The sequence below is a fragment of the Lissotriton helveticus genome, chromosome 3_1, assembly GCF_964261635.1.
Source record: "Lissotriton helveticus chromosome 3_1, aLisHel1.1, whole genome shotgun sequence".
Lineage (NCBI taxonomy): Eukaryota > Metazoa > Chordata > Amphibia > Caudata > Salamandridae > Lissotriton > Lissotriton helveticus.
The window spans coordinates 450,288,776-450,403,758 of record NC_136061.1 but is presented as its reverse complement, the minus strand read 5'-3'; the positions used below and the strand labels follow the sequence as shown (position 1 = coordinate 450,403,758).

At 45.1% G+C, this 114,983-nt stretch overlaps 1 long non-coding RNA gene across 1 annotated transcript; it reads left to right on the top strand.

Annotated features, from left to right (window-relative positions):
- The first annotated feature begins 6,047 nt into the window (after positions 1-6,047).
- On the top strand, positions 6,048-106,906 carry LOC144824587 (uncharacterized). Its single transcript, XR_013609022.1, has 3 exons — positions 6,048-6,266; positions 51,866-52,014; positions 102,980-106,906. It is a non-coding gene; the product is annotated as an uncharacterized LOC144824587 (long non-coding RNA).
- Positions 106,907-114,983: the final 8,077 nt, after the last annotated feature.

The window sequence follows — 114,983 nt, the reverse complement described above, 5'->3', positions numbered from 1 at the left end:
AACCCCATCAGAGCGCCCTGTCCCCTGCAGCGTCGAAAAGAAGAGCCCGCTGCCGTGTGATGCTGCCAGTTGAAAGAGGAGATCAGCAGCAGGTGACCCTGCCCCTCCCGTGATTGTGGGAGCCCAGAGGGAGCTGCTACCACGAGCGCTGAAACGCTCAAAAAGAAGAAGCCTTTCGCGCCGAAAGCGTGAGTCCCGCCCGATGCGTGAGCTTTGGCACGCTATCGGCGCCGAAGAGCGGGAACCTAGAAAGTGAGTTGGGAGCCTACCCCAACCTCACCTGATGACTGCTGTGGCCGAAGAAGAGTAAATCCTGAAGTGGACTGCCCCACGAATGTCCGTTGCCAAGCGCTGCTGAGCGCTGTGAAATTGGAGCCCGAGTGAGCTCCGACGTCGGAAAACCTCACGCCAGATGCGTGAGGTTTGGCACGCCGCTGCCGAAAGACCCTGCAAAGTAAGGCGGGAGCCCCCACCTCACCTGACTGTAGCAGTGACCAGAGGGAGCCAAATTTGGAGGGTGCTGCTCCTGAAAACGACTGCCGGTGAGTCCTGTGTGAAGAAAAGAAGTCGAATGAAGAGAGAGAAAGTAGTGCCTGCAGATAACCACGGCGGCCATCTTTGAGTCAGGCAACTTTTGGGACACCTTCCCTGTGCAAACTGTAGGCGGCCATTTTAAGGTCAGGCGAACCAAGTTCAGCAACAAGCATTGGCGAACATAATAAAACAAGCATTGGTAACCATAAGGAAACAAGCATTGGTAACCAGAAAGAAACAAGCACTGTCAAAAACAAATGTACAAGCATTGGTGATAAGAGACAAACAAGCATTAACGAGAGCAAATAACAAGCATTGGCGAGAAGAGGTACAAACAAGCATTGACAAGTCTCCAACACTACCTTTTGTGGTCCCACAATGTCGCTATCACCGCGGCGAGGTGACGTCAAGCTCCTCTTTGCAGGACGATCACATTTGAGGGCCAGTCACCATAACAACAGGTGGAAGCATGGGCCCCAAGTGGCAGGAATGGCTCGAAGACTTCGAGGACTACCTCGAAGGATCCAAAGTGACGGTTGACAAGGACAAGCTGATAGCTCTCCGGAATCTAGCTGGGCGTGAAATCAGTAAACTGATCAAGGATCTCCCTGCCGCAGACACTGGAACGTATGACAAAGTGCGCGACGCACTAAACAAAAGATTCCTCCATAAAAAGAACGTGGACTACGAGCGCCATGCCTTCCATCAGGCACGTCAAGGAAAAGACGAGGCAATGAGCACATTCATCACTCAACTGCGGCGATTATCGAGGCACTGCGACTTCGACAATTTTTCAACTGACGCCGCCATCAAATCTCAGATCATAGAGGGGTGCCACTCAGAATCCCTCAGGAGACGACTACTGAGAAAGCCGCAAGAACTGGACGACATTGAGGAACTGACTCGTGTCTACGATCAGGCTGAAGAGCATGCTGCCACCATTGAATCGGGACGCAAAGTGAGCAGTGAGCAGGCACATCGAGTTCAAGACCGGGGTGGCGGGCGAAGACGCTCGAGAGACAGTCAGTGGACATCGCGACCGTCGTCTCGCTCAAGGCGCTCAGATCACAGGAGGCGGGAAACCGGCCGAAGAGAGAAGAAACCTGAAAGGACAAGGATGTGCTTCAGGTGCGGATATGACTACCCTCATGTGGATGTTTGCCCTGCCATGGGCCAGCGGTGCAGAAAGTGTGGTCGTACAAACCATTTCGAAGCAATGTGTGGCGAATACAACAAAGAAAGGCGAAGTGGGACCGGGAGGTCGTCCCGATCAGACACCAGAAAGCACCATGTTAGAGCCGTCAATGACACAGACGCAGATTCCTCCAGCTCGCCTCATTCCAGCAGGGAGTCGCACAGATCGCGATGGGACCGCAGATCCCCGTCCCGGAGCTCCAGATCTTCATCTCGAGGCTCCGAATACACGAAGCACTATGCAAACATGATCGCAGACCCAGATCAATTGAAGAAGTACCCTCGGTTGCACATCAAAGTGGGGAATCACGACACCAAATTCGTGATGGACAGCGGGGCTTCGCTGAACTACATCCCTGTCACCGAGTACGAGAGGATGCGCCCCAAGCCATCGCTTGCTCATGCACCTGTACGCGTCTACACCTGGATGTCAAAGAAACCCCTGCAATGTCTCGGCAAATTCCCGACTACACTTGCACATGACAACGTCACTATTGATGCAGTCATCCATGTCATCAAAGGACCCGAGGCTGACTGTTTGCTCAGCCTGCCGACTGCGGAGCATCTCCGTCTCGTGGAGATCCTCTTCAAAGTCTGTGATGACCAGATCATTGTCAATCGTTTTCCTCGCCTTTTCATTGGGCTAGGGAAGCTAAAGAACCGTCAGATACACCTACATGTCAACAAGCAAATCAGGCCTGTTGCTCAGCACCCCCGGCGCGTTCCTTTCCACCTTCAAAAGGCTGTCGAAGAGATCAATGACCTCCTGTCTGCCGACATCATTGAACGCACGGACGGTCCGACCCCGTGGGTTTCGCCGGTAGTCGTTGTACCAAAAAAGGGCAACACCAGCAAAGTGAGACTGTGTGTCGACATGCGCATCCCCAACACTGCGATAGAACGTGAACGCCATCCAGGGCCACTTCTATGCGACATGATCTCGGCATTGAACGGCGCCAAAGTATTCTCTAAATCGGACCTAAACAAGGGCTATCACCAGCTGGAACTGGACGCCCAGTCACGCCCCATCACAACTTTTGCTACGCACCTGGGACTCTTTCGATATAAGAGACTAAGCTTTGGGGTGTCTTCAGCTGCTGAAATTTTCCAAGAAGCTATCAGACAGATCATCCAAAACATCCCCAATACGCTCAATTACAGCGATGACATCCTTGTCTATGGCTCCAAAACCCGTGAACACGACATTGCACTCAACCGCGTCTGTCATGCCCTGCTTGATGCGAACTTAACCCTGAACAAGGACAAGTGCGAATTTCACCAATCTACACTGAAATTCTTCGGTCACATCTTCTCAGGAGCGGGAATGAAACCTGACCCAGAAAAAGTGGCATCCTTGAACAACGCCAAGTGTCCTCAGGACGTCAGCGATCTAAGGTCCTTCCTGGGAATGGCTAGCTATTGCGCCGGGTATATCCGGGACTACGCGACCATCAGCCACCCGCTCCGCACCTTGACCAAGCAAGGGCAACCCTTTGAATGGACTCCTCAGTGTGAGCAAGCATTCACAGAGATCAAGAGGGCCGTGGAGTCGGCCGATAACCTTTCCTACTTCAACCCCAGACGCATGACTGAAGTCACCGTAGATGCCAGCCCCGTAGGGTTGGGGGCCATCTTAGCACAATATGACCATGACTCTGACCAGAGACGTATTGTTGCTTATGCTAGCCGCAGCCTGTCCGACCCTGAGAAGGCGTACTCACAGCCTGAGAAGGAGAGCCTTGCAGTGGTCTGGGCATGTGAACATTTTCATGTCTTCCTATACGGCAAACACTTTACCCTGATCACGGATCACCAGGCGCTAGTCACCATCTACGGCAACCCCCGTGCAAAAATGCCCCCCAGAATTGAGAGGTGGGGCCTGAGGCTTCAGGAGTATACCTTCACGATCGTACACAAGCCGGGAAAGTCTAAAAACCCAGCAGACTACATGTCTCGACATCCGCCTGCGTCAACCACCTCTCACCCTTCGATTGCTGAGGAATACATCCATTTCGTAGCTGACCAGGCGCTACCTCCTGCCATTCCAATGGATGTGATCCGAGACGCCACCACGCAGGACACCATCCTGCAAAAGGTTCTCAGCAAGATTCGAGCCAACAAGTGGAGACATGACCCTCAGGATGAAGACAGTGAGCTGGACACCAAACACGAGCTGCAAGCATTCCGGCATGTCCATGAAGAACTGTCGGTGACCTTGCTCATGAAGGTCACCGGGGAGTTGTATCCACGAAGCGAGCGCTCAGGGAGCGTGTGTGGTTTCCTCTACTAGACCAAATGGTGGAATCCACCCTGAAAGACTGTCACCCGTGCCAACTGACAAGCAAAGGTGATCCCCCGGCCCCACTGCAAATGACCCCCTTACCGGCGGGAGTATGGCAAGAAATTGCTGTGGACTTCTACGGACCATTGTCCTCTGGCAAGTACGTGATAGTCATAGTTGATGAGTACTCTCGCTTCCCATTCGCACAGTTAGCACTCTCCACCGGTGCCTCCAGTACTCTTAAGGTGCTGGATGAATTATTTGCCACCTGGGGTGTCCCTAGAGAGGTGAAGACAGACAATGGTCCTCCCTTCAATGGACATGACTTTGAAGCATATGCCCGACACTTGGACTTCCATCATAGGAAAGTCACACCCCTTTGGCCACAAGCAAACGGCACCGTTGAACGCTTCATGGCCACAATCAAGAAAACATTTCAGCAGGCCTGTGCCGAAAAGAAGGACCTGCAGATCGCTCTCAATGAGGTCCTCAGGGCCTACAGGACAACTCCCCACTCAACTACTGGCAAGTGTCCTGCCACGCTGATGTTAGGTCGCCCCATGAGAAACCCAATCCCAACCTGGGATGGAGCACTGCGAGCTATATCACCCACCCACAACCATCTAGAGATGGCAGAGATGGACAAGAGAAATAAGGACAAGATGAAGTCGTATGCCGACGCAAAGCGAAGAGCAAGATCACCTTCTGTGGACAAAGGAGACTATGTACTAGTGAAACAAGACCAACAGAAGAAAACAGACTGTCGTTTTCGCGATGAACCACTACTGGTCACTCGACAGAAAGGCACCATGCTGACGGCGGAGTCTGACCACCGTCGAGTTACGAGAAATGTGTCTCACTTTAAGAAGTGCTCCCAGGACTCGACCGGATCATTGCTTGACCCCACTGTGTCACCAGATCCTGGAACCCCTGATCAACATGATCTAGAGGCTCTGAATAAATTGGAGATACCCCAGACTGAACAGGACACTGTCGAAATGAATGTAAGGCCGCGCCGCAATGCTCAGCGACCAAAGAGACTCATTGAAGAGATATGATTGAATATGTTATCAGTTTTGTTAAGAAAGGGGGAGATGTTGTGTGTTAGCAGTCTAGTAGCTGGGTGGGAGGAGCTAGGTGGTCAGGGACAGGAAGAGGCGGAGTAGGGACAGGATGAGGGCAGTTAGAGTAGGGACAGGGAAGACGCTGAAAGTAGATAATAAAGCTCCAGTTGAAATACAACAAGTGTCTGTATTTACTTGTAGCAAGATGCTACAGGAGAGGTCAGACACAACTCAGGGAGAGGTCAAAAGTTGTGCATTGTAGGAGGGGGACTACAGTCCAAGCCACACACCTTGTATACTTTGAGGTAAAACATTGTGCAATGTAACAATAAACAATTAAAAAATAGAAAATAAATATAAATAAAAAATAGAGCACAGAGTACAAAATCCAGCAACACAATAATACATGTAAAAACGTGATCGAAAGTGACACAAAATGTAATGAACAAAACAACGCTGGTGAGTGATCTCTCACCCGGACTATGCTGGATATAGATTATGTGAAAGCAGGAAACCCATGAACTGATGGATCATCTCTAAACTAAAAGATAAATTCCAACTTGGCACACTAGGTGGCAATGTAACCTTGTACATAGCATAAAATAAAGAAACACAGTTCATGTTGAAATGTCACCATCGCTCGAAAAGTCTTTAAAACGTGTACTGCCAAAAGGAGAAATCTTCCTGTTAATGGTTCATTATGTCCACATGGAAAACGGCCACAAGACACAACGATTGTGTCACCGGATGATAATCCATTAGTTAAAAGGGACTTCCATTCACCTCCGGTGTACAAAACAACATCCTCTGTGCTTCTCCGGCGACATTAACGTTGGCATGGAAACAGCATACCAAAATTGTACAAGCTGCATGCTGACGTAGTCGCGGAAAGCAGAGAAGAAATGCGAAGAGGCATCACGTTCATCTGAAGCCTAGACGGAGAAGGCAGTAAAAACGTGGTTGGCAAAGTAAATATGAACCAGGAAACTCATTGTAAATGATGCAGCAAAATGGCAAAACCTAAGTTGGAGGCACGCTGTATGACGCTGCGCCGGGTGGCTCCCAGCATCAGCGTGCACCAAAACAACAATGAGATTCACAGGAGCTGAGAAGAATGCTTGTGTTGCAAAAGCTGTGTAGAGCTATTCACAGCAAGAAGAGCACGAGACAAAGAACATCCAATATCCTCAAAGGTAAGTGCGTGTAGTCTCGAGCTACTCATTTTTAAAATTTCGAAAATGAAGGTTAGGTAAAGCTGGAGACAAGGGGTCTCAGCGTAGCCCAACAAACTAAGACAAATTGCGTCTTACCTCACATGGCCCCCCTTGCGTTGCCGACAAAAACTGCAACTGAGACTTTGAAGAACAGTGGACATTCCCTCCTCCTAGGCATGCCATTACTGCTTGCCTACAAGTTCTTATCCCTTTGCTTATGAAGTGTGGCGTCAGTAATTGGCGCTGTTATGTTTGTAACTCTCTGCAGATGCACAAAAGGTGTAATATGGTTTTGTCAGCTTCCTTGCATAAACGGCATGTTGTCTGGCCTGGCAATCTTTTCCAAGGGGGAAGGTGCTGCACTGATGGTAAAATGCCCATTCGGAGATGGAGATATTTTTCTTTCTTCCTCTGGTTGAAGCCTACACCTAGGTAGGATTGTGACGTAGCTTTGCACAACGAACCATCCATGGGTTCTTTTTGTGAGGACCGCTGTCTTCTAGTAATGATAGTTGTTGGTTGGTTAAGGCTTGCGCCAAAGCCAGGCAGAAACCACCACTCTAGTCAGGGCAAGGTAGTTACATGCCAAAGATAACTCCTGCTCACCCCCTTGGTAGATTGGCACAAGCAGTCAGGCTTATCCCAGAGGCAATGTGTAAAGCGTTTGCTCAACACACACACACAGCAGCAACACACTAGGCACACCACAAAAAGGAACTCCACACAAAGTTATATATATAAAATAGCCTTTGTTTTACCATAAACACATTAGATCATAATCACACAGGTACACTGCGCCAACTGCACTGGGCAATATTTACAGGGGCTTATTTACACCAGAGAGGGCCACGTGGGCCACTGTCAGAATCAGCACTTAGTAGAAATAGCACTTAGTAGAAATAGCACTTCTAGAACATAGTATAATTGTAACACAAAAGAACACAACCAGTAATCACTGGTAAAAGGTAGGTATACACTACGCAATACTAGTCACCATAGGCATAGATCACGCAGGTAAACATAAACTCGCTAGCATAAACCATACTAGGCAAAACAACCTCCTAAGCATAAAAACACAGTTAGAGGTATCACAGGCATAAAGGCATTGCACATTACGCATAAATCACATTAGGCCTAACCAGGGTACACCAAGCGAGGGCACCACACATGAGGACTGTCCCCCAGGCCAACCGGCCTTCCACAGGTGCTCAAATGCCTGATGTCCAGAATGTCTGGGCTGGCTGCGCACTCAGCGAAAGCAACAAAGGAAAAGAACAGGCCTAAACGTGGCAGCTGCCCAAGAGGGGCACGGGCATTCACTGTGGCCCCTGTAGGAGACTGCGCAAACGTTGCAGCTGCCTCTGCCCGGCGGGGCAGCTGTAGAATTGCCCAAACAAACAAGTTCTGGCACTACAGTGCCTCTGGGCCTCGCGGTGGCTTTTAGGTGTCTCCGCTGGGACTTTTAACTGGGCATGAAATGAAATGAAATGAAAACAAATTTATATAGCGCTACTAAGCCCAATGGGCGTCAAGGCGCCTAACCAAAAAAGAAACTAGCTATGGCAAATCTGCTCTCATTGTGGATAGGCCTTGATAAAGCACCAAGTTTTGAGCGCTTTTTTAAAAAGGGACAAAGATGGTTGGGCCTTAATTTCCAGAGGGAGAGAGTTCCAAAGCCTAGGAGCAACGATGGAGAATGCTCTACTGCCCCAACGGACCTTCCTCGCACGGGGAACCACAAGCAGATTCATCTCCGATGATCTGAGGGTTCTACTAGGTATGTAGCGAGTTAACAGGGCACCTAGAGGGTCCAAAGGACCGTCTGCAAGGGCTCTATAGGCCAAGCACAAGATCTTAAAAGAGATCCTCAGTTGTATGGGGAGCCAGTGCAGGCTCTTTCTGGCCATTGTAGCAGAGGATGCATTAGGAAGAGCCAGAACAAATCGAGCCGCCGCGTTCTGTACAACCTGTAGGCGTTGGATGAGTCCCTTGTTGGAGTCTGCATAAAGTGCATTACAATAATCCAACCTGGAACCCACCAATGCAACCACCGTCTGCTTACGTGCTAGAGGAGAAAGATAGTGCAAGATTCTTTTGAGGATTTTAATGACCCCCCCAGCAAGTGGCCACTGTTCGATTGACCTGTAGAGTCATGGACAGTGAGGTGTCAAATATTACGCCGAGGTTTCTGGCTGATTGGGAAGGAGGGGGACAAGTTCCCAAAGATGAAGGCCACCACTCACTAGACCAGACATCCTGGTCCTTGCCAAAGACCAGAATCTCTGTCTTATCGCCGTTCAGCTTTAGGGAATTCTGAATCATCCAGTCAGAGACTGTCTGCATACAAGTCCTAAAGTTGACGGCGGAGGTGGTAACAGAGTGGGCCAGAGACACCATGATTTGAGTGTCATCGGGGTATGACACAACCTCCATCCCCTGTGATTTTACTAGCCTAGCGAGGGGAGCCACATAGATGTTGAATAGGGTCGGACTCAAGGCCGACCCTTGTGGCACCCCATACTGCAAGGATTTAGCAGGGGAGAGGAGCTCTCCAAGCATGACTCTCTCCTCTCTTAGATGTAAAAAAGAGTGCAGAAGGTTCAAGGCCGGACCCGCAATCCCTGCCTCCCTCAAGCGCGATGTTAACGTAGAGGGAGACAGGGTATCAAACGCAGCTGTGAGGTCAAGTAGGACCAACACAGTGGTTTGACCCGCATCTACCTTCAGGCGGATATTATTCACCACCATAGTAAGTGCTGACTCGGTACTATGGGCCTCTCTGAATCCATGCTGGGAACTATCTAAGAACCCAGAGGAATCCAGAAAGGTAGAAAGATGTAAATTCAGGTGAGATTCGAGCATTTTTGCGGGAGTCGGTAACAGGGAGATAGGTCTAAAGTTCTTAAGCTGTTCTGGCTCCAGGGTGGGCTTCTTCAGAAGGGGCCTCACTATCGCCCACTTCCAAGCTGTGGGGAAGGTGCCTTGAATTATGGCACCATTCATCACTTCGCGAAGGGGCGGAAGAAGTGTAAGCCTACAGTCCTTCAGAGTCTTCAGAGGACATGGGTCCAAAGGCGAGGATGATTTGGTCCGGTCCAACAGGAGCTCAAGCCCATTAAGGGAAAGTGGCGGGAAATGAGTGAGACTCTTGGAGGGGTCTCTTGGCCAAAGTTCAAGATTGGATAGGGTTTGGCACGGCTCCCAAGTTCTCCTTGGGACTTCTAGAAACAATGGGCCCCCAAAGAAATATGCTCCCAAACATTGCCGCTGCCCACTGTCCAGCGGGGCAGCGGGACGGAGAAATGGGCACCAGGTCACGGGGGCGGGCACCGAAGGTGTGCCCCGACACCCCCCAACCACCTCACACAGAGCCCCACTCACCACGTTTCACGAGACTCCTCTTGCTGCTCTCTGGCCGGGCCGTCTCCACTGGAACCTGCAGGGCTCTCACCACACACGGGAGCCCTTCTCAGGAAGCCGTCTCCTTTTCTCGCCAGTCTGGGTACTTCTCTGCCGGCAGGCAGGGCTCTCTTCTCCACACGGGAGCCCCGCCAGCCCCTGCAACACTCTCCCTCGCCTTGAGTCTTTGAGGCAGGCTGGGCGGTGTTAGCGGCACACAGGGCTCTCACCGTGGTCACGGGAGCCCCGCTTCGAGACAGGCTGCGTCCTTCCTCCGGTTAGCACGTCCCAGTGCGGGGTGGGCTCCCGCCTGGGTCCTTCAATGCGGCGCTTCCCAGGACACACACAGGAGTGTGGAGTAGGCTCCCGCTGCTTCCTGTTCAAGCACTTTGTCACGGCGAGGGTTGCCTGACTTCCGGGGTTTCCATGGGCTGCAGCGGTGATGCAGCACGGTACGGGGTAGGCACCCGTTAAAAAGCAAAGTGTCTGGCGGGGTGGGCACCCGCTAAGGGTATATATAATATAACAATGGCACAAGGTCCTTGGTGTGGTGGGCACTCGGTAGGGATCTAAAACACAGCAAATATGCGGGGTGGGCACCCGCGCCAAAACGTCCAGAATGCAGGGATCCCACGCGGTGCAGCTTTGCGCTGCTGGCCCGCAGCAGTCCTCACAGCGCTCCTCAGGACAATGAAGCGCTTTGCACCCAAGAATGAAGCACTTTCAAGACGCTAGGATTGCATGTCCCCCAAAGTCCAGGGAAAAGGTATTTTAGGAAGGCAGGGGGGCAAAGGCTGGGCCCAGGACCCAGCTCACAGGGCCCTCCAGCAGGGAGGCTGTCCCCAGTGTAGGTTCCTCCTGGCGCCCAGCAGCAGCAGGCCCCCCTCAAGTCAGGAACAAGAGTGAATATTTTTCATGGGGTCACAGTCCCTTCTTATACACCATTTTCCTTTGTCTAAGGCTGTAGGGCAGGGGGAGAACCATATGCAACTGATTCTGGAGCACTTTGTTGTGCTCACCCCCTCTCCCCATTCACAGGACAGGCTAAGGACATCAGATGCACCACAGGGGTCAGAGCCAGCATTGTGGAGGGAAGGCACAGCCCTATTCAGGTCCCAAGTGCAACTCCTCCCTCCCATCAACATGCAGATCTCCCTATTCACCACCGGGCAGACCAATCTTGACTCCTGGAGCCAGGCTCACCAGCCAGCTCCTGTCACTCACAAGCCAGACAGTCAATTCAAATTCACTGCACACAGACATGCCAACTTCTAGAAGTGGCACTTCTACACTAGACACATAAATCTGCGCACACCATCGCACAGTGATTTAATCTCATGAGTTCACACATACCAAACTCACCCCTGCACTCCTCTCACATCAGGAACTTCCATGGACACTCATCTCCCGTGCAGGCCAATCTTACCACATGCACTCAGAATGCGCACACACTTTACACTGGGACACAGTGTTAAAGTGCGCAGAAGCCAAAAACAACTAACACCAGGTCACATTTCAAAACAAAAAGGTTAGGGGTTAACCTGCCAAAAGGGCCAAGTCCAACAACAGTTTTCTCACTGTCCTATTTACACTTTGTTTGAAACAATGGTAGGACCCTGATGCTGCCCAAAGTTCCTCCAGGCCCAAAGTTTTTTTGATGAGGTCAGGTAGCTCATGGATGCACAGTCCCTCTTTTGTTGTATTTCGGTCCATAGGTAAAAATTCAATGTTCCTGCTTCCGCTCTTTTGATTCTGTACCAACTCTTGGCGTAGGCTTCTTTCCGAGCTAATTCTTGGCTTTGCAGGCCGAATTTCAACCTTATTTGTGCCTGTGAAACATACTTTGGTAGACTGAAAATCATTCGGGCCACTCTTGAGACAGTACTGTCTAATGTGGCTGCATCTCTTCCCCTCATGCACTCGCTCTCGTAAGTGATTGCCGGAATGAGCTTTGCTCGCCAGACTTGTAACAGTGGACGAAGATTCGTACCGGTGATTGTATGCTTAATGGATTTCATTGCTGCATCAATAGAGTTGCCTCTTCTTTTGATGACGTCTTTTTGTGCATAAAATGTGCCTTTGTTGTCTAAAATCACTCCTAAGTATTTGTATTGGTCTACCTCTGCGATTGTTGAGTTGGCCAGGTGCCAGCGGAACATGGAGGTATCCTTTCTTGGATGGATCCTCATTACCTTCGATTTATCGTAGTTAATTGATAGACTTTTGTTTGCTGAATTGCAGGTTGTATCTAGTAGATGTTTAAGGCCAATGGGAGTTCGACTCAGCAGCACTAGGTCGTTTGCATACAGGAGATTGGAACATGGTAGCCTTCCTATTTTTGGCGCATACAAGTTACATGTGTCTAGTTCCGACGATAAATCGGACATGTACAAGTTAAAAAGTATCGGCGCCAGTACGTACCCCTGTTTGAGCGCCATGGTCGTTGGAATTTTCCGGGACACAAACCTGCCATCTCCTAATTTGACTTGAACTCACGTTTTTGTGTGGAGGAGTATTAGCTGGTTTAGGAGAGCAGATGGTATTTTTTTTCGATTAGCTTATGCCAGAGTATGCTCCTGTCAATTTTGTCAAATGCTGATGAGTAATCAAGGAAGCATATGAATAGAGGTTGTTTTGCTAATTTCATCCTATATATAAATAGGGACAGGGTTAGTATTTCTGTGGTTGTACCTATGCCCTTGCAAAAGCCTGTTTGATTGATGGGGATGATTGATTTATCCTCTGTCCAGGCAGTGAGATCTTCCAAAATGAGTCCTGCGTAATATTTTGCTCCAGTATCAATTAAAGCCACCAGCCTGTAACTGTTTGCTAAGTTCTTGTCCCCTTTCTTATATATTGGAGATATGATTGATCCCCTCCACGAGTCCAGGATGATGGTTCCTCCTGCAATTTGTGCAAACAGTGGTGACAGTTTGGAAACCCAATATTCTGGATCTTTTTTAAATAAGCTTGGAGGAATTCCATTGGGACCCGGAGCGCCCTACCGTTTGCCTTTGGTTATCCTGGCCTTTACCTGGTCAATTGTAAACGAAGAACGATTGTTTCCTGGTATAAGTTTGAGATTGATAGGTGTTCCCTCTGGAGCTCGGCGTGTGTTCTGATACTGATTAGAATTAAAGTGTTGAAGCAAATGGGAGGCCCAAGCCTCTTCTGTTAGGTTTGAGTGATTCTCAGGGCGTTCGGGTTAGCTAGACTGTTTGTTGTGCGCCAAAATTTCGCTCTGTTATTTGATTTTGTATCATGTAACAGTCTAGCCCATAGATTTTCATCCAAATCCCTTTTTGCCTGTCAGATAATTTTATTCTTTTCCGCTTTGAGTTTCGCTAACTCCCTTTGTCATCTCAAGTCGTGCCCTGTACACTTGATGTCCCGCATTACTTTGTTTATTGCTTTTTTGAGTAATTGGAGGTGTGGCATTTCAGTGGTGAGAGGGTGTTTGTCTTGATAGTCTGAGGTCCTGTTTGTCATTGAGGCTGAGGGAGCGCGAGCTTTGCTCCAAGTGTTTTGGTAAATTCTTCCCAATGCGTTATCTCATTTCTGACTGCCTCCTCCCTTTGTTCTCATAGTAACTTCGCTGAGGCCAGTAGATCGTCCAATTGGTTAGTTTTAAATTTGATTCTTCTAAAATTGTCCATATAAATAAACTTGGGGTCCTCAGCAGGTTGGTCTGGTGGTGATCCAGTTATTCTTGTGGAATTTTCTTGTGGGAGATGGTCACTTTGATCATGGATCCCTACCCGGAAAGCCTGCGATCCAACTAAAGAGAGATAAGATTACAAAAGTGTAATCTATTAGCATGTTTGACGTTGAGCTGTGGAATGTTACCTCCGGGGGCTGATCTCCTGGAAAACACCCATTTAGGGTCACAAAGCCTAGATGTTCCAGGTCTTTTACGAAGTTCCTGGTGAGGGCTGATTGTTGCCCCTTAGTACTCAGCTCCTGGCAGGGGATTTTCCAGGCTGAGTGTTGTTCCTCGAGTAGGTCATCCTTTGACTGTGGCCCCATTAGGTGCATGTTGAAGTCTCCTGTCATCAGTAGTTTTGATGTTGATTCTTTGGCACTTTTAGTTTTGTTACATGGATGTATATAGGTGTTTATGGGTAGTATTTGTTGTGCGGTGTTCCCATCCCTTATGCTCACTCTAAGTGCTTTAATTGCATTGGTGGAAGATGTGAAAGTATCAACGTCTTCAGTCGCAATTACTGTTTTTATTGATGAGTAGATTGTTAGACCTCCCTTTAGATGTCCAAAGTTTGAGCCTCCCACTGCTGGAGTTTGGTGGGTTCTGAAGCCAAGTAGATGGAAGGGTTCCTCTAACCAAGTTTCTTGTAGTAGAATAAGATCAAAGCCTTGAAAATAATCTAGGAGGTCTTTGTCTGATGTTTTGTTGCCCAAGCCGTTTATGTTCCATGAGCAAATTCATAGGTGGTGATTGGTTGGTGGTGGGTTTTTTTGTCTTGCGTCAAGTGCTCGCCTCCTGGCGGTTTGTTGTACTTGCTAGCCAGGACCAGTCTTCCAGCCTGATTGTTCGAAGTTGATCGTTCCTTCCTGGTGTCCGTGCATCCATGATTTGTGCTCCTTTAAGTACTGAATGTGGTTGCAGACCTGCTGATGCGGTGGCTGCATTTTCTTCATCACTTTTGTTTTGAGTCAGTGGTCCCGGGTAGCCGGGCCTTTGATAGAGTTGTATTTTTTTCCCCCATACTTTCAGTTGGGGTTCCTCACCCAGAATTATTTTTGCTATTTCTTCTGAGGACCAGGTTGTCTTTGTTATTTCTGTGTCGGAGATTTCTTTCATGTTTTTAAATGCGATTCTTTTCAGATCGTGTGTTCTTATGTAATCCAAGCTTATGATTGCTTGAATTAGATGTAGAACATTCCTTCTGTTGAGGATGTCCCAGCAACCCCTGGATTTATATTCAGGAATTAATAAAATTTAGCTGTTTTTAAGTTGAGGTTGACTGGCAGTTGAAAATGTTGCCGGTTTCAACAGTTCCTCTTTAAGTGAAGGGTTCAAGAGATCCATTTGAATCCAGCAATTTCCCTGGTGCTAGTGGTTACTTTCCTTGAGATAGTTGACTCGCCAGGATTTTGCTTGATGGAATCTTGTGGAGCTCTCATACTTTCCTGTTTTCTAGTCTGGTCCAATCTGGTTATGGATGGCTCTGTTGAATCGTCCTCAGTCGAGACCAGTTTAATATCTGGATCCTCTAGTGATGAAGTAATCAAAGGGCTTGGTTTTTTGTCTCCTTCTATATATAAACAAGGAGAAGAATGAAACAGAATAGAAGGTCACTTCTCTTCTCTTTTTGGTTCTCTTGTTCGTTCATCTAGCTTGTGCATTTTGTTTCTGCTCTTTTTGGTTCTCTCTTTTGTTCATCTAGCTTCTGCATCTTGTTTCTGCTTTTCACATATTCTCTTAAACTGTTACAGTCTTATCTTCTGTTTTTATTTGGAAGAAAGGAGGATATGTAGTATCCTGGTTCTAATGTGGTTCCTGCTAGGGCAGTGGGATTCTCCCTGAATGATGTAATATGGAATGTTGTGAGCGAGAGGCTACAGTTGAGAAGGGCTGAGCAGCATGCTGGCTGCTCCTGGTGGGACTGAACTACTGGATTTGTAACTACTACAATAAATACTCCTGAAACACTACAATCTGTCTGGACCAAGTTACAACACAGTTCTCTCCTCACTGGTGCAGTATGACAACAGGGGGTGGGGACAGCAATGTGCAAGGGGGACAGGCCCTATTCAGGTGCAAGGAAAACTTCTTCCACTACTCTAAATGCAGCCAAGCCCTATTCAGCTCATTTCTGAGTCATCCAGGAAGGGCCAGGCACACCTCAACCCCGCAGTGGCTGCCTATAGTGAATGCACATTCCCAGCCCCTATCACTTCAAAACCAGACAGTCAATCCACAACCAGGCAGAGGCACACAGAATGGTTAAACAAAAAGTGCCTACTTTCTAAAAGTAAGTACCTAGAACAATTGTTCCAGACACAGTGTGCACCAGAGATTCCCAACTACAGGGTAAGCAATAATTCAACAATAAATCAAGGTACTTGAGATATTGCTATCTTGACCGTACATTCAAAATTATTTTCCTTGTGCATGAAATCATATATGATGTAAAACACGTAGACAATGTCTTCCTTTAGATCATTTTTGTGTCCAGGATTTACTCTTTATCACATGATTTCTAAATAATCAACTAGTCTTATCATTCTTCACAGACTATTTGAAAAGAGACTCCCAATGCAGTTCAGGCTGTCAAGGTGCCCTTCGTCAGGGGTATCTATAAACAGAAACACATGTACAGTACTTAATATTATGCACAATATAACTCAGAGTGTAAACAAGGTGACTAGACAACCTGATTTCAAAAGAGACATACATCAATATAAGACAATACCAACAACCATTGAAGAAAAGAAAGATGAGAAATAGGAGATACATGATAGAAAGATATGTAATGCATAGTCTAAATTTGAAAAAAGTGAATAGAGGTCGTAGCCCAGCTGAAAATTCAAGAGTATAATGGACGAAACATGCAAGCGCCAAACGAATAGTTACATTGTGTAATAGTGGGGAGTGTGGAAAAAATAACTGTAGGCCTGTGATACCCGTGAGATAGCAGAGAACACTTCAACACTGCAGCTACTGAGTTATGCTAATGACAATGATGGCCGTAATTACAATCCAAATCTGCGCCTATACATAAAAAGTACAAATCCTAAATTAGGAAAACCTGTACCGACCAGTGCTGTGCCACCCCAAGAGCCTATGTAGTGAACATTTCCAAAAAACTTCACAAATGCAATGCGCCCTACAAATATTTTAGAACCAGGGCTTTGAGTTCACCTTTGGCAACTCATTGGGCAGAGTCCAAGCACAGCGTTGCACAAATGTGTTTTACTATTTTAGAAGTAGTGAAACACACACCTGTTAGAGACTTGACTAAGTTCCTACTGCAACGTGAGATTCACTGGATACCGTTTCTGTACACTCTCAGCCCTGAGGGCTTGAATGACAAGTTGGAACTGTCATATTTTCTTTAACTTTGGAACATTCTTCTGCATACACACTGCTGACACATCAGTAGTGAAATGAAATGAAATGAATAGAACATTTGTAAAGCGCGGTAGCTACCCCGAGTCGTCCTAGCGCTGTGGACAAACGCATGTGGAAGAGGGCAGCCTAGTCTGAGTTGTTAAACAACTGGGTTTTAAGCTTTTTTCGAAGAACAGAAGATTGTGTTCTGAGCGCAGATGGAGAGGAAGAGAGTTCCAGAGTTTGGCCGTGTTTTGAGACAAAGAGCGTCCCCCACTTCTGACTCTCTTGATTCTGGGAACTGTGAGAAGGTGTGAGGAGGTTGATCTAAGCTGTCTGTTGGGTTGGTCGGGGGTGACCTGAGAATGATTGATGGTGGCGCCCGATTTCCAGAATGCTCGGTGGGCGATGCACAAGCTCTTGAATGTGATTCTCTCCCTAACAGGGAGCCAGTGGAGCTTCCTGAGTTCTGTTTTAACTGGGGTGCGACGGGGGATCTGGAGCAGGGTACGTGCCGCACAGTTCTGGATGACCTGTAACTAGTTAAAGGTGGCCTGTGGGGCCCCTAGGTAGAGGACAACATTAGACCCTGGATCATGATCTGTCTAGCTTGAAAGGGTAGTAAGGAGATGATTTTTCGGATGAGCCTAAGTAGGCCAAAGCAGGTGGCTGAGAGTTTGGCTGCTTGGTGGTTGAAGTTGAGAGACTTGTCCAGCCAGATGCCCAGGCTCTTGATTGTGTCCTTGGGCACGGGGGGGAGTCCAAGGCAGGTAGGCCAAAGGGAGTTGATGTTGGGGATGGGGAGATGGCCTAGTAGCATCAGCTCGGTCTTGTCTCCTTTTAGTTTGAGACATGAAGATGTCATCCATGAGGTCACTGCTTCCAAGCAGTGCCTGAGTTTATTGGGCTCGGTATGAGAGTGACTCAGAGCCACCACTAGCTGAGTATCATCAGCATAGGTGACTATTTTTATCCTGAAGGGGCGGACGATCTCAGCAAGGGGGCTCATGTAAACATTAAAAAGCGTAGGGCTCAAGGAGGAGCCCTGCGGTAAACCACAATCAAGAGGTTTGCTGGTGGATGTGGTATCGCCCTCAAAAACTTGAAAGGAGCACTCACTTACGAAGGATTCGAGCCATATAATTGCTTTCGATGACACTCTTATGTTGGTAAGTCGTTGCAGTAATATGCTATGGTTTACAGTGTCAAAGGCGGCACTTAGGTCTAGCAGGATGATAGCTGCCGTGCCTCCCTGGTCCATGATCTTCCTTGCCTCTTCTGTCATATAAATGAGGGCAGTCTCAGTTCCGTGCATGGGTCAAAATCCTGTTTGAGTGGGGTCAAGCAGCTAGTGGGCCTCTAGGAAATACATCAGAGTCTTATTGACATGTTTCTCTAAAATCTTGCTGAGCCAGGGTAGTAAAGAGATTAGCCGGTAGTTCCCTGGGATGTTAGGATCTCGGTTGGGTTTTTTGAGGAGGGCTCTGACCATGGCCCGTTTCCAAGGGGTCGGGACAATTCCTGTGGCTAGGGAAGCATTAAGCAGTTCCAATATGGTAGGTAGGATGTGCGTGGAGACTGCCAGCAGAGAGCGGGGTGGTGCAGGGTCATTTGGGAAGCCAGATTTTACTTGAAGCATGATGGATTGTAGTATGGGGGGATCAAGAAAAGGAAAATTGGCGAGTGTCGCTGGGGTGTGAGATAGTGGTTCAGAAGGTTTGGTTGATGATGTCGGGGTCTGAGTGTGGGGGAAGGAGGTGTGCATGCTAAAAAAAAAAGTAGTCATAGTGCTTAAGTTTGATTGTTATGTATACATATGGATTGGATTCTTTTTGACAATATGTATATCACATCGTGAACTTCACAGTTGATTCTGTTTGTTTCATTACTTTTCATTACGAGATGGATGACCAGATCAAATTACACATTTTAGCATGCAACTTCCATCAACAATTGGTTCTTCGTTCTGTTTATATATTTATTTGACATTTGTTTCCAACAACCATCTTTTATTTGTTCCCTTTTTTTATTTTCCATTTTTTCCCTTTAACTTTTCCCATCTTTTAATTTTTCCTATCTTCTGGTCCAGCATCACGCTTTAATATTGTCTTCACGTTATTTTTCGTTGAACTCCTCTTTTCAGACGTTCACTTTACCTGGGGGTCCTTTTTTTCTCTTTCTCTCCGAGTAGTCCGTTTTCACTTCCTTCTTTGCCGTACGTCTCTTCTCACTTTTGCCTTTCTACAACCTTATTTCCTTATTTCCGTATCCTCGCGATTCGCGTTGCACACCGTTTTGCAGCTTCTTTGAAACACCAGGACAACTTACAAGTAAGAAGCGTTTGCCTACAATTATTTACTGGTTTAGAGTTTTACACTTGGGCTTTAGATTATGTGGTTTTCTTTTTTCTCTTTTTGCAATTAGTGGATTAGATGACAGTTGAATCTTTGATTTAAATAATAGTAGTGCACATTGCACTCATGAAGGTTCATTACTTTGGCTCTTGGGGTGGCACAGCACTGGTCGGTACAGGTTTTCCGAATTTAGGATTCGTACTTTTTATGTATAGGCACAGATTTGGATCGTAATTACTGCCATTGTCGGTCATTAACATTACTCGGTAGCTGCGATCAACTATCATTCAGGTAGTGTTGAAGTGCTCTTTGCTGTCTCACAGGCATCACAGTCCAACAGTTTTTTGTTGTTTTTGTTGTTTTTTATTTATATATTTATTTTTGGTCCTTATTAGCCACCATGGTTTCAAGTGCTGACAACAAAGTGGAAAAGTACAAAAAAGTGATGTCAAGCTGCCTCAGTTTCAAGACTGCTGGGATGAGAAGTTACGAGTGATTCCGACTCCCAACAGCAATGACATATTCTACAGAAGTCAAACACCCAGCAGTCTAGGCGGCAGATAAAACCACAGTACCAATTACAAGCATTGCTTGCCGAAATTCCAACGGAAGAGAAAAGGCATAGCAGGGAGATTGAGCCATAGTTGCATAATGATCGGACCAGGAAAAAAAAAAAAACAGTACTGTCAATGGACCCAGTCGAGTAGATGCCAAAAAGCTCTCTTATCTTGATTTCCAGCCCTAGCAAGAACAGTTTTTTGTTGTTGTTGTTTTTTGTACTTCCCACTATTATACAGTGTCACTATTTGTTTGGCGCTTGCATGTTTTGTTCCTTTTACCTTTTGAAATTTCACCTGGGCTATGACCTCTATTCACATTTTTCACATTTAGACTATGCATAACATACATTTCTTTCATGTATCCCCTAACACTCATCTTTATTTTCTTCGATAGTTGTTGGTATTGTCTTATATTGATGACTGACCCTCTTGATATCAGGTTGACTAGTCACCTTGTTTACATTCTGAGTTATGTTGTGCATATTAAGTACTGTACAGGTGTTTTTGTTTAGAGATACCCCTGACGAAGGGCACCTTGACAGCTAGAAATGAATTGGGAGTTTCTTTTCAACTAGAATATGAAGAATGACAAGATTAGTTGATTATTTTAAAATCATATGAAAAAGCCTGGACATCAAAATGATCTAACGGAAGACGTGTTATATCATGATTTCATGCACATGGACTATCATTTTGAATGTTTGGTCAAGATACCAATATTTGATTTAGATACCTTTTATACATTGTTCAATTATTGTTCACCCTGTATTTGGGAATTTGTAGTGCACACTGTATCTGGAGCAATTGCTCTAGGTACTTACTCTATTTTCAAATGGGGACGTGGATGAAGCCCCCTCACAGAGTGCACACAAAATTTATTTAAGTGGCTTAGTTTTGCTGACATTTGGTTACTATTTGTTTAGTGGTGAATGCAACACTAGACTTCCTTTGTTCTTTTTCTTTCTAAAAGTGGCATTTTCAAAGACACAATTAATTTAAAAAACATTTTTACTAAAAGATGTATTATTATATTCTGAGTTCAGAGAGCCTAAACTTTATTTCTCTATCTTGTCCTAGTGGGAAGTTATACTTGTAAGATGTTACAAAGTATTTCCCGTTATCCTACGGGCAGATAGCCTTTCAATAGTGAAAAACGAAATTGGCAGAATATCACTATCTCAACATGTCACACACACCAGTACACCTGTAAATGTCCTACCTTTCACATACACTCACCCTGCCCATGGGGTACCTTGCCAACATCAATATCATAAAGCTTCTTTACAGCCTGTTTGATCTGGTGCTTGTTAGCCTTGACAGAGAGGTGTTTTACATGTAAGAAAAGGGAAGTCTAGGGTCTAAGAAGTGGGTTCATTTGCCAGGTCAACATGGAAGTTTAAATCTGCGCGCACACACTACAGTGGCAGGTCTGAGATACCTTTTCAGATCTTCTCATGTGGGCGGCACTAGTAGAATTTGATTTAGAGGCCCTGGTAACCTCGGTGCACCTTACTAGAGACTTACAAGTAAATCAAATATGCCAAACAGGTAAACCCCAATCCATAATACAATTTATACAGAGAACACATGCACTTTAGCACTGCTCAGCAGTGGAATAGTGATCAGAGTCCTGTAGCCCACAAACACAGGTCAGGAAAAAAATAGCAGGAAGAAGCTAAATGTTTTGGTATGACTTAGAAAAAAGGGCCAAATCCATCATAACCCTCTTCCAGCCTAAAGCGAGAGCAGACCAATCCAAACCTCAATGGGCTTCCCTGCTGGGGCGATAGAACATGGAACCTGGCCCACAACAGCAGGGGTCTAATTCCGTTTTACTCCTTCCTAAACCTTGTTGGATCCCTCTATCCATATTCTCAGGGCCCACTAAGCTGACCCATGTGGAACACTTCTCCTCACCTCTGGATCCCATCTGTGCAGTGCCTAAACTCGCTTTGCTCACAGATGTGTACCCACATGGCCAACACAGTAGCGTGGTCCAGCCCACTCCCGGGGTGTGACTCCTGTCCCCCTCCCAGGGGTACATCTGTCCACCAGGAAAGACTGTCGCAGTGGCAACTGACAACTGTCAGTGATGAGAACCAAGCCTCAAGCCTCTAAGGGCTCTCTAACCTCTGTGATGTCAGAGAGTGGGGGGTGGGAGCCTCTGGTGCCTGGCACTCTTGTTCACTCTTCCTCCTGCCGAGTCAGGTAGGGAATCCTGACAATCACCCACCAGCCCTGTGGCTGGGCAAGGGACTGGTGTGGGCTCTACCACACCCTGTCTTTCTCCCTTGGGATCTGCACCATCCCACCTGGAGTGGTACCCCCAGACTCCAGAATTGTCAGAGCACCCACACAATTCTCCCTCCAGCTCAGGGTTGTTATGCTGCAACTGGTACACCAAGCAAAACCAAAGGTGGTGATGGACGGATGGTGATGGACGGAGCGTTGACAATACAAGCACTCACCCCCAGTCAACTGATCTGGGTTTAATCCATCACCGTTCTTTAGCCCACTCTGCTCCCTAGTTCAGACATGGCCATATGCAAATTAGTCTGACCCTGTGCCTCATGGGAACAGTCCAGCCCGAACTGCCAAGCCATGCCTAGGGTATGTACTCTTAGGCTGGATAGGGTCAGGTGTGAGGCTACCCTCTCCCTGCCCCCTTCCTTAGGTAATTTACCAAAACGGTATTTAAGAATTCGGTAAATTACCGAATTCTTAAATACCGATTTGGTAAATTACTGAATCTGAAATGTAGGAAGCACTCAAGTGAGTGCTTTTCACCTGTAAGGATTCGTTATTTACCACCAACTATAAGCTGGTGGTAAATAACGAATACCTTTGAAAATGCAAATCTGTGCATTTTCAACTGTGCCATGTGGCAGACATACATGTCCTTCCACGATTCAGGGGTGTAACAGGGTGTCAAAGTGACACCCTGGCACCCTTGAATGTTTCCCCCATTTTACCGAATCAGTATTTACTGATTCGGTAATTGCCATTCGTTTCTATGGGCCTCCAGGATTCGGTAATTTTTACCAAAAATGTATCTTCATCCCATTTACCTATTCTTAAATACCGAATCGGTAAAATTCGGTATTTAAGAATAGGTAAATTGGGATTACCTACATCTGGCCCAATATGTGGTTGCGTTGTGGTCTGCACTAAACTGGTGATGTACACCAATCACTGTGGGTCAAGTACAAATAAAAGTTCAAATCCTCACCGCTGACCACCAATGTTAGAAATGGAGGTCTCTAGTTGGTAGTTAGGTACCTTTGTCCAAATAGGGACCAGTGCTTCTAGTCAGGGTAACGGGAATACACACTTTAGATAAACCCTGCTCACCCATGGGTAGCTTGGCACAGATTAGACAGTTCTGCTGCATGCAGGAGAAGTGATGCGTCAAATCCAGACTGTAGGGGGAGTTGATGTGTTGACTCCACGACAGGTCTGGACCGCGGGTGATGCGTCAGGAAAACTAGCTGCACAGGTGGAACTCCGGGATGCATCAGCAATCGATTCGGCGGTGATAAGCAGTGTTGTGTCGGTTTCTTCAGCAACGTCCACACAATGCTTCAGTTCTTACAGCAGCGACAGGTGCTGCGTCATCTCGGCAGCAGAGCGGCGATGCATGGAGATTCTTCTCACACAGCGGAGCTGCCTCAGGAAAAACAGCCACCAGAAGGGCGGTGTGACGATTTTCTCAGTTCTTCAGGTTTCTTCCAGCTCCCAACAGAATGAACAACCTTCAGAGGCCCAGAACTGGAACAGGCACTTCCTGGCAGGTCAGAACTCTTAACAGCAGAGTTTAGAGGATCTGGGGATGAAGTATTTGTGTCCCTGAGACTTCAAAAGAGGAATCCAGCTATTCCAGGCCCTATGAGATTTTTCAAATAGGTTCCGAGCAAAATTCTAGTCTTTGTGGCATGGCCAGGCTGCCGCCCAAGATGGCTGTTCAGCACTGAAGCTCCGCCAGATGATCCCAACAACTGCATCCTATCCTGATAAATGCCACTCTAAACTTTCGGAAGGACATTTGCCCGCATAGCTGATGATGCTGTAATGCTGGACAGCCCTCTATAGTGGCCGAACCTGAAGAAATCGGCCCGATCTGAGGCCGTGAAAGTGCATGGGTGGAGCAAGTTGCTGCAGCGTGGGAAGACCTGGAAGAAGGCTGCGCCAAATGTCCAATTCAGTCTGGGGATTCCGGCGGCATAGCTCCTAAGGAGCAGTGAAGTTCTGTTCCTGCTGCTGGTGAGGTGAGCGTGCCTGATATTTGCCCCCCCTCCCCTCCACCAGCTGTGGCCAGCTCTCACTACCTAGTGTGAGCACGACTGACCAGATTTGCTCCCGGAGGCCCCATGGTGATAGGGGTGCCGCAGCGCTAGGTGTTGTGTGCTGTTGTTGTTCGTGGGAAGTCCTTTCCTAGACTTTGGGACCTTATCTCCTTGCACAGTGGAGCCCTGTAACACCGAAGAAGAGCATGGGGACAGGCAGGAGCGAGAGGCGCGCAACACACCCTCTGGACTCAATATCCCAGGATCCTCCCTGACGCCCACACCTGCAGTGGGGCTTGAGCACCGCCCCCCTGCTGGCGCGTTAAAACTCCTAGGTGTTGTGTGCTGTTGTTGTTCGTGGGACGTGCTTTCCTAGACTTTTGGACCTTTTCTCCTTGCAAAGTGGAGCCCTGTAACACCGAGGAAGAGCGTGGGGACAGGTGCGAGTGAGAGGCGCGCAACACACCCTCTGGACTCAATATCCCAGGATCCTCCCTGACGCCCACACCTGCATCGGGGCTTAAGCACCGCCCCCACTGCTGACATTATTTATTGAGTGCCTCCCACCGCTGCGCGGGAGTGTCCCGGGAAAAGCCCGGGAGAAGGGCGGGACCGTCTGTGGCCATCAGGGGCCAAAGCGGGCCACCCCCCCAAATCCTTCACTAAAGATCTTATATATTGCTGGGATATTGGTACTTGTTTTTATGTTACTTTATATTTTCCAGTCAGAGCGAGACTTTTTAATTGTTGTTACTTTGGGCCATTTTATTGATTAATATTTGGTTTTAGTGTATGCTAAGCGCCCTATTTTATCTTTTTTTTCTTGGGTCATAGTGGCGCATAGTACTAATATGGGTAAAGCTGATAAGACGCCTGCCCCGTGCCCCATGACCAGGCAATTAGCTGCCTCGGCCCAACCACTACCTAGTCTTACCGCAATCAAGATGCTCCAGAAAACAACAGGGGTGGTAGCCAACGCAATAGAAAACACTGAAAGGCGCTTCTCCATTACCCCAGTCGTGCCCTCCTCCACTCTTCTGTAGGATTGCTCCGTAGCCACAGCTTTCCCAGTTGATTTTATGTCTTCCCTCATGCCCTCTTTTGTAGACTTACCCTGTGCCCAAATTGAGTCCGACTTAAATATCGAGATGGAGACTGCCCAACCCCCACCTTCCCCTTCCCCTATTCCCCCTAAGGAGTAAATAAGAGCCAAGAGAGCTAAGAAGGCTGCTAATCCAATTAAGAGACCAGTGCCTAATTCTGTGGCCGGGGATTGTGATCAAGGCTCTCGCACTTCTATCCCTGGTCCTCCCCTCTGGGCTAGACACCTTTTGACCAATCTCCAGGAGCATATGGAACAGGTCATTAATTCCAGTTTTAAGTCTTTAAGTTCCAAGATCGATAGACGTCTCATTGATAAATAGTAAAGGCCTGGGGAAAGCTCAGACAGCCACTACAGTGGGGAACACTAGTTTGGTAGTTGCTTTGGGATCTACCCAGGCAGCCATACAAGGCCAATCCAAGGGTGCTAGCCTCTGTCCTAATGCCCTACCCCTGCTCCAACCCGTGCTCCAGCCCCCCCAATAAGCCGACTCCCTTGCCAGCCACAAATGTCCCAGGTCCTAACGTTTGCCTTATTATATCGCCAGCTGCGTTTGGACCAAAAACCCGGGGACCATTGCGGCACACAAAGGTATTCGGGTCTTCACAGGGTCCACCACGGAATAACATCGTGCAGGGTTTTTCTTCTAAATCTCTTCCTTACCCCCAGCTTCCTCCGGAAGCCCAGCCATACATGGTGGTGCTTACAGGTGTCCCCCCTCTTTCCAGCGAAACAGGGGAATCCTTTCCGGAACTGAAGAATAAAGTTACTTCTTGGTTAAGTAGACACAGACCCTTAATGAGTGCTGGCCAGGGGGAAATTCTGTTTGCTCGGAGAGTAAGCTGGCTAGAAACACGACAAAAGGACATTAGCGGGGATTGTGTAATAGTAAACTTTCGGGACCCAAGGGTTGTGGGACACATCTTACGCAATGGAGGCTCTACTTATAGGAACTCGATTAACACTGTTCACCTGGGGTATTTCTATTCTCAACCCCCTGCTATGGGTGGGCCTGTATCTTTCTACCCTTTTTCTGTAGACCTTGACTTAGAAGCAAATGTCCCAGTGGGTAATAGATTCTCCGCATTAAGCTATCCAGATTGACCATCATCAACCCCATGTCCAACAGGAGTAGCTAAAAATATGCCTCCAAGCAAGGGTGTGGGGATCTCTAGTATAGAGGAAAGTCCTCCTGGGCAGATAGCTGGTCAACTCGGGGCAAACTCAAATACATCTTCACCTTCCCCTATTTGTGGCCTGCCCTGTCCCCTAGAGGAAGTGGACAGTTCCTTATATTTAGATCCCCTGAGCGTTAGCGGGGTCCAAACGCTGGTACATTCGGCAGTGTCTACTTTAACGCCATCCTTCAGGGCTTGGAGATCCCGAATACTTGGTTGGGAGCTGAAATAATTCCCATCCACAAGAAAGCTTCCCCCCTCGATCCGGCCAACTACCGCCCCATAAGTTTAATCGACGTCCTCCAGAAATTTTTTGCCTGCCTTTTGTTATCTAGGTTGCAGAGTTGGATGGATGAACAACACATCCTAACCTCCCTCCAGGCGGGCTTTCGAACAAAGGTCTCCACTATAGACCAACTGTTTAGATTACAGTTGGTCTGCTGGAAGACGGTCACCATTGGGGCGGGTAGTTTGTTCCTGAACTTTGTGGAACTTAGGTCAGCTTTTGACCTGGTACACAGGGACAAACTCTGGGCATTATTGTTGGAGATGGGTGCTCCACCCTATTTGTGTCATCTATTCAAACGTCTGCACCAGGGCACATACGCTAGGGTGAGGTATGGGATGAGTGAGGAGTTATCGGCTCCCTTCCCAGTAGAAAGGGGAGTAAGGCAGGGGTGCGTTCTGGTGCCTACCCTCTTCTCCCTTTTAATTAATGGGCTAATAGATCACCTCTCGGGGGCAACAGACCTGGACTCTCCTAGCTTAGCAGGGCGAAAGATACCTGCCCTTATGTTCGCTGACGATACCCTTCTGGTGTCAACATCGTCAGGGGGTATACAGCGTACATTGGAGGCATTTTGTTCTTTCTGCCGTCTAAGAGATTTGGAGATAAATATCTCCAAAAGAAAGTTCATTGTCTATAATATTTAATCAGCTAATTGCCCCCGCCCACATATGGAAGGAATGGTGCTGGAACAAGTAACCACTTTTGAGTACCTGGGGGTCATACTGAACCATAAAATGGATTGGGGGACACATGAGGCCCGGGCCAATTTAAAGCTGGCCCAATCATCGGGCGGAATCCTAAAGATCTTCAATGATACTTCACTGAAATTGCTCAGCCCACCCCACGAGATCTACAAGGCTCAGGCAAGAGGGGGCGCGCTTTATGGCGTAGAGTTATGGGGCCATACTAGTGTTCCCCCCCTTACGCTTACGGAAAACAGCTTTATCAGGCACCTGCTTTGCCTGCCTATGAGCTCCCCCCTGATCCTGCTGCGGATGGATCTGGGTCTGGTACCCTTACAGTATATTGTAGCCAACCGTTCTCTCCTGTACTGGAGACGCCTGTGGGCGACCCCGGAGTTGTCGTCCTATAGGGAGGACCTGAGAGATATTTTACAAAGGGGTACCTCGGGGAAAATACCCTGGCTGAATTACATCAAACTTCTCTGCCATTCCATAGGCATAGGCGATCTGTGGTCGTCCCCGCAAGACACTTGCCCATCGTTTTCAAAGAAATTATTGAATGCGGCGCTAAGGAGCCACCGATTGGAGTCCTTAACATGTAATTCCACCTTGGGTAGGTTGACTGAAACTTTTATGAATATTGAGGCCCACCCTCACTTTGAAGCCTTTCTGGACGATATCCAGCCTTCCTTGGCCAAGAAACTGTACATCCAGTTCAGACATGGCGCATTGCCACTGAGGGCTGTAACACATAAATGGCGGAACGCCCTCCCAATGGTAAGCTCCTGCCCGGGGTGTTTGAACTGTAGAGAGACAGATCTGCACGTTCTGCTCTTCTGCCCTTCCTACGCCAGGGCTAGGGAGAAATGGATTCTCCAGCTGTGTAGGGCTAGGGGCTTTAGGGACTACCTGGAGGTTTTTAGGATTCTTAAATATGACTCCTCCCCCCTGATAGTGTTTGCCACAGTTAGATTCCTCCAGTCTATGTGGTACACGAGATGTGCAATACTAAAGTTGGGAGCTTGCACCCCGCGCTAAGGGCCATCTTTAGGGGAGTGATGTAACCTACTGCAAGCTATTATATCATAGGAAATGCTTATATATCGCTGTTCTTGTGTTTTAATTGATGTCCTAACATTGGAATGTACGGACTAAATGAAATTTCCTTCGATTATTCTTAAAATCTGTATTATCAGTTTTAATGTCATTTTATGTGTGTATCTGTGTTTGGCTTTTTTATGGTATGTTTACCGAAATAAAGCTCTCTGACTAACTGACTGATAGGGGCAGCGGTTGAGCCTGGGAGACAGCCATCCGGCTGATCGGGCTGGCCGTGGGGGATACCAATGCTTGTGGCCCCCGCCTTCACAATATGTGAAAGTGCCAGCCCGGGCACAACAGCCTGAAGAGTGGCATAACTATGAATGTAGCAGCCACGATGCGCCAGCACTCCTGGGCATTACACAACATTGGACATTTATATAAACTGAAGAAAGGTTTGCATGAGTGGCGCAGATGTTTCATTGTAGCCTAATCCCAGGTGGAGACCTCCTCTCCGCCCACAGAGTGTGTGGAGATTTGCCTTCTCCGCATTATGCAGAGAAGGCAAATCTCCACACAATCAACAGCGGAGCGGAGTTGGCCAGCCCCCGCCTCCACCCCCACTATTGCAAGTAAGTAAACATTAATTTAAAATACATTTAAAACTGCTTACTTCTGTACTGCGGCGTCCCCGGGCTGCAGTGCTCCTATTCCTTGCCGTTTTTGTAATCCTGCTGAAAACTGGGCATGCTGCGAGGAAGAGGAGGACTGCAGCCCAGGGATGCCACAATACAGAGGTAAGTGGTTTTAAATTAATTTTTAATTAATGTTTACTTACTTGTTAATAGAGGGGGTGGAGGCGGGTGGTGTAGCGGAGTTCCACAAACTTCCACGGAGTTTGTTTGTGACTCCATGGACCTCCGCGTAACTCAGCTATTCCCAGGGTTATTATAACCCATGCAGCGTGGTCCCATCGGCGGCCGTTTATGCATCATATAACACATTCCTGTGAGCTTGGTGGACTTTTATTGCCTGACGATTCATAATACCTGGCGCACGAGGCCCCCTTTTTTCTTTTTTATTGATCAGGCCTGCGCACCACACAGTGGCCTCCTGCCCCCTCTGCAGATATTTGCCTGCAATAGATGTTGCCATCCAGTGGGTTTATGCAGGAAGATATGGGTCGTAAAGACCCTAAGCAAAGGCTACTGCAGTTTGGTAAAACCACAGAGAAAACGCTAGAGACGGCAATAGCATGGCTGAGGGCGGCTTGGATGTGGCCCCCACAGACGACCCTCCCACATGCTCAAACTCACAACTGCAGAAATTGAGGGCTGGCTTCATGCTCTGGATGGTCGGTTCGACCAACCAGGCCTAGACACTCTGGGCACCAAACTAGAAGTGCATGACTAGAGCCTTGACACAGTGGAAGGTATTGTGTCCGACTTAGAAGACGGGGCAGCCCAGTCCATCAAGCGCCTAGACTGCAAGGAAAATATCCTTAAGGATGTAGCCATGAAAAATGATGATTTGGAAGCACGCAGCAGGCCCCAGGCAGGGGTGCCCACTTTCCCCATTGCTCTTTATCATAGCTATGGACCCACTGGTCAGACACTTTCAAGAACAACATCTGCATGGAGGACTCCAGTTTAAAACGGGCCCTCTCCTTGTTTCCGTCTATGCGGATGATATCATTCTTTACGTATGTGCCTCACAGGAGAATCTAAAACCTCTTATCAGAGAGATTATACGATTTGGTGGTTATTATGGCCTGGGCATAAATTGGGGTAAATCAGAGATATTCCCCCTTACTCAGGATATCACGAAATGGAACTATGAATTCCCTCTTGAGTGGTGTGGGGAGTCTGCTAAAAATCTGGGAATTCATATCCACAATGAAACAGAACAAATTATCTAATTGAACTATAGCCCTGCTATGCATACATTAGAGCTACAAGTGGAAAGATGGTTGAGACTCCCCCTCTCACTTGCGGGTCACTGCCACTTTGGAATCAACGCATTGCTGCACTGCGTGGAGATGATCGACACACTGCCCCTCCAGCATGAGTTAACACAGGGCATCGCCTTCAGAACAGTTGAATTCGGGATTGGTGCTTCGCTCAATGGATCAGACACGTCGCCATCACTGCATGAACAAAATTGACACATCACCTGGACTCGACATCACCACATTGTTTATCTGCATCCCGCATCGCGCTGTTGCGACCAAGATCAAGGTTCTCCGTTCACCGGTGCTGCGTGGTTCCTGTCCCTGGCCTGCCCTCCATCACGGCGGGTTGAACTGTTGACTTTGCCCTGGTCCAGCATGACCAGAAAACCGCACCATAGACGCCTATTGCTTCTAAGCACTAGAACTCTTTTTAGTCTTTAAAAACTCATAACTCAACTTCTACTTATTTGACGTTTGTCATTTTGGTCTCGCTTTATTTATAAAAGTATTGTCTATTTGTGTTAACCAGCATGGCATATTTGTGGTATTTTCATTGTGTTAATGTATGTGTGTTGCACAAATACTTTACACATTGCCTATTTAGATAAGCCTGCCAACCTACCAGAGGGTGAGCTTTGGTTTTATTCTAGTGTGTATCTGACTTAACCTGACTGAGAATAGTGGTTCCTACTTGGACAAGGTGCATACCTCTGCCAACTAGAAACCCCATTTCTAATATTAAGTCCCTAGTAGAGAGCATTACCAGTGCTCATGGCCTGTTAATAAAATCTTACGAGTGGGCCTGCAGCACTGATTGTGCCACCCAGACAAATAGCCCTTTAAACATGTCTCAGGCCTGCCACTGCAGAGCCTGTGTGTTCAGTTTTACTGCCATGCAGTCTTGGCATTTAGGCCCCCTTCCCAAGCCATATACTCCTATGTTATTTCACATAAGTCACCCCTAATGAAGGCCCTAGATAGCCCATAGGGCAGTGTGTTGTGTAAATAAAAGGTGGGATATATACTCTTAAGTTGTGCAAGTCATTGTAGAGAAAAACATCTAAATTCGTTTTTCACCATTTCTCTCTTAGGTTAACATTGGGAATTCCATATTACACTTATGTCACAAGATGACCTCACATCCATGTAATTATCCTATGTTGACAGCTTCTGTTTACTGTGATTATCTATGAATGAAGTAATTATGATAAAAAGAAACAGTACAAAGCATTTAGATTTCTGTTTTCATTTCTTCAAAGAGAATTGTTTTATCCTACTGGCACTATAGAAAGGTTGCTACTGTATTTTACATGTGCATTAATGGCACCATTAAGTAACATACCTTCTACCCGACATAACCACTTGTTGTTTAACTGATACATACCCAGGTTCTGAGGGACACAGAGTTACCCCGTCATTGTCTAATCAGAAGTGGAAAACACTGACATTATGTCATTGTCACCAACCTGATGAATCGTCACATTGTCCGTGGCCACATCCCTTAAAAAGAGTACTCTGGGGATAGTAAATGCCCTGATCATTAGCCAGGCACAGTCTGAGATGTCTATTGCACAATGAATATCCACTGTCTATTTTGACATCATTTATCCCCACGAACATGCATGCCTATTGAGGAGCAATCTAGAACACCTGAACAACACACAGAGAATAGGGTAGACCTTGCAATGCTTAGGCAACAATCCTTTGTATAACAGATGTACAATATCAACTGATCAAATGCCCCAGAATGCAATACAGTTACTTTTATTTTTGGGCACATACATCTTGATGGCCAGTGAACTGCCACTGGAAATGTTACTTGCAATATGGTGTGGTAGATTACAGTGTTATAAATTAATTTAGAATGCTATTTTCTTAGTGGTGATTTTTCAGTGAATGACACACACAGTATCAAGGAGGACCTTCCTCTCTGGCAACATCAACATATAACTTTTTCAGCTTTTTAATAAGCATTAAGGTGCCAGGCACCATTTCGGCATTGGAACTGACCGAGCGTAGGTCGGTGGTTCCAACCACCTAATTACAATGCGACCGCATATGGTGTGGTCGCAAACTCCAATTTCTCTATGAGAGCTTTTTTTGCGGGCGGTTTCTGCCCACAGCCCAAGCTCCTATAGAGAAATGGGAGTTTGTGTAAATCCCCACACCGTGTGGCAGGCATCTCATGGTGCCTGCCACACAGTGCCGGGATTTACAGGGAGGCAACATAGGTGCCCCCCAGGCCATCAACCGTAGGCTGTGAAGGCATGCAACAGGCTTTTTATGTCGGAAAGCCCGACATGAAAAGCCTAACTGAAACCTCCCTAAAGGGATTATGTTGCGGTTCCTACTGTCCGATGGGGTCCTTGAGTCAGCAGTTGGCCTTTTGGTGACAAATAATTTATAAAAATGTACTATATTTTTCTAAATTGGTGTGTGATTGTTATTGTGTTTTGTTCTCATTTTATTGATGTTTCGGTGCTGCATAAATTCTTTTCTCATTGCCTCTAAGTTAAACCTGACAGCTTTTGTGCCAAGCTACCAGAGGGTTAAGCACAGATTAATTTAGTGACTTTTTGTTGTTCCCATTTATGGTGATAGTGGCTGTTGCTTGTACAGAAGTAACCGCCCCCCAACCTAATTTCTCACAAACCATGTCACTTATTAAACATAATAGGTTCTCCCAATGTTATTCTGTTGAATAGGCTGGTCTTGCTGTAGTGAAAACCGAATTTAAGAGTTCTTTTTACTGACAGGGAACGTAAATGTTAAAAGTACATGTCCAACATTTTAATTACACTGCATCCTACCTTATGGGCTGTTTAGGCCTAGCTTAGGGGTGACATATGTATTAGAAAGGAAGGTTTAGGCCTAGCAAAATGTTTATTTTGCCATGCCAAAAAAGCAGTTTAAAACTGGACTCTGCGTTAGAGGCTGCAATGGCAGAACAGATACATGTTTAAAGGTTACTTAAGTATGTGGCACAATCAGCGTTCCAGGCCCTGTAGTAGCATTTAATTTACATGCCCTGAGTACATTTAGTGCCACTTTACTAGGGAATCACAAGTAAATTAACGGTGCTATTTGGTTGTAAGCCAGTTTCACCATGTTTAAAGAAGAGAGCACACACACTTTAGCCTGGGTTAGCAGTGGTAAAGTGCACGAAGTCCCAAGGCCAACAAAAAATTAGATCAGAAAAAATGGAAGAGTAAGGCAAAATGTTTGAGTGAAGACCACCATAAGACTGACAGGTCTAAAAATAAGTTAAAACAAACGTGCATTTTGATTTCAAAACATTGTTCAATAATATTTTGTCATGGGTAAGGAAAGAGAGAGGATCAAGCGTAAGACCTAACATGGTTCAGGATTCAGGTTCAAGACAGATAAAGCCAAACTCATGCTCTAAGATTGAGACCAATTATACATTGGCAGAGACTATTTGAGCTGCACGTGTAAGAAAGGTGGGCCCAGCGTGCCTCGCTCTGAGCAGGGTAATTAGGATGTTCTAAAGTGATGATGTCAGGTAAATGACTTTGGCGGCCATGTGGTCACTCATCAGGGCTTAAGGGCAGGAGCACAGAACTGATTTACTAATCACTTCAGTGCAATAAAGAGAGCGTCAGCAACAAATGCTATTCCTTTTGAAGAGGCAGTTCAGTCGGACTAAGTGGTTCTAAGAGCCTCAGGCAATGGGCAATGGTTGACAGAGGATACTTCCTGTTGCCAAGGTAGGACAGGAGATTTAAGAGGGTGGCATCAGTGCCAGTGACTGCAGTTGTTATGTCATGTGTGTACTCCTCAAAGCCCTCCCAGGAGGGAAAGAGTGGAGGACCTCCAGATTCAACAGCAGACCCCCAGGAGGGCTTCATGAGAATGATATGGAGCCACTGATCCCAGCTACAGAGAGGCCATGGTCTTCATTGGGTGATGCACATCAGGAAATGAGGGGAAAGAGTGGGCCTTCGGGACAAGGAGGTAAGAAGTGGAGGATCGAATGAAGGGCAGTGATGAACTGTCTGTGAGAGGATCAGGAGGCCCTCAAGAAGAGGGCTGAGGCAGAGGTGCATGAAATTGATATGGTGGGGAGGCTAAAGGTACACTGATGTTTGAAGGACCACAGGACTGCCATATGACAGCATGGTCATAGAGGAATGTCAGGCACATCATCAGAGGGTGAAAGCAGTACAGAGGCAGATGGAGGATTGCCGATCTTGAGGGTGGTACACAAGAAGATGGCATCATTAGCAGTCTTGTAAGTGATGAGAGACCGAAGGGCATCTAGGCTTGATGGTGCCTATTAGAAACAGGGACAAGAGAAATATTCTGAGGTAAAGCCAAGGTGGTTTAAATGAGGAAAGACAGCAGTAACAGGCAGACACTCAGGAGGAGAATAGAAGGTGAAAAGAGGGTGCGATGGGACAATTAGTAAAGCTACTGTCAGAAATCCACGTTCGTGAATGGTCGCCCGAGATTTTTCACCTTTTTGCTGAATGCTTTTTTCCTGCCTGTAGAACATTGTACACTTTACCTATGCTAACCAGTAGTAAAGTGCCTGTGGTTCCCTTTAAACATGGCTTAAATGGGAACTGTTATATGTAACATACCAAACGTCTCTAGTATAATGGTATATGCAGGGACTATGCACTAAATGCCACTACAGAATGCAGAACAATGTCATACATTCACCCCAGTACAGAGATCTGGGCCTAAATCCATCTTTTTTTTGCTCACCATGCCATTCCAGTTTGAACCCAGCCATATGCAAATCAGTCTTGACCCTGTGCCCCATGGGAACAGTCCAGCCCTAACTGCCAAGCCAGGTCCTCCCTGGACTGGAAACAAGCATCTAAGGACCGGTTTCGGGCTTTCAGCCCTCATCAGCCTTGATAGCTTGATTCCAGTGGCATGGAGAGCACGGGACTCAAGTCCCCCTTTTGTACCGCTTTGTTCGCCATAAGTTGGCAGGGTAGGTCAGACGTGAGACCCTTGCTCACTTTGCCACTGGATTCAAGCAAGCCTGCCTGAAGACGGCTGAAATGCCGGGAACCAGTCCTAGGAAGCTTGTTTCCGGTCCAGGGAAGGCATGGCTTGGCAGTTCGGGCTGGACGGTTCCCTTGAGGCACAGGGTCAGACTGATTTGCATATGGCCATTTCTGAGCTGGGGTAGCAGAGTGGGCTAAAGAACGGTGATGGATGATTAAACCCAGATTTTTTGACTGGGTGTGAGTGTTTGATTGGTTCAGATGCTCCGTCCATCACCATCCCTTTTTGTAGTACTGGACTGCATCACCAATTGTGCTGTCCTCTTGAGTGGCAGTATAAACATGGATTAGGTCTACGATGATAGCCTGACTGGAGTAGTTTTAAAAGTGGAATTCGACCTGTCATAATAAAGCCTTTAGTCAGGTTTAAACCTTACCTTTAAATATTAATAAGTCGCCCCCAGGTAGAACTTATAGTCCATAAGGCAAGGTGCATTGTATTTAAAAGTAAAGTAGCACAATGATGAAATCGAATGTTAAGCATATCCTAACAGCCAAATAGCGGAATGAGCGGCCACCCATCCGAGAGAGTTTTATACGAGGTACCACTACCAGGTGCTGGCCTTCCGAGCGTAAGGATCGCTGGGGAACATATTGGGTCAGCAAAGGGCAGAGCATCGATGGAGTAGCAAGCTTCAGAATTTTGAATGAAAGACAAAGAGCCTTGAACTGAATCCGTTTGGCCACAGGCAGCTAATGCAGTTTCGTCAAGGTGTCCAAGACCGGTTGGAAGCGGGGAAAGCCTATCAAGATTCTTGCAGCCGCATTTTGCACCCTTTGCAGTCTCTGAACCTCTGCCTGGTTTACCCCTAACATCAGAGAGCTCGCATAATCCAGACGCGAAAGGATAGTTGATTGCACCACGGGCTGACGAGTGGAGGGGTCAAAGAATTTTAAGATAGGCTTGAGATTCTGTAAAATCGCAAAACAGGTGGCAGCAACTTTCTTGGTATGAGTAATAAAGTTAAGAGAGGTATCTACCCAGACTCCACAGTTTTTTACTTCCAGTTTTAGGTCGGGAAGGTTACCTGCCTTCTCTGGCCACCAGTTCTCTCCCCAAGCAGATGCATTTTTTCCCACCAGCAAGACCTCTGTCTTGCTGGCATTGAGCTGCAGGTAGTTGAATTTGAATTTAAATTTGAAATTAAATTTGTAGAGCGCAACTAAACCCATAGGCATCAAGGCGCTTAAGGTGGTACAACTGCTTGATCAGCGGAGGACTGGGAGCGGATTACATGTAGGATTCTTGAAAGAGCCAGGTCTTGAGTGCGTTGCGAAAAAGGGCATGGGAAGCAAGGCCCTTAAGGTCCTCAGGGAGAGTGTTCCAAAGTCTGGGGCTGAGAACTTGGAAAGCCCTTCCACCCCATCTGACCTTTGATACTCGGGGGACAATGAGCAGATTTTTGTTGGAGGAGCGAAGAGCCCTACCGGGAACATAATGGGACACAAGTGACCGGATGTCTTCGGGCCCAGTACCGTTCAGGGCACGGTGCGTAAGGCAGAGGGCCTTAAAATTTATCCTAGCCTGCATGGGGAGCCAGTGCAAGTTCTTCCTGATGGCCGAACCTGAAGAGTACTTCGCGGCATGCATGACAAACCGGGCCGCTGCATTTTGTACATTCTGAAGGCGTTGGACCAAGCCATTGTTAATGCCTAGATATAGTGCATTGCAGTAGTCCAGCCTAGAGCCTATAAGAGCCACCGCGACCTGTTTGCGTGCTTCTAGGGAGAGGTAGTGGGTGATTTTTCTTAAAATCCTAAGGGCACCACAGAAGGTGGAAACTGTCCTGCTGACCTGTTTCTCAAGGGAAAGAGTGGTGTCCAGGATAACGCCCAGGTTACGGGCAGAGGAGGATGGCGTGGGGCAAACGCCAAGGGCAGAGGGCCACCAGTCCATCGACCAAGTCTCATGTTTGGCTCCAAAAATGAGGACCTCTGTTTTCTCCCCATTCAACTTGAGGAAGTTCTTGACCATCCAACCAGCAACCGCCTCCATACAGTTTTTAAAGTTAAGAGCTGTAATATATTTACAGATTGTGTTATGGAGACCATGATCTGTGTGTCGTCGGCATAGGAAAGAACTTCTAGGCCAAAGGACCTTACAAGCCTGGCGAGTGGGGCCACGTAAATGTTAAAAAGTGTAGGGCTCAGGGAGGAGACCTGGGGACCCCACACTTCACAGGCTTGATTGGCGAGATGAAGTCGCCCAGCTTCACTCTTTGCTTCCGTTGGACAAGGAAGGATGTAAGAAGGCTGAGTGCGGGACCGTCAACTCCCAGCTGACTGAGGCGGCTAGCTAGAATAGATAGTTTGAAGTCTTCCAGTTCGTCACTGCCATTAGGCCACTCTTAAACTTAGACGAACTCAGGACGGATTTGTCACGCAGCGCCACCACTAACTGAGTGTCGTCAGCATATGAGACCATTGAAAGCTCCCATTGCTTGGCGACCTCAGCCAGTGGCTGGACGTAAAGATTGAATAATGTGGGGCTGAGTGCCGAGCCCTGCGGGACTCCTTGCTCAATTGGCCGCTCCTTAGATAGGAACGGAGGGGTTGAGACCCGGAAGGATCTTCCAGTTAAAAAATTCCTGAACCACTCCAATGCCATACCGCCGACACCCGCCGTCTCTAGTCGATGTAGCATGACCGCATGAGAGACCGTATCAAAGGCGGCACTCAGATCAAGCAGGATCAGTGCCGCCATCTGTACTGCATCCAAGATGGTCCGGAGATGTTCCGTCATACTCAACAGCGCCGTTTCGGTACTGTGGTCAGCTCGGAACCCATGTTGCGAGGCATCCAGCGTGTCATTGGAGTGAAGGAAACTTGTCAGTATGTTATTGACGTGCGATTCTGCCACTTTGGCTGGCCAAGGGAGCAAAGAAATGGGCCTAAAATTCTAGGGCTTAGTGGGGTCTAGTGAGGATTTTTTAATAATGGGGGATACCCAGGGCTGTTTCCACCTGGCCGGGATCACGGCTGATTTAAACGAGGAGTTTATTATCTGATGGAGAGGATCAAGTACGAGTGTTGATGCTTCTCTGAATTGGGCGGGTTTTAAAGGATCTGCCGGGGAACCAGATTTTATTTTCCCACATATCCTGAGAAATTCGTTCTGGGACATCTCAGGAAGTATAGTGAGTTTGTCAGTCGTCTCTGAGCTAGAAGGAGAAAGGCAAGGAGTAGATGAAAAGGATTCATAAATCACCCGTACCTTATCTACAAAAAAGGAAGCCAATGTTTCACAGTGCGTTTCGGAGACCGTCACTGATGTCGATGCTTTCTTGGCACTAAGCTCCTTCAAGATTTTAAAAATAGATTTTGATGGATTCCGACTAAGCTTGATCTCATTGGCATAGTAAGCAGCTCAAGTCTTGCAGATGGTTCTGCGATAGTTTTTTTGAGCGGAGGTGTATTTACCTTTTATTACAGGGTCATATAAAACCCTCCATTTATGTTCAAGTTTTTTACAGATTTTCCTTAGAGAGGCTAAAGACTCATTATACCATGGGTTGGATTCATGTGAACGGGCCTTAATCCAACTGGCCTGGATAAGAGAGTCTAGGGCCTGGTATGGCCAGGTGCAGAACTTCTCATTTCCCTGCTCTGTATTTTCGCAAATTTCAGGAGGGTCAGCTCTCAACAGAGCATAGAAATCTTCAAGGCGCAATTTCCGCCAACGACGTTTAAACACTGATTGGGTGTTACTCTTGTTTGGCCGGTCTTTTAAGGGCAGGGACATAATTTTTTTGCTCACTATGCCATTCCAGTTTGGATCCAGCCATATGCAAATCAGTCTTGACCCTGCACCCAGTGGCAACAGTCCAGCCCGAACTCCCAGGCCAGGTCCTACCTGGACTGGAAAAAAGCATCCTAGGACCGGTTTCTGGCTTTCAGCTCTCATCAGCCAGGATAGCTTGACTCCAGTGGCATGGAGAGCACAATTGGATTGGTTGACAAGAAAATACTGGTAATACTGGCGGGTTCGGCTCCGCCGGACCCCCTCTCGGTTTTTTTAATGTGTTTTAATTTACCCAGCACATGATAATGACCTCTAACTAGGCTACCTCGATTGCAGACATGATTGAGCCTGACGGCCATCAACAAGGATCGGACAATTCCAACCGACCTTTTATGTAGGTATATTGGTAGCCAGTATAACTCTTTCAGTAGACCTTTTTCCTCTTAGACCAAGACCGATTCATATTTATGGTTTTAGGTGCTCTACCTACTTGTCCTGAGGAAGACCACAGAATGAGGATCCACTCACCCTTATAACCGGGGGTCGAAACGTCGACAACCTTTGACACGTTGACATACACCATGGGATTCAAAATTAAATTAATGTTGTCCTTTGTGTAATGTTTTTGAAGGGACTTGCAGACCGAAATAAGGCTGTAAAGGTTTCTATTGAACAGGATTGAATTGTGTTCATATCACTTTATCTTTACCCTATCCCTCACAGACCCAATCACTCCTACTCCTCTTCACCGTTCTGTGCACCTAGAGCACTCTATTATATTGTATATATTGACACTTTACAAAAAATGTTTGGACATATACATATACTCTTTGAATAATTAGAATCATGGACTGAAGACCTGATAATCAAATTGAATGAATTAAATTCTTTATGTTTAACACAAATTCATCTTTCTGTTTGGTCTACTATTTTAAGTATTGTTAAATGTTTTGCTATATCGACCATTTCTCCTATGTATCAATATTTGATTCATGTGTCAGTCCCTAGTAAAGTGCACTGCGTGTACCAGGGCCCATAAGTCAAATGCTGTATTTAAAAGTAAAGTAGCACAATGATGAAATCGAATGTTAAGCATATCCTAACAGCCAAATAGCGGAATGAGCGGCCACCCATCCAAGAGAGTTTTATACGAGGTACCACTACCAGGTGCTGGCCTTCCGAGCGTAAGGATCGCTGGGGAACATATTGGGTCAGCAAAGGGCAGAGCATCGATGGAGTAGCAAGCTTCAGAATTTTGAATGAAAGACAAAGAGCCTTGAACTGAATCCGTTTGGCCACAGGCAGCTAATGCAGTTTCGTCAAGGTGTCCAAGACCGGTTGGAAGCGGGGAAAGCCTATCAAGATTCTTGCAGCCGCATTTTGCACCCTTTGCAGTCTCTGAACCTCTGCCTGGTTTACCCCTAACATCAGAGAGCTCGCATAATCCAGACGCGAAAGGATAGTTGATTGCACCACGGGCTGACGAGTGGAGGGGTCAAAGAATTTTAAGATAGGCTTGAGATTCTGTAAAATCGCAAAACAGGTGGCAGCAACTTTCTTGGTATGAGTTATAAAGTTAAGAGAGGTATCTACCCAGACTCCACAGTTTTTTACTTCCAGTTTTAGGTCGGGAAGGTTACCTGCCTTCTCTGGCCACCAGTTCTCTCCCCAAGCAGATGCATTTTTTCCCACCAGCAAGACCTCTGTCTTGCTGGCATTGAGCTGCAGGTAGTTGAATTTGAATTTAAATTTGAAATTAAATTTGTAGAGCGCAACTAAACCCATAGGCATCAAGGCGCTTAAGGTGGTACAACTGCTTGATCAGCGGAGGACTGGGAGCGGATTACATGTAGGATTCTTGAAAGAGCCAGGTCTTGAGTGCGTTGCGAAAAAGGGCATGGGAAGCAAGGCCCTTAAGGTCCTCAGGGAGAGTGTTCCAAAGTCTGGGGCTGAGAACTTGGAAAGCCCTTCCACCCCATCTGACCTTTGATACTCGGGGGACAATGAGCAGATTTTTGTTGGAGGAGCGAAGAGCCCTACCGGGAACATAATGGGACACAAGTGACCGGATGTCTTCGGGCCCAGTACCGTTCAGGGCACGGTGCGTAAGGCAGAGGGCCTTAAAATTTATCCTAGCCTGCATGGGGAGCCAGTGCAAGTTCTTCCTGATGGCCGAACCTGAAGAGTACTTCGCGGCATGCATGACAAACCGGGCCGCTGCATTTTGTACATTCTGAAGGCGTTGGACCAAGCCATTGTTAATGCCTAGATATAGTGCATTGCAGTAGTCCAGCCTAGAGCCTATAAGAGCCACCGCGACCTGTTTGCGTGCTTCTAGGGAGAGGTAGTGGGTGATTTTTCTTAAAATCCTAAGGGCACCACAGAAGGTGGAAACTGTCCTGCTGACCTGTTTCTCAAGGGAAAGAGTGGTGTCCAGGATAACGCCCAGGTTACGGGCAGAGGAGGATGGCGTGGGGCAAACGCCAAGGGCAGAGGGCCACCAGTCCATCGACCAAGTCTCATGTTTGGCTCCAAAAATGAGGACCTCGGTTTTCTCCCCATTCAACTTGAGGAAGTTCTTGACCATCCAACCAGCAACCGCCTCCATACAGTTTTTAAAGTTAAGAGCTGTAATATATTTACAGATTGTGTTATGGAGACCATGATCTGTGTGTCGTCGGCATAGGAAAGAACTTCTAGGCCAAAGGACCTTACAAGCCTGGCGAGTGGGGCCACGTAAATGTTAAAAAGTGTAGGGCTCAGGGAGGAGACCTGGGGACCCCACACTTCACAGGCTTGATTGGCGAGATGAAGTCGCCCAGCTTCACTCTTTGCTTCCGTTGGACAAGGAAGGATGTAAGAAGGCTGAGTGCGGGACCGTCAACTCCCAGCTGACTGAGGCGGCTAGCTAGAATAGATAGTTTGAAGTCTTCCAGTTCGTCACTGCCATTAGGCCACTCTTAAACTTAGACGAACTCAGGACGGATTTGTCACGCAGCGCCACCACTAACTGAGTGTCGTCAGCATATGAGACCATTGAAAGCTCCCATTGCTTGGCGACCTCAGCCAGTGGCTGGACGTAAAGATTGAATAATGTGGGGCTGAGTGCCGAGCCCTGCGGGACTCCTTGCTCAATTGGCCGCTCCTTAGATAGGAACGGAGGGGTTGAGACCCGGAAGGATCTTCCAGTTAAAAAATTCCTGAACCACTCCAATGCCATACCGCCGACACCCGCCGTCTCTAGTCGATGTAGCATGACCGCATGAGAGACCGTATCAAAGGCGGCACTCAGATCAAGCAGGATCAGTGCCGCCATCTGTACTGCATCCAAGATGGTCCGGAGATGTTCCGTCATACTCAACAGCGCCGTTTCGGTACTGTGGTCAGCTCGGAACCCATGTTGCGAGGCATCCAGCGTGTCATTGGAGTGAAGGAAACTTGTCAGTATGTTATTGACGTGCGATTCTGCCACTTTGGCTGGCCAAGGGAGCAAAGAAATGGGCCTAAAATTCTAGGGCTTAGTGGGGTCTAGTGAGGATTTTTTAATAATGGGGGATACCCAGGGCTGTTTCCACCTGGCCGGGATCACGGCTGATTTAAACGAGGAGTTTATTATCTGATGGAGAGGATCAAGTACGAGTGTTGATGCTTCTCTGAATTGGGCGGGTTTTAAAGGATCTGCCGGGGAACCAGATTTTATTTTCCCACATATCCTGAGAAATTCGTTCTGGGACATCTCAGGAAGTATAGTGAGTTTGTCAGTCGTCTCTGAGCTAGAAGGAGAAAGGCAAGGAGTAGATGAAAAGGATTCATAAATCACCCGTACCTTATCTACAAAAAAGGAAGCCAATGTTTCACAGTGCGTTTCGGAGACCGTCACTGATGTCGATGCTTTCTTGGCACTAAGCTCCTTCAAGATTTTAAAAATAGATTTTGATGGATTCCGACTAAGCTTGATCTCATTGGCATAGTAAGCAGCTCAAGTCTTGCAGATGGTTCTGCGATAGTTTTTTTGAGCGGAGGTGTATTTACCTTTTATTACAGGGTCATATAAAACCCTCCATTTATGTTCAAGTTTTTTACAGATTTTCCTTAGAGAGGCTAAAGACTCATTATACCATGGGTTGGATTCATGTGAACGGGCCTTAATCCAACTGGCCTGGATAAGAGAGTCTAGGGCCTGGTATGGCCAGGTGCAGAACTTCTCATTTCCCTGCTCTGTATTTTCGCAAATTTCAGGAGGGTCAGCTCTCAACAGAGCATAGAAATCTTCAAGGCGCAATTTCCGCCAACGACGTTTAAACACTGATTGGGTGTTACTCTTGTTTGGCCGGTCTTTTAAGGGCAGGGACATAATGACCAACATGTGGTCGGTCCAGGGGACTGGGATAGGAATACCCACCACTGCCTCTTCCATATTGGAGAAGATGGGGTCTAGCAAATGGCCTCCCCTGTGAGTGGGGCTATTAACCAGCTGACATAGTTGAAATGCCCCAAGGTCGGCTAACAGGCCATTTATTTTCCTATCCATAAGATCAAAATGAAGGTTTAGGTCTCCAAAGATGTTGAAATTAGATGTCCCTATTGCCAGTGAACCTACAGCTTCCAAAAGGGCTTTAATGAAGCTACTGTCATGTCCCTGGGGCCCGTATATTAGGACACCAGATAGAGTCAAGAGGGAGTTGATCAGGATACTAAAGCGAGCGCACTCGCATCCCTCAATTTCTACTTTAGTGAAGCAGCAGGCATATCGAGATCTAACCATCACAGCAATTCCTCCACTTCTAGTTTGCCTATTTAGGGTGTAAATATCATACCCAGATGGAACCGCTAAATTAAGAACTGTGGTCATGTCATCCTGGAGCCATGTCTCCGTAAGGAACAGGATGTCCAAAGCAGTGTCCTCAACTAGGTCGTGTACTTCAACATAGTGTTTAGCTAATGACCTAATATTTAGCTGAGCTATAGACAGCTGTTGTTGAGAACCAGCATTTATGTGGGTCACGAGTGCCATAGGTTTCGATAAGGAGAATCCGCAAGTACACTTAAAAGAGCCTCTCCGATGGTATAATGGGGCCTTAGTACAGGAGGCTGCTAACGTATTCAGGTCTAGGAGGGTTTCCCTAGTGTAGGTGTAGCCAGTCAGCTCGTCGCAGGCAGAATTCCTGGCGAGAGGCGACGAACTGGTGCGGACGGGCGCAGACGGGCTTGCCTTTGGCGCACATCGGCACCCCTGCTGCGCGCGTCCGCTGCGCGTTTGGGAAGATATCCCCTTATAATCCTAAGGACCGTCTGTCTAGTGCAGGATGTACCGTCCCGGAAGTCTACTCACTTCTGGTGTGCTCAATGCCGCAAACTTCCCTCCACATCAATCTGACACAAGTCAGCGGTGGACCGGGGAAGCGGCAAAGGTGCAATTTTAAAAACGAACAGCTAAGTGAGATTAAAAGCACAACTGCAGTGAATGAATTACAGCCCTTCAACGCAAGCGTCTTCTTACTTTTTGAATCAGGAGCGCTGGCAGGAAGTAGTCCCTTAAGTATCGTAGCCCAAAAAACAACTAGACTGCTGTCTAGTGCAAGATGTACCGTCCCAGAAGTCTACTCACTTCCGGTGTGCTCAACGCCACAAACTTCCCTCCACATCAATCTGACACAAGTCAGCGGTGGACCGGGGAACCGGCAAAGGTGCAATTTTAAAAACGAACAGCTAAGTGAGATTAAAAGCGCAACTGCAGTGAATGAGGTACAGCCCTTTGCGCAATCGTCTTCTTACTTTTTGAATCAGTAAAAGCAATTTTCACAGTAGCAAGGCTGACTGTTCGATAGAGAAATACTGGGATACAATATTAAATCTAATAATGCTATCTTTGGGTTGGCAATAATAGAATTTCCTTTCTGAACTTTTTTTCTATTTTACTAAATAACCGCTTCACTTGTGCAGTCAAATTGTTATTAAATTGAAAAGAAAAGGCACTTTTAGAAAGTTACCATTTCTGCTCCTAAAGCCTCTGTAACCTCCAGCTTTGTCCCTCTGAATGAGCTGTAAAACAAAGGCCTGGGTGTGGGGAGGTGTTTCTTTTCCTCTGGGAGGATGACCATTTGGGCAATGCCTAGGAACTTCAATAACTTCAAAGAGACCTCGCCATCACAGGCAGATGACACCTGAACAGGTCTTTTCCTTTATTCCCCCAGTCAGCCAAGATTTAAACCCCATTGGAGGGAGCTGCCACCAAAGATAGGTCGCCGGTGCATCACTTTTTGTGACACACCGATTGACACAACCTGCTGCCCCATATTTACAAGGACACGTAAAGTCACTCCTGCGTGGCTTTCATGTCCTTGTGAATATTCCCCTTTACACACAACATTTTGCATGAAAAGGGTGTGCCGTGGGTGTTGCTGTGGGTGTTCCCACGCAACACCCATGGCTTCTGCCGCATTTCCAGATTAACGAGAAATCGTAAACCTAGAAATGCATCAGAATGCTACGCCTCCCCAGGCAAGGTGAGGCGCAAGGAGGAAAAATGATTTCCTTTCTCCTTGTTTCTTTCCTTTTTCTATGCGTAGTGCCTTCTGCAGCACACATTGGAAGAAGAAATCACCTCTTGTTGTTGTTTTTGTGCAGGAAGGTGTCCCCTCCTGCACAAAAACAATCATCCCTGTGATGCAGGTACCCTTGTACCATGGTACAAGTGTACCTATGTTGGCGCATGGCAGCTATATGTGCGCCAACACAGGGGAGAGCAAAGGGATCTGTCATATTGTTGTAGATATGAAACATCCCTTTGCTTTGGGTTTAGCGCAGAGCAGCACAGCCAAATGGTTCGCGACACTGCGCTGATTTAATTCTTAGTAAATAAGGCCCATGGTTTGAAGTGAACATACAGGATGTTTTGTTTATTTCCCTGGCCACACCTCTGAGGTGGGCACACAGCCTCTTCATGAGTAGAGATTGGTTTCACCATCTTGGATCAGGTAGGACGCTGTGGGATTGTTTCCCGTAGCAAAAAGAACAATTGATGAACAGAACACAGAACAATGTCATACTTTCCCCCCAGTACAGAGATCTGGGCCTAAATCCATAGCTTTTTTGCTCACCATGCCATTCCAGTTTGGACCCAGCCATATGCAAATCTGTCTTGACCCTGCACCCAATAGGAACAGTCCAGCCCTAACTACCAGGCCAGGTCCTCCCTGGACTGGAAACATGCATCCTAGGACCGGTTTCGGTCTTTCAGCCTTCATCAGCCAGGCTAGCTTGACTCAAGTGGCATGGAGAGCACGGGACTCACGTCTGAGCATACCCGTCTCCCTAAGGGTGACAAATGTAAAAAGAACAATTGATGGACAGAATGCAGAAGATGTAATACATTCACCCCAGTACAGAGATCTGGGCTGAAATCCATCGTTTTTTGCTCACCATGCCATTCCACTTTGGACCCAGCCATATGCAAATCAGTCTTGACCCTGCGCCCAATGGGAACAGTCCAGTCCAAACTCCCAGGCCAGGTCCTCCCTGGACTGGAAACAAACATCCTAGGACCGGTTTCAGGCTTTAAGCCCCCATCAGCCAGGATAGCTTGACTCCAATGGCGTGGAGAGCATGGGACTCAGGTCTGAGCATACCCGTCCCACTAGAGTTGACAAATGCAAAAAGATCAATTGATGGACAGAATGCAGAACAATGTCACACATTCACCCCAGTACCGAGAACTGGGCCTAAATCCATCGTTTTTTTGCTCACTATGCCATTCCAGTTTGGATCCAGCCATATGCAAATCAGTCTTGACCCTGCACCCAGTGGCAACAGTCCAGCCCGAACTCCCAGGCCAGGTCCTACCTGGACTGGAAAAAAGCATCCTAGGACCGGTTTCTGGCTTTCAGCTCTCATCAGCCAGGATAGCTTGACTCCAGTGGCATGGAGAGCACAATTGGATTTGTTGACAAGAAAATACTGGTAATACTGGCGGGTTCGGCTCCGCCGGACCCCCTCTCGGTTTTTTTAATGTGTTTTAATTTACCCAGCACATGATAATGACCTCTAACTAGGCTACCTCGATTGCAGACATGATTGAGCCTGACGGCCATCAACAAGGATCGGACAATTCCAACCGACCTTTTATGTAGGTATATTGGTAGCCAGTATAACTCTTTCAGTAGACCTTTTTCCTCTTAGACCAAGACCGATTCATATTTATGGTTTTAGGTGCTCTACCTACTTGTCCTGAGGAAGACCACAGAATGAGGATCCACTCACCCTTATAACCGGGGGTCGAAACGTCGACAACCTTTGACACGTTGACATACACCATGGGATTCAAAATTAAATTAATGTTGTCCTTTGTGTAATGTTTTTGAAGGGACTTGCAGACCGAAATAAGGCTGTAAAGGTTTCTATTGAACAGGATTGAATTGTGTTCATATCACTTTATCTTTACCCTATCCCTCACAGACCCAATCACTCCTACTCCTCTTCACCGTTCTGTGCACCTAGAGCACTCTATTATATTGTATATATTGACACTTTACAAAAAATGTTTGGACATATACATATACTCTTTGAATAATTAGAATCATGGACTGAAGACCTGATAATCAAATTGAATGAATTAAATTCTTTATGTTTAACACAAATTCATCTTTCTGTTTGGTCTACTATTTTAAGTATTGTTAAATGTTTTGCTATATCGACCATTTCTCCTATGTATCAATATTTGATTCATGTGTCAGTCCCTAGTAAAGTGCACTGCGTGTACCAGGGCCCATAAGTCAAATGCTGTGGTGGGCTGCAGCACTGGATTGTGCCACCCACGCAAACAGCCCATAATGTGTAACTCTGGCCTGCCATTGCAGAGCCTGTGTGCAGTCTGGGAATGTCTTGTCGACTTGTCAAATGCACCCACTTGCCAGTCCCTAAACTTTCTGTTTTCTACATGTTAGTCACCCCTAAGGTAGGCCCAAGGTACCCCTGTGGGCAGGGTACATTATATGTGAAAGGTAGGACATGCCCTGTGTGTGTGGAATGTCCTGATAGTGAATTACAGCCAATTTCGTTTTTCACTATGGCAAGGCTACCTGTTCCCATAGGCCAGAATGGGCAGTTTGATTATAACATCTTATAATCCTAACTGACCCAGAGAATATGGTAGAAAAACAAATTTAGTATGCCTAAACTCAGAATGATAAAATACATCTTTTAGTAAAGTTGGATTTATTATTCTGTGTTTGAAAATACCACTTTTAGAAAGTAGGTATTTTCTAGGCCTGGGCGATAAATTCCATTCCGCTCGTGGAATTTGGGTAATTTCGCGTTCTGTGGAGAACGCGGAATTGCCAAAAATTCTGCGATCTGCGCCTTTGTGGAATTTTTTACTTGTACGCGCTTTCAAAATGTGTGTTCATGAGAAATTTCCCCCCAAGCACGCAAACATTGTCCGCGAACAGGAAAAAAGCATTGCGAACGGGCGGAACAAGCAATTCCGCGTGTTTGCGGAACTCTGCGTGCTCGCAGAGATTTGTTACCATTACGCAAATTCCGCCCACCCCTAGTATTTTCTTGCCTAACCATCCAACCTGCCTCTGCTAGGTTGTGTACTGCTTGTATGGTTTGTGAGTGATAAGGGCTGGGGTGGCCTCAGGAGGCAGGGTGAGTTAGCACTAGGCTGAATAGACCTATCTGCATTGGGAGTGGTGGAAGAGATACTACCTGGACCTGAATAGGACTGTGCCTGCCTTCCACAATGCTGGCTCCACCTCCTGTGGTGCATCTGATGACCCTGGACCACACTGACAAAGGAAGAAGTTGTGCACTGACAGAATGCTCCCAGAACTGGTTTCGACTCGGTACAGACACTTTCTGCCTTCAGAGAACAAAGAATTTGTTGGTATAAATATTGGGGCTCAAACCCCAGTACATAAGAACTCTTTTGGATCAAGAAGACTGCCAAGAAGACGAGCTGGAGACGCTGTGAGGAGGAACTACCACTTTGCTGTGTTCTTTGCTGTGTTGGCCTGCAGTAGCTGCTTGTGTCTTGGGCAGTGAAAGGACTGGACTGAACTTTCTGCAATCTACTTTTCTGAGTTTCTCTGAGGGCTTGAAGTAGAGCATGCCCCCTGTTCAAGAAGTCTCAGGAACAGCAAAGACTTGAAGCTCTTCTGCTCTCAGCAATGGGGATTGTGTGTTTTGTGCTACAACAGAAGAAAAGCAACTTGACGACGTCTACGACACCACTGACCACTCCGTGTCCTGATGGCACCGCAGAGGGCTCTGCCTCATCCCTGCACCGCGATCCTGGTCTCACTGACGACTCCTGCTGATGCCGCCACTGAGCCGCAGCTCGCACCCCGACCCGTGGGCAACGCATTCCGCACCGCCTTGCTTCACGAAGAAGTCTTGGTCTCCCCGACGACGACGCTCCACACGGGAATCGATGTTGCTGCTTGCTCTGTGATTTCGAGGGCACCGCTTGTAAAGTTACATGACACACCGCCCTCATCCCGCACCACAGCCTTAGCCTACGGACGCCGGTGCCATCGACTCCAGTTCGTCAGCCAATGACAGCGCTTCAGCAACGACGGTGATGCTGCTTGCACCGTGACCTGCCAGCACCGCGATGAGCATCACATTCACCTCGCACTGCGACCCTGGTTTCACTGACAACGCCATCTGATGCTGCCACTAAGCCGCTGCTCGCACCGTGACCTGAGGGCACCGCATGATGTAGAGCTGCACTGCGCACCACAGCACTCAACGTCTGCCGATGCCAGTGCTCCTGACTTCAACAAAGAGAAGTTCGACCTGCAAAGCTTGTGACTTTGAGAGCCCCGCCGACTCCTGCACCGACCTCCGGAACTGACACCTGCGGACGCCGTGCTTTCGGAAGCTCATCGAGAAGTCACCAACTCCCTGCATTTCTAAAAGGTACTGTTTGCGTGTCCTCCCGACACCGCAGCTGGCCCGCAATGCTGCGGTCAGCCAGAACTGTTTGGATTTGTTTGCTCACGACGCCGTGATAGCCCCAAACTGAGCTATCAACGTCAAGGAACTGTTTTTCAAGGTTGTTTTGATAACTGAAGATTTTTAAGTACTGTATTGTGGTTTTTTATCATTTTTGGTCTTGTCTTAAGTATATAAAAATATTGGATATTTTTCTAAACTGGTGTGGTGTCCTTTTGTATTTCTGTTGGTTATCTGCAAATGCTTTACACACTGACTCTAAGATAAGCCTGACTGCTCGTGCCAAGCTACCAAGGGGGTGAGCAGGGGTTATTTTAGGATTGTAACTCCCTCATTTGGACTAGAAAGAATGGTCCCTATTTGGACAAAAGTGCAATCCCTTGCCAACTAGAGACCCCCATTTCTAAAACTTTGTGATGCAAATTATAAACAAAATAACAATACAAAAGTTGCACAGGTAAAATATATAGGGACAAATCAAAAAGTGCAATGTAAACTGCGTTCTGTCACCAATTTGTGATGAAAGTTAAAGTTCATAATGGGTTAAAAAACACTCTATGAGTGTAGGTTTAGCTCCTAATTCATACAGATAGAGGTACGGTTAGTGTCCTTGGTTGATCAGCCCACTCTTGGTTTTGTCCAACCATGGACAGGGGGTGCTTGGCCAAGGGCTTCATGAAGAAAGTATAACAATATCCTTGGAGGCCTTCATGGCGGCTTTCGAGAGATTGAATTTGCTTTTTGTCCCTGAGTGTTAGCAAATGTATCAGATGGTGCCAGATGATCGCAGAAGTAAGGGCTGCTTTCAATTCGAGAAATTCCAACTTATTATTTTTTGCCCTACATATCTTTCATTTTACTGCAGCGTCATTAACAAGCCAAACTACTTCCACTGGGGTTAATATTCCAGTAACTAGTTGCACATGTGGTTGCTCTGTAGGTTCTAAAGGCAGGTAATATTTGATACTTGTCATGCCAGCTAAATTCCTGCTTATGTGCTTGACAGGACTAGACCCAATCTAGGCCTTAACTCCATTCTATTTCTGAAAGCAGACACGATGATGATGTATGCATTTTTAATTCTATGTTCAACTCATGTAACAAAAATGTGCACCTGCAATGCTTTGGATCGATATGCTCTCCTTGATGAACCATGGTGGAAGCCTGCTGTTACATTCAAGGCTCTTCATGCCAGTAGCTATTCAATTGTGTGACTTCCTTCTTTCTTTTCTGCCATTACATAACAGTCATGGCCAGTTCCAGTAAACAGGATCATCAGAATACAAATATGAGAATAAATGACAACAAGTGGATCATACACAAATGCAGGACAAAAATTTATAAAAGACACAATAGAACTTATTTTTGAGCCCCTTGAGACACTTTTGCGCCGCTGTTGCGTCACTTTTCATGATGCAACGGTAAACCCTGCGCCACATTACACCTGCACTAGGTAAAATTCATGCAGGGTGGGTGTCACCCGCATCAAAGCCTTGTAGAAGTGACGCATTGAAATGTATAAGATTTCCAGGCACCACTTCTGGGATGATGCAATGCATTAAAGATAGGCCTCCCACAAGCATTGCTGGAGTTTTGCCCTGCTTCCGACACAACTCCAGCAATGCGTGACTTTTGCACCGAAAGATACGTCAGGTATCTGTCTTTCCTTGCAACATGGAGCGCTGTTCAACAAATAAGGCAAATACAAGACCAATTTATTAAAAGAAAGTCCATTTTTATGTATTTTTTACGACCTAGAACACAGTTCTAAGGTTAATACGTTTTGAGTTATGATTTTTCAAGAGTTCGGAAAATGTAGCCCAATTGTGCACAATTATGACCAATAGGAATCAATGTGATTGAAATAGAAAATTACATACAAAATTAGGCAATGCTTTCACAAAGTTCACCGTATCGCTTTAGGTCGATGTTGGAACCAGATCGAAAGTTCCAGCAGGACAAGTTTGGGAGCATCCCAGATAATCTGGGAGCAGACGGCTGAGAGTCTTGGAAGTTGGCGTGCAAAAGATGAAGGGAGCCACTAGAAAATGACTGCACAGGTGGACTTACTGGTAAGTCTGGTAGGTCTATTTAGAGGGAGAAGGTTCCAAGGTGTACAAAGTGACCCACTAGGGTCAACCGGGTCACTCTCAACCTCCTCTTGCCTTCCGAGAATGAAGAGTCGATGACACAGTAGAGAATGCAAGCAAACTAGTTTATTCACAAGATACACTGCAGTGGAGTCCAGTCTGATCAGCCTCCTATGATGGCTGACGACGGACTGACTCTAACAAGCATAAAGTTGCATTATGTAGGTTGCGGAGCACACAAAGACCCGCCTATTATTGAAAAGTACTGGTAGCTGTCATAATACAATGGGGGCACAGAACATAAGTCTCGAATCTGCTTCCTGGTACAAGTTATCTACTACCCAAGGTCATCTGTCCTATCCTCCCTTCTAGACAGGTGGGAGAAGGCCTCTATGTAGCGCAAAGCTGCCACTGTAGAGTTAGATAAAATAAGCAACTTACGCCCAAAATACTCTCTAGCTCTTTCACCCCAGCCATGACGGTACCACCAAATGAAATAATAGAGGAAAGGATATATCCAAAAGTGATACCATTAGTATGATTATTAACTTCCAAATCGGTAACGCCTTCACAAAATTCCTTGGTCAATGTTCTTTTTACCCATCTTATATTTGGTTTATGCCTATAAGTTACCCCAAGAGATAGCACCATTCCCAAAGCCACATCCTCTGTACCATTGTACATATTAGTATATGTAACATTTGATAAAAAATAAAAACCTGGATGTTCATATAGTGGGCCTTGATAATCTAATGGAACACATCTAGTATTCATTCCCTTCATACTGGGATCATCCTTTCTTCCTAAACGCATTACATTTTTGTACACTACTTCTACAGAGCAATTGAGATACAAATAAGCGTCAGTACTATTTATTACAGGGCAACACGCCAGACAAAAACCTGCCTCTTGAGTGACAGGTAGATTTTGGTAGTGCCAACCTGTCAGGGTGATATTTCCTTTACTAAGGTACAGATCACCACAAGACATCTCAGGCATGCATCCAAGGTACCCTGTTCCCCTCGGCTTTTTGTAGTATAAGCAAGGTCTAGGATATCCCAGGCCGAATTCACCTTTTAACTCTATGAATTGGGGAGGACGAACATATGTGTAATTCACCAATGACAATGGATAAGCAGTCCATACAATTATAACAGAATCAGTAGGATAACAAGCTGTGTTGTCCCCAAAGAATTTTCAATGTGTGTCTAAGAAGACATTGCTATAAATTGTTCTTTTGCTGCGACCTGAGGAAACAGCCTGATATAAAACACATGATGAGGTAACTCCAGAGCACTCCAATATCCAGAACAGCCCCCGCCCACCAACAAAAGCAACAATATAACATAACTACAGCCCAAAATGTTTTCTTCCTAAGCAACCATTCAAAACTAATCTGCCCTGGGCGCAGGGCAACAAGAAACTGTTCATCTTCTGCACGAGGTCGACCAAACAGATACATCTTTACCACAATTTGACAAATCAAATCACCAGAGAAAGAGACGTTATATGATGAAGCCAATGATGGAAAAGAAGCAAAAACAAAAAAGGAAAAAACTAAACAACAAAAAAATCTGAGTCCGTTCCAAGCCTTCCTAGTAGGCTTCTATTGTCCAATCCTCGGTGGTGCTATTGAGCATGCAGCAGTGGAGCCACATTGTTAAAGCCCATATACAAATGTTCAATGTTCTCAGGATAGGGCACTCTCCCTCCTTGGAAAATACCCTCAGCTTATCCTGTCCTGTGTCACAGGCAGTACACCAAATCTTCCACTCCCTTGTCTAATGGAAACATGCACAAACAAGGGGCGTTGGCACTAATCTTATCCAATAAAGTCCATCCCTAATTACACTCACTTCTCTTTTGGTGCATTCTGTTGAGGACGCAAATTGTACCTTTCTACTCCAGGCACTGTCTCATCTTGAAGAAGAATCTGAAATTCAGGTTGCACCGGGGACTGAGACTCAGGTTCCTGCAAATCAGATGAAGTGGAAACCTGAGCAGCCTTAATTTCTGGGCGAACAGGTGCATTCAAAACTGCATCATTTTCTTCCTCTATCTGCCTCCAAACTAGTTGGGATTCGAAGAACAGAAGAAATCTTGGGACTTTCTCTGTCACTTGATGCCCTGGTGCCATCACGCACCCAGGCATCATGGGGAAGGGGTAGCTACACCCATCTGCAGTGAGAAGCGTGGATCCAATGCTTCCGACCTTCCACTCTTACCTCTGTATTCGTTGTGATGAGGACCAGACAGGGTCCCTTCCATCTAGGCTCCAAAATGTCTCGTCTCTGGAAGCACTTTACCAATATATAGTCGCCAGACTGAATGGTGTGCCCAGGCCCCTCAGGTGCTGAATGTAATCCCTTGTGTATCTGTTGGTGAATAGAACACAAGCTTTTAGTGAGTTCATACAAATAATCAACCAATAAAGGATAATCTATCTCAGCAAACTTCTTCGGCCTAGGGACATCCCACAAATTTTCTGGACGACCAAAAATCACCTCATAGGGTCATAATCCTGTTCTGGAATGGGCTGTCATTTTGGTAGACAATACGGCAAGAGATAAGGCATTTGGCCATTGCAACCTAGTACTTTCCTTTTTGCCAATTTTAGTTTGAGAGTACCATTGTACTTCTCAACTAAACCTGCTGACTGAGGGTGATGGGCTGCATGGAATTTTTGCTTGATGTGCAGACCATCGCGCACCAGATGGATCACCTTTGCATTGAAGTGACTTCTGTTGTCTCTCCAAATCAAACGGACTCTATCAACGGACCATGTTGAATGTTGGTCCCATGTGAAGTCAAGAATCCTCTATCTGCCCAGGGCGTCCAAAATTAAGGATCACCCCGAAGGCATACTGGCTCTCAGTATAAATATTGACCGCCAGTCCTTCACTCAATTCACATGCTCGCAAAAGAGCTATCAGCTCTGCAGCTTGCGCAGATTGATGAGGAACACGTGGTGATAGCATACGCCACTGTAGTGGTGCCACCTGACAATTTGAAACAAGAGCCATTGACATATACTTCCCCTTGAGGATCAGATAGGGGAACATCAGTCAGGTCTTCGTCTCCTACTCTGTCCGAAACAGACATGGACATCCTTGTCCTCTTCTTCCGAAGCGAGGGGTAGTAACATGGCTGGATTCAGTGTGGCACATCTCTTGATAGTAATATGAGGTGCAAACAATGTTAATTCGTACCCAGTCAGGCGAGCACTAGTAAGGTGCTATGTCTTTGATTTATTCAAAAGTACATCCACAGCATGCAGTACTATAACAATGAGATCATGATTGAGAATGAGCCCTGCTGATTGTCGGATAGAGACTGCCGCAGCTGCCACAGCACCTAAATAGCTTGGGAGGGCTCTGGCGACAGGGTCAAGTGTAGCAGAAAAATAAGCATACGGCCTCTACTTACCTCCAAAGGCTTGTGTTAACACAGAGATTGAACATACTTTGTGTATGTACAACACGAAGGGCTCCTTATACTCAGGCGTGACATGCACAGGTGCAGAGCATAGCGCAACTTTTAGTTGTTCTAAAGTATGCTGACATTCATGCGTCCAAGGCAAGGGTTCATGCACATCTTTAGTTATCAGGCAAAGAAGAGGCTGTGTTAATAAAGAATAAGCAGGTATCCAGTGCCGACAATACGAGGTGATGCCTATGAAAGCACGCACGTCGCTCTGAGTCACAGGGACAGTCATATTAACAATGGCATCAACCCGCTCATTTGTTAACCGCCGACCCTCCTTCGACAGCAGGTGACCTAAATAGGTGACCTGATGTTGACAATATTGGAATTTGAAAAGGGACACTTTATGTCCTGTCTTTGCCAAATGCTTTAACAATTTGACTGTGGCATCCCGACAACCCTCTTCGGTATCTGAGGCTATCAAAATGCACATTTTGCAATCATAAATTACCTGTGGAAGAGAGAGAGAGTTCAATTGACTTTTCAAAGCTTGGCTATGAATAATAGGACTTTCTGTATATCCCTGTGAAACTTTGCAGAATTGAAAGCTTCTGCCAGCTAATGCAAAGCCGAATAAATAAACCGGCTGTCAGGATGGACAGGAATGCTGAAAAAAGAATTTAGCTGTGGAAGAAACCAATTTTAAAAGGGCAGTAATATCAGGAACTACCGGAAACTGAAGAACAACTTTTTTGTTTATTTCCCACAAATCAATCCCAAAACGATGGACATCAGGATGTGCATTAGGGGAATCCACAGGTGCCTTTTTAAGAATAGGGATAATGGGGCTATTACACACATTCCCTACTGTCTCCTCTACCACCTCCAATTTGATCAGGTCCTGTATAATCTGCATCAAAGCCTGTTCCCCAGCCTCTGATATTTTGTATTGAGGAATTCAACTTTCTCTTTGACCTTTATTGAAACTGGTGGTATCTGTAACAACACCACATCCGTATCCCCTGTGGCACATTCAACAGGAAGCGGTGCATCTTTCGCCAAACACTGATTTGCACTAACCACATTAGGTCCAAAAGTCAGATAAACACCATTTGGGGAATAATAAATGGTGGCATGCAACTTCTTCAACAAATCCAGTCCTAATAAATTTTCCCCACAATTTGCCATGAACAAAAATAGGGAGTCCACAGTAAAAGGACCAACAGTAAAAGTAAGAGGTTGGGATATGGGGCACACAACCGGTACACCTGAAAAACCTAACCAAGACATTATTACGGCCAGACAGGGCTGCTAGGGGACCAGTGAATGAGAAACAGAGTTATTCATTGCACCTGTATCCACCAAATATTTCTGTGCAGAACCATGCAAATCTGCCATGACATAAGGACCACGCTGTTCTACAGGAATTTGGAATGGCCCTCACCCTGTCCCCTGCTGTCCTAGCTATAGGACATCCCTGTAACTTCATCCTTATCATAATCGCATGGTAGTACTTCCTTCCCAGGTGGCCATCAAAATAATTCGAATCTGAACGACCCCCTGAAGATGTACCAACTTGATCCACATCCCGACCAACCTGTCCACGGCCCCTTCCAACTGGACCCCGCCCTCTGGGTACTGCAAGTTACCATAACAGTTCCGTACACTCGCTTCACCAATGTCTCTCCTTTTTACAATAGACACACTGATTCAGCCCCAAGGGTGCAACACCTCTACCAGCAGACCCCCTTGCAACCTGATGTAGCAACAACTTTGAAGTCAAATCCTTACTCTTTTTCTCCACTTTATCCTTTTCCTAATTTCCTCAATGCTCATAATATTGAGCCATACTCAATTTCACTGAAGGGGTGGAAAAGGTCCAAGTACTCTCAGAAGCTTGCAGCCGAGCAGCAATTTCAAGATGCAAATTTGTATCAAACCTATTCACAAACAAACAAACACCGCCTTCAACGGACAAATACTGCCCGCTGAAATCTAGAAACACCCCTTCAAAACAAGTGGAAAAATCTGACACACTCTCTTCTTTCTTCTGACGACATGTCGTTAACTTGTCCCAATTCACCCATCTAGGTGGGATAAGAGAATGCATATAGGTAATAATGCAGTTTGGCAAGGTCAAAATTTCAGCTTTGGCTTTTCACCAGCATTTCTCTCCTTTTCCCATGCCCTAATCTTATTCCAAGTACCACCCAGCTCTGCTGCATGATCCTGTGTATGCACTTGCCGCCAAATGTCCACTGGCACCAAAATCCCCCAAAACATCACAATGTCGGCTAAAGTCAAAGCTGATGAGGAGACAGCCTCCGTTAATTCTTTACAGAATGCGGTAGGATTTATCCTATGGTCCAGTAACTGACTTTAAGAGCAAGCACCTCACTTTTCTTCCATAGGGTATAGACCCATTGTTCCCCAAAAGGAGCCTCTACCCGCTGCTGAACCACATCTCCATTCTGGATACGCTGTTCTGGGATCTCAGGGTAAAATACAGGGAGCACCTCTCTCACTGGAAATTGGGACGCTGTGGTTGGAGGACGGTGATGCATTACCAAAAACGTCTGCAGGGGTCATAACAACTGAATATACACGGTCTTGAATATCATAAATAACTTGAGGAGCTGTACCTCCAATACACTGTTCCCACAAACCAATCAATGTAGCCGACATATGCTGCAGGACATGCCGTTGCATAAACGGGTCAAAATATTTCATCACACTCCATATATCTTCCACACTATGAATAGGATTCCTAACTCATTGTGCTGCCTGATTTGCAACCATCTTCTTCTCCTCTTCACTGACATCGGACCAAATTAATGCCTGCCCCACTCGCTCTGGTGCCGTCGCCCAATCCCCTCCTTCTGACCCTCGCACCGGTGTCCCAAGGTTATCCAACACCACAGATGAAATGCCTGGAACACAAGACACAAGACACAAAGACACAAGAGGTACAAACATAGGTGACAATGTCAGCAATGACTGTGTGGTTGGTGTAAGAGAAGGAGGAGAAACATGAGGGGAAGCAGCACACACTGCGGGGGTGCCTGCAGTCACCACATTTGCGTGTTGTGAAACTGGAGGAGAGATAGATAGGGCTGGAGCTGAAGCTGTTGAATCTGCAGAAAGACCAGAAGGGGACAGTGGGGCAATGGAGGACTGAGGCGATGGAACAGCAGGATATATTCTCTGCGGGGGACATGGAGGTGGGGGACAGGTGTCCAACAGATCCTCCACAAAAGGATCCTCATCCTCTCGAACAACACAGGACTTATTTCATTGCAATTGAAACTTCCTATCTGCACACTCAATACACTTTTCAGTTTGCTCCTTATAATAAGCTACAGCTTTCTGAACCACTGTTTTCATTGCCTTCTTCCGAGACTCCTTCCCGGCACGTACACGCCTCTGTTTAGCTTCTTTCTACCATACCGGCAAAGTATTAAACATCGACTACCTACTTCTTCTAGCAAATAATTTATCCTGTAAATAATTCATTTTTTGTTCATCAATACCTCCCAGTGGCCTTTGAAGCTCAGTATTGGCCCTTGTATACTTGTGCCACAATGTACGAAACATAATAGGGCCAATACTGTGCTTCACATACATCTCAAAACTCAGAGTGCCTTCCGGAGGCGCAGGTTGCCCTTCCTCCAGTTGAAGTTCAGCAGAACAACAGCGGCACCCCAAGCACAGCACTTTACTCCAACAAGGCATTCTAGCATCAGACACATTCACTCTCCACCTAAATCAACACACACACAACAAGAACACACAGACAAAAAAAGCTCTCCAAGTCAGTCCTCAGAGTGCACCAAGACAGGCAGTCCACAGACTGCACCAAGACAATATAGGCTCTAGCCCCAAGCCTTTTCAAAATTAAACCAAATTCAGCAAGTGGCCTGGCAGAACGTTCAAAACTCTGTATCACAAGGGTCCACAGACCCACCAAGTTAATCAAGACGGTGCTGCACTTACCAAAACTCACATGGTGCACACAGGTCAAACAAGATTATTCTCCACTGTCGACTCTTTGAACGAGAATATTCAGATCCAAGGGTTTCGCCTTTTCAGAACCCCAGCCGAGATGACCACTAGACGAGGAGCCGCCCGATCAGACAGGCGAGACAGCCGTGAGAACCAAGCTCTATCATTTGGGGATCCCTAATCCACCCATCTGACCAGACGCGACCCTGACTCCCTCAAACCCGATTACGGGTGGGATGGGTCACCTGGTGGATTCCCTGTTCAGGCGCAACTGAAAGAAGTCAACCACTAGGGTCACCTGGGTCACTCTCAACCTCCTCTTGCCTTCCAAGAATGAAGAGTCGATGACGCAGTAGAGAATGCAAGTAAACTAGTTAGTTCACAAGAAACACTGCAGTGGAGTCCAGTCTGATCAACCTCCTATGATGCCTGACGAGGGACTGACTCTAACAAGCATAAAGTTACATTATGCAGGTTGCGAAGCCCACAAAGACCCACCTATTATGGAAAAGTACTGGAAGCTGTGGTAATACAATAGGGCACAGAACATAAGTCTCGATTCCGCACGCTGGTACAAGTTATCTACTATCCAAGGTCATCTGGCCTATGCTCCCTTCTAGACAGGTGAGAGAAGGCCTCTATGTAACAGAAAAGGCATGCGTTAATGAGCAAGTTTCAGCATTGGAGAAACAAAACTGACCAAGGACCATTTCTCGTAAATAAGCAAGTAACAGTTACGATTATATTAGAAAATGGCATCTTCGAGAGCTAAAATGGTGGCACAGATGTCAACCTAACTAACGCAACATCTGTATTTACTGATTGCGTCTACACACAATATGCAGATATAATGTATTAGCTATATAAATGCTCACATCGTTTTGGGTAAAACACGAATAAGATGAAAATGTTACATTTCAATTCTATCAAAGGGCATGGGGACCATGAGAGCACAGCAAGTTAGTTCATGCCGGGGCCGGTGTGGCTGGGCGCAGCTTAAACAAGTCTGCCGGGCACCATTTGTTTTAAGGTCCTTGTGGTCAGGAGCAGGCAACTTGGAGAGGCGATCTCGGGACAGTTGGGTCACTGAGGAAGTGGGTCTCGGGTGTCTTGATGTCCCTCAACAGGTGTTTGCTTCTGGTGCTTTGGGAGTCCATTGTGGACTCTTCTTCTTGGATTTCACATGTGGGGGTACGGTACCCCAGGTACTGGTGCTCTGCATTCTCTGGTAGGTCCTGATGCCTCCAAACTTAGTGGAGATACAGATATGACACTCTGGAGCTGTTGTACTTCTTCTTGCTTCTGTGGTGCATCGAGGTCTTCGAGGAGCAGCACATTGACAAACCGTATTTCACAGGATAGGTGCCTATGCTGACGACTCACAGATCATTTTCTCCCTCTCTGACACCGACCCTTCTGCTCCCTCTCTTCTTCAACAGGGTCTTAGTAACATTTTTACCTGGATATGCCACAATCTCCTCAAACTTAACGGTGAAAAAAACAAAATACTACAAACTGTGAAAACCACTGCACTCTGCTTTACCATTTTAAAATGGCTTAAGAAAATTATTTGGATGTTGCCTGCCGCCACCCAAAAAACTGTGGTCCACGCCCTCATCACCTCACGACTCGACTCCGGGAATGTACTGTACATTGGATCCAACAAGGCCGTTACCCATAAACTGCAGTTGGTGCAGAACTCTGCGGCCAGGCTCCCCTGCAGGATACCCAAGACCTCTGATCATTTCACCATCTCTTTTTCCATTCTTTCTTCTTCTACCATCAAACCGCCCCTATCTAAAAACGTACTAGCTCGCAGTTGGAATGTAACAGACCTCAACCCTCTTTCGTCTTCCCTGGCCTCCTCAGTGCCTGATCTTACTGGTCTCTCCCTTGATTCGCAGACTGAAGCCATCGGCACCTGGCTTTCTTCTTCCTGCGATCAGGCTGCCCCGCTTAAAAAGGTCAAATCCGTCCGCCCCTATGACGCACATAAATGGTATACTAGGGAGCTTAAAGATCTCAAACTCGATCTCAGGCGTTCGGAACGCCATTGGAGACGCAACTACTGCCTCACTCTTCGTGCTAAATATAAACTCCTTCTTAATGATTATAAAAAAGCGATCTTGACGGCCAAATCCAATTATTTCACCGAGAGAGTTGCTCTCTCTGTTAATAAACCCCGAGAACTTTTTTCCTTGGTCCATCATCTCGCCACCTCTGACCGCACCAGTACCAGTCTCGTCCCCACCCAGACCCTCTGCTCCTCACTCAACGATTATTTTATTGACAAGATCGCCAACATAAAGGCCAACATTCCCGTGGTGCAGCAACCCGGTGTTTCCTGTCCCCTCCCTTGCCTTCTTCTTCACTTGATCACTTTCCTCCCATCTCTATTGATTGTTTTCTTAACTTACTCTCCAAAGTCAAGTCTGGTTCTCCGGTGGATTGTGCACCGGCACGGATCCTTAAAGCTCTTTTTACTAGCTGTTCTGCACCTCCCCTTGCCCTTCTTAACGCCTCCTTGACCCTGGGTTCTGTTCCTTCTTCTTTTAAAACCGCTTTGGTTCTTCCTATTCTTAAAAAACCCGGACTTGACCCCTCTCTTCCCTCTAATTTCAGGCCTATTTCTCTCCTCCCTTACCTGGGGAAGATCCTTGAAAGTTACGTCACATCCTGCCTGTCCTCTTACGTCGAGGAGAACCACCTCCTGGCCTCCCATCAGGCAGGCTTCCGACCAGGACACTCCACGGAGTCAGTGATCATCGCCGTCCTGGACGAACTCAAGGGGAAAGCTGACACCAATCTCCCCCAAGCCCTGGTTCTCCTCGACCTGTCCGCTGCGTTTGACACGATCGACCATGCCATCCTTCTCGACCGTGTCAGCGCAGCGGGCATCTGGGGCGCAGCCTTTTCTTGGCTTGCGTCCTTCCTTCAAGGCAGGTCCCAAGCGGTCCACCTTTCGGGCTTTTCCGCTCCCCCACGCTCAGTCACCTGCAGGGTCCTTCAAGGCTCTTCCCTTTCCCCCTTCTTTTTAATCTTTATATTCACCCCCTTATTATTTCTCTTCGCGAGCTGGGGGTCTCTGTGTATAATTATGCGGATGACCTCCAGCTCGTCTTTGATCTTTCCTTTCCTTTGGATTCTCTTCCTAAATTCTGCTCCACTCTAGTTTTTATTTCTGAATGGATGAGCACTAACCACTTAAAGCTCAATCCTGACAAGACGGAGCTTGTCCTCACGGGTGGTCCTTCCAATCCTTGGTCCCCGATTCACTGGCCCCCTTCCTTTGGTTCACCTCCCTCTCCGGTTTCCTCCGTTCGGACCCTGGGCATCAAGGTCAGCCATGACCTCACCATGCATGCCCAAGTCAGCTCCGTTGTTTCCTCCTGTTTCTTGTCCCTTCGCCTCATTCGGAAGATCTCCCGGTATTTTTCTGCGGACGCCCTTAAATCCATAGTCTCGGCCCTCATCACCTCTCACCTTGACTATGGGAATGGCCTGTACGTGGGCATACCTGCTTATGAAACCCGACGTCTACAGGCCATCCAAAATCAGGCCTCATCCTCCGTCTCCCCAAATCTTCCCACATCACGCCTGCACTTAAGTCCCTTCACTGGCTCCCCGTGCACTTTAGATCTTTTTTCAAACTGGCCTGTCTGGCTGTTCGGGCCTATACTCACTCAGCTCCCCTTTTCATTAGTTCTATGATCACTCCCTACACCCCGACCCGTACTCTTCGTTCCTCCTCTCTCTCTCTTTTGTACGTTCCCCGCTTCCGCAAATCCAGAACGGGGGGCACCCGCTTTTCGGTTCTGGCCCCCTGGTTCTGGAACACTCTTCCTCTCTCCATTCGCTCTATCCCCATCTACACCCACTTTCGCAAAGCCCTGAAAACATTTTTGTTTTCCCAGGCATTTCCCTGTTAGCTCCCTCGGATCCCCCCGCAGAGTCAAGTCTAGTCCCTAGCGCCAGGAAGCCGCTTGGCCGCAGTGCGCTTTATCAAGTTTCTTTTTCATTTTCATTTCATTTCATTTCATTTCATTTCCTCCACATCAGAAAATCTACGCGGTTTACATTGGCTCAGGGTGGAGAACCGTATCAAGTTCAAAGCCCTGAGCTATATGTTCAAAATCAAAATTGGCACTGCACCTCAAAACCTTCATTCACTTGTTCATCCCTATGTTCCCTCCCGCCATTTGCGGTCAGAATCAAGGTGTACCTTTGTGGTGCGCAGAGTCAAATTGGCAAGGATAGGGGGAAGATCTTTTTCCTATTTAGATCCGTCCCTCTGAGATAATCTCCCCCTGGCTTTAGCAAGGAAACTGTTTACACTACCTTTCGCAGAGCACTAAAGACTTGGTTATTTAACCAATAACCTCAGCTGTATGCCCTGCTTTTATGCTCACGACCTGCCTTTCTGTTCAGCACAAAGTCCATATGGCGCAGGGAAACCCTTTCTGGGTAGCTGTTGCGCCCTACAAATAAAAAAAAAAAAATAGGTTCTAGACAATACCCCTAAAGAGTCCCCATTTTCTGAGATATTCCGTATGGGGAGTCTGAAAGGTATATGGGGTCAAGTCCCAGTCTGCCATGTAAGAAATGTCTTAATTGCCACTACCTCCAGTGTTGTCAATGGGGAAAGGAGAAGTTTGTTTGAAGCATTGCAAAGGTACAGAAAGTATCCTCACTAAGAAGATCTCCAAAGGTTTTGATTCCAATGGTCACACATGTCAACCAGCTAGCCAGATTAAGGCCTATGCATGTGCTCAAATTTGACCATAGTGGTGCTTTCTTGAGCACCATGCTGTCTATTCGCAGCAGCCGGTGTGCACCCTTCCATACCGTCCACTTTGCCCATAGCGTGGGGCAGCAGTGAGTAGAATGGAGTCCTAAGCCCATGAGGGCTTATGTCAGTGTACGTTCTCAGGAGCCCACTGGGGTTGTTTATTGGCAGGTACCAGAAAGTGGGCCAACTGGGATAAGTGGTTGGCAAGGTAGTATTTATGCATATCAGGGAGCCGCAGGCCTCCCACTATAGTGTCTGCATGTCGCCTTGTAGGTTTAAGTCAGGGTCTTCTGAATGATCATATAAACAGCTTGATATGTTTATTTATGTGGTGTATGTGTATATGAATCATGAGAGGAAACATACCAAAGACATAATTGAATCGAAGTGTTGTAACCATTTTTATCATCTGGAGTCCACCCCAAAAGGAAACCTGCAAGGCAGACCTGTATGTGAAGTCAAGGTCCATCATAGACAGCAGGGGTTGGACTTTGTCAAGAACCATTCCCTCAAGGCAAATATTAAGTTGAATGCCTAAGTATTTTAATCTTGAGGTTTTCCACATAAAGGCATAGGAACTGAGCATGGTACCACGATTTTGGGTTTTCCAGATTATCTTATATACAGAGAAAACAGAAAATATGTCAATCAAGGAGAAAATATGTGCGACAGAGGATTCTCGATTACTCAACAATATATCATCTGTGTTAAGGAGAATTCTACAGCCTCCTGAAGGCGTAAAAATGCTCTGCATGAGAGTAGAGTGATGAATAGCGTCTGCCAAAGATTCTAGAACCAATAAGAACAGTAAGGGAGATGGGGGCAACCCTGTCTCATGCCCTATTTTATCGAAATATCTGTGAGACATGGCCTCCACAGTCAATTTGTGCAACAGGGGTAGTTTAGAGCCACTGAACATTTTGTAGGAAGGAGGGACCTATCCCTGTTCTACTCATTGTGCGGCATAAGTAACCGTAATCGTCATGGTCAAAGGCTTTTTCTGTATCTAATGAGATCATGAGTTTTTTGTCAGGGTCATCATGCACATGCCAAATGATGTTCACCAAGAAGCACATATGTTTATGGGATTAGTGGCCCGGCACAAATCGTACCTGTGTATTATGTATCAAGCTTGGGATGATCCGCTGCAGCTGGGTTACCAAGACTTTTGAGAGTATATTCATGTCCATGTTGATAAGCAAAATCAGATGATAGCTTGCACAACATGCGGGGTCCGTGTCTGGTTTCAAAATGAATCAACCAATCAGTTGGTCTTGTAGAACGTGACTTGTCCCCGCAGAGGGGTATCCAGGCATTGGGGTTCTGCATACCTCAGTCAAAAAGCCATGTCTTGAGCTTCTACCTGAAATTTTCAAGTGCAGGGGAGATTCATAGGTGGAGGAGGAGGTCATTCTCAGCTTTGGTGGTGAGGTAGGAGAAGGAACGACATTTGTAGCTATTCCGATGGATGAGGGGAATGTGAGCCAGGGTGAGGGAGGTAGAGCAGAGCTACCTAGTCAGTTGGTGGAACGTCAGGATGTGGTTAATGTAGGCAGGTCCAGAGTTGTGGAGGGACTTGTAGGCATGTTTCAGGAGTTTGAAGAGGCATCTCAGGTAGCCAGAGGAGTGCTTTGAGGTGAGGGGTGGTGCTGGTTCTTCAGGGGAGGTTGAGGATAAGTCTTGCTGTGGAGTTCTGGATGGTGTGGGGACAGTTCAGGAGCTGTTTGGTGGTTATGACATAGAGTAGGTTGCCGAGGTCAGCCCGACAGGGACAAGAACTTGAGTGACCATTTTCATGGTGGAGATGAGATCCAACTGAAGATCTTGAGGAGCATGCAGAGGGTGTGGAAGTAGGCAGAGGAGATTGTACTAACCTGCTGCTTCATGGTCAGTTGGCTGTCCAGTATGACTCTGAGGTTGTGTGTTTGATCTGAGGAGGTTGGTTTGTGACTGAGTGTAGTGGGCCACCAGGTGCCATCCCAGGGAGAGGACGTGTTCCCAAAGATGAGTAACTCTGTATTGTCCGAGTAGAGCTTTAGGCAGTTGGACTACATCCAGATGGCAATGTCAGACATGGTGTTTCAAAAGTTAGCTCTGGTGTTGTTGGTGTCTTCTATGAGGGATAGGATGAGCTGTGTGCTGTCAGCATATGAGATGATGTTGAGTGCCTGGGTACGGGTAATGTCTGCAAGTGGCATCATGTAGCTGTTGAAGAGGATGGGGCTGAGGGAGGAGTCCTGGGGGACGCTGCAGATTATGTTTTGGGTGCAAAGGAGAAAGGGAGAAGATGGATCCTCTTTGTTCGACTGGAGAGGAAGGAGGCGATCAAGGAGCATTGCCTTGGATGTCAATGTGGTGGACTCTGAGGGTGTGGTGGGAGGCAGTGTTTAAGATCACTGAGAGATCAAAGAGGATAAGGGCAGCTGTTTTACCTTGGTCGAGGAGGCATCTGATGTCATCCATTGCTGCGATCAGGGAAGTATCGGTGCTGAGGTTGGACTGGAAGCCTCATGGGGAGGAGTCAAGCTTTTTTTTTCTCGAGGTACTCTGTGAGCTGGCAGTTGATTGCTTTTTCCAGGACCTTGGTGGGGATCACATGCAGGAGGAGAGGAGGTAGTTCTTGAGTTTGTTGGGGTCGGTAGAGGATTTCTTCAGGAGGGGCTTGACCTCCGCTTGCTTCAATGCGTCGGGCACAATGGCTGTAGTGATGGAAGTGTTGAGGATCTCTGTGAGGATGCTGTTGATTTCTTCCCTTCCTAGGTTGTAGATGTGGTGCGAGCAGGGGTCTGATGGTGCACCAGTGTGGATAGAGTTCATGATGTTATCTTGGGTCAAGATCTGTTTCCAGTCGACGAGCCGGTGGCTGTAGTTGGCGTTGGTTTGAGTGCAGAGGTGGTTGAGTTTGGTGGGTTGGGGGTCGAAGTTGCAGTAAATGTCTGTGATCTTGTGGTGGAAGTAGTCCGCTATGGTGTCACAGAGGGATTGGTAGGGTGGATTGTGCTTTCGGTGGTGGCAGGGCAGGAGAACTCCCTAACAATGCTGAAGAGTTCCTTGGTGTGGTTGGCGCTTGCCTCGATGCTTGGAAATAGATGAGGAAAAAGACACCCTATCTTGATTAGGGGTATAGGCAGAACACAGTATCAGACCTGGTCTGCGTTTTGAACTTTACAAAGACATACTGACCTAATTATCTGTCCATGTTTTTAAGATGGTATGTGGAACAGATTTGTGAAATAGGATAGCAATCCAACACCTCTTTGGAGAGAAGGAAGTGCCTGACGGCGCAGAGACCATATTAAGAGTGGAGAGGTGGCAGCTGCTTACAACCATGCCTACCCAGTCTCTTTTAAATATGCTGGATTCTAGGGTGGATAAGTGTGTTTCCTGTAGCAAGACTATGTCAGGTGCTTTTGATGCAAGTGATTTAAGTGTCTTCTGGTGTTTGATGTAATGAGTGAGATCATTGATGTTGATAGAGACAATACAAAGGTGTTTGATACGCAGAGAAGAGCCCTCGGCCCGGGACTAGGTGGTCCAGATACAGAGGAGTGGGGGAGGACCACTAATTTAGGGTATTGTCATAGCGATTTATGTGAAGTGAAATGAGGATGGGTAAAATTAGTGGTACCACAATAGAAAGTGGGAGAAACGGTGCTTTGGTAAAACAATAAATAGTACCCCAATAAAGTAACAAACAGAGCTCCATGGAATAGATGACACAAAATGATAAAAACAACTTTATACTTGCCAGGAATCCTCCCAGCCTTACTCCAGCAAGGTACTCCTACATGCAATAATGTCCAGGTAAGTATCCAGCCCTGACATGGTAATGATAGGCTGCAGAGATAAGCAGCATGGCATGGGGGAGCAGGACTTGTCGCGTCTCTGGAAGCCGGATCCTTTCAGACTCGAGGGTGCTCTCTCTTCCCACCATTTAAGCACAGTGTCCAACCTTTGGTGATCTGAGGAGGAGGTGTATCCAAAGAAGTCCATTGTGTGGAGGCAGAAGCGTTTGATGTCTGTCCGAGGAGTAGAGTTCCTTGTCAGTTCAAAGACAGGGATGATAAAAATTGCTCAAGATCATCTGAGTCCTCCAACTCTCTGTGTTTGCCAGTAATGGTGATTAACATGGTGGCAGTTTCCAAAAGGCCATAGTGAATATTAAGCTGTAGAAGGATTGGCCGGAGCATCAAGAACCTCTTCTTTCTCACTACCATGTTCGAGAGAAGTGGGCCCATTGGAAATCTAATGGTGGAGTAAACATATGGCCATTGAGTTCAGAGATTGAATGTAACTAAGCAGCATTCTAAATCCGTCTCTTCAAGCTCTTCCAGGATTCCAAGAAATTGAATATTGTTTCTTCAACTGCAGTCTTTCCTCACCTTTCTGCACAGATACCACACTTCACTCCAAACGTTGGGGTTGGTTTCCAAAACAGTCAGAGTGTTTTCCATGGCCTCCACTGTACGGGCCGTGGCATTAAGTCACGAGTTGAAGGATGTAAGATAATCCCGAAGGGATTTAAGTTCAGTAGCTGTGTTTTTATTATACATGTGCATAGAGACCATATTCAACTTGACGTCTAAAAGTTCCCTCATGATAGTCTCTAAGGTGACGTCGGCCATAGGTATGTGGAATGTTTCACCTCACTGGGAACCACAGCGGTAAATAGGAGCTGGTGGGTTGATTTTTTCATCCGGAAGAACAATGGGTCCAGGGCAGAAAGGAAAGAGGTTTGGTCCAACACTTGGACTACTTTCCTGTATAGGTGGGGCCATACGATGGGTGTGTATGGTCGATGGGAGCACACTTAGCGTAGCAGTGCCAAGACCAGCAGTCATTAAAAACGTTCTTACAGTCCCAGGGAACCATATGACCACCCAACTAGAATGTCTCAGTGTGGCCAACCATGCAGACAGGAGACCTAAAAGAGCACCACTGAGGTGAGCACATCAGGTCAAATTTAGTTTCAGTTTCAGTTTATTTTTATTTTGCAGAGTTACTGAAAACCATTGCAATGCGTGTGTGAAGTAAAACCATGTATAAAATATCAATTTGCAATAATAAAATGTCAGCACAATTAAAATATAAAATATTTCTGTTGCTTACAATTTAAAAGATACAGATTTAGACCTATAATTTTATACAAGAGCAGCCAATATAAGTTGACCAGTCAGTGCAGCGATTGTTACTCCCCCTGTGAAAATTGATAATCCAAAGAATCCTTTGCCCCAAATAAGCTTTAGTGACAGTTTGGCTTTTTTGCTCTGGCCGCTTCAAGAAATCTGACTAGTCTGGAGTTCAATTGCGGTGATGCTGGGTCGAAGCAAGCCAAAACCGCTTGCCTCCTTGTCTGAATTTCCCTTTGATTAAAGGGGATTTTTTGCAGTTGCCTACTTTCTTGAAGCATCTCTGTGCAAGAGCAAATGGTGTGGATGATGTCACCCTGGCCGTTTTTGCACAAACTGCATACTGTAAAGGTTTGCACCCTTTTCCATCGTGGAAGATGCTGCGTGCATGGAATTGATGGAGCGAGATACAGAAGATTTTGTGTGTACCTCATTCAGATCAATCACCCCCATAACAAAGTAATATATTAATTTTGATTGCTGTGTATTAACCAAAACACACACATTACATGTGGGAAATCCTTTGCACTAACAGGTTTGGATTAACATATTAATTAGTGATGTAAAACGCATGTTTTAATCTAGTTTCTGCATTTAAGTGGTGTAATAATGCATGTCTGTGTTGTAATGTGCATTGTGCATTTGCATGTTGCTTTTCTGCTTTATTTTTAATGGCTTGCAGTGGCTTGCAGTGTGATGCTTTTCTACTAGGTAACAGTTTTAAAGGGTAAATATTAGCACTGGTGGTTGGGGGGACAGAAAACACATATATTCTGTGTATTTACATTTTCTTTTTCTGTTTATTGTAGTTTTGGTGGGTTGCCAATTCCAAAATGGCTTAGTTGTTCCCGGTTCTGCGCAGTACAAAAAGCTTAAATCGCTTTGCTGAAAGAAACTCGTCCATGCTCTGTCTTCACTGAGAACACTTTGCAACCTCAGCTAACTTGATATGAATGGTGGTGAAGTGGCTGCGGGCCAAAGTGATAACCACGAGAGCAGCTGAATGTCTGCCAAGGACAAAAGCATAGTGCCTTTCAAAAATGACCACATGGAAACAGCTGAATCACTGAAAATGAACATTTAAAAAGGCCTGATGAGGAAAACAGGACCTGTCAAACGTGTATTTATCAGTTTGCAAACAAAGTTGTTCACGGACATCCTGAAGTTAAGAAATGCATGGACAGTCGAATTTGTATCTGTCAGCTTTTTAATCAGCAAGTTATTCATGGACATCCTGAAAATTAACAAATACATTGTCGATAACCGAACATCCGGAAAGCTAATAATTGCAATGTCATGACCAATCACAGAAAGAGAAAACGACAAGGCTTGAAACATTTGAGGGTAGTGAGCCAGCAAATACAGTATAAATATCCGACCAAAATTGGGGTTTAATGTCATTGGAGCTGATTGCAGAGGGAGATGCTCTTTGCACAGCAGCTATTTGCAGAGATGCTGGGAGCCTGAAACTATGCCAGACTGCTCACTGATAAACCCCTGTAGGTTGGAGATTCGTTGCGCGACACTAAGCCTGGGTGAGAGACTGCATCCGAGGAAGCTTGGGTTAGTAAGTATAGTTGGGGTTTTAGAGATGCTGGGTAGGCAGATTTTAGTGTAAAAATCTTTAGAATGAAATGCATGTTTAACTATGGTTTCTCTGATCTTTTCATGCAGAATTTCACTTTCAGTTGCATTGACCAAGGTTTGATGTTTTATTTTAGAGAATAATGGCATTCATGTGAACCTGAATTTTCTCTCCATCTCTTTTATTAAACAGTTTTCTTGATTTATTTCCTGAATAAATAGCAATGCTCAGTGAGAATTAATAATGACAGAATTAATGCTAATTTTCTTTTATGCAAATGAATTACATAACATCTTTTAAATGATTTCAGGTGTTTGTGATTCTTTAGAGTCAATTAATTATGCAAATCAGTTGAGGTTAAGCTGGTCTTGACAATCACCATCAACTTGCTCAACTAATTGGTCCATCAACCTAATTGATGGGGTACATTGATGCATAGATTAGTTTAGTAGGATTATTGATGAAAGCAAATGTTGGTGTTAACAATCTGTGCTTAGAGGTATCTTTTCATAGGAAAGAATACACTCAACCCATTTTGTGTGTATATATATTTGCAAGGGTCTGGGGTAAAGTGTGTGTGTGAGACTAGGTGTGTTGTACTTCGGTGTTTTGGGCCCCACCGGAGTGACCTGGACCCTGGGTTGGTGATATTTCTGGGTGAGCGCTGCACCAGATTACTTGGTAGCAGAGGATGGTTGTTATTGACTAGTTTGGTGATTAGCAATGGTTATTTTGACTAGCTTAGTGTATATAGAACCCCTATATTCAAAGGTTAATGTATATAGAGTTTGATGTACAGAATTATGACTAACATCTGTTGAGTTTGTATTACGTTATATGTAGTTCTGAAAAGGCTTCCAAGTGTTGCGTGAAGCTAGTGCCTCTGTCTGCAGGCAGAGGAAGTGTGGCAAGTAAAGTCGCACAGTGCATTGGTCTGTTTCAAAAAAGGATTATCGTTGTATACTGTGGTGGTATTGTCGCATATCACTGTTTAGGGACATTAGGTGTGAAAGGATAAATGTATAGTGAGGACAGTCTATGAATTGATGGAGCAAGGTGGCAAAACAAAATTTTGTGTACCCCTTGTGAAGTCAATGTTCCATAATTTTAACATTTACTAATAGTGTGTTGCGGTGTATTAATCAACAATAGTTTAAGATGCACGTACATGAACACGTGGGAATACTAATTTTGCCTACATGGAGCAATATAATTAACTCATTTGTGTTGTTAATGTGTTGTGAACTAATGCACAGCTTAACTATAAATAAATGCAATGTGAATGTGCTTATTGTACACGTTATTGTGCTAAAAGGTTGTCGGATATGTAAGTATGAAACGCATTTATGTGGCTTACCTGCTAGGTGATAACTAATAGGGAAACATTAGTATGGTGGGAGGTAAACAGAAGGGTTTTAGTACCATATTTAACATGAATTTGTGTTTGTTTCTATGATTGTTCCAAAAGTGGCCTCTGAGGCCTATGAAAAATGGTCGCTCTGGCTAACTGTGAGCAAGTGCTGGATTCCGCATGCGTGCCCAAAGCCTGCCAGCGAAGTGAGCTGCCTGTACTCGGATGAGAAGTTCAAGACTGCTTTGCCCTGAAGTCAGGATGATGCCAAAATATGGACAGTCGAGTGTTCTAAACGTGGGAAAACAAGGCAACGTTGCGAGTCAAGGAAGTGACCAGGCCAAAGACTGTCCTAAACAATACCGCATTATGATTTTGCTGATTCACCATGAATATGATGTTGTAATGGTGAGGAGATGATCACCCACCCCAAATTGTACAATCAGAACCCAAATTGGTGATGTTAGATACTTTTTAGATAGATTAAGTTAGGAAATTAGTGTATAAAAACCCTGATTTTGCTTCGAGGGAGTCGTTCTTTCGATTTCCTCTCGAAGTGCTGTCGGATTGCAGATCGATTCCTGGATGTAAGATACTTTGATTTATTTTTCTTGTTTGCTTTGCAGGATTGAAGGATAAGATGAGGGCATTAGTTAGGGATTTTAGGAGAGGATGAATTTGGAACTATCTGTTCTTTGCTAAACTTTTAACTGACTTCTAAATAAACGACTGTTTTCTGAGCTCTAAATAAAATGATCATTTTTGAAATAAAGTTAAGATTTTTGCTTAATAAAGAAATCACCAATGCCTAAATGTCAGACATATTGTAATTTGCTTTTAATAAAATTGGGAAAGCGGAATATTAAAGCTGGTCTTGTGATTTTCCTACGCCTAATTTTCTTTCTAGCAGACCCATTGCCACGATGGTGGTGTGTCTGAATAAAACTCATGTTTGATTAAACCATGGTAAAGTGTATAAAATTATAGGTGTAAATAATAACTTATAGGTTTAGACACTCCACCAAATGTTACAGCATTACTCCTTTGTGTTTCACCAAATTCCTTGAAGCCAAATTTAATTGAATAGAGTAAATGTGCAGTGTTATGGGCCCCACTGATGAATGAGTGTGTGTTTGGAGGTTTCAGGCTTTCAGGGAAATGGTAAGTGCTGATTAGAAATGATTTTTGGAGTTCCGCTGTATCTCGCTCCATTAGTATCACTTTGAGTCGTAGCTTTAGGAATTTTAATTTCTGTGCTTTTGGATAGCCCACTTTAAAATATTGTTGGGGGCTAGAATCTTGTAAGAATCCAGAATCATCCAGGCATGTGCTATGGATGAAAAAGCAGCTTTATCCTCCACCAGTGACTGTTTTTTCAGCAACTTCCAGAATAATTTCTTCATAGTTGAATGATGGCACTGTGCATTCCATAGGGGCAATAAACCTGTGTATGCCAGTGCCTCCTGAAGATACAATCTTGCGGGTGAATTCTCCCTCTGGTGGAGATCTTGCCACAGGAGGTAGTTTAATGAGTTAGGAGTTGATGTTCTAATTTTATTCCAACAGTTGATGTATGCTCCATATCTGGCCCAGGTTTGCTTTAACAGGCCAAACTCCAGTCGGGGAGGTATAGTTCGGGAGGCTAAACATAGGTCTGTATGATTTTACAAGTGTTTTATCCAAAATATTGGTATCTCTTCCTCGCAGAGCTTCACTACCATAGGTGATTGTAGGTAGAATTTTAGACAGTGCTCCTGTTAGAAGAGGGATCAGCGTAGGGTCCAGCAGTTTGGCAGATAAACTTTTCATGGTTAAGGCAACGATCATCCCTTTCCTTTTGATCTCTTCTTGTTGGCGGGTAAATGATCCTTCTTTATCTAAGTAGACACCCAGATACTTATAAGTCTCCTCAGGTTCAATATGTGTGTCACCCAGGTGCCATAGATACCTCTTTTTTTGTTTGTTGTTAAATGTCATGGTCCTGGTTTTGTTTAAGTTTATTGTCAGGCTGTTTTCTTCTCTGTAGACCTGCAGTCAGTTAGGAAGATGTTGCAAGCCAACTACTGTATGGCTAAGCAGGACTATGTAGTCCTGGTATAGTAAGTTGGACAAAGTGGTACCCCCCAATCTGGATGCGTGAGAGTTACATGTGTTAAGTGTCTGTGGTAAGTCTGCCATAAATAAATTGAATAAAATAGGTGCCAGCACACAGTACTGTTTAAGTCCTTTTGTTGTTTGAACTTTTCTTGAGAGATGACACCCTGATCCTAATTTCACCTGTACCAAGGTATCGGAATGTGAAAGCATTATCATTGATAAAAACGTGTTTGGGATGCCCCATCTGGCTAGTTTATTCCACAGTTTAGGCCTCTCCACGTTGTCAAATGTGGCGCTGAAGTCGATAAACCAGACATGCAGCTGTGTTTTCCTCAGTTTTGTTGTGTCCATTATCAGCGACATTGCCAGGATGTTAGAAATCGTGGCAGAGTTTTTTGGGAAGCCTGTCTGATTTAGCAGGATTATTTAATTATTTTCTGCCCAGGTTGTTAGTTCATCTTTGTGTTCCCGCAAAATGTTTGGCCTCATTATCGATCAGTGCGACTAGCCGATAATTGGCTGGCAGGGCCTTACTGCCGCTTTTGTGGATAGGAATGATCATTGAACTTTTCCATGAGTCTGGAATGGTGCCCAGTCGTCTTACATCCAGAAATAGTTGATGGAGTATTTTTGCCCATTCTTCTGGCCTTTATTTAAAGACTGGAGGCAGGATTCCATTTGGGCCCGGCGCTCCTTCCTTTCTTCCCTTCCTGATCTATTTCTTGATTTGTAGATGCTCAGTGCCGTTTGACCTTTCCTCCTGATGATGGATTATGACAGGGGATTTGGATGTGTCACTTGACATTGGTTGGGTAGCAGCGCAGCAGTCAGGTAAATTGTTGATTCCTCTTTCCCTTCTTCCAGTGTTGGTGTAATGTTCATCCGAGTCTGCTCTGCTCCAGTTTGGGCAGACTATTACCTTGACTGTTAAAGTGGGAGTTGAAGTAGCTTGCCCAGGTTTCCTCCAGAATTTAGGAAGTAAGTCCCCCACGATGGAGGTGAATAATTGTATTTACTGATTTACAAAAGCGATCACTGGCGTTATGCTTTAAATTGTGCAAGAGTTTTGGCCATTAGTCCTGTTCGTGGTTATTGTTGATGTACCATTTCAGCTTCTTTAGTTGAGTTCTTTGTTGCCGCAGGGATGAAAGGAGTAGAATATTCCCTGGATCGTGATGCAGAGATCTTATGGAGCCATTTATCATTCTCTTAAGGGCTTTTATATGTGTTTTTTTCGGCCTTAGTAATCTTTTTGTCTTGTGCAGGCACCGGAGAACTCCACATTTTTATGTCCATAGCTTTTAAGTTGCTGAGGTTAATGGTGAAGCATTCCCAGGTTTGTGTCAGGTTCTTTTCGAGTGGTTTTGCGAGTAAAAGATTGATTGATGTAGCTGTTAAAGACTCTATGCTTCCTGCCATATACTTGATCCTCTTATAATTTATCTTAAAGTTTGAGCCTAAATGTGCAGCAGGTTGAATGCTAGCCGGGGCAGTTGCCTCTAAAATAATCTATTGTGTACTGTGATCACTGCCCCTAATGTTACCCATTCTAAAGCCTATTACATGGGTAAACAGGGAGAGACTAACAAACTTTTAGTCTAAAAGCAAGCTTGTTAGTTCAGTGTAGTAGCTTGCCACTGGAGGAGTATCGCCGGCTGTTTTTCCGTTAAGGGCCCTAAGATTTAAATGTTCTAATTCTTCCAAAAGAAATCTGTTTTCCTTGCTAGGCATCCCATGCGTAAAGGTTTCTTGTTTCGGTATGTTGTAATTTGAGGATTGGAGGCAAACTTCCTTTGCTTTGGATGATCCCATTAGATATTGATTCAGGTCCCCCGAAAATATAAGGTTTGGAATTTCGGTTCTGCCCAGATAAGAAGTTATTTGATCGGTTAACTTTGCTGAGTCACTTGCTGTCCGTTTTGGGTGAATGTATGCGTTAAAAAGAGTTACTTCGTTTTGTGCCCCTGCCAGGGAGAGAGTACGTTTGACTGCTAAAGCTACCTCTGTCTCTGGGCCGGTTACCACCGCTGTTGGTATGGATATTGTTGAGATGTAAGTTGCCAGCCCCCCTGAAGAATGGCCCGTTTTGCTACCTCTAACGGCTGGACAATCAAAACAGAGAAACCTGTGTATGTGTGGTGGTTCCATGAGCCATGTTTCCTGCAACATAATAATATCAAAGTTATTAAGTTATTGCAGAAATTATGAGTCTTGAATTTTCTAAGCTAAGCCATTAACATTCCAAGAGCAGAGACGCATCGCGGGTCAAAATTAAGGAAATCCATGGTTAATAGCAGGGGAGTCAATCAGAACAGTATACTCAGTTGGTGACGCAAAATGCTTTAAATGTTAAGGCTTCAATAGTGGTGCCCCTTATTCCCTAGTCCATCCAGACTCCATGGAAATGCAGAGAAGACGTGTTTATACCCAGGTCTGCAGTAGCGTGGAAATATAGGCTGATAGAAGTATGGGGCTCACATAGCATGGGAAGAGTCAGTGTAGGGCGATAGAAGTATGGGGATCTTTCAGGAAGACCGGTGCTGAGTCAAATGTAGCGTAGCATTCATCGCAGTGAGATCGCAAGGCAGGATTCCTGCCATCCGACTGGCCGCACCTGACACAGGAGAGCCTGCTGTGCCCCTATGCAGAAGCACAGTTCATACAGCTGAGGATGTTGATTTAGGCCCAAGGCGCTGTGGAGGTCATAGAGGGCGGCCTCCTGTGGTGGGGCTGATCCGATGCTGTCAGGAGCTCCCTACTGTTCCAAGCAACTACTCCGAGGCCATCTACTGGTGCCAGACTCCTTCCAAAGGCACGCCCTGGGATATGAATCAGTGCTGCGCACGGGACTGGTTGTTAACTGCAGTGAAGTACTGGGCAGCCTGGAAGTATTAACGGGAGTTCGCCATCTTGATTAGGACCAGACTCCACCCCCCACTTGTGTGACTTCCATTGTTTAGTAAATAGCTTTACTGCAGTATCTAATGATATCAGGTTAGAATAGGGCATGTTAATATTTAGGAAGGAGCTAGTGCTAGAATTATTGCAAATTGTGATGTTTTATAATTCTGAAATGTGATTTGTTTAACTTTGATCATCTTATGACGGCTGTGCAGTTTTTATTGACTTCCATAGGGAATTAGTTTATAAAAACTAAGAAATTTGGAGGTGAGCCAGTCTTCTGGCTCTCTGACGTTTTGAGATTGAACCCTTGTTAGTTCGTCTTATGCATAGAAGTTATATAAATATTGTTGTCTTTACTTCATGTCTTTTTTTGGTGCATTTTATTGAGCCTTATGCCATGTTCCATATACTGATTTATTATGCATTGCATTCAATTACTAATTCTTACCTTCAAAGTTAACCCTGAATGAATTAAATACGCCTTCAATGCTTATAATTTCATTATTGAGGCTTGAGGATGTATTTCCTTGAAATGCTATTTCTTGAAATTCCATTTGAATGCTGTTTAGGGTCACATGGCCTCATATAGGCTTGAAGTTTAACACCGTTGACGATCTTGCAGAGGTGTTTTATCTGACAAAATAGAACCAATAAACACTATTACATTTTTTACTGAACGATAGAAGAAGCATGTGATAAAAGTCTGGTAAATAAAGTACCGAAAAAATCTTTGAACCTGCTTTTGGTGATGTTAGAGGGTGGTGATGGCCCCCTCATGTGCTGACGCATAGGTTATCCACAACACTTACAGTAGTGGATTAAAGTTTTTTCTTTACTTCTATAATTGTAGAAATATCAACATGTGATATCTTCCCATAACTCTCGTGTGGTGGACATTTAGAACACTCCACATTATATCAGAAATAGTGATCTTTCTCTTGCAGTTAGAAGAAAGAACATGGTTCTGGGAAAAGACTAGCTGAAACAGATGAACTGAGAGCAAACCTGTAATGAAGGGATGCAGGCAGATATAGATGATAGCTTTATTAAGATAAGCTAACAATACAGGTGAGTGCCAGGAGGTAGCTCCGTCCCAGGATCCACTACAGCATAACTGCCACCCTTCAACCCCATCAGTCCACATTCCAACCCTGACATCACACATTCTACAGAGCACATCACGAGCTCTTAAAGCAACAAGGGAATAAATAACATAACACATCCCCCTCCCTTAATCAAAAGAAGCAAGAAAATAAAATAAACAGAAGATAATAAAAAAAAAAATTTTTTAAATGAATAGATAAATCATAGAACATTAAGTAACATAGTCCTTAAGCCATGAAGGTAAAACACAAGTTCTTTTTCCATGCTCCCTTCCCACAGCGGCGGAACCACCCATGCCACTGTTAGCGTCAGACTCAGAAATAACATCGCTATCAGCAACCCCTCCCCCCTTCTCACCAATGGACTAACTGACAACAGAAGAGTCTACTAAGACACCCCTACTGTTGTCTCCCACATCCGCAAGTTGGGATTGCAAACAACTATTTTCAAAATGATCTTCAATCCAATCATAACCATTCCGTTCACCACTCACCACAGTACACTCCATATTGCTTTGTTCAGGATTAATGGCAATACTTTTCATGTTCCACACTCTCCCATCACTTAGTCTTACAGCATTTCTCAACACTTCCTTAACCTGTTTTGGTGGATCAAAACAACTCTCTCCCTTCGGTACCTTCCCAGGCTTCCTCACACGCACCCAGTCTCCTTCAGCAATATGTATGTCTTTCGTACCATGATGAGCATCATAATAATTCTTGCTCTTAGCGTGGAGCAGCTCCAAGTCCTTCTTAACTTTAGAAGGAGACCACTGAGACACTTTCCCTTTCACCAACCACCCAGGGTTAACTTTGCTCCTAGGCAACCTTCCTCTCATCATGACAAATGGGGAGAGACCAACGCCAGTCTGTGATGTAATTCTATAAGACCACACCGCTTTCTGCACCTGAACTTTCCAATCCAACCCCTTGTTAAAAGCAGCCTGAATCACCCCCTTGATCACTCTATTAAATCTCTCGACAGTGCCGTTGCCACTAGGATTGTATAAAGCAGAAGTTTTATGCCTAACACCACATTTCCGAAAATACTCCTCAGCCATATGCGACAGAAACTGAATGCCATTATCAGTGAGAATACAACTTGGCAGACCTTCCATGATAAAAATCTTATCTAGAAATTTCAAAACAGAAACAGTGTCCGCCTTGTCAACAAACCTGACTATAGGCCACTTAGTAAATAAGTCTATAGCAACCAGACCAAATTCACTCATGGCACCCAAAGGTCCAATAATGTTGACAGCAATGGTATCCCAGGGAAGACCAGGAATCAATCCCTCACTCATGCTTGGTTTCAGAGTTCTGAGAGTCTTGTCAGCAGAACAACAAACCTTACAACTCCTCACAAATTTCTCCGTATCCTTATCAACCCCTGGCCACCAAAACATATTTTTAACAATCACTTTGTTCCTACCAATTCCAAAATGCCCTTCATGGCATAATTCCAAAATCTTTTGTCTCAACGAGACAGGGGGAATGACTCTATCGCATCTAAAGAGTACATTCTTTTCGAGAGATAACTCCATACTTACCTCCCAAAAGGCTTTTAACCCATCATCTCTGAAACATTTCTCAGGCCACCCCTTACATATATATTCTAGAACCCTCTTGAGTTCCACAGCCTTCTCCTGCTCTACTAACCATTCTTCGTTGCTAATAGCAGGAGCTCCCGAATCGTGCACCAGAGCTACATTAAAAGCACCCCAAGGGTCATCTGCACACTCTTCAAGTGGAGAAGGCAATCTCGACAAACAATCAGCAACTAGATTGTCCCTGCCAGGTAAGTAAATCATCTTGTATATGTACTCTCTCATGCGCATGGATAACCTGGCCATTCTTGCTGAAGCTCCAGAAATCCCCTCCGATGACAAAATTTTCACCAACGGTCGGTGATCCGTGCGAATGACCACTGGTTTGCCCCAAACAAAAGCTCTGAAATGCTCCAATGCCCACGCACACGCTAACGCCTCCCTCTCAATGATAGGATACCTTACCACAGCAGGTGACAGTGCTCTGGAAGCAAATAAAATTATCCTTTCTTTCCCTTGACCATCCACTTGTGCTAACACAGCCCCCAGACCCTTATCACTGGCATCAGTTGTCAACAAAGATTCAGAATTAGGGTTAAAACTAGCTAAGGCATTGACATGTTGTAAATCATCTTTGATCCTAACAAATTCGTCTTGGCAATCCTTTGTCCAGTCAAATTTGATATTTTTTTTCAGCAAATTCCTTATGTTAAATGTCTTAGATGCAAAATTGCTCACAAATTTCGCACAATACTCTGCCATCCCAAGGAATGCCCTCACCTCTTCTTTGGTACAAGGTGCTCCCGAGTTCACGATATTCTCAATCAATTCCGGTTTGGGCCTGACACCTTCTTCACTAATAATGTGACCTAAATAAGATACGTTCCTCTGACTAAATTTACATTTTGACAACTCAACAGTAAGCCCAGCTTTCTCCAACACCTTTAAAACTTGTCTTAGCTTGACATCATGCTCTTCCTGGTCCTTAGCAGCAACTAAAATATCATCCTGGAAAAATGAGATCATCTCCATGTCCCCTAACAATCTGTACATCAGTCGCTGGAAGACAGCGGCAGCTGATGCCAGCCCGAAAGGCATCCGTTTGCACTGATAACAACCAAACGGCGTGATGAATGCCGTAAAACTCCTTGACTCCGGTTCTAACTCCACCTGGTGATACGCAGCTGAAAGGTCTATGGTAGAGAACCATGAAGCACCTTCCAACAGGGAGACCATTTCTTTAATTTTCGGTAATGGAAATTTCTCCACAACAATGTTATTATTAAGATGGCGTAAATCAATGCACAGCCGGATCTTGCCGTTAGGCTTACGTGCGACAACAATAGGACTAATCCACTCAGACGCCTCCACTTCTTCTATGATCCCCTTCGCTAACAGACCTTGCAACTCTTTTCTTACTTCCTCTCTGATTAACATCGGAATGGGTCTCACCTTGTGAACCTTAGGTACCGCGTTAGTCTTAAGTTGTATTTTATGCTCAAAACCTTGTAACTTCCCCAACACTTCACTAAATACTCTTGGAAATTCTTTGCGTAAAACATCACTCAATTTACTTTGCTCATCCACCACCAACACTTTCTCCTCACTATTGGGGTCTAGGATGATGTTCAAATTTTTCTGGTCAAACCACCCCAATACCGACGGCCCAATCTTAGATACATACAACTTCCCTCTTGTGTTCCTTCTCTTAAACAAAAATGTTAGCCATCTGTAACCTAGCATTTGAATCCTCTTGCCTGTGAATCCAATGGGGTTAATATCCGACTCATACAACTGTCCTCCAATTTTACCCACAAAATTCTTCTTCCATACATCCTCATTGACAATAGTGTAGGGAGACCCAGAGTCCGCATATACCTCCACAACCACACCTCCCAAGGAGATATTACATAGGGGTTTGCCTTGTAACGACTCTTCCGAAATATTAATCACATAATTTCCTCTTACATTTTTCACACATTCACTTTCATCCTCAACCTGTTCAATTTCCTACTCATCCCATATGTATTTAACATTGCTTCTTCTTCGACACATTTTGCTAAAATGGCCTAATAATCCACATATTGAACATTTCTTTCTTAAAGCAGGACAATTTCTGCTGTATGCTAAGTGTTCCTTGCTATCACAGCGATAGCATCTTCGTTCCTCTCTTTTCACATCAAATTTCTGAAATCTAGAAGGTTGGCTTAACCCCTTTCCCTGTAAGCCTGGTTGAAATTTATTCTGTGGTTTGTAGGTGGTCTGTATTTTACAAACTGTATTTGCGCTCTTATCCTCTTCTGTTTCTTTTACCACCGATGAACACCTGCCCGACATTTCTGCTTTTCTCATAATGGCCAAAACATCATCCAAAGGCGCATCGCCATTCACCCATAACCTATCCTGTAATGTAGTATTATTGTTATGCATAACCAGTTGGTCCCTTATTAGTTCATCGTGTAAGTCTCTGAAATTGCAATCAATAGCCAACTTCTTCAAGTCGTCCACCCAGTCATCAACAGTCTCCTGTTTTGTTTGTTTTCTTTGGAAGAACTTATGCCTCGTTACACCAATGCATACCTTGGGTGCGAAATATTTATCCATGTCTTTAATGCAATTTTCAAAAACATCCAAATTTAAGTCCTCAACCTTGCTCATGCGTGAATGAGTTTTCAAACCAATCGGGCCCAATGAATGTAATAAAATCCTTTTCTTTTGCTCCGGTTTCATTTTCTTTCCTTCATCGATCGCTTCAACATAGTTTATAAAATACTCCTTCCAATCAATCCATTTAATAACCGGCTTTGTACCAGTTGCCCAAAAAGGTTCAGGGGGAATAATCATAAAATTCTGTTGAGCCATTACTATACTGGTACTTCCACTGGCTTCACTTGTATCACCTTGGTCCATCACATACAACTTCCACAGTTTTTTTTTTTTAATAATTCGAATAATACACCAAGAGAAATAGTGGCAAATCGGTTTGCTCCTGCCCGACTCCCTCAACTGTATTAAAAAAAAATACTGTTCTGCCTTAAAAATAATTTCACTCTGCGCCCAACATGTCTTATATTTTATATGAGTCAATAAGGAGGAATTACTCGAGAGAAAAGGAAGAAAAAAAAATAAAGTCACCGTTAATTCCTTTTCATTGCGTAGATCTGTTCAGATTTGTTTACAGAAACCATCTCCTCATTCGCGTTGCTCCGGTGGAACAGGAAAAGCAATAAAGATGTCCACCACGTAAGATCACGCAACGTGGCCTCACGTAGTTAGAGTCTTTCCTCTAACTTTGACATCATCCGATGTCTCCAGGCAGCTTCTGTCTCTCGCGCTACAGCTGCGCACGGCCCGTGCTGGATCTCGATCCCACTTCAAAAAAAATGCCGCTCGGAATATTTTTCAACGGAAACCTTGCGACCGGGGCCAGCCAACTTAAAGGAGATAAGTAATCTTATTCTGTTACGCTACCTTTTCCACATACACCGGCGTGTCCAGAGTGATTCCCTCCACCGGAGATAAAGTGTTCGAGGTGTCTGTAGTAAATACCTTGGAGACTTCTGTGCATAGCAATTGGTTTATTGCGCAGTTTAACAGCAAGACATCTTCATAAGGAGCTGGCCAGGCACAAACTGACTCAACCTAGAATACCAGGAGGAGTTCAGAGCCACTTACATTCTGGAATACAATGAGGTAAGGTAGTAATGAAAATAGAAGTAGGAATAATATACAACACATCTTCTCTCGTTGAAAACAAAAGAAATAAATGGCATGAGAAAAGTAATTACCTACTCGTAACTAAAAGAAGATTATTAGGAAAAAGATAAAACAGGGAACAATGATAAAATGGGGAAAATACCTTGGTTCATTAGATGTCTGTTCAATCACAACAGTAATCATTTAGATATAACGGTGGTCTACGAGATCTTGGACATTTTGAAGGTGGCTGATGTAGGTCATGAATTGGTGAAAGAACAGACTGGTTTGATGCTCCACTACTGGATGGAACATCAGGAGCATCGCCGCCACCATCCCTTCTACTCAACCCTTCTACAGAATTGGAGGAAGATGGAACATGAGAAGAGATGAACATGTAACCAGAAGAACCACTATTACAATCATGTTGAACCTGAGGAGAATCAGTATCAGATATTTGAGAACCAGTATCAGAACAAGCTTTCCTCAAACTCCATTTCTCTCCATTGGAGAGCACCACATAGTAAGGGTAAACTTTCTTCACTAAAAAGGGACCTCTGAATTTAGACAAACCTCCAGAAATCCTATCGGATTTCACTTTAACGAGGTCACCTTTAGATATTTTGCTAGGAACGGGCTCCACCACCTTATTGCTAGAGGACGTCTGTACAGCTGAAGTAAAGTATCCAGACGTAAGAGCATTTTTTTGTCACATCTGATTGAGAGACTAAATCTTTAAGCCAAGAGGGAGTCAGTTTCGTGCTGGGGGTCCTACCTCTCATTATCTCAAAGGGAGACTTGTTCTGAGAACCATGTAAAGTAGTGCAATAAGCATAAACCATTTCACGAACCATACCTGAAGCTGAGGAACCCTTAGAAACAGCCATCTGGATGGTTCCTTTGACTAACCTGTTTAAACGCTCACAAAGACCATTCCCTTGGGGATTGTAGAGTGACGTTCTGTGATGTGAAATACCAGAACTTGCTAGAAATGAGCGCATGTCATGAGAAACCAACTGTGTTCCGTTGTCAGTAATGATGACATTAGGAAAACCTTCCATGAAAAACAATGACCTCAAATATCTTATGGTCGTATCAGTAGTGATGTCCTTCAAAAATTCGACTGACATCCATTTTGAAAAACAATCTACTACAACAATAGCAAACCTCTGAGACACAGGTAGTTCATTCATTGGACCTATAAAGTCAAGACATATAGTATGCCACGGTACTTCTGGAAACTTCAACTCCCCTATCTGAGAACCTGCAGAAATTTTCAATCTTTTCTCTCCCATCTTACAGGTAGGACAATCTTCAACCCAGGAAGAGGTGGATGAGTCCATACCGGGCCACCAAAAGTTCAACTTGAGTCTTTGTTGTGTTAATGTTTGTCCCAAATGCCCTTCATAAGCAATAAGTTTGGGTCTCAAATCAGCAGGAGGAACAAATTTGTCTCCACGCATTATGACATTATCTTCACATACAGACATTTCATCAATGATCTTTAGGAAAGGATGTACAGAAACATGGACACAACTTTCTCTCCGTGTACCCAATTTGATCAATTGAATGACTTCCTGCAAAACACAATCTTTAGACATAGCCTCCAACCAATCTATACGCGAAAAAGAACTAGCACCTAGGGAAATAACATCATTAATCCAAGCAATGCTTTCATCAGTACCCTCAAGACTGAACGTCTCACTAGATTGAGACTTAGTCGGTACAGCCAACCTAGATAAACAATCAGCCTGAAAGTTTCTCCACCCCTGTATGTGAGATATATCAAAGTGATACTCCTGGAGTTTGGAAGCTAACCTCGCCAACCTTGGGGAACTGCAGGCTGCACCACCAGGGGAAAGTATCCTGATAAGCGGCTTATGGTCAGTCTTGAGATTGAATCGTGTACCCCACAAATAAGTGCGGAAATGATGTGTGCCCCATGCGGCAGCTAAAGCCTCTTTCTCGATGACCGAGTAATTCTGTTCACATCGAGAAAGAGTGCGGGAAGCAAAAGCAATGGGCCTCTCGCCATCTTTATGTGACTGCATCAGAACAGCACCAACTCCACAAGCACTAGCATCAACTAACAACGTTGAATTTTTTTTTGTATCAAAAGGTGCTAAGACTTTTGCAGTGCAAATGGCGTCCTTGATGTCATTAAAGCACACTTCCAGTTCATGTCCCCACACAAATTTGCATCCTTTCTTAAGTAAGGTTCTCAAGGGTAGTGTTTTTTCTGAAAATTTCTCTACAAATTTAGAATAGTACTCTATCAATCCCATGAAAGAACGTAACTGGTCCTTGTCAGTAGGACAAGGAGCAGAACGTATAGCCTCCATGAGATCTTTCTTTGGTTTTACTCCACTAGAGGATATCTCATGACCCAGATATTCAATGTCCTCAACTAGAAAGGAACATTTCTCTTTCCGCAAGGAAAGACCAGTGTCCCAGATCCTATGTAGATAATAAATGGTGAAAAGCGATGCACAGCCTAAAAGAACTTGAACAAGAAATTAAAGAAATTGATCAAGAACTCAAGAAATGTTAACCCCAGAAGATCTTTCAAACACATTGGCTGACTTAAAGATTACATTAGACAAGCACCAGAAAGAAATCAACGAGCGGAAGATTCGGAAATTTCGCCGTGATACGCTTGATTACAAGCTTGACGAGGTTTACTCGTGGGCAGACGTGTACGCCCAACGACGACGTAATCGACCAACCAACACACAGACTGATACATCATCTTCTGGTAGCGACACCTCAACTCGACCGCCCCGCAGCACTATACCTCCTAGACCAACTCATGAACCTGCAAGCACATCCGCCACTTCACAAATTCAGACCTCTGCGGTTCATTTTTTAGAGGTAGACACGGACCACGTCGAAGACTCAGGAGGAGCCAGAGTAAAAGAAAAAGATTCAACCGCTCCAACCACTCGGAGCAAGGTAACAACGAAAGATCCCAAACCGAAAAAGAACATTTAGTTATTAACATTTCGAACACTACCATCACTTCACATCAGTTGAATCTACTCGAAAAAGGCACATCGTTCATTCCTACCACTGACACTAATCTACTGGAACTCGAGGTTAGTACCTTCAAATTTGTAAGGAAACTTAGGTTACGTTATTTCTTCGAAAAGGTTTTACCACCTACCATTGACAACAAACCTGATGAACTAAAAGGATTGAGACCTATAAGCACATTTCAAGCTCCTTGCAGCCACAAGTCAATCGATTTATTTGAAAAATTGGTACGCAACGACGTGTCAAAAATCAATTTCCAGCGCCACAACCGGCGCCAAAACCTCACCACTAAAGATCGTGATGTCCTTCAATCTTTGGCCAACAATAAGGAAATTAAATGCATGAAATCCGACAAGGGAGGGGCTCTTGTCATCCATGACAATTCCATGTACACTCGGCGACTACAAGAACACATACGTGATGCTTCCTTGTATATGCAACTGGATAACAATCCCACAAGAGAATTTTATAATACTCTTCAAGACATCGTCATGAAAGCTTTTCAAAACAATGTCATACAGGAACGCACCAAGAACTTTCTTTTACCACAGCATCCCAGGAGCCCGACTTTACAAATGAGCCCCAAAATTCACAAAGATCTCAACAATCCACCTTTTCGGCCTATTGTGTCCACCAAAGGTTCAATTCACGAAGCGTCAGGGAAACTAATTGATAAATATTTGCAACCCATTGTTATCAAAGCTCACAGTTACATCAAGGATACAACTGAACTTTTGACCAAATTATCCAACATTCAAATAGACAATGACAACAAGTATATAATGTGCACTGCTGACGTCAGCTCCTTGTATACATCCATCCCTCACCAGGGAGGCATCGAAGCTATCGAACAAGCTTTACTTAACAGTGACATCAACGTTCCCATGCAAGCTTTCCTCATGGAATTGATGGTATATACCTTATACCATAGTTATTTTCAAGTTCACAATGAGTGGTTCCTACAGCTTTCTGGAATGGCCATGGGAAATTGTGCGGCCCCTTCATATGCCAACATGTATATGGAAAACTTTGAAAAAACACACATATATGGTGACCATATCAATCAAGGAAAAATAAAAATGTACGTCAGATATATCGACGACCTATTTTTCATCTGGATGGATTCCAAAGATTTTCTTGAACAATTCCTTTGTCAACTTAATTCCAAAGATGATCGAATCAAACTAACATGGGAGATTAGCGACTCTGAAATTACATTTTTAGACGTCAACATAAAAATCACCACCAATGGACTCACCACTGATCTTCATAGGAAAAAGACTGATCGCAACAACACCCTACACTATAAAAACCATCATCAAGAGTCACTAAAAAGACATTTGCCGTTTTCTCAACTTTTGAGAGTCAAACGCATCGTTTCAGATGAACACACCATGGAAATTCGCATGAATGAAATGCATAAACGATTTCTGGATAGAGGTTACCCCTTACAGGTTCTTAATGAGGCACAATCTCGTGTGGCACAAATTACAAGACAAGAAGCTCTGTTCAAAAAACTGATTTCAGCACAACCACGCAACGTCCTGGTTTCCAAACATTCAACTGTGAGCAATGTCTATAAAAAGATCATACTTAAACATTGGCCCATTCTTCAGATTGAACCAGACTTCGATGAAATGTTCAGATTTGTACCTTTGTTTGCCCACACACGAAGTCGAAACATCAAAGAAATATTGACCAATCCTACAACCTCAAGTCAACAATACAAAGGCACACAGCCTTGTCTGAACTGCAGACACTGTAATTCCATCATTAAAGGGAACTTCATCCATCACCCCATGAAAGGCAAGGTCATCAAACTTCGAGTCAACGCCACATGTGACTCTTCAAATTTAATCTACGCATTAAAATGCCCGTGTGGTAAATTATATGTGGGGAAGACCGAAAGAAAAATAAAGACTCGCTTAAATGAGCACAAATCGAACATTCGATTAAAAAATGTAAAGTCCAACATTGCCATTCACTTTGATGAAGCTCGTCACTCTATTGCACAATTGCAATACATCATTTTGGAAATTGTCAACAAAAAGGAGGGAACTGATAATAACAAACTCCTTTTGAAAAGAGAACTGGAATGGATATACCGTCTGCAGACCCAAAAGCCTTTTGGGTTAAATGATCGTTGTGAATTTAGTTGCTATTTATAATGCCTGTATCATGCTACATTGCCTTCTTGCTGCGTGTGTCTTTATATCTTCGACTCTTTACAGTTAATTTTCTTTTCGTCATCTTTTTACCCTCTCATTATCACTATGTCCTCTAGAACCTCCTTTTTTTGTTTATTTTCACCACTCCATCATGGCGCTAAAACACCTTTTTTCCAACCTTGGCTGAGTCCGTTTTTCATGTTTGCACCTTTCGCCTTCCTTTATGTTCGTCATTTCCGACACTTTGCCCAAGCGTTCTTGGTAGAATCCCGAGCCTGCTAGTAACGCGCTGCGTTATACTGAACTCCGAGTAAGTTTTTGAAAAGGCACTTTTACAGTGTTATCACTGCCCTCCACGTCCGTTAAAGCTAAGAGCACCCTGTTTGCCTCGAGTACACCATTAGTCACGACCCCGCATCTAGCCTTTAGCCATGAGCCACGTCACTCGTATTTTTTCACTCCTTGATCGGCACTTTAATCTTTAACCTCCTCTTGGCCCCCACATATGATTAAAGCCCAGCGCGCTGTTTTGCTTTAGTTTTATGTTATTTGACCTGATTGTTACCCGTCTCCTTCTTTACAGCACTCCTTGATAAAGGGCTCCGCCCGAAATGCATTGGAGTCGCATTTCTTGATTGTTCCTCATTTGAAAATGAATATGAATGAATATGAATACATGATTGATATGAATTAAATATCAACTTGGTTTTGAGGATTAACCCTCGCCTCAATAAATTCAACTATATGGATAATCTGTTATTGAAACATTCTTTATCCGGTGTGCCACCTGTGGGGATGTAGTAGCATGGTTCATGCATACACAACCTTTTGACCAGATCCTATGTAGGACATTCCTCAGGACATGATTGTGTTCAGCAACAGATTCGCCAAAAACCAGGATGTCGTCCTGGAAGAACACTACATTTTTTAACCCCTTGAAAATTTCAGTGACTAACCTTTGGAATACACTCGCCGCCGATATCAAACCAAAGGGAAGGCGAGTGAATTGAAAGATGCCTTCCGGAGTGATAAAGGCGGTGATATGTTTCGAGGACTCATGAAGCTTGACTTGGTGATAGGCACTCTTCAGGTCCAGTTTTGAGAAGTATTTTGCTCCCTGAAGAGTTGACACCATCTCTGAGATGTTTGGTAAGGGAAAGGTGTCTGCTATAATACACTTATTTAAGGCCCTGAGGTCCACACAGAACCTAAGTTTACCATCAGCTTTCTTAGAAATAACTACAGGAGAAACCCAGGCTGATGCTTCGGTTGGTTTTATGACTCCAGACTGAAGCATCTCCTCAATCAGTGCACTCACATCCTCACGGATAGAGATGGGAATCCTTCTGACCCGGTGTTGTACAGGTAAGCTGTTCTTCTTCAGCTTGATGAAGTGAGAGTAACCTCTCAGCTCACCAAGTTCAGCTTTGAACACCGAACTAAATTCATCAAGAATGGATTCTATAGTGTCATCATCCACTACCATGATCTGATTCTTGGCTCTTGGATTGATGACAATGTACAAATCATATTGATGAATCCAGCCTAGGATGGGAGGACCATCAATGGAAACGTACACTTTGCCCCAAGTTGATCTCTTTTCAAAACAGATGTCGGATTCAAAGAAACCAAGAATTTCTATCTTCTGGCCATTGAAACCCTTAGGTGATATGTCACTTTCGTTCAAATTCATCCCTTTCCAGAAAGTGTCAAAAATAAATCTGAGAATGATGGTATGACGTGACCCTGTATCTACCATCAAAGACCGGTGCTGAGTCAAATGTAGCGTAGCATTCATCGCAGTGAGATCCCAAGGCAGGATTCCTGCCATCCGACTGGCCGCACCTGACACAGGAGAGCCTGCTGTGCCCCTATGCAGAAGAACAGTTCATACAGCTGAGGATGTTGATTTAGGCCCAAGGCGCTGTGGAGGTCATAGAGGGCGGCCTCCTGTGGTGGGGCTGATCCGATGCTGTCAGGAGCTCCCTACTGTTCCAAGCAACTACTCCGAGGCCATCTACTGGTGCCAGACTCCTTCCAAAGGCACGCCCTGGGATATGAATCAGTGCTGCGCACGGGACTGGTTGTTAACTGCAGTGAAGTACTGGGCAGCCTGGAAGTATTAACGGGAGTTCGCCATCTTGATTAGGACCAGACTCCACCCCCCACTTGTGTGACTTCCATTGTTTAGTAAATAGCTTTACTGCAGTATCTAATGATATCAGGTTAGAATAGGGCATGTTAATATTTAGGAAGGAGCTAGTGCTAGAATTATTGCAAATTGTGATGTTTTATAATTCTGAAATGTGATTTGTTTAACTTTGATCATCTTATGACGGCTGTGCAGTTTTCATTGACTTCCATAGGGAATTAGTTTATAAAAACTAAGAAATTTGGAGGTGAGCCAGTCTTCTGGCTCTCTGACGTTTTGAGATTGAACCCTTGTTAGTTCGTCTTATGCATAGAAGTTATACAAATATTGTTGTCTTTACTTCATGTCTTTTTTTGGTGCATTTTATTGAGCCTTATGCCATGTTCCATATACTGATTTATTATGCATTGCATTCAATTACTAATTCTTACCTTCAAAGTTAACCCTGAATGAATTAAATACGCCTTCAATGCTTATAATTTCATTATTGAGGCTTGAGGATGTATTTCCTTGAAATGCTATTTCTTGAAATTCCATTTGAATGCTGTTTAGGGTCACATGGCCTCATATAGGCTTGAAGTTTAACACCGTTGACGATCTTGCAGAGGTGTTTTATCTGACAAAATAGAACCAATAAACACTATTACATTTTTTACTGAACGATAGAAGAAGCATGTGATAAAAGTCTGGTAAATAAAGTACCGAAAAAATCTTTGAACCTGCTTTTGGTGATGTTAGAGGGTGGTGATGGCCCCCTCATGTGCTGACGCATAGGTTATCCACAACACTTACAGTAGTGGATTAAAGTTTTTTCTTTACTTCTATAATTGTAGAAATATCAACATGTGATATCTTCCCATAACTCTCGTGTGGTGGACATTTAGAACACTCCACATTATATCAGAAATAGTGATCTTTCTCTTGCAGTTAGAAGAAAGAACATGGTTCTGGGAAAAGACTAGCTGAAACAGATGAACTGAGAGCAAACCTGTAATGAAGGGACGCAGGCAGATATAGATGATAGCTTTATTAAGATAAGCTAACAATACAGGTGAGTGCCAGGAGGTAGCTCCGTCCCAGGATCCACTACAGCATAACTGCCACCCTTCAACCCCATCAGTCCACATTCCAACCCTGACATCACACATTCTACAGAGCACATCACGAGCTCTTAAAGCAACAAGGGAATAAATAACATAACACATCCCCCTCCCTTAATCAAAAGAAGCAAGAAAATAAAATAAACAGAAGATAATAAAAAAATTTTTTTTTTAAATGAATAGATAAATCATAGAACATTAAGTAACATAGTCCTTAAGCCATGAAGGTAAAACACAAGTTCTTTTTCCATGCTCCCTTCCCACAGCGGCGGAACCACCCATGCCACTGTTAGCGTCAGACTCAGAAATAACATCGCTATCAGCAACCCCTCCCCCCTTCTCACCAACGGACTAACTGACAACAGAAGAGTCTACTAAGACACCCCTACTGTTGTCTCCCACATCCGCAAGTTGGGATTGCAAACAACTATTTTCAAAATGATCTTCAATCCAATGTAACCATTCCGTTCACCACTCACCACAGTACACTCCATATTGCTTTGTTCAGGATTAATGGCAATACTTTTCATGTTCCACACTCTCCCATCACTTAGTCTTACAGCATTTCTCAACACTTCCTTAACCTGTTTTGGTGGATCAAAACAACTCTCTCCCTTCGGTACCTTCCCAGGCTTCCTCACACGCACCCAGTCTCCTTCAGCAATATGTATGTCTTTCGTACCATGATGAGCATCATAATAATTCTTGCTCCTAGCGTGGAGCAGCTCCAAGTCCTTCTTAACTTTAGAAGGAGACCACTGAGACACTTTCCCTTTCACCAACCACCCAGGGTTAACTTTGCTCCTAGGCAACCTTCCTCTCATCATGACAAATGAGGAGAGACCAACGCCAGTCTGTGATGTAATTCTATAAGACCACACCGCTTTCTGCACCTGAACTTTCCAATCCAACCCCTTGTTAACAGCAGCCTGAATCACCCCCTTGATCACTCTATTGAATCTCTCGACAGTGCCGTTGCCACTAGGATTGTATAAAGCAGAAGTTTTATGCCTAACACCACATTTCCGAAAATACTCCTCAGCCATATGCGACAGAAACTGAATGCCATTATCAGTGAGAATACAACTTGGCAGACCTTCCATGATAAAAATCTTATCTAGAAATTTCAAAACAGAAACAGTGTCCGCCTTGTCAACAAACCTGACTATAGGCTACTTAGTAAATAAGTCTATAGCAACCAGACCAAATTCACTCATGGCACCCAAAGGTCCAATAATGTTGACAGCAATGGTATCCCAGGGAAGACCAGGAATCAATCCCTCACTCATGCTTGGTTTCAGAGTTCTGAGAGTCTTGTCAGCAGAACAACAAACCTTACAACTCCTCACAAATTTCTCCGTATCCTTATCAACCCCTGGCCACCAAAACATATTTTTAACAATCACTTTGTTCCTACCAATTCCAAAATGCCCTTCATGGCATAATTCCAAAATCTTTTGTCTCAACGAGACAGGGGGAATGACTCTATCGCCCCTAAAGAGTACATTCTTTTCGAGAGATAACTCCATTCTTACCTCCCAAAAGGCTTTTAACCCATCATCTCTGAAACATTTCTTAGGCCACCCCTTCCATATATATTCTAGAACCCTCTTGAGTTCCACATCCTTCTCCTGCTCTACTAACCATTCTTCGTTGCTAATAGCAGGAGCTCCCGAATCGTGCACCAGAGCTACATTAAAAGCACCCCAAGGGTCATCTGCACACTCTTCAAGTGGAGAAGGCAATCTCGACAAACAATCAGCAACTAGATTGTCCCTGCCAGGTAAGTAAATCATCTTGTATATGTACTCTCTCATGCGCAAGGATAACCTGGCCATTCTTGCTGAAGCTCCAGAAATCCCCTCCGATGACAAAATTTTCACCAACGGTCGGTGATCCGTGCGAATGACCACTGGTTTGCCCCAAACAAAAGCTCTGAAATGCTCCAATGCCCACGCACACGCTAACGCCTCCCTCTCAATGATAGGATACCTTACCTCAGCAGGTGACAGTGCTCTGGAAGCAAATAAAATTATCCTTTCTTTCCCTTGACCATCCACTTGTGCTAACACAGCCCCCAGACCCTTATCACTGGCATCAGTTGTCAACAAAGATTCATAATTAGGGTTAAAACTAGCTAAGGCATTGACATGTTGTAAATCATCTTTGATCCTAACAAATTCGTCTTGGCAATCCTTTGTCCAGTCAAATTTGATATTTTTTTTCAGCAAATTCCTTATGTTAAAGGTCTTAGATGCAAAATTGCTCACAAATTTCGCACAATACTCCGCCATCCCAAGGAATGCCCTCACCTCTTCTTTGGTACAAGGTGCTCCCGAGTTCACGATATTCTCAATCAATTCCGGTTTGGGCCTGACACCTTCTTCACTAATAATGTGACCTAAATAAGATACGTTCCTCTGACTAAATTTACATTTTGACAACTCAACAGTAAGCCCAGCTTTCTCCAACACCTTTAAAACTTGTCTTAGCTTGACATCATGCTCTTCCTGGTCCTTAGCAGCAACTAAAATATCATCCTGGAAAAATGAGATCATCTCCATGTTCCCTAACAATCTGTACATCAGTCGCTGGAAGACAGCAGCAGCTGATGCCAGCCCGAAAGGCATCCGTTTGAACTGATAACAACCAAACGGCGTGATGAATGCCGTAAGACTCCTTGACTCCGGTTCTAACTCCACCTGGTGATACGCAGCTGAAAGGTCTATGGTAGAGAACCATGAAGCACCATCCAACAGGGAGACCATTTCTTTAATTTTCGGTAATGGAAATTTCTCCACAACAATGTTATTATTAAGATGGCGTAAATCAATGCACAGCCGGATCTTGCCGTTAGGCTTACGTGCGACAACAATAGGACTAATCCACTCAGACGCCTCCACTTCTTCTATGATCCCCTTCGCTAACAGACCTTGCAACTCTTTTCTTACTTCCTCTCTGATTAACATCGGAATGGGTCTCACCTTGTGAACCTTAGGTACCGCGTTAGTCTTAAGTTGTATTTTATGCTCAAAACCTTGTAACTTCCCCAACACTTCACTAAATACTCTTGGAAATTCTTTGCGTAAAACATCACTCAATTTACTTTGCTCATCCACCACCAACACTTTCTCCTCACTATTGGGGTCTAGGATGATGTTCAAATTTTTCTGGTCAAACCACCCCAATACCGACGGCCCAATCTTAGATACATACAACTTCCCTCTTGTGTTCCTTCTCTTAAACAAAAATGTTAGCCATCTGTAACCTAGCATTTGAATCCTCTTGCCTGTGAATCCAATGGGGTTAATATCCGACTCATACAACTGTCCTCCAATTTTACCCACAAAATTCTTCTTCCATACATCCTCATTGACAATAGTGTAGGGAGACCCAGAGTCCGCATATACCTCCACAACCACACCTCCCAAGGAGATATTACATAGGGGTTTGCCTTGTAACGACTCTTCCGAAATATTAATCACATAATTTCCTCTTACATTTTTCACACATTCACTTTCATCCTCAACCTGTTCAATTTCCTCCTCATCCCATATGTATTTAACATTGCTTCTTCTTCGACACATTTTGCTAAAATGGCCTAATAATCCACATATTGAACATTTCTTTCTTAAAGCAGGACAATTTCTGCTGTATGCTAAGTGTTCCTTGCTATCACAGCGATAGCATCTTCGTTCCTCTCTTTTCACATCAAATTTCTGAAATCTAGAAGGTTGGCTTAACTCCTTTCCCTGTAAGCCTGGTTGAAATTTATTCTGTGGTTTGTAGGTGGTCTGTATTTTACAAACTGTATTTGCGCTCTTATCCTCTTCTGTTTCTTTTACCACCGATGAACACCTGCCCGACATTTCTGCTTTTCTCATAATGGCCAAAACATCATCCAAAGGCGCATCGCCATTCACCCATAACCTATCCTGTAATGTAGTATTATTGTTATGCATAACCAGTTGGTCCCTTATTAGTTCATCGTGTAAGTCTCTGAAATTGCAATCAATAGCCAACTTCTTCAGTCGTCCACCCAGTCATCAACAGTCTCCTGTTTTGTTTGTTTTCTTTGGAAGAACTTATGCCTCGTTACACCAATGCATACCTTGGGTGCGAAATATTTATCCATGTCTTTAATGCAATTTTCAAAAACATCCAAATTTAAGTCCTCAACCTTGCTCATGCGTGAATGAGTTTTCAAACCAATCGGGCCCAATGAATGTAATAAAATCCTTTTCTTTTGCTCCGGTTTAATTTTCTTTCCTTCATCGATCGCTTCAACATAGTTTATAAAATACTCCTTCCACTCAATCCATTTAATAACCGGCTTTGTACCAGTTGCCCAAAAAGGTTCAGGGGGAATAATCATAAAATTCTGTTGAGCCATTACTATACTTGTACTTCCACTGGCTTCACTTGTATCACCTTGGTCCATCACATACAACTTCCACAGTTTTTTTTTTTTAATAATTCGAATAATACACCAAGAGAAATAGTGGCAAATCTGTTTGCTCCTGCCCGACTCCCTCACCTGTATTAAAAAAAAATACTGTTCTGCCTTAAAAATAATTTCACTCTGCGCCCAACATGTCTTATATTTTATATGAGTCAATAAGGAGGAATTACTCAAGAGAAAAGGAAGAAAAAAAAATAAAGTCACCGTTAATTCCTTTTCATTGCGTAGATCTGTTCAGATTTGTTTACAGAAACCATCTCCTCATTCGCGTTGCTCCGGTGGAACAGGAAAAGCAATAAAGATGTCCACCACGTAAGATCACGCAACGTGGCCTCACGTAGTTAGGGTCTTTCCTCTAACTTTGACATCATCCGGTGTCTCCAGGCAGCTTCTGTCTCTCGCGCTACAGCTGCGCGCGGCGCGTGCTGGATCTCGATCCCACTTAAAAAAAAATGCCGCTCGGAATATTCTTCAACGGAAACCTTGCGACCGGGGCCAGCCAACTTAAAGGAGATAAGTAATCTTATTCTGTTACGCTACCTTTTCCACATACACCGGCGTGTCCAGAGTGATTCCCTCCACCGGAGATAAAGTGTTCGAGGTGTCTGTAGTAAATACCTTGGAGACTTCTGTGCATAGCAATTGGTTTATTGCGCAGTTTAACAGCAAGACATCTTCATAAGGAGCTGGCCAGGCACAAACTGACTCAACCTAGAATACCAGGAGGAGTTCAGAGCCACTTACATTCTGGAACACAATGAGGTAAGGTAGTAATGAAAATAGAAGTAGGAATAATATACAACACATCTTCTCTCGTTGAAAACAAAAGAAATAAATGTCATGAGAAAAGTAATTACCTACTCGTAACTAAAAGAAGATTATTAGGAAAAAGATAAAACAAGGAACAATGATAAAATGGGGAAAATACCTTGGTTCATTAGATGTCTGTTCAATCACAACAGTAATCATTTAGATATAACGGTGGTCTACGAGATCTTGGACATTTTGAAGGTGGCTGATGTAGGTCATGGATTGGTGAAAGAACAGACTGGTTTGATGCTCCACTACTGGATGGAACATCAGGAGCATCGCCGCCACCATCCCTCCTACTCAACCCTTCTACAGAATTGGAGGAAGATGGAACATGAGAAGAGATGAACATGTAACCAGAAGAACCACTATTACAATCATGTTGAACCTGAGGAGAATCAGTATCAGATATTTGAGAACCAGTATCAGAACAAGCTTTCTGATATAGAGCCACTCTCCTCAAACTCCATTTCTCTCCATTGGAGAGCACCACATAGTAAGGGTAAACTTTCTTCACTAAAAAGGGACCTCTGAATTCAGACAAACCTCCAGAAATCCTATCGGATTTCACTTTAACGAGGTCACCTTTAGATATTTTGCTAGGAACGGGCTCCACCACCTTATTGCTAGAGGACGTCTGTACAGCTGAAGTAAAGGACCCAGACGTAAGAGCATTTTTTTGTCACATCTGATTGAGAGACTAAATCTTTAAGCCAAGAGGGAGTCAGTTTCGTACTGGGGGTCCTACCTCTCATTATCTCAAAGGGAGACTTGTTCTGAGAACCATGTAAAGTAGTGCAATAAGCATAAACCATTTCACGAACCATACCTGAAGCTGAGGAACCCTTAGAAACAGCCATCTGGATGGTTCCTTTGACTAACCTGTTTAAACGCTCACAAAGACCATTCCCTTGGGGATTGTAGAGTGATGTTCTGTGATGTGAAATACCAGAACTTGCTAGAAATGAGCGCATGTCATGAGAAACCAACTGTGTTCCGTTGTCAGTAATGATGACATTAGGAAAACCTTCCATGAAAAACAATGACCTCAAATATCTTATGGTCGTATCAGTAGTGATGTCCTTCAAAAATTCGACTGACAACCATTTTGAAAAACAATCTACTACAACAATAGCAAACCTCTGAGACACAGGTAGTTCATTCATTGGACCTATAAAGTCAAGACATATAGTATGCCACGGTACTTCTGGAAACTTCAACTCCCCTATCTGAGAACCTGCAGAAATGTTCAATCTTTTCTCTCCCATCTTACAGGTAGGACAATCTTCAACCCAGGAAGAGGTGGATGAGTCCATACTGGGCCACCAAAAGTTCAACTTGAGTCTTTGTTGTGTTAATGTTTGTCCCAAATGCCCTTCATGTGCTATAGCAATAAGTTTGGGTCTCAAATCAGCAGGAGGAACAAATTTGTCTCCACGCATTATGACATTATCTTCACATACAGACAATTCATCAATAATCTTTAGGAAAGGATGTACAGAAACATGGACACAACTTTCTCTCTGTGTACCCAATTTGATCAATTGAATGACTTCCTGCAAAACACAATCTTTAGACATAGCCTCCAACCAATCTATACGCGAAAAAGAACTAGCACCTAGGAAAATAACATCATTAATCCAAGCAATGCTTTCATCAGTACCCTCAAGACTGAACGTCTCACTAGATTGAGACTTAGTCGGTACAGCCAACCTAGATAAACAATCAGCCTGAAAGTTTCTCCAACCCTGTATGTGAGATATATCAAAGTGATACTCCTGGAATTTGGAAGCTAACCTCGCCAACCTTGGGGAACTGCAGGCTGCACCACCAGGGGAAAGTATCCTGATAAGCGGCTTATGGTCAGTCTTGAGATTGAATCGTGTACCCCACAAATAAGTGCGGAAATGATGTGTGCCCCATGCGGCAGCTAAAGCCTCTTTCTCGATGACCGAGTAATTCTGTTCACATCGAGAAAGAGTGCGGGAAGCAAAAGCAATGGGCCTCTCGCCATCTTTATGTGACTGCATCAGAACAGCACCAACTCCACAAGCACTAGCATCAACTAACAACGTTAAAAAAAAATTGTATCAAAAGGTGCTAAGACTTTTGCAATGGAAATGGCGTCCTTGATGTCATTAAAGCACACTTCCAGTTCATGTCCCCACACAAATTTGCATCCTTTCTTAAGTAAGGTTCTCAAGGGTAGTGTTTTTTCTGAAAATTTCTCTACAAATTTAGAATAGTACTCTATCAATCCCATGAAAGAACGTAACTGGTCCTTGTCAGTAGGACAAGGAGCAGAACGTATAGCCTCCATGAGATCTTTCTTTGGTTTTACTCCACTAGAGGATATCTCATGACCCAGATATTCAATGTCCTCAACTAGAAAGGAACATTTCTCTTTCCGCAAGGTAAGACCAGTGTCCCAGATCCTATGTAGGACATTCCTCAGGACATGATTGTGTTCAGCAACAGATTCGCCAAAAACCAGGATGTCGTCCTGGAAGAACACTACATTTTTTAACCCCTTGAAAATTTCAGTGACTAACCTTTGGAATACACTCGCCGCCGATATCAAACCAAAGGGAAGGCGAGTGAATTGAAAGATGCCTTCCGGAGTGATAAAGGCGGTGATATGTTTCGAGGACTCATGAAGCTTGACTTGGTGATAGGCACTCTTCAGGTCCAGTTTTGAGAAGTATTTTGCTCCCTGAAGAGTTGACACCATCTCTGAGATGTTTGGTAAGGGAAAGGTGTCTGCTACAATACACTTATTTAAGGCCCTGAGGTCCACACAGAACCTAAGTTTACCATCAGCTTTCTTAGAAATAACTACAGGAGAAACCCAGGCTGATGCTTCGGTTGGTTCTATGACTCCAGACTGAAGCATCTCCTCAATCAGTGCACTCACATCCTCACGGATAGAGATGGGAATCCTTCTGACCCGGTGTTGTACAGGTAAGCTGTTCTTCTTCAGCTTGATGAAGTGAGAGTAACCTCTCAGCTCACCAAGTTCAGCTTTGAACACCGAACTAAATTCATCAAGAATGGATTCTATAGTGTCATCATCCACTACCATGATCTGATTCTTGGCTCTTGGATTGATGACAATGTACAAATCATATTGATGAATCCAGCCTAGGATGGGAGGACCATCAATGGAAACGTACACTTTGCCCCAAGTTGATCTCTTTTCAAAACAGATGTCGGATTCAAAGAAACCAAGAATTTCTATCTTCTGGCCATTGAAACCCTTAGGTGATATGTCACTTTCGTTCAAATTCATCCCTTTCCAGAAAGTGTCAAAAATAAATCTGGGAATGATGGTATGACGTGACCCTGTATCTACCATCAATGACACTTCATGAGAGTCAATCTTGAAAATAGCCTTCGGTCTGTTCTGTCTAGGATCCTCACCAACGACATCTATTTCATCGATTACTAAAAGTCTCTCAGCTTCTCCTTCAAGAAGGTAATCCTCAACAGTAGCAACTCTTTGCTTAGGTTTTGCCTTGCACATCTTCGAGAAGTGTCCCATTCTGCCACACTTGAGACATTCCTTGTTTGCCGCAAAACAAAACTTTGCTTCCGAAGAATGACTACTACTTCCACATGTATTGCACACTTTGTAGCTAGTGAAATTTTTCTTTTGTGGAAATTTTGGCTTATACTTTACCACTGCAATGTTATCCCCACCACAATGTTCACATTCCGTCAGGCTTTTCTTATCAGAAACTACTGATACTTCTTGTTGAGGGTTCACTTTGTGGGAATCGAGAGCCTTCATACATTTGCTAGATTCCTCTATGACCTTTGCTAGATCAATGGCATCCTTGAGCGAAGGATTCTTTGCTGCCCATAACCTTTCCTGAATTTTCTTATTTGAACATTGTACTATAAGTTGATCTCTAATGAGTTCGTCAGTCATGACACCGAATTTACATTTGATGGACAACTCTCTGAGTTGAGCTACAAAATCATCTATAGATTCAGACTCCTTTTGTCGTTGAGTGTAAAATTTATAATGGTTCATGACTAGATTCTCTTCTTTCGAGAATCTTACTTCCAATCTTGCTACAGCTTCCTTGAACTCATCGTCCATTTCTTGCCCATTAGCTCTTAAGGCTATAGGTAAAAATCTGAAGACTCTCTGCCCCTCTTTGCCAAGTGTGCTTAAAAGAATAGCTTTTTTTTTTTTTGCTGAGAATTCTTGACCATCTAGTGCTTCGAGGTAGTTGTCAAACATTATATACCAATCTTCCCATGGTATTTCTGGTGTGCCAGGTTCAGCTAAAAATTGTGGTGGTAAGGTAACCAGGATTTGTTGTGTCATGTTATAAATTTGAATTATTTATATATAAAATAACCAGTTGAAAAGTCAATATGGAAGAGTTCACAATATTTATTTATTTATTTATTTTTTGTTTTTTTTAGCTAAAATGTAAAATTCCGTTTTTTTGACATACCTTCAATTAGATTCAGTGCACAGTTAGATTTTGTTCAGAACAGTCCTTTGAGGAACTTCTATGCTTATTGATCGTTAGGCTTCTGCTCGAAAACGCTCGAAGAAATTCTTTAGACACTGTAATTACGATGTAAATACTCTATAAAATGGCCGCCACTTCAGTTCGAGGCTTGGAACGCATCAGCGTGAGGCGTGGAACGCATAGATGCTTTGCGCTAAGGTGATTGCGCATGCGTGAGTGCTTGAGCTGCGTTTGACTAACGCGGTGACATCATATACAGCGCGCCTAGCAACAGTACCGGTTGCCGATGTGCTCGCGCTTGAAACGCTGTACTCACGATTGTCCTACAATTGTCCCAAATTTTGCTGGCGTAGAGTAGACAGAGAGGCTGCACACGTCGGGTTCTTCACCTTTTTAGAAGATCACTCGTCCGCTGTTATGTTAGCACAAAAACGACCTAAATCTTCTTGGAACGTCGAAGATGACCACAGGTATCTCTGACCAGCTTCAAATCGTCGCCATAAATTGTAGTAAATACCTTGGAGACTTCTGTGCATAGCAATTGGTTTATTGCGCAGTTTAACAGCAAGACATCTTCATAAGGAGCTGGCCAGGCACAAACTGACTCAACCTAGAATACCAGGAGGAGTTCAGAGCCACTTACATTCTGGAACGCAATGAGGTAAGGTAGTAATGAAAATAGAAGTAGGAAATATATACAACAGTGTCCACACTTAAGGTTGTTCCTCTTTAATTCCTGAAGTCGATAAAAATCACCAGAAAAGGTTTCCTCTTCATATTAATGGGTTCCTTCATTTGTCCATCGTCGCCAATTGTAATGAAGGGACGCAGGCAGATATAGATGATAGCTTTATTAAGATAAGCTAACAATACAGGTGAGTGCCAGGAGGTAGCTCCGTCCCAGGATCCACTACAGCATAACTGCCACCCTTCAACCCCATCAGTCCACATTCCAACCCTGACATCACACATTCTACAGAGCACATCACGAGCTCTTAAAGCAACAAGGGAATAAATAACATAACAAAACCCGACAGATATGGTATCTAGTGAAAATCTACCAACTTCAAATCCATGTTAATTCATTGCTCTTTTTATCATTACAGCATCGGTTCCTTCAGAATCCGTGGTTACAGGAGGGGCGATTTTGGAGGACAGATGATGAACTTCACAGACAACTGCTCAAACCTTTATGATCAGTTTCACCTCAATGACATCCACTCCTGTCATGTGAATGATGGGTACAGATCTTCTATGAAGAGCCCAAATACAGAGTACATCGATACTAGATGTGACCCTGGAGTACAGGAGATACAGCGGCGGGGGCGCCATGAGCCACCTGATGGGATCATGTAGACAAGTGGTTAATATCTCAAACTGTAGACATTGTACAGCTGTAATGTTTTTTAATGCTCAGAAAATGTTTTACAAAACGTTCTTTCCATACTCATTAGAAAATGCCATTAGCCAATATACAGTCAATATGAATTTATAAATATATGTGAGGCAGTGTGAAATTAGAATATTGGTTAGCAGGGCTTCTTTTAGACCCGCACATGGGTGAAGTCAATTGAAAATGTTTTTGCATCTTTTTCTTTTGGTGGCAGCTGTCTGATTTTATAGTTAATTTTACCATCTGGGGGTGTCAATGGTGTTGTTTCCTCCAGACCGGGACAGTGTGCTTCTTTTCCGCATCTCCAGCTCATACATTAAAAATCTCCAAGTTAAGTCGTGTTTTTTTTTACCACAGAAATCAGAAATGCAAAGAAAAAATAACTGATCTGTGTTTCCAAGCTCTTATCTCAGCAAAACATGTATTAATTTGACCCCCATGATATTGCGGCATAAATTAGTCAATGTTGCGGCACAAAAACGGGAATTTAGCGGCACAAAAATTGAAATTATCTGTCAGAGGAGGGATGATGCATTTGTTCACTTCGCTTGTGATATGCCCTGTTGAGGGAGATGTGGGTGAATGTGGTTTGCCCTGGGTAGGGAGATTTCACCTCATGCCTGCGCACACTTCAAGTGTCACGTGCCAGATATATGAATATTTGGGCACTGCCTTTCTATAATTATAGCTTCACAGACAAATGGACAATTAAAAGGAGGTGCCTGTACACACACCCGGGAGGGTTAGAGCTGTCCCACTTCAGTGGTTTCCTGCCATGTGTAGAGAGATATGGAGTTTCCTGTCTACTCGTGTTCTGCTAGGGCAAGAGAGATTTTGTTTGGGAAGGGAATATACTGCCAGTTCGATAGTGGTCTGACAAATTGTAGTAATGTCAGCCATGTCTATGATGTATTAATGTTCTGTTATCACCGGGTTGGTCATTACCTTGGTGATAGAATGTATGTATTCAATGCTTCTGGGACTATTTGTTTATTCCCTGGAAGCTGAGGAGTTGAACGGTATTAAATGACTGTTTCTCCACCAACTCTTGTGTTTGTGGTCACCTCACAAATGTGGGAAGTTGGCAGTGTTCTATGCTCACTGAACGTGTGATGCTCTAAAGGCATGGAGATTTTCCGTTGTGAAAGATCCATGTGGTCATTTCATCTTTGAGGCGGACATATGAGATATTAGTGATTTACCGCATGAACGTTTAAGTCCACTTGTGATTTGCTGAATATGTTGTGTGTGCTGCGTTCAGGCCTTTCTGATGGCACAGGTAAACAACCCCTACTCGAAGAGGCAGTGCCACAGGCATAGGAAACACGAAGTGCAGTTCCCAGAAACGTGTGGATCCTTCAGACGGTATGTAAATGCAAGCAAAGGGAGGAGAGTGGGTTGTGGTCATTAAAAGGTGGATGTTAGCAGCCTGCCAAAAAGACAAAAGCCTCCATGTAACATGGGGTAGGAAACACAAATGTCATTGCAGTGGTGTAACAAACCTTGAGAGGACCCCCTGCAAAGTGCCCCCCATGCTGTGGACCCAGTTAGGCAGGAGCTTTCAGGCCAGGGACCCGTCACCCGTGCACACAACGCAGGGGCTGAGGGGCCATTGTTACTTCATTGTATGTGACCCATTCACTACTGGGTTCAGAAAGCCCTGAACCCTGTGCCCACATGAAGAGAACAAGGCACCGTAGAACATACACCATTTCCTGCAGAATAGACATGTCTGAGGTCACCTTGACCTTCCACCATCCCCCTTGCCTCATATATGTTACAGCTCAGTCTGCTTCGCTGGTGGTGCGTGAGTGGGGAATGAGTGCTGAATGGGAGCTATGAGAGTCATTTGGGTCTAACAGGGTGGGCAGATAAGTCCTTGGTCCTGGTGGAGTGACCTGCATACATCAACTTCCCTCCCTTGTAACATTTGTGGGACCTGTGATCCAGCGGAGCTCTCCAACAACCCTCAATACTCATCCCACTTAACCCCGGAGCAACTTATTTCTACTCATCGGTGGGGCCCATAGCATCGCGAGTAACACACACACACACACACACTACTCCTGAATCAGCGAGAAAGAAGGCGAGCTGCTGGTTAGCGGGGTACCTAAACTCTATACTTTATACATTATATACATTTCAACATTTCCGATATCAATGCTAACCTGTTAACCCGGAAAACAATACATCAAGGTACTCTGCTATTTGGTCGCTGGACCAACTGCTATTTGGTCGCTGGACCAACTAGTAGAAATCAGTTGATGGTGATTAAGGCCAGCTCAATCATAGTAATCCTATAACTTTAGCATTTATTCAGTCATGACATTTATACAAAATATTGTATTTATTTAGACAAGCAAACTTTAAGCATTTTAATTAGTACATGTTAAAGAAAATGAAATTTAGAAAAATATATTACCCATCTGTCATAAGCAAATGACAGAGTCGCATAGGTTCCCAAAGTGTCTCTCTATTCTCCTCAATGCCTCCCTTCCAAAATAAAAACTCTGCATTTGATCATCTTCTTTGCTCCATCAAAAGGTAAAGTCCAAAAATATTTCAAAGTCTCTACCACCATAAAATTGGCCAAACTGACAGCATGTCATGGTGCAAAATAAAATCTGTGGAGTAACCTTTTTTTCTCTCTTTTGCACAGACCTTTTTATACCCTATTTCTCTAACTATCTAACTTAAAATTGAATCTTTTAGGGTCCACAGTTATTTTTGATTGGTCCATTAGAGGGGTGGTGATGATCACCGGATGTACTCCTTGCCAAACCAGTTTGCATTTTAGCAATGTCATCCTCAAAATCTTTCCCATGGCATTCATCTCAGATTTGTGCTTGTCATTCTCCTTTTGTAACACTTTTCATTATTATTTTTCAATGCTGTTTCTTTCACACGATTTTAGATGCAGGCATCCTTTGGCATGCTTCCTCACTTTAGACCAAGCTGACCTTGACATCGCTGACTCCATGTACAGGCCATTATATTCACACAATCTACCAAACGCACATCTCGAAGTGATGTCAACGATTCAGTAAACAGCTATTTTCCACAGTCAAGCCGCGCAGGTGTCAATTAGAACTAATGCAAAAACAAACACAACATAAATTAGATTTAGAATTATAGCCCTTCTGTTTACTTCCCTCCATTCTAATTTTCCCAGTTAGTTGTTACCTAGCATAAGCAAACAGATAGCATCATTTAACTTACCTATTGTATTTTTCTCCTGCCATGAAATATTTTTCTCTACTTTTAAGCACAAATACACACGCTTATTTGATTAAATATATATTATTACAGGTCTATATTAGTGTGACTCGTTTACAATTAGTAGTATATTATTTTTGCAAACAGCAATTAGTTTCCAATGTGTAATGTAAAATGTTTAAGTGCATTTTGTTGATCAGTTAACATGCTTCATTCTGTTAATTCTGTTATGGTTATGAGAGTTTAACTTTACAAGGGGTTCACAAAATATTTTGTCTCTTCCCTGCTCAATCACCTGACATAATAATGATGTATCTTACATGAACTGGGAAGTTATGCCTCGTGAATGCCTCAGAAGGTGCATTAAAACACACTGGAATTCTTCTGCAGGACTGTGGTATTTTTAATAAAGACAGTACTTGCATGTCGTAGTATTTCTTAGTGTTACTAGGGCAGTCATTGAATTTTTCAGAAGAAAAATATTATATGCTCTGAGATTACTCCTTCCCACCTGGCAGGAGCTTTATACAGCTAATGGAATACTGGTGCCTCTCAGCAGGACAATTGTACTGAGATTGTGCTGGCACATCACAGAAGGACTAGCACCACTTCTTAGTATGTCTCTACCGATGTTACCAATAGTATCAGCACTTCACACCTAGCCTGCACTGTTGATATTGGGATAATGATATAGCATCCATATGTTTAAGCAGGACTGTTGTGTTGCTCCTGGGGCAGTGCGGGCAGTCTCAGCAGCATTGTAGTTTGCCAAGACGATTTCAGCACTTCTGAAAGAAGCAGGCACTTTGTCGCAGCCCACCACTGCAACTGTTACTGCACATCAGGCAAGTTGAAGGGCTCCCAAAATGTACACTGTGGTCCAGAAGAGGCCACCAATGTTCTTCTTGATGATGCCTCCTAGTGAGGGAAATAGCTGCCCTCAGATACCTAGCTACAGGCCCTTTGGGTATGCAGAAGAGCGGGGTTCTAATTACTGCTTCCTCCTAGCAGCAGCAGTGTCCTCCAGGAACCTCCAGGCAGGTGGATGCAACACAGCAGGTGAAAAAACAAACACCTCACCTGCTCGCCGACCTCCTCCTTTTATTTGGCCCAGGGGTCAATGCTGGGCCAATAAAAGGATTTTGCAAGCATTTTTGTAAAAAAAAGCAGTAGTTCTATAAAACTGTTGATTTCACAATTTGTTTGCACATCGTGAAATCCTGGATGGCCTGATTAAGAGTTGTGAAAAACCCCAATGACAGCAGCACCAGTCTCAGCAAGTTTCTTTCTTTTTTTTGGAGGAGGGGGCTCGAGGGCATGGGGGGGGGTAAAAGTGCCTCTTAAGTACCTATCATCACGCGGCCCGGCCCCTCCTCACACAGTTAGACCATTGTGCACGTTAGCAGGTACGTAGCAGATCATTGCCCCAACCAATCTCTCAATCCCTCAGTAGACCAGATTTTCTGCACACTATGCCCCTCAATACCCACAACTTCAGCACCACACCCCCTCCGTAGCCCCCTGCAAGGTATGAAAATAGAGATAGATCCATATAAGTTATCTCTGCTGGATTGGTCCGAATACTTGAATGACATCCTAACATCAAACGATTATTTTGATTTGGAGTCAAGTAGAATCGGAGATGCCATTTCAAATGCAATACTTTGCTGTGTGGAAAAATAGTGGTTTCTTTACATGAAACACTATGAGGCATATTCTCATGGAGTTATCGCCAAGTTAACAGCACTTTATCGCAGTCAAGATGGCGATAAATACATCGCCCTATTCACAAGCTGGTGCAAACCGCCCATATCACCAGTTAACCTGCGATAGCAGCCGCGAAAAACATTGCCACAGATGCCCCCCGCAACTATTGCTAATGAGATGCAGAGTAGACGTTCCCGCGCAAAAAAAAAGTGACAACACCACTCCTCAAAATGAACTCCTGTTCTGACCTGGTGTAAAGTCGGACGACAGCCTGTACCAGAAAAGGGAGCCAAGGCCAGAGCAACCCATGGAGGGCAACAGATGCCATGGTGCCACTGACCATGCAGATAGGAGCCCCAACAGGGCCACAACACCCACCGTCACCCCCCCCCCAGCACCCCCACCTCCCCAGACCATCACCGAGGTAGTGACCCTCAGAAAACGCACCAGCCTCACAGACCCAACACCAGAAATGTCATTGCCCACCACAGGCTCAAAGGGAGTGGTGGTGCTTCTCGAGCCAACGACACATGGATGTGGGCCACTGCTGACCGTTGCCTCCGGCCTACACCGCTGCCGAGTAGGTCACACATTTGGGACTGAGTCTTGATTTAGCAATGGCAGAGTCCATATCATTGTACCAGCATCATCGCAGACTGCATCCCCTCTCAGCCTAGGTGCCACTAAGGCTGTTCCCCGGCATTAATGGACACTTTCTGGTTGAACTTTGGTGGCGTCTGAGTCTATGGACTAGGGGGTTGTCTTCAACCTCATGTAGCTGATACCGAATTGGTGGTGGAAACTAGGCTGTAGCATTCCACTCCTCCATTTCAAGCTTCCGGATGGCTACTGCCCTCTGCATCATACCCTGGAGGACACCTTCCACTGTCCCCTGCAACCCACCGCCACATCCCCCTTGGACATCGTCGAGGACCCGGTCAGTCCGCGTGGCCCTAACTCAGTGGACCGTAAGTCACTGTCCCGTGGCAGTGCGCCTGTGCCGGCCGCTGTGCATCCGGGGCCACTAATTCTGTGCAGCTCAAGTCAGGGACCCTGTCTGATTGAACATTGGATTGCTTCTGAGATGATGGCCTTGGGCTTGTCAACAACATGTGTCTGTGGCCCTGCGCTGCCCGCAGCCTCAGCCTCAACTGCGGTCCACCAGGTCTCACACATCAAATCGAGACATGACCTGCCCAGATGTCGCATCACTGCAGGAGGCACACGCCACCATCGCCAGGACCACCTCCAACCGCCATCTGCCAGTCAAAACAGTGGTACTGGCAGACTAACGGAGTTGCTCACACCTGTCGTGGAAGCCATCATCTGCCTGATACCCTGCTCAGCACTCCAGATGCCTCTGACTCAGTGCACTGCAACCCATGGACCATTACTGATTGAGTTTTGTGCTGTGGAGAGGTTGCACAGCAATGTCACCTCAGGCAGTGTGGGAGTCCTGGGATGATGTTGAGGAAGAAGATGCAGGTGTAACATACCCCATTGCAGCTGCATCAGGTATTTCCTGAAGGGACACAATCCTAAATAATTTACACCCTTGAGCGGGCTCAGCTCTAGTGCCCCAACCTCAGTGCAGTGCAACTCATGGACACTTCTGTTTGCATACTGTGTGACCTCTGTACTTGATCCGGCTACTCCATGTTGCTAAGTAATTGTCTCTTTTATGCTGGTGTTTTCAGTTTCTGTTTTGATGGTGTTCATTGTTCATGTTGTTGCCAGCACCAACCACTACGTGCGGGCTGGCTTACACTCACCCCACACACATCCAGCACAGGCTTCACTGCACATGTGGCCCTGCCCATTAAGAGACCAGGCACACTTGCCTGTAGCCAGTTCCACATACTGTCTGAGTGTGTCCCTGTGGTCATGTTGTATGCATGAGGGCCCTGGGCCCTACGACATTACATTGTGCTGTGTACAGCGGACGCAGGCATGTCACCTCAGGCAGCAGGTTAGAGCTTGGACATGCTGCTTTGTCGTTACCCACTCAATACGTAAGAGGAGTGGACAGGGTTGTGGTACGCTGAGCTGATGTGGGTGTTGGAATGATAATTGAGTGCCTCTCGGTGTGGTTCTGTACTGCAAATGTGCATATGCATGTGTCTCTGTAGCGGTGTGGGTCTCCTTTGTGGGGGTGTAGGTGGTCCCTGAAGGGTATAAGACACCCACGTATGTAATCTAGTTTGTCTTCCATGGGTTCGGAGCCCACCTGCACCTGTTTGGCCACCTACTTTTGGCTATCTGACACCAGGCATTGCAATGGCATGTGTTGCTCAGTGGCATGTTGTAAGCCAGCCGTGCTTGTGGGTACTTCCTGCTGTGTAGTCTGTGCAGGGGCTGGGTTCTACTCTATGTAGCTTGGCTGCCCTGGTGGTGGGTTGCCTGGTATGTCCATGAGATGTTGTAGGGTGACGGTGTCAAAGGTGTGGTGGTCTGCTCCGGTATCACTGATGAGTTGTCTGGTCTGCTCTGCTGGAGGTGTTGTTTGTTCCTCTGCTATGTGAAGGGGAGAGGCATGTGGACATTGTGTTGACATGTATGTTGGCGCATTGATCTTGTTTACATGCATACTGTATGGCAATGTACATTGTGACTGTTTGGGAGGTGCTGGATTTTGATGGTGGACAGTGGACCTTTGGACTACATGATGGATTTGAGATTGTATGTGTACATTCCCATCTCACAGTTTCCTGCTCTGTTGGATGTAGTTGGCCTGTTCCTGCGCATGTACGGAGCCAGTTGTGTCCTCTGTTCTGCAGTGTCAACGTTGCACATTGTATCACATTGTCGCCAATGTGGATGTGCTGTTCTTGCTATGTGTGTGTGCTGCAGTGTGCCATGGGGATCAGGGTCATGATCCAGGGTCATTGTGGGTGTGCAGTGTGAGACGCATCATTCTGCATGTGTGCCATTGTGCCCATCTCCTCCCGGGCCCCTCAGTCCCTATTTGTTACTCGCCCTGTTGATGTTGTGCCAGGTCCTATTGAGCTGTGTCCGTACTCCCAACTCCTTGCTCCGTCTCCACACTGATGACTGTGGCCTCCATTTCCAACAGGCTCCAACTGTGGCTCAGGAATCCCACCTCCTGTCGCCGTTGCTGCCTTTCTGTTGGCAGCAGGTTTGTCCTTGGTTTTGTTTTCACATCATGCCAGCGCCTCTTGGCCTCCTCCATTGACCTCCTCGACACTCCAAATGCATTTACGGTGGTCCAATTGTGGGTCAGTTGATGGTAGTGTTCTGTCACCTCCATGACGCTGATCTGGTTTGCCTGCGCCCTGCACCCCGTCTTCCTCTCCCTCTTCTCCTTGGCCTTCCCCAAGCCCGTTGTTCATTGCTGGTGGTCTGTGGGGCTTCTGGGGTTCGCGTTCACCTCTGCACTCGGTCAGGGTACATCCATGTTGCTACGCACTTTGTTTTTGGTGTGTTTTTTTGGTCGCTATTATAGTGCATTTTCCCACCAGACGTGTGGGATTTGCGGGCCTGCAGCTGCTTTTAGCTGCTTTTTCTATCGCGTTTGGCCTCATCGCAACTTTTTGGGCGCTTGTGTTTTGCATTTTTGTGGCTTTACGTTGGCTTCTTCGTGGACATTTGACGCTTTGTCGGGGGCCTATCGCATGGTGCCTCCGTGTTGTGAATACTTAGTTAACTCAGCGTAATTTTCCAGCAGTAGACTGCAATGTTGTACGTTGAGTTAAGTTACTTTGGCAAAAGTTATCACACGTTCTTGAGAATATCCCCGGATGACTTTCAAAGGACCTGAGACTGCCCTTAGTACGCATGCATATCATTTGCCTGGCAGAGTTTTAGGAAGAAGTAACTTCTCTCTTCAGGGAAAAAAACAGATATCAGATTTGGTATCAAACTGATGATAAAAGCTGAGCATTTTTTGGTAGGTGATTACAAAAGGAATTTGCAGATGATTGTAACAGTATTTTGTTGTGGCTCGGCCGGAGGAAAAGGCTGCAATGCATTGCTTGTAAAGGTTTTATGAATTTTGTCCAAGTCAAAAAATACAGGGTCCGAGGAAAGCTCTTGAGAATGAACGTATGGTGGAAGCCTTTTATTAACACTTTTTTTTACTGTTTTTGTCATTACATTGAATATTTTTTACATTTGGTTATTTGATATTTTCAAGAAACATGAGTCCTTGAATTCTTATCTTTTTACCATCTTTTCTGACAGTTTTCTTTAAAAGTATTTCTACACGTACTTCTATTTGTAAGTTTCTGTCTTTAACTCCAAGTAGCAGCCGTGTTCTCCAGGCACCTCCAGGCAGGGGGATGAAACGCAGCAGGTGAGTAAACAAACACTTCACCTGCTCGATGATCCCCTTCTTTAATTTTGCTCAGTGGTCAACGCTGGGCAAATTTAGGAATTTCGCAGGCACTTTTGTAAAAAGCGCTGCCTTTTTACAAAACTGCTGATTTTGCAATTTGTTTGCAAATCGCCAAATCCTAGACAGTTGGATTAATTCCGAGATCTTTGAAGCTATTATATACACTAAAGATACCCAAACTAAACGTGCAGACCCCATTCTGCATTTGGTCAGTGAAGAAACTGGAAGCATGATATGCTAACTGGTGATGTGCTCACTGAAACCTAACAACCATTGCCCCAAAAGTTGTAAATCTAACTGAGGGAGTGCTCAGTCTTTTCCAGAAAAAAATGAATTGCTTAATGCCCATCCAACCTTAACCTCTCTAGTACCTTCTTCTGAAGAAGTTGTTTCAAGGGACCCGGTGTGAGTTCTTTCCACTCCAGTGAACCTTTTATCCTTGTCTAAATCTATTCCATACTCTAGTCTCTGAGGGTGAAGTGTGTAGAGCTGGAAGCAATGACATGACTTGCAGCATTCGGGCAGCCAATTAGCATAAGTGGTACAAAATGTGACTTGGAGGAGGGTATCTTGTTTGGGTGTTATGCTTAAGCTGCATTATGTATTTTCTGCAGAATACTACTGTTAGACCTTGCGTCCTTAGTGTGGATTCCCCCAAACGTTTGCCTTCAGTCCTCCTGTTTTGGCTGACTTTGTTTTTGCTGGCCTTAGGACCCAGCACACTTTACCACTGCTAACCAGTGATAAAGTGCTTCTGCGCTCTGCTCAAAACAAGGTAACATTGGCTTATACCCAATAGGAATATTTAATGTACTTTTAAGTCCCTAATAAAGTGCACTACTGTTAGACCTGTCAGCCATAGGGTGGCCTTACCCTGTTTGTTTTGTCTCTTTCGCCTTATTTTTGCCACCCTCTTTTGTTGGACCTAGGTCTCTGGGCGCCTTACCACTGCCAAACAGTGCTGAGGTGCAGGTGCTCTCTACCAACAACATGGCTGCCACAGGCCCCTGCTACTGCGGAGTGGCCTTTGTAGACACGCACTAGTAGATAGCAGCAGGTTGGGACATTCCGATACAGTATCACTGCCATCCCGCCTTTTTGTTCCAAAGCCTAGAATGTGGAAGATCCTGGAACCTTCCAGCCATGGGAGGGGTTACGCTTTGCCGCCTTTAGATGAGTGTCAACTGACCTAGGGGTATAAGAGTAAAGGAGGGAAACCTGACTGTCTGTTGGGGCACCACTGGACCTGGGGGAACCTCTTCAGGAGTTTAGGCGGTTGGGCCTAGGGGAGGAACCTACACTACTGGGACTGACTGGGCCTCGGCACTGCTGCTCCTAGATGAGGGACTCTGCCAGCCTGCTGATCTAGCCCAGCATTGGGGAACCCGGGGAACCAATTCCAGTGTGCTAGAGGGAACCATCCTGTCTATGAGCCCACCAACTCAAACCCCCCCTTCCTTACCTGAGAACCTACACTGGGATCTGCCACCCATCCTCCCAGGAAAGGTGCTGTGACCATCAAGCGCTGTCAGGAAGCACCTGCTGGGGGATCAGCCAGGTAATCAGTGCTGTACCACCCGGGCGTTTATCGCTAGAACTGTGTCCCCCCTGTGCTGTGTTCCTTAAGCTGTGCCCCTGTGTGACTGGCTCCCAGCGCTGTGACTGATCCCAAACGCTATTTTGCCAGGACTTATAGAGACTGCTGCTGCAAGGACTGTGCCCCCTGTGCTGTGCTGTTGACTAGCCCTGTACCCTTAAAAGCGCTGGGACCTCGGAGAGCTACATGTCACACTCACCGCCGCAGCCCCGGACTCATCTGCCCTGATATGGGGCCCCTACAGGCTATGATTCGCCAAGCGCTGGTAGCGCGTGGGCACTGCCTCCCAGTATCTGCTCCCTGGCGATGTGTCCCTTTGGACGCTGCTTGCTGAACTCACCGCCGCGGCCCCTCCGTGACTTACGCCGGGTGGAGCTGTGGCAAGAAGAAGCGCTGCTGCGGAGTGCGCCTAGGGCCCGTGGATCACCGCCGCAGCCCAGACGCCTGTCTGAGCACTCCTCCCCTATTGTCACATTTACCGCTGCGGCCCCTGAAGCCTGGGGAGGGTCGCTGCGGTATCACTGAAGTCTGCGCTGGGCCTGAGAAGCGGCTGCAGCCACCGTCCCGTGGCGGGGGCGTCAGCCGCGTCATAGGCCACACCCCCGCCAACGCCACACAGCCATTGGACGAGGCTGCCACGCCCCCGCAAGCCGCGCTGCTATTGGTGGCTGCAGGCGCGCCTCTGCCATTCTGTCCTCCTGATTGGTCCCCGGGCCCGAGAAGGCATCGGAAGGCCCAGGACCAGCTTTGAACATCGACGAGGGGGCTCCCAGGAGAGGGAGAGCCCCCTGATTGGCCCCAGACCTGCAAGGAGCCCAGGGAGACCACCGAGGAGCTGCGGGG